This window comes from Miniopterus natalensis, chromosome 7, assembly GCF_054644295.1.
Source record: "Miniopterus natalensis isolate mMinNat1 chromosome 7, mMinNat1.hap1, whole genome shotgun sequence".
Classification (NCBI taxonomy): Eukaryota; Metazoa; Chordata; class Mammalia; order Chiroptera; family Miniopteridae; genus Miniopterus; species Miniopterus natalensis.
Window position 1 is genome coordinate 15,138,217 of NC_142087.1, and position 142,841 is coordinate 15,281,057.

Genomic DNA, 142,841 nt, shown 5'->3' on the forward strand with positions numbered 1-142,841 from the left:
CTCTAGGAAGACAGCCTCTCTAGCATGCATGTCACCAACAAACAGTCGGAGTCCTTAAAGCTGAGGCACAAGGGAGGAGGAATTACCAGGAGGGAGGCAGGCAAAAACTAATGATTAAACTACTCAAACCCTATTCTAATCTTAGGAGAGAATCTGCTGGTGGGAATCTTTAGGAAGTGATGACAAAACTAGATTTTTCAAGAGATGCTCAGTCAGTTTTAATTATAACCATACTTGACAACAGGTGAAACAAAAAAAATTTAAAGACTAAAAGGAAATTAACATTCCCAAATATGTCAACCTATCTCCAATTTTCTCTACTACTTTAGGGCTATAATAATTAGCCACACCTTGAAAATCTAATTTTACAAAATATATTCCTGTTTCTATCAGGTCCGCTCTAACAATTTAATCTCCCTATGTTTCTCATGTACAAAATGGGAATAAATGTTAAGAGATTAAAGTTCATGTTAGGCATTTCAGATACAAGATATTACAAAGTGGTTCCTTTTACTTTTCAACTCCCAATATTTATAACATGTAGATGCCATAAGATAGTATGCAGTGAAGATTTAAAGGAAACTAAGACCTGGCTGGGCGTGGCTCAGTGGTTGAGCATCAACCTAGGATCCAGGCGATCAGGGTTCGATTCCTGGTCAGGGCACATGCTCAGGTGGCAGGCTCGATCCCCAGTGGGGGGCGTGCAGGAGGCAGCCGATCAATGACTCTCTGATCATTGGTGTTTCTATCTCTCTCTCCCTCTCCTTTCCTCTCTCTGAAATCAATAAAGATATTTTAAAAATAAAAAATAAAGGAAACTAAGAATTTAGGATAACAGCATTTCCTGAATCTAATTTTTTTTAAGAAAAATATATTTTTAATTGATTTCAGAGAGAGGAACGGAGAGGCAGAGAACAATAGAAACATCAATGATGAGAGAGAATCATCAGTCAGCTGCCTCCTGCACGCCCTCCACTGGGGATTGAGCCCACAGGCCGGGCATGTGACTTGACTGGGAATCGAACAGTGACCTCCATGTTCATGGGTCCACACTCAACCACTGAGTCACACTGGCTGGGCCTGAATCTAACTTTTAAAAACTGTAATTAAATGAGAAGGAATAAGACAATTCAAGTATATATTTTCATAGAATTTACTCATTTGGCATTGATAAGCAAGTAAACTCAGTTTCACCTCTTTTACTAGCCCTCTTGATAGTTTCAATATAAGCTGCCAAGTATGTTCCCATAAGCTCACCAGCACCCTCTCATTCCAGGCACTGAGACTTTGCCAAGTTGCCTCCAGGGCTGGGGGTATCTCCAAGGCTGACCTTCCACAGGGCTTACTGCATTCATTGAACACTGGTCTTTTCTGCTATGAACAAGAGGTCTCCATGGACATCCCTCTTCATTTAAGAATCAAACTTTCTAAAATCAATGCCTTAGCTGAAAACTCAGAAGACAACTCATCTAGTCTCCCCGATTGCACACACAGAGGTCCAGAGGAGATTGTATCGCGGAATTACTAGCAACGTCAGGACCAAGGACTAATCCTCCATACCAGGGGGCCAAGGAAATTAAGTTTATCAAGGGCCTAACAGGTACCAAACACTTGACATTTACACTGATTCATTCCCAAAGAAGCAATGGCCCCATTTTATAGATGATGAAACCAATTCAGAAGTTAAGTAAACTTGCCAAGTAGCCAAGCATATGACATGGGCAGGAATGAAACCAGTCCTGTTTAAGCAACATCATGCTCTCTTTCACTGTATCTCAATGTCGAAAACTCCCAGACTTCAGTGCTCCTCGACCAATCTTAAGCCATCCCACTTCACATCTCTATCAACTCAATATTAAATTTAAATAAAGGACGTGAGAACTAAGCCATCTATCACACGGTGTCGGTAGAAGCATACTGCTCAGGCTGCAGGGACATTTCATGTTTAAATGTTTTTATTTAAAAAAAAAAAAAAAAATTAAAGACCTTCATGGCACAACTTCTTCCCAGCACAGTTATGTTTTAGTTATACCAATTACAATACAATTACAACCAATAAATCAAGGGGAGAGGGGGCACTTCTGACTTCAAACTTAAAAAAAGGGGGGGGGAAGCCCACTTCAAACAAAGTTAAAAAATACTAAAAAAACCTTTCAGAGTAACTGCCAATATAACTGTCTTATATTGGCATTCCATTTCCTGCTATCTGATCAAGGCAGACACAGGGAGTGCTGAGAAATAAAGTGTCCCAATATAAGGTATACAGATGAGGTAATTTACAATAAAGAAATTATTACTCTGTAAATCATTCCCCCCACCCACCTAATTGGGTCTTCTTTTCATGCTTTTGCAGTGACTCCTTAAATAGCATTTTAAAAACGTCTATTTATTTTAAAAGGCTCTTGGGTGGCATTTCAGAGTCCTCTGCATTCACCTTCAGTTTCTCGCAAGGTCTGATGCATGGTAGGAGGTTCAGCTGTCTGCAGCTCCCCACATCAGCCTCTGCTACACCTAGATTCTCTGAGCTACAAGGGTAGGATGTGAAATCTTGATTTACAACCCTCCTCCCCATCTAAAAAGAAAGAATTTATTAGTCATAAGTGTCCTGTTCAAATCACAATCCAGTGCAAATGTAATCACAAATTGCATCTCTGGCACATCCGGTGCTTTTAGCTTCTGCACAAATTCAAAATGGTAACCCCCACAGCATTCTAGGGCATAAAAGGGTCAAGAACAATAAATACCCACTGTTAAGTGGCCACAAGAAAGAAAACCACCCTGCCACACAGAATGTTTTCTCTATGGTTGAGAAGCATTATAAAAGGAGGCTTTAGCTTTCTCTAAAGCTCACCATTATACTTACTAAAGCCATCACCTTGATAAGGTTTCTAGAGCCAAGATGGGTTACAAAGTTAGATAAGTTCATTAAATTAAACTCCTCAAATTATTACATTTATCTAAGGCGCCCAGATGAGAAAGGCTTATGACTCTATAAAGGTAGGAGAATAAGAAGCTAAGACTTCAGGCCTTAAAATATGTTGGAAGAATTTTTCCTAGTCCCCACAAGCAGCTACTGTAATGAAATAACAGGAGACAATACAGAGCTGATGGTTTTGCTATTGTGCTTAAAAAACTAGGCTTCCTCAGTGAAGCACCTGATAAACTTAGGTGGTTGGATTACAGTGGAAAATCCACTTTACACACAAACACACAAAAACTGGCGATTTTTCCATCCCCAATCCCTGCACTGCTGAGACACAAAATGAGTTTTATGGCAAAGGATCCTTAATCCCCAGAGACGCTTTGGCTTGTGGTGCTTTTTTAAGGCCTCTCTGCCCTGCCCAGTACCATGGATCCAATGAGGGGTGTAAAAAAATGAAGGCCTTAAGAAGCCTCCATGGTACAGGGCTGCAGGCCCCTCAGATGTGAACGTGAGACACCCACCCAGCAAGACCTTTACACAGGGAACTTAAATCTAACCTTGATAAATAAAACCAAACGTTTATTTACACCAAAGAATTCCAACACTGGATCTTTCACATATGAAGGACAAAGTATTATATATATACACACAGCAAGGGGTGGCAGGGCTGTAACAAGAGAGTTTATAGTTTTCCCACAATTACAGGTCTACCATTTCAGTTTCACTGGAGACAGTGGCTCTGCTCCTACCTCTCAGTTACATTTACAAGAGTGAGGGGCAGGTCTTCTCACTGTATGGCATGTGAGGAAACGGGAAGGTAGGAGGAAAAGAAGGTAGAAAGCTTAAAATCAAACAGTGTGGCCACATCTTCCGTTAGCTCTTGAAGCGTTGCTAGCATGAAACCTATATTGACAATGTTTTTTTCTTTTGTAAAAAGCAATAAATTATACCCAGTAACTAACTGAATTCAAAATGGCCAAGTCAAAGACAATTGAAAAAGATTTTGCCTTCCCCCTCCTACCAGCTATAGAGTATGTTAGGAGATGAAAGGGGAGAGGACCAAGGTAAGGAGTCTGGAAGGAAAGATTATTGAAGTTTTAAACTAAACTGAAACCAAACTTTTAAAGTGAGTTGGATTTAGGGTCAGGACAATATGACATGATTCAGACTGAACAGAAGTTTTCAGGACCTGTCAGCACTTTGGATAGATTTTTCAGCATCTCAATGTAACTATTAAGACATAGTCCCACTAGATTCACCAAGATAACCCCACTGAAGCACTTCTGCAGTAAAGTGATATAACTGACTAGCAGGACACTGCTTTTATAGGTTGAGTCCTCCCTCCTTCCCTCCCACCTTTCTTGAAAAAGCTACATTTTTGTAATCTCTGGAAAAGAGCATGAGCTACAAACCGCCCCCCACCACGAGTATGGGACGGTGGGTGAGCAATGGCGGGCATGGGAAGAAACTCCATCCAGATGCGGCAGCAGGAATTGAGGCTGGTTTATCTTTGTTCTTTAGTAATGAACTGAATTTGGAAGGGGAGAAAAAAAATCTGTCCGTGAAATATTCCACTTGCAGGTAATTTTTCAGGGAATCCCCTGAGTTATGAAAAGTTCGAGTTAAAAAAAAAAAGAAGAAAAAAAGAAAATCAGCCTATTATAATTTTTTTTCTTTTTATGACTGAACTACTATAAATCCACAAGCAACGGTTCAGACACGGTGCTTCTTAAGTATTTCACCCCTCCCACCAGGCGCAAGCTGCATCAAGGAGAGTGGACTCCCCCACCTCTGCTCAGGCATCAGAAGACAGAAGGGGCCATTACTGCTGAGCCCCAGTGGCAGCCGGAACAGGCATCCCGAGGGGGTTGGCAGCAGCAATCACTGGTGAGCCTGCCAGAGGTCCGAGGGGTGAAGGGGTTGGCACTGAAGAAATCCCTGAAAGAAAAGAGCTGACAGTGAGCCAGAGACACTAACCATGAAAATCTTAGTTACCGTTTTTCCATAGCCCCTTACCTCAAAAGTGACACAACAGTGATTCTTTTTACTGAAGGTATCTCCTTAGCCAGATTTTTACAAATTAATTACAAATTAAATCCCCAAATTATAATGGCAAGTTCTAAATAATTTAGGAGGTAAGTAAAGAAATCCATGCTTGGAGAGTTTAAGCAGTTTGACCAAAGATAAACCGCTAGTCAAATTGGCAACTATGCTTAGATTCCAACCCAGGCCTACTACCTAGGATGGCACTGTGCAAGCAAATTCTCTGCTCTGTAATCTGTGCTAACGGGGTGGTCACTAGCCATATGTAGCTACTGAACACTTGAAATGTGGCTAGTGCAACTAAGAAACTGATTTTTAACATTGATTAAATTTTGATTAAATAGCTACAAGTGGCTAGTCACTACTATATTGAACAGCATAAAGCTAGAGTCAAAACTCATGTGCTTACATCACACTGCCAGCTAAAATTTCATAATTACTTAAATTCATTTTTAGTGGGGAAAGGAGCACTTCCCATCTCTCAGCTGAAACAGTATTTGAAAATTTATTTCCATTTGGTTTCTTCCACCAATCTAATGACCAGAATTTTCTGTTAGTTGCCCTCAATCAGCCAGTTATTTCAATTTTCAAAATGTTGTATTTTTTGAATAGGCAATATATTTACAGGACTCAAAATACAAAAGGTTCAAAAGAGTACACAGTGAATAAATCTCCCTATCCCTGTTGCTGGTCAACTTACGGCACCATTTCTGGAGTGTATCCTTCTAGAAATATTTTATACCTATACATGAATACAATTTTATAACAAATATAGGAATGTGATTATATACTTTTGCCCACTCCTGGTCTTGGACATGGTGCTACAGCTTGCGAATTTCTTTTCACATTATCCTGGAGTTGGAGTTAGAAAAGAACACAAAATACTCATTCTTTTTTCTGGCCCTATAGCATTCCACTGAGTGGATGTCCCATAATTCATTTAACCAGTTCTCTACTGAGAGCTGTTTTCAATGTCTTGCTATTACAAATAAGGCTACAACAAATAACCGTGGATATACATTATTTTGCACATAGGCAAGATACCCAGGGGGTAAATTCTAGAAGGCAGATAGTAACAGGGTGTCTTTGAGGGTGTCTGAGTAAATGCCCTCACTACCACAAGTATACCCATGTGGATGCTGCCTACGTGTGTAATTCTTACAATATGGGCCTATAATTTCTTTTGAATCATTGTGTACCCCGTACAAAAATTTGCTCTAAATCATAGTGACTCAATAATAATGAAAAATAATTTCATATAAATATTTACAATTTACTAGGTACATTGTAGTTGCTCTGGGGAAAAAAAATCAAAGAACCATCCTTTTATGCATATATGCCCCATGTACAAGCCCCACTTCTACTCTCCCCAATTTCTTAATCTTGTTTCTGAGGACCATGTCAACTACCGTCACTCTGAACTGTGAGATAAAAGGATCACTTTTTATTCTTCATGGCTTGTTGGGACATTCATGTCCCTCTGTGAGAAATTTTGAGGTTTCTGGCCTAGAAGAGCCCGTTGATAGCCTACTCAGGGTAGTGTCACTGAAGTATATCAGATGTCAAAAACACACTGAAGCCTAGTGGAAAGAGCTGCACAGGTTAGTATATCAATAAGGTAATCATTACAGAGAAGAGGCGGCCCACAAGAAATCAGGTCACAAATAGGACCATATCAGGCCACAAACACACAAACAGGGAATAAATTTCTTTTTAAAAAAAAGAAATTCACCAATGAACTGACCTGACATCATATTGGCGCTGCTAACAGGCGTACTGCCTCCTGGCATGTTAGATGAGCCCATTCGAGCCTGATCCTTCACAACAGTGTCTAGAAAAAGACAAAAATGTTAGCTTCTGTTATGCTTAACAATTAAACTAATGGTATTAAAGCAGTCACCCTCATCCTTTGAATTTTATTTATATTCCATATTATTCTCAGAACTTAAGGTGGCAACTGCCTTATCTTCACCTTGAAATTAGACGAGTAATAGGAAATAGAATTATTTTTCCTGTCGAACTAGTAAAGGCAACCTCTTCAACTAAATGGTAGAAAGATGAGGTAATTACCCACGGTAGAACTAATTTAAAACAAAACTGATCCCGTTAGGGTTTAATGAGGCAATATAATCTAACCTGGACTTGAGAGTGATATATTATCAAAGTGAACTGATCTTATTGCAGTCACAACTCAACTGGTTAAGCAAGGTGCCAAGTAGGCCAAAGCTAGAGGTTGTGAAAATTAGTGCTATCACCACAGACTTCAGGTCAGCCTGCTTCAGGTACAGGGGACTGGGCAACAGTATAATTGATGCACTACAAAACCACCCCAACACTCCAAGGGACAATCCAATGTTGAAGCTAACATCACAGTGGGGATGGGGTGGGTCTAAGTGACATTTTCACCCAGGACAGCACAGTTTACTATACTCACAAACCTAAGTCAAGGTGTTCATACAGTTAAGATTTTCAAGCTTCCTTGGCTCTCTCCAATAAACGATAACCAGAAACAGGACAGATATAGGGCTACTCACTAGAATCCAACCATTCCAGACTAGCTAGCCACTGAGAACTGCCACCCACACAGTAAGGAAAGCAGTTTACTTAGGAGCAATCATATATTAGGTACTCTGTTAGTTGGAATCCTTCCAACAATTCTGTAAGACAGTTGCCATCACTGTCCCCACTTGAAACTGAGGCTCACTGTGGGTAAAATAACTTCACCACAAGCTAAGCAGAGCTAGGATTCCAACTCTCTTCTGATGGGACTGTGGGTCTAGAGCTTTCTTCACAGGATATATTCTCCCTCGCCTTGTACAGCCTGCTGAGCAGGCCTGCACAGGCTCTGCGGACTGGACAGTTGGACTCACAGAAATAGGGGTGTTCCATGGCTTCTCTTGCAGTGAGCCGTGACTGGTGGTCATATCGCAGCAGCTTGTCCAGGAAATCCAAGGCCTCAGGGCTGACAAGGTGCTGGTTTTCACTGTGGACAAAGCGTTCCCATCGCTTACGGGAGTGTCTGCAGAGCCAAAGGGGTAATGAGAAATGAACCAAGGAGCAGAGAAGCCCAACATTTCACTTCTAAATTTTCCTTAGTGGCTAGGAGCCCAGCCACTTGCAAAAAGAAATCAAAACTCAAGAGAGCAGTTTTATAGCACTCTGTCACTGGGGAGACAACCAAGTTAATTGGAGAGACTGAAAAAAGCAGTGTTGCACAAAAGAAAAATCTGGGTCCTCGCAATTTTAAAAAACATAATTCAGGCTACTTTACAGCACTCAATACTTCTGCACAGCAAGAAGGGTCAGGAGGCTGGGCTAACCAGGCCTCTTTCTGATCCCCTCACACATTCCTGACAACTCTGCCACTTGGCCAGCAAAGCCTTTGCATCAGGAAAGTCCACCTCCTGGTAAGTGGTGAAAGAATTAGTATTGTATCTAGCCACATCAGCCTTGAAGCACACATTTTCTATTTCTATTTCTTTCTCTGAGAGGGTTTTGTCATTTGGAAAAGCAAGCTAAATCAAGAGATTCTGATATTTGACTCAACTGTAATCCTTCTACTAGAATATACATTTCATTCATTTTACAGGAATCCTCTGACTATAATCTCTACACGCAGACTCAGTGAATCTGGGAAAATGGCCCTTCAATCCAGTGCTTTCATCACAGGACTGCCAAAAGCAGCATCCTGTAGCACTGGACCACTGATGTTCAGCAGTGTTGGCAAAGAGAATGTAACTATTTTTTAAAATAGCTTTTAAAAATATATATTTTTATTGACTTTTAGAGAGAGAGGAAGGGAGAAGGATAGAGAGAAACACCAATGTAAGAGCAAAACATCGATAAGCTGCCTTCTGCAAGCTCCCCACTGGGAATCAACCTGCAACCTTTCAGTGCACTGGATGATGCCAAACCAACTGAGCCACACCAGCCAGGGCTACAACTATTTTTTGAGGATCCAAAGTGTCAATTTACAAAGTGTGCCTTTGATTAAGGCACAGATGCATAGATTTTGTTTAATGACTCACCTGCCCAAGATATCATTGAAACGTGGATCTAATTCAATGTTGTATTTGTCAATATAGTCATATAAATCTTCTGTCCCCAGAACCTTGGCTATCCTCACCAACTAGGATTGAAGAAAGAAAAAAACCCACATAACAAGCAACGTTACACAATTGAATCAATTAACCATGACTAGATTAACAGAAAGGGATCATCATGGCTACAGGTATGAATACTGACAATTTACTTCATATTTCTGTGCACGGTAGAAACAGGTTTCCACACAAAATTCTCTAAATCAGTACTTAATGTGATGGTGTCAGAAAATACAAACAATTATAACCTGGTTCCTTCCCCTTAAAATGTCTCCCTGATGAAGTCTTATGTCCCCCTCGCCCCCGTCCACAACCCAGCAAAACGTGTGACTTCTTTTGGGAAGCTCCCCTTGTACACTCACACCACTTACTCCCACAACTGCCTTTTGTACCTTGTCTACGTTTCTACTCTGACATTTATAACTGTAACTTATTTCCTTATATGTCTGATTTCCCCTACTCGATAGACTATGAACTATATATGCCTGATGAAGAGTTGACTTGGAGCTAGTATAAAAAACATCCTCTATATTTCTACTAACATATGTCAACTCAATCCATATAAAGAGACAAAAGGATCATAGAAATACCATATATAAACCACTATGTTGAAGAAAACATTCCCAACTTTAGCGAAAACTCGCATTAGAAGATTCTAAGGTAATGTTCTACTTTACACGTATAATTTACAATAAAACAAGCAACACAAATAAAAAGACTAAGGGAAAAAACTCAGTGATTTCAAAAGGCTAACCTGGTAGCTCCCAAAACACCAATATGAGGATCAATGTTGGGTTAGCTGAATAAGCCATGAACTGAAATTTATTCTAGGGTCTCACGCCAAGAGATTCTGAATTAATAGGTCTCTGGGCATCTATATTTTAGCAAAATCCACTGCAGTTTCTACTAAGTAGCCAGGTCTGAACATCACTAGGTTAGACTAGCAAGTTCCCTAATGGAAACAACATGTATCACCTGATCATAATTGTCATGTCCGTGAAAAAATGGCTCTTTCCGGAAAATCATACTTGCCAGCATACAGCCCAAGCTCCACATATCCAAACTATAATCGTACATCTGCATTAAAATTAAACAAACAAACACACAACTCAGTTATAAATGAAATGACATTATCTTGTATTTTCCAAATAAAAAATTGCTATTAAAAAAAATCACTCCACTAAAAATGTCCAAACACCAATAACATCTTCATGTGCTTCTTTCCAGTCTCCTCTATGCAATCCCCCATTTAAAACAATCTGTACATGCTATCCTGAGTCACTTTTCTCATAAGAATAAGAACATCTCAAGCTGTGAGTCTACAAAAACCTTTTAACGTGTAGCATTATTTTACTGCAGAAATGCTTCAGAATTTAATCTTTAATATCGCCATAACAGGATAGTGTTTTACTTAATAATATGAATAATTATAAATAATATCATAAAGAATATTTTTGGCCCTGGGCGGGTAGCTCCATTGGTTACAGAGTTGTCCTGCTACAGCAAGGTTGCAGGTTCGAACCCCGATCAGGGCACATATAAGAATCAGTGATGTATAAATAAGTAGAACAAGAAAAATCAATGTTTCTCTCCCCCCCAATCAATAAATTTAAAAAAAGAATATTTTTATGCATAAAATGTTCAAGCTCAGGGTTACATTCTGAAAATCCCAGAAAAAGAATTTCTAGGATAGATTCTGAACTTTTTAAGGTATCTGATGAGACCTGGGAGGACTGGAGACGAAAGATACTCCCAAGGATTTTGTTTCTGTGAGAAGAGGGCTTTTTTAGTAGGGGAAAAATCTTTATATAGAATACAGTTTATGAAAACCACAACAGAGCATTTTTTTATTTAGTCCTTAGTTTGGTTAAATCTCAGCTCTGGAGTTTATAAGAAAAAGTTACCTTTGGTGTACTTTCTCTTTAGTTAGGATCAAATACAGTTCTATTCATATTCTACTGACATCATGACAATAAAAACATAAGTTATGGTAGATAAACTGAGATGATTCATCTCTTACATTCGCATAAAAGGGACAGTCATAGATGTGTACAAATGACCTATTCAAAAACACAAAATGACATTTTTCACAAATTATGTATAAAATAAGCATAGGAGAGAAATTTTTGTGTGTCTGTTAATCCCCACTTGAGGATATTTTTTCCATTGATTTTCAGAGTGGATGGGGGAGGGCTTGATTAGCTGCCCTCTGTATGTCCAGGGATTGAACCTGCAACCCAGGTACGTGCCCTTAACGGGAATCAACCCCTCGCCCTTCAGTCTGCAGGCTGACACTGTGACCACTGAACAACACCAGCCAGGGCTAGGACAGAAATTTTGTTTGCCTTTCTCTTCTCACCTGGTAGTCTACAAGTAGCTCAGGACCTTTGAAGTATCGAGAAGCAACTCGGACATTATATTCTTGGCCAGGATGGTAAAACTCAGCTAAACCCCAGTCTATTAGCCGTAGCTGAAAGAAAAAAAAAAAGAGAATAAATCATGAGCAATTTTATTTTTCAAGCTACTCCACACACTGCCTTTAGAGTACTTTTAAAAAATACCAGCCATGTGACTTTAAATTAAGCCCCTTCAGCCCACCCAGTGTGGCTCAGTGGTTGAGCATGGACCCATGAACTAGGTGGTCAGTTTCGATTCCAGTCAGGAGACATGCCCGGGTTGTGGTCTAGATCCCCAGTAGGTAGTGTGCAGGAGGCAGCCAATAAATGATTCTCTCTCATCATTGATGTTTTTGTCTCTCTCCCTTCCTCTCTCTGAAATCAATAAAAACGATTAAAAACAAACAACCCCCCCCCTTCAGTGACTACCTATTATATAGGGTGGACAGAAGTAGGTTTACAGTTTTTGTATGGAAAAATATATAATACAAGAATAAATACTAATATAAGAATAAATTCTGTATTTCACATACCCACAATTATAAACCTAACTTTGCCCATGCCTGTATTTAAGATGAAAATCAAACTTCTTGGACAATCCTGTTTAGCTTGACATACAGGGTTCTCCATGACTTAATTCTTGAGCCAGGGAGACTTGCTGAAAGACAATTTCATTTTGTGCTTCTGCAAATTTCTTAAACTGCTCACTTGAGTAGAATGTCTATACTATTCAACCTAGACTACTAATGGTGAACATCTCATCTTTTGACATATTTAAGTGCACACCCGTCACAGAAATCTCTTCTAATTATCAAGTAAAACCAACCACTGCCTTTAGCCTCTCCTTGAACCTCAGATATACTTCTTTAATAGAACCCAGAACTCTTTTTAAAAAAATTTTATTGATTGATTTTGAGAGAGGAAGGGGGGAAGAGGGAGGGAGAGAGAGGGAAATGGGGGGAGAGATTTGTTGTTCCACTTATTTATGGCATTTATTGATTGCTTCTTGTATGTGCTCTGATTGGATGCTCTAACCAACTGAGCTACCTGTAAAGGGCAAACTCACAATTCTTTATTATGTATTTGTTTCTTATCTTTCTTTTTCAAAATGGGCTGTAAACTCCTTGAAGGTAGGGACTGTTTTATTCAACTCTGTAATTTTTAAAATTCAACACAACACCCAGTACACATGAGAAAAATAAAAAATATGTACTGAGTGAATGAAGTGAAAAGCCACACAAAATGGCTCTTACCAAAATGTATCCTGAATGTGGAAAAAGTACTAGCAAGGACAAGAGGGAACCTTATTTACCCACTGTGCAAAGCATAAGCATTATTTGAAGTGTGGGTAGTAGGGCCTGACTAATGCCTGATTACTCTGTCAATGTCCCCATAAGTTCACTGTTAACTAGGTACAGTGTCTTCACTGTTCTGGTGAACAAAGGGAACTACAATGAAGGGTATGAAAGAAAGTATAATTTTTTTTTATAGCCTTTCTGTTCAGCCCCTTAATAAAAGTGCTCCAGAGCTATCCCTGAGCTTCGTTTTTAAGCAACAAGTATTTCCCAGATGAGTATTTCTGATCTTATGGCTTCACACACAGCATTATCAGCATCTTCTACCAGCCAACCTCTCCCTCTCTGATCACCAAACATCTCAAAACCTCTGATTATTACCTTTCTCCTACAGCCTCCCCCTTCTTCTCAGTTAAAGGTAAATCCATTCATCCTGTCATTTAGGCCAAAAAAATTTCACTCTGGATTCTTGCTTCCTGTATACTACACATCAAACCTGCCAGCAAACCTTGTTGGCTCACATTCTGACCACTACCACCACTTCCACTGCTACTGCACTGGCCCATGCTACCACCGTCTCGTCTGATTTACTACAGCAGCACCTTCTCCTGACTAGTCAGGCTGCTTTCACTCTTTCCCTCTATTCTCTACACAGCAACCAGAATGATCCTTTTCAAAGGCTTTATATTTAAAAATTAGTATAAATTCACAGGAACTTGCAGATATTCTGTGTACCCTTCACCCAACTTTGCATTTCCTCTAATGGTAACATCTTACATAACTACAGTATAATATCAAAGCCAGGAAATTGACATTGACACAACCCACAGACAGACCTTACTATTCACCAGTTTCACATGCTGGTGTTCGTGTGTGTGTAGTTCTATGTAATTTTATCATGTGTAGATTCAGATAACTCTGACCATAAGATACAAAACTATTCCATCACCACAAATGTCCCTTGTGCTATCTCTTCTTCACTTTCTAACTCCTGTTCTCTAACTCTAACATTTTGACAATATTATTACAAATGGAATAATCAGCTTTTCAGATTTTTATCACTCAGCACGAGATCCAACCAAGTTGTTGCATTACTAATAGTTCATTCCTTTTCATTGCTGAGTCATACTATTCAGTGATAACACTACATGGTATAGATATACCAGTTTGATTAACCATTCACTCACTGAAGGACATTTCCCCCTAATTTTCAACTATTATGAATAAAGCTGCATTCATATATATATAGGTTTGTGTGTGGACCTAAGTTTTTGTTTCTCTGGGATAAATACCACTGCTGGATTGTTTGGTAAGCATGTTTGTTTAGCTTTTGTTGTTGTTGTTTAATGTTCTTTATTGATTTTAGAGTGGAAAGGAGAGAGAGAAACATGGGGGACTGGGTCCACAACCAGGGCATATACCCTGACCAGGAATCTAACTGGCGACCCTCCAGTGGCTCAACCAACTAAGCCACACTGGTCAGGGCTGTTTGTTTAGCTTTTAAAGAAACCAACAAATAAAAAAACAACAGTTTGGCATTTTCTGAAATGGCTGTGCTACTTTGCATTCCCACCAGCAATGCATGAGAGATTGAGTTTCTCTGCATCCCTGCCAGCATTTGGTACTGTCATTATTTTTTAATTGTTCTAATAGATGTGTAGTAAACTTTTAAAAATGAAAGTGAGAGCATGCCAACCCTTTCCTCAAACCCTGCAAAAGCTCTGCATCTTCAGAGAAAAGTTTTGACAATGATATTTAAGGTTTTAAATGACCTGGTTCTCTTTACCTCTCTGATCCCAGTCCCCACCCCCACCCTCCCCGTTCCAACAAGCCAGACACATTCTTGCCTCAGGGCTTTTGCATCCTCTACTCGGGACATAGTTCTTCCCAAGGTTGCATAGCTGATGACCTTCAAGTGTTCTCTAAAAATGTCACCTTCCCAATGGAATCTTCCTTTCACCCCCTTGTTTAAAACTGCAAGACCTGCCCAGCCGGGTGTGGCTCAACAGTTGAACATTGACCAGGAGATCGAGGTTCGATTCCCAGTCAGGACACATGCCCGGGCTGTGGGCTTGATCTCCAGTTGGGGACATGCAAGAGGCAGACAATCAATGACAATGCTCTCATCATTGATGTTTCTATCTCTCTCCCTTCCTCTCTCTGAAATCAATAAAGATATATTTAAAAAAAAAGAAAAAAAAAGATATATTTAAAAAACAAAAAACTGCAACATCCTCCTTTGTTCTCTATTCCTGACTTATTTTTCTTCCACATTACTTTTAACTTTCTAGCCCTAGCCTCCCCCAAAGGCAAGCTCCTTATGGATGAGAATTTTTTATTATCAGTTCCACACAGATAGAACAATACCATGCATTGTGCCTAAAAAAATTTCAGTTGAATGAACAAATCACCTACATCTCCAAAGCCTACAACAAAGCCATCACTACCTACAAAGGTGGACTTGGTTACCTTACAAAACTGAAATGCTATAAGCACGTGGTCAGCAGAACTCTCTATAGCACTTGTGCTCGCTAATAATAAGCAGCAGCATTTTCTGAATATTTCATACATTTCACAACTGTACACACTTAATTCTCACAATAACCAAGTGGCACAGAGAGCAAATATTATTATACCTGTTGTACAGGTAAGAAAGAGAAGGCAAACGAGAAAAGAAGTTCCCAGATACTAGTTATCCAGTAAATAAAACCAGAATCCAGGTTCCCTGCCCAAAATGGTTTTGACCACTAATTTATTTCCTTCTTGATAGTGTTCTTTGTTGTTGTTAATCCTCACCTGAGGGTATTTTTTTCCACTGCTTTTTTTTTTTTTTTTTTTGAGAGAGAGATAGAAACATTGATGTGAGGGAGACACAGTTATTGGTTGCCTCCCACAGGCTCCTGACCAGGGCTGAGGATGGAACTTGTGAGCCTTAGGTGTAGTGGCCAACGCTCTATCCACTGAGACACACTGCCAGGGTGTCCTTGATAGTATTCTTAGGAATATGAATGTATAATGGTTTAAAAATTCTGATTTGTTCATTTATTCATCAAATATTTGTCAAGTGCCTAATAGGTACCAGGGACTGTAACAGATGCTAGGGATAAAGATGGGCTGTTCACCCTATCAGGCTGGTAAAGATTTGTTAGTCTTACCTTTCTGTGCTCATGATCAATCATGACATTATGGGGCTTCACATCTCTGTGCATAATTCCCATGCTATGACAATAATCCAGGGCCTGTAAGAAGAACAGGTTAAAAAGTTAGCTTGCATAAGAGTGATTTTCTAGTTAAAATCCTCTACTTTTTTCCCTCCATAGGTTTTCTTTCTAGCCTCACACCACCTCTGGGAGTCAGGGTTGACAATCACTCCCACAGTTATTCTTCAGAGACTTGCTCAAGATCCCGAAGTCAAACTCATGGCCTCTGAACTTCAAGTTCTGTTCTTACACAGTTGTTACAACATCTTTTCTGTTAAAAAAGACCCAAAGTGTACACCAATTACATCATTTCCAATTTCTCTCTCTTACCCAAAGCCTTTCACAAACATAGGCCCCTCAAAAGAAAACTGGTCTGTACTACAAAACTGTTCTTCAAAGAACAATAATTCTTTAGCAGCTAAGGGTTTACAATAGAGGTTGGTAAACCATGGTCCATATATGGACTGCTGCCTGTTTTTGTAAATGTTTGTTTTATTGGAACACAGCTACATCTATTTGTTTGCATGTTGTCTGTGGCTGCTTTCGTACTACAACAGCAGAGCTGAGAGGTGTGAGAAAGACCCTATAGACCACGAAGCCAAAACTTTTACTGTTTATCCCTGTAAAGAAGCCTGCCAATTCCTGACCTAGGACATCAAATCCAATTTGAAAACCATGTCTAATCTCAAACTAAGGTGAACTGAATGGTACAACCTTTGGGGTTTGCTAATCCCAGTTTTTAAGTCAGCTGATGTCATTGGCCAAATTCTTGTCCTTCCTGAAGGGCAACTTGAGTTCCTGTGGTTCCCAGGACTAGGCAAGCATATCCTTAACTTTACGAAGTCCTGCTTGCCACAAGACTGCATGAGCCAATGGAAAGATCAAATATCTCTACTGGCAGAGTCTCTTCAGGGTACTTCTGTCAACCCTCATTTAATAAGCAACTTTTAGCAATTTTCTCATCTACAAAGCTGATCTTGTGACTACTAGGAGCAAGATAATTTGGTGATCCCATTTTAGAAATCAAAGTCTACTCTAAATCAGCAATCTCTAAGCAGAGATTTACATAATTCTTTAATACAATGACCCTTTGATATCTGAGTTGGAAGTTTACTGTTTTACTTGTTCAATTTTAAGTGAAATAAAGTACACCAGAAGCCAACACATCTGGAGATATTTTTACAAGTTTGAACAATTCAACTGTTAACTTTCGTAGGAGCAAGACGGAGATTACAAATATTTAAGGGGCCCCAGCTCTCTTCTAAATACCGTTCCCAAAGCATTCTAAATTATATTTCACTAGACCCTATTTCCATAACCCTTACATTAGCAGAAGAGTTCTGATGCTATTAACTTATTAAAAACTTACATGAAGAGGTCCCTTCTTTCAGAGTTTTACAAAGTTAATTCACAAGGTTTTATACAGTCATTTGAGCTATTTAACAAAGGGAAGATAAATCTAAAGGTATTTAGTATCCAAGGTTCCCTTACCTTCAGAATCTCATACATGTAAAACCGAATGTCATAGTCTGTTAACGTCTGGTATAATTGCTGTTAAAGACAAATGCAACATTTTAGCCATGAAGTACTGCTGATGGAAGGCAATTTTTCTCATTCTCATTTGTAGTAATTCAAACCAACACTTGGCTCATCTGCCATCATTCCAAGATCTCTACACAGTCTCTACTTCTCCAACATAACATTCACTTTAAAGAGAAACTGAGTCTTTAATTCTATATGCAAGTCAAGAATTACTTAACTCATATTCCTGAAGCTATAGCTCACTGTTGGGAATATACCAATTTATCTAAGCAACATGCATTGATGTACATTTGCAATCAAGTTTGCTTTTCATTTACCTCCAGACCTTCTCATAAAAGGCATTTTGGCAAATACACAGCCTCCTTAGTAGGGAACTACCCCATCTGCAGATCACCAGTGGGTATGCAGATGGCTTGCTGCCAAATCTGTCAAGCCAATTTAACAGAATTATTCCTGTCCCAATTTTAAACAAATTTTGAACAACTGTTATGTTTCCTTTCCAGAGAGTTATGGTCTTTAAGGAGAAAAAAAAAAAGCACACATCATTAAATGGGACATAATCTGGAGTTTTCTTTGAAGTTATTGTTCTGATTCCAGAACATTCTTCCTTGTTTCCTTATCTCAGCAGAAGAACTCATCCATTTATCGATACCTAAAATTCTTGATACTGGACTGGCTCAAAGACAAGTCAAAAACCTTTACAACTTGAAATCCAAGAGCGCGCCCACATTTTTCTATTGTACTAGAATTGAGAACTGTTTGAAGTAGGCCGCTGGATGGGCTGGAAGTCAGAGAGATCTGTTGTATAGGTGTGTGTTGTAGCACAATTTACACCACCCTTACCCAAAGGAATCCTAAGGTATAAACAGACCTTGCTTTTACATACACAAGACATTCCTTCTTGAACACTGCCATTTTAAAGTAAAATGCCCTCGGCCAGATCTTGACTGAACACGTTATTGCTTTTATTAGGTTTGACATGAGGGGAAACTGTTAAGTGAATGGTAAAGGTGGTGAGAAGTAAACGTATCTGGTCATTAAAGAAAGCACACAACAAAAGTGCCATATACCAAGATGTGGAAAGTGGTAGTTTGTACAGCAGTATTTCTATCTTATAATTTAACAATGTGAAGATGAAAAGCTCTTTTAAGAAAGTTTGAAGGAAGTTCTTCTAACAGTAACATCCCTAAAAGGCTTTCTATGTGGTTTAAAAACCCAACAGCTTGAAATCTTTGGTTATATATTATACCTTGAAGTCTGTGTTGTTTACGTGTTCAAAAACCAAGGCGGGAGTTCGTGACTATGGAGAAGAAAAAGAAAACACACATTAGCAATAGCCCTGGCAGCTTTAACGAGCACAATGTTTGCAAATGCTAGTTGGTGAATTTGGCAGTCCTAGCCTCAGTAGTAGGAAACCCTCTACTGCTACAAGCCCTCCCCGCTCTGATCATCACCACACTTAGGTCACTTTTGGGATGGATTTCAAACAGAAGACATGGAGCTGAAGTCTCACCAGGCTCTAGGCAGCCCGACAATGCGCCCATCGCCCATCGGAATCGGACCTGAGTTTGCAAAATGGATTAACACATTTCAGTTTCCAGTGCTATCAGTCTCTTATCCTAGAAGAATAAGAAATAGTCTGTGGGTGGAGGTCTCTTTGAAAGAAAGACCCAAACTAGTTAAATGCTATAACTGATTAAGCACTTTTAAAGCAGGACTTAACGGTGGAGGGGGGAACAGAGAGGCCAGCTGTGCTCTGGGTCAAACACCACCTCAGCCATGGTGGGCCTTGCTAGCACATACTATACTCACCACAGGGTCTTTTACAATGTCTGCCAGTGTGATGATGTTGGGACCGCCTCGCAAATTCTCCAAAATCTTTATTTCACGCTTGATTTTCTTCTTCTTTACTGGCTGAAAGGGCAAAAGTACATCAGTGAAATAAAGTATGTCCGGGTATTTCAACAGATAATGTAATAAATGAACGGCTTATTTATGAGCTCCTTGAAGGAAGGAAACGTGTCCGATTCATCTCTGCATCTCCTTCTCCTAGCCCTGTGCCAGGTACTCTGTGGGTTACTTAGCAAATGCTGAATTGAAAGAAAAAAAGATTTCCTTTCCAAAGATCAGACTTTTGCAGAAGTAACATTTAATTCCCCCAACCATCAGTCTTAAAATGTTAACTCTTTACAACTATACAAACTAGGATTATAAATAGTAAGACTAAGGCATATCTTGAAAAATCTTTTACAAATTAGGATGAAACATGGGCTTTTTTCTATTCCTTTCTCTAAGTCTATAAACACCCAACAGAGGTGAGGGGGACAGGACCAACATCAAGGATGGCCAAACCATCTTTGTGCAGCATAAACTTGTAGGTTAAATGTGGGCCTTGGAGTCAAGACTGCCTAATGTGAATCCTACTTTCATGCCATGCTAGCTGTGTGCCTATGGGGAAGTTATCACATAACCTAAGCCTTTCATTATGGGAAAAATGATCAACAAGAGTACCTATCTCATAAGATTGTGGCAAGAATCAAATAAAATATATGAAAGGATCTCAGAATATGACTGGGACATGGTAACTAGCTAGGCTTATGATCAGTATTCCAATAAATGAATCCCTCTCTCCATTCTAAAAAGACCACTCTGGAGAGTCCCTTGAGCTTATCTTCCATATTCCTTTGTCCTCACTCGTTATTTCTACATGTGTTCTGGGACAGAAATCTTTTTCATTTTTCTGAGGAGGGCTTTGGTCCAACTGCACCTCCTCCACAAAGCCTTCCTCCTAAATAGTCTAAAGCAGTGCTGGTCCAAAAGACATATAATGCAAGCCACATATATATTTTAAATGTTCTAGTAGCCTTGTTAAAAAAGATAAACAGACAAAATTAATTTTAGTAATATATTTTCTTTAACAAAATATATTCAAAATCTTATTTTAACATGTAAAGCAATACAAAAAAATTACTACTGGGCAATTTTATATACATATACAAACCTTTGAAACCTTGTGTATTTTATCCTTACAGCATATTTCAATTTCGACTAGCCACACTTCAAATGCTCAATAGCCACATGTGACCTGTGCCTGCCATAGTGGAACATGCAGCTCTTTCCCAGGGTGTCAGTCACCTCAGACTACAATTTTAAGTATATATCAGAAATTATTTTAAGTATATATCATCTCTTTATTAACAAGATCAGTGGTTATTAAACTCTGATGATCAATAACCTGGACTTTTTAATACACAGATTCCCAGGATCCACATACATCTGTTGAGTCAGAATTTGTACAGTGTTTTTTAACGACTCTGAGCCATCATTTAAAAATCGGGAGAATTCACATACACATACAAATCTCTAATTTCTTTCTGCAAAGGAGTATCAAACAATGCTGGTCTTGCGCTACTGCAGTACTCATCACTCACCTCCTCTTATCATGGGCACTTACATCAGACTCGCTAGCAAGTGATCTGCCTGACCTCTAAAGGCCTGCTGTTTGTGACTCCTCATCCTTACACAGTAGAGGTAACTATTTATTGAAAACAAATGCTTGAAATATAATTAAAAACAGAGGAAATAAGTATTAGGCAATCAAACAGTATTAGAGAGAGGACTGAACCTTTACTCCCTTCCTCTGCCACAATCTAGCCATATGACTTGAGTCAAATCACTTCTCCTGCTTTAGTTTCCTGATCTGTCAAATGAAGATAACCTCTAATGATTGCAGATGACACAATAAAGGTGTTAAAGCACTCCCAAAACCCTTTTAAATGCTACTTTAGAAAAGGAATCACTATTACTAAAATCTAAATTCCAAATACCTCTGAAATTTCAATCTCTTTCTTTTACTCACCTTGAGAATTTTAACAACAACTTTTTCATTATTTGTGATGTTGATGGCTTCAAATACTTCACTATATTTACCCCGGCCTAATTTTCGAACCAGCTGGTAGTCATCTTGATTTCTGTAAACAAAGAGTCAAAGTCACAATGATTTAAAAAGTTCAACTTTTCAAGCATTAATTGAACTTATAAAACCCTATTACCAGTAAAAGAAATGAAGTATTTAAAATATTTCCCAAATCAGTTTCTTTGTATTATTTTAATTGGGCCAATTAAAAATGGGTATGTTCCAAATCCCAGAATTAGAAAAAATTAAGCCTTTTTTCTTTCAAATCCCAAACTGTTTACATCTCTATTGGCATACCACACACAGCTTATATTAGGGTTCATTATGCACGCCTGCCTCCAACAACAGAGAGCTTTCCCTTGGAGAATAATTTTTATATATTCCTGTCTCCTAGTGCCTGGCCGATTGTTGGCACTTTGCAGGAAGTAAATACGTGTTATAAGAATACTTCAATTCAGCCACATTTTGGGAGCAGCCGATTTTGAACGGGCTCCTTTGCAGTTAAGTGGCTTTCAAATATACAGGCTTGACCTACCACTTGTCCTCCAAGGCAAGCCCTGAGGACAGTCCATATAATGGAGTTTTTCAAACTACATTACAGATCATGAACCAGTTAGGGAGTCCCTTCCTCTATTTCACCCATATTTATTTCATGACCACTAAGCAACATCAAAGGTTAAAAAAAAAAAAGTATCAAAAATGCCAAGATTTCCCCTTTGCTCCTGCTTATAACTTAGAGGACTTTAAAGAATGACAAACATGGTCCTTTTAAATAACGTCTCAGTTCTATTTACTCCTGCTGGATACACTGAGAATGCAACATGTGACAAACCAACCATTCATTTTCCTCAAGCAGCTAAAAAGAAAGTGAATAAAGAGAAAAGACAAAAGCACTAAGGACAATGAACAATGTAATAATCATAGCATGTCTAGGGGAAGGGAGCTCTTATTTCTGGTCGAGTCCTCCTCCTGTGGGAAGGCACAGGGAAATAAAAGCAAGCAACCAAATAGCACCATGCCCAAAACTCAATAGTGCTATTTTAGCAGAATTAAGTGCAGAGAACTCAATTTGAATAGAGTAGTTGAAATTTCTGTAAAACACAGAGGTATTCCTAGAGAAAGCCTAGGATATAAGGGGAATTGCTAGATTATCAATAATGATAACATATACTGGTACTGTACCACAGATTCTTGATGGTATCTTTAAAGAACACTGTGCCTTTTTGTGCAGAGGCAATGTGCTTAACTGTTAAGATTCATAGCCCAATCATGATTAAAATAACACCCACAATTTTGGGAGCCTGTATTTAACCACTTACAGGTTATGGACATCACATGTGGACAGACATAAAACATAGCATAGCATATGGAAGCTGGAGCTTTGAGTTTTCAAATGGTTTTCTTTTGCATTTGAATGCCAAAAAGCTTTTCATCACAAAAAGTATGACATGATCAATTAAATACATACCATGTTGGGACAAGAAATGCAAACATCCAAATGAGATAGCACAGAGAATTAGGAGGGCAAACGCAGCTGTTCAGGCAGAGTGCAACTGTTCAAGATGGAATTTGGGCTGAATTCCATGTTACACATGTCTAGTCTCATGATAAGGGCAAGTGTTTAAGGGTTTAATTTTGCTTCTCATTAGAAAGAGGACACCTTTCTGGAGAACTGTTTCATCCTTCAGAATCACCATGGGACAACATTCTCTGACCTCAAAAACACTTTATGTAAGAGTTTAGTGTTTTCAAAGTCTCTTAAGTTTTCTAACTGAAACCCTTAGCTGAGGCAAGTTGACAGGTAACTCTTCCTTATCAGCTTTGTATACAGAATATAAAAATCAGAGAAAAGATTAAGAAAAAGACTGAAATGATTCTTAAGTGATAAGCCTGTCAAAACTGTTCAGCAATAGCTTACTTCTTCACTGCAGAAGAAACACAAATAAGACTTCAATCTTGAGGTTTATAATGCACAGCCAGAGAGGGTGCCTGACATAAATTACTGAACAAATCCATAAGAGGCAGCCCTTTGGGTGACTATAGTGAAGTAAAAGGAAACAATTACCCCCATTCCACCACATGTGACTCGTAATCCCAGTATTCTCGGGGTCTGTGTGTGTTAACATCTGTGTAAACTCTGGCCCTGCTTGGCACGGGTCCCGACATGTCAGACAGGTTGGCGAACAAAGCTGAACTTGATGTTTGGAGATCTGGCAGTCACCGTGTTCAGAAGCAGCTGGGGGGTGGAGTGAAGACTTTGTTTCAGACCTGTTTTCTTCAGACTGCAGAAACAAAACGCACAAGGACCAAGGAATTATTTTTAGAAAGCATATGGAAAGAAAAATCACCTTACAACAATGGCCTTAAATATATTTCTGGCTCCCTTATCTGTTAAATCAATGAATATATCCTAACTGTGCCACAGTGTTTCCCTTAACATAAAACCAAACCAAACCTGTATCAGCCCTAATCCTATTCTGCAAAGTAGCTTGTTATCTCCTCAGCTAAAGTTTGGATAGCCTGAAAAAAAAACATGGCATTGAGGATACACCCATCAGCATTACTACTATTTATATTCTACAGAAAGTATTGGCAAGAATAGTACTTTCCTTTCAGCAGCTTTCTACAGCTCAAGTAGGGGTGCTAAAAGGCTTGCCCTGGCTGGTTTGCTCAGTGGTCAGAATGTCGGCGCGCCAGACTGAAGGGTCTTGGGTTTGATTCTGGGTCAAGGGCGAGTGCAAGAAACAACCAAACAATGTGTTTCTCTCACGTGGATGTCTCTCTCTCCCCTGCTCCTCCCTTCCACTCTCCCCATGCTCTTGACTGGAATCAAACCTGAGACCCTTCAGTCCAATGCTCTAACCACTGAACCAAACTGGCTAGGGCAGGATACAAATGTTCTTTGTATTATTTTTGTTGTTGAAACATGTATTTTAAAAAGCTGTGGTAAAATATACATAAAATTTACCTGTTTAACCATGTTTAAGTGTACACTGAGTGGCACCAGGTACATTCACTTCTTGTCTTGTGCAACCAACCCCGCCCCCAAACTGAAACACTGTAGTCATTAAACACCAACTTCCATCTCTCCCCAGCTCCTTATAACCACCACTCTATTGTCTGTTTCTGAGTTGACTACTCTAGGTACCATATATACGTGGAATTATAAAATATCTGACCTTTTACATTTGGCTTACTTCACTTAGCACGTTTAAGGTTCATCCCCGTTGTAGCATATGCCAGAATTTCCTTCCTTTTTAAGGTTAAATACTTCTGTGTATGTATAGGTCACATTTTGTTTACCCATTCCCTTGTCAATAGACACTTCTCCTGCACGCACCCTAACTGGGGCCAGGGATCGAGCCTGCAACTGAGGTATGTGCCCTTGGCTGGAGTCAAACCCAGGACCCTTCAATCTGTGGGCTGACGCTCTAACCACTGAGCCAAACTGGCTAGGGTTCTTTTGGAGTTCTTCCGTTTGATTATTTTGGGTATATACCCAGAAGTGGAACTGCTCCATCATAGGTAATTCTGTTTAATTTTTTGAGGAACCACCATACTTTTTTGCACAGTGGCTACATTACTTTATATTCCCATCAGCAATCCACAAGGGTTCCAATTTTTCCACATTCCTGCCAGCATTTATTCATTTTTATAGCAGCCATCCTAACAGGTATAAAGTGGTTATCTCCTTGTGGTTTTGATTTGCATTTCCCTAATGACTAGCATTTTTTCATGTGCTTATTGGTCATTTACCTCTCTACCTTGGAGAGATAGCTATTCAGGTTCTTTGCCTATTTTTTAATTGGATTTTTCTTTTTTTGGTTGTTGAGTTGTAGTTCTTTATCTATTCTGGTTATTAATCCTTATCAGATATACAATCTACAAATATTTTCTCTGTATTGGTTGTCTTTTCATCTTGATGGTGCTGTTTGATGCACAAAACTTTTAATTTTGATGAAGTCCAATTTATTTTGTCTCTTGTCTATACTTTCAGTGTCACATCTGTACCTTTTTTTTGGCCTCATGTAAATTTGAAGTTACTTCCAAATAAAAGGTTAAAATAAAATTGGTATAAGAAAACTGTGGCTCAGAAAGAGGAAAATTCACCCAAATCACATGGATATTAATAGCAGAGCAAGGATCAGAAACCAAACTTCTGATTCTTGTGACAGTGATTTCTTTTGCCATTAATCATACTAATTAGGTAACAACAGCGAACACCTGCAAGCATTCCCTATGTGCTTTATGTGGATTTCATTTAATCCTCACCACACAAATGGTGAGAAAGTTACCATTACCCCCATTTTACAGATGAGGAAACTGAAGCAAAGAAAAGTTAAGTAACTTGCTAAAGAACACAGAGTTGGAGGAGCTGACATTCAACCAGACTATAAAATAGGGATAACTGGCCAGGCCAGTGTGACTGAATTGGTTGGGCATTGGCCCATGCACTTGAGATTGCCAGTTTGATTCCCAGTCAGGGCATATGCCCTGTTGTAGGCTCGATCCCCAGTAGGGGACATGCAGGAGACAGCTGGTTGATGTTTCTCTTATCGATGTTTCTATCTCTCTCCTTCTCCCTTCCTCTCTCTCTGAAATCAATAAAAACAAATTAAAAATAAAAAATAAAAATAGGGATAACTGTATTTACCTCATAGGTTTGTGGTGAGGATTCAATGAGTTAAATGAATGTAAACTGTTTACAACTGCACCTATTTGAGAGCTCTAAGGGAACTGTTTATGACAACTGTATGTTTTTCCAATGTTGTATTTAATCTGGAGTTTAGCTACCATACACAAAGAAGATAAATCAGAAGAGATCTCTTCTTGTGCACATGGTTCCGGTGGCTTAAAGCTTTCAGATGATGAGCAGGAGACTGGGATGGAGATTAATGCTGTACTGGGAAGTGTGACAAACACAATCAGTGATATTCTGGAGCCCCATGAGTATGCAGTTTAACTCTGGGGTCCTATGAGTATAAATCTAAATGGCCAGAAAACAACAACATTGTTCAAATAATTACTGAAAAGTGAATCAAAACAGTTTAAGAAATTACTTCCAAACATTTTTTTCCTTTGGTTTTTATAAAACAACCAGGGTGATAATAACCTAATTTAACTTTGCCTAATATTGGTTAAGTGTAAAAAACACACAAATTGTCCAAACAAGCAAAAAAATCCCAGAAAGCAGACACTTTTATTGTAACCTTTGTTCTTCCCAAGAAACAAGGTCCTTTGTGCTATAGGACTGCTGGCTTTTTTTGTAGCTACTTGACTGCATTGACAACAGTGAAACACTAGGAAGATAGGTAAAGGTGTGTAGGTGTGCGTGTCTGCAAACAGCCAAAACAGTGTAAACAGCTGAAACCAGTAAAAATACTATTCCTACGTATTTATGACTTTTAATAAAATGATACTGAACTTTTAAGTTCTTAGCTTCTCTGACAAAAAACAGTATCTTTCTCTTCAGTCTCCACATTCCTTTATAGGCATCTGTGGATCTCAAAGCCCTTCTGCCATCAACTTAAGAAGTTTTTAAAATCAATACAAATTTAGTAACTGGGATTAGATGCAATAGGGTGATGAAACAAGCAGCAGAGTCCTGGTTTCAAATCCCAAATTGGCTACTGGGCTTCTTCCAGCTTTGCTGCATCACTTACAAAACCTGCTTAACTGCACTTGCAGACTGAAGAGAAGATCCAATCAGACAGCTCCCAGAAAGGGCTCAGGAGCACCAAACACAAGTAAATTATTACTACACCATAGCTCCTCAGTGAAAACTAAGAAGAATCCAATCTTTAAAAGGCTACAGTTTTCACCCTGGCCGGGTGGCTCAGTTAGTTAGAGCATCGCCCCTACACCAAAAGGTTGCAGGTTTGATCCCTGGTCGCGTGTACGGGACGCAACCAATCGATGTTTCCTCTCTTTCTCCAAAAAAATATCAATAAACATATGCTCAAGTGAGGATTAAAATAATAATTTTTTAAAAAGGCTACGGTCTTCATTCTTAGTTTCCCTTTTCTTTACTTTTCTGTAAAATACAAATACTATAGAAGCTGTGGTTAACTCCCAGCTTCTCAGGGCCAATTCGTAGGCGAGTATGACATTACAAAGCGAGACCTCATTTCTCCCTGGAAACCACGTGACTCACACGAAAGCTATTCCCCAAGTCCCATTTACTAGCCCACGTATCACAACCATCCAGCCTTCCTCTGCTCTCTTAAGGCTTTGGTATTCTCTGTGAAGAGCAGGGCAAGACTATTCACTAACGAAACTCTTGAGATTCTCAAGTACTTGTTTGAATGACCCTTGCAGCTTTGTGCCTCATCAGTTGGAACCTAATTTATGAACCAGTGGATTTGATTCTCCACTGGGAGGACAACTAGCTGTCTTGCAGTACTCCCAAAAAAGCTTCACTTTACTGGCATGTATACCAAATAATCTGCTTATAATAAAGAGTCATTCAGCCCAGCCGGGCATGGCTCAGCAGTTGAGAACTGACCTAGGATCCAGGAGTTCGTGGTTCAATTCCCAGTCAGGGCACAGGCCCGGGGTGCGGGTTCCATCCCCAGTTGGGGTGTGCAGGAGGGAACCGATCAATGACTCTCTCATCATTGATGTTTCAACTCTCTCCCTCTCCCTTCCTCTCTCTCTGAAATCAATAGATATGTTTTGGGGGGAAAAAGAGTCATTCACACGAATGTCAATGGTTGGCTTTCATGAACTATGTGGGGAGAAGATAACAGGCTCTTGAACTCAGCAACTTCAGATTAAAAAAAATGGTACCAAGAAGGAAGGGGAGGGTGATGAAATGGGGATAAAGTGGGGATGTGAAAAGATAGGAAAGAGAAGTCATCAAAGATAAACACTATTTTATTCAGAAATAGTATTTTCCTCATACCTCTCTGTTAACGTGTATGTATATTCACATGCAGCCTAACATAAAGGAAATGTAAGGACAGCCTAAATTTCTCAATTATCAGTTTGGTTCTTTCATACATTCCTTCCTTTGTTCACCCCTTAAATATATGAGCATTTACTATGAAAAAGTACTATGCTAGGCCTTGGGAATATAATAATGAGCAAGGCAGAACAGGGTGAGACAAATATGTCTTTATCTGCAGACTAAGGATAATGGAAATTCATCAAAGAGTTTTTTTTTTAATCCTCACCAGGGGATATTTTTTCCACTGCTTTTCAGAGAGGGTGGAAGGGAGAGAAAGAGAAACACTGATTTCAAAGAGACACATCGATTGGCTGCCTCCCGTTGGGGCCAGGGCCTGCAACTAAGGTACATGCCCTTAGCCAGAATCTAACCCAGGACCCTTTGGTCTGCAGGCTGACACTCTAAGCATTGAGCCAAACCAGCTAGGGCTCATCAAAGAGTTTTAAGTAGAAAAGTGATTCGTGTACATTTTGAAAAGGTTGCTCTGGCTTGGTATGGGTCAGACAGAGAGCAGATTTAGGGACAGACAAAAGCTTCTCAGCTTTAAATATCTATCCCTCCCCCGCAATTCCATGAGGCGGCATTTCTTTCCCTAATCTACAGATAAGTAAGCTCAGTAGCTTGACCAAAAATATCCAGTAGAAATGGAGTTGGGATGGTATGCAAATCCAAGTTGGCTTACCTCCAAGGTTCAGGTCTTTTCATTCCTATAGAACTTATCACCTTCTAAACCTCTATACAGTAGTCTTCAAACCTTAATTTCCCTAATTGACTCGTAGCTCCCCAAAGTCAAGATCTATGTCTAATATATCTTTTTATGTTACAGTATCCAGTTGAAGGTTTTGCACTTTGTAGGATGCACAGTAAATATTTGTTGATCAAATCGGTGTTATTTTTAAAAAATAAAATGAAAATGCAGTTGCCTCCAAAAGGCAGGGTGCCCCCCAACACTTCTGATCACCTGGTACACAGCTAAGGGGAACTAAAAGACCAACACAAGGGTCCTTGAGGAACTGTTCACTTTGGTCTCTCTGATATTACGGCTTCTTCTACTAAAGAACAGTCACAATTAAGATTTGATCCCCCAATTAAAATTAAGAGAATACTGGAGAAACTTTATTTTAGCAATTTTTGTAATAGTTATTTGGAAGTTTGGAGAAGTGCCTGAGTCCTGGATATCCTGAAGGTCAATTCTCTTATTTACTCTTCATAACACATGTATACCTCAAGAAAATCTGACTTACCACTACTTCTATCTAAAAAGCCCTTGGAGCCTGGCCGGGCGTGGCTCAGTGGTTGAGCATCCACCTAGGATCCAGGAGATCGAGGGTCGATTCCCGGTCAGGGAACATGCCTGGGTTGAGGGCTCAATCTCCAATGACTCTCTCATCATTGGTGTTTCTCTCTCTCTCTCCTTCTCCTTTCCTCTCTCTGAAATCAATAAAGATATATAAAAAATAAAAATAAAGAAAAAGCCCTTGGATTGACCCTGAAGACACAGCTAAGTTCTGTTTGTTCAAAGTTTAATCTAACAAAAGCCAATTATAATCAACTATGAAAAATTATGTCAACAAAATTTTCCCTACTAAAGTCAGACCACACCTACAACCAAAGTCAATTACATGGCTCTGCTTGACCTATTCTATATAAAATTCAAGGAAATAAAAACTCTATTAAACAATAAGGCTAAAATATACAGTCAAAAATCCAAAGTTTATTGACATAAATGGAATATAAGAGAACTAATATCAATAAGAACTTCTCTTGCCCTTTTCAGCCAGTCTCTCCCTTTAATCTTTTCTATTCCGTATGATTTGTTTTCCAGTCTAGCAACTAAAAAGAAAAACTAGAGACCTAGTAAATGGTCTATATAATATCAGGAAGCTGGACAAATCTGATTGGTCATTTGTTCCAATGACTTTTTACAGATTAATTTTCTAGTATTAGTCCATTTTCAAACTGTAATACACTTTTATTAGTTCTTGTAACCCTACTGTTTATATAGGGTCTGTATCTTAAAAAAAAACAACACAAAAAAACCTCTTGCCATTCCTAGATCAACCATAGTGAAGGAACAAGATATCATAACCATCCAGACGAGGCAAAGATTTCTATTGCAAAGAATGAAGAATGTGCTTATACTGCACCATCAGTATGATTTAGGACTGCCTGTTGAGAAGAAAGCAGTCCTATGAGGAAAACACCACCTTTTAAGCACTGCTGCAGAGAATGAATTCTTCCTAGCAATCAGGCAGCACATACTGGTAAGACAGAAACAGGATTCAGGGAACAAACTCAGGGATAGCTTTGTTGTAGAAGCAGACAAATACTAAGCCACACAAACTTACTTTTTGCCCTTTCAAAAGTGGCACTGCTTAGAAGGCCATATGAACACAAAAAAGCATTAAGTAGTTAATACTATCTGAAGCACTTGTTTCAAATGTCCATAGTTGCCCTTAATTTCCAATACTCCTTTTAAGAAGTAAATGCTTACTGAACATTTACTATGTACCAGGAAATGTGAGCCTGTTGCCAGAAAGGGATTCTTTCTCTAAGTCATTTGCCAAAGAAAACAGACCATTACAGTATCAAGTGATCGGTGCTTGAAAGAATTAAGTCAGGGTACTCTGAAGGCATTGAAGGGAATTTAAGTCCCCCATCAACCCATTATCATTTATTCAATAAATATTTATGGAGTACCTCAATATTTGGGGAAAAGCTGCCAGGAAAATAATAACATCTAACTTTGAAGAGTGCACAGTAATTATTCAGGTGAAGAACACTAAAACAAGATATTGTAAAGCACAATACTTCAAGCAAGTTAATAATTGTAAAGACCTGTAATTTTGACCCTAAAACTGCCAAAGGTTGGAACACCTTATTATCCCCTATTAGAAGCACATCGGATCAGCAATCCTTTTATATCTGATTTAAAGAATACTGGTGCAGCCCGGCCGGGCGTGGCTCAGCGGTTGAGAGTCGACCTGGGATCCAGATGATCGGGGTTCGATTCCTGGTCAGGGCACATGCCCGGGTTGCGGGTTCAATCAATGACTCTCTCATCATTGAGGTTTCTATCTCTCTCTCCCTCTCCATTCCTCTCTCTGAAATCAATAAAGATACATTAAAAAAAAAAAAAAAAAAATACTGGTGCACCCTACTCAATTGTTACTATGTGTTCCTAAAAGAAAAAAAAAACCAGAATCATTAATTCACAATTATTGCAATTCAAATATCATTCTCTTCCTTTCTCCACTCCTCATGCAAATCAGTTTTACTGCAGAGGTCACAGAGCAAAATGCCTAGAAAGGACAAATAACTAGGGAGTGTAGATGATCCCTGAAAGTATGATTAGAGCTTCTCAGTTTTCAAAGTAAGAAAGCAAGATTTTTGCAGATAATATTTCTGTTTTCTGTAATGGTGGGCTACGTTATTTGGGTCAACGCTCCCACTGTGAACACCTGAAGAGAATGGATTAAACCCCCCCACACACATCCTCCCCTCCTCCCTCTTTCTTTTTATGTTTCATTCTTAAATAAACCAATAGCCAAAAGTGAAAATAACCTAGAGAAGCAAGCAAGCCCAAAGGGTCTGTTGATCCCTAAAAACTGGAATTTTGTTGTGACAGAATCCAAAGCCCAGGGCCCTCACAAGTGAAGAGTCTAACAGGAGAACCTCTCCGTAATAGGCTGAGATTTCAGGGTTACAACCTTGGGGTTACAGTTAAGGGGATGGAGGGAACAGAAGATCCAGGGAAGAATCACAGCCCTATGGAGGGACTATGAGATCTGAAGCTTGTTTTAAAGCGGTCCCTGGACCAGTAATGTCCACAGATATCACACATGAATAAGCTCTCTATGGAGAAAAGTACCTTGCTAAGTATGGGACTCAAATGATTCTTACAAGTAATTTTTTCAAATATAACATCCAGCTGTAATAAATGATAACTAGGCACTGAAGTAAAAGACTCCAAAGTAAAAATTGGCAAAAAAAGAAAAGAGAACAGAAAAGGCCCACAGAGACTTCTGGTCTTATCAGACTCAAACTATGAAACAACTGTGCTTATAAGAATAAGAGATGTTTCAGAATATCCGCAGTGAACAGGATACTTTTAAAAATAAGCTAGTGCCCGGCCGGGCGTGGCTCAGCGGTTGAGCATCGACCTGGGATCCAGGCGATCGGGGTTCGATTCCCGGTCAGGGCACATGCCCGGGTTGCAGGCTGCAGCCAATCAATGACTCTCATCATTGTTGTTTCTCTCTCTCTCCCTCTCCTTTCCCCTCTCTGAAATCAATAAAGATATATTAAAATAAATAAAAAATAAATAAATAAAAATAGGCTAGAAACTACCCACAATGTAGCAGATAAGTCAAAACTATGAAAAAATAAGAGAGGAATAATATTGTGAAAGGTTTGATATACTTTTAATTGGTACTAGAAGGAAAGGCGAAAACAGGACAGGACAAAGGCTATATTCAAATAGGTAACAGCTGAGAATTTTCCAGAAGCAACCAGATATAATCACATTCCAGAAACCAACAAATTACAAACAAGATCAATAGAATGAAATCCACAACTAAACATGTAACAACAAAACAGCAGAAAAAACAGAGACAAGGAGAAATCTAAAAAGCAAGCAAAAAAGGCAGATTACGTTCAAAGGAGCAATATGAGAATAGTTGATTTTCCCCAAAACAACAATGAAGCCAAGACAGTTTAATACCTGCAATGTGTAGGGAGAAAAATACCTTGCCAAATTAAAATCTATATCCAGTAAATATCTCTAAAGAAAATAAAGAACATAATCTCATTTGGAAAGCTTGAGTTGAAAGAGAAAATAAGGAGCATAAAAGAGGAAAATTTATAGAAAAGTTCAAATAAACACTGACTATTAATAAGACTCTGATGTGTATGGCTCCAAGTTATAATATCACATTTACTTAGAGAACAAAAATACTACATATTTCCAAACTAGAAAGCGGGGAGAGAAGAGGATGAAATGATAAAAAGAACGGTAGAAAAAGCTAAGAAACAACCACAGGACATAAGACACACACACACAGAGAAGTTAACAGAAATACGGCTAATTATATTAAATATAAATGAAATAAATCATCTAGGTAAAAGACCAAGACTGTCACAGACTGGATTAAAGACAAAATCCAAATGAACTAGAATAACCAAAACAGTATTAAAAAAGAAAAATGAAGCTGGAGAAATAACACTATCTAATTTTAAAACTATCACAAAGCTACAGTTATTAAAGTAGTGTGGTATTGGCAAAGGGGTAACAGATCAAAGGAAGAGATTGGAAAGTATAAAACAGACCCACACAAATATAGCCAATTTATTTTTGACATAGGTACAAAGGCAGTTCAATGAAGAAAGGACAATCTTTTTTATAAGTGGTTTTGGAAAACATGGATATCCACTTGCAAAATCATGAACTTCAAATTAAACCTCATACCTTATATAAAAAAGGACTTGTACCTATAATACATAAAGACTTCAACAAGAAAACCCAATTAAATAGTGGGTAAAACATCTGAAGATACTTCATAAAAGGTATATAAATAAGCATGAAAAGATGCACAATATTTCTAGTCATTAGGGGAGTCCAATTAAAATAAGACACGCTACAAATATATTAAAGGGCTAAAATTAAAAAGAAAAAAATGACAATAAGCTGAGGAGGATTCAGAGTAAAATAAACAATGTAATTCATTTCTGGTGGGAATACAACATGGTAGAGTCACCTTAGAAAACAGATTGGCATTTTCTTATAAAGTTAAAATTGCATTTTTCATATGACCCAGCAATCCCACTTAGAGCTATTTACCCTAGGAAAAAAAAACCTTATGTTCATAAAAGCCTATACACTTACATTTATAGAAGCTCTATTCATAGTAAAAGAATGTTATCTAAATGGATAAACTGTGGTCCATCCATACAATGGAATATTATTTAGCAATACAAAGGAACCAACCATTGATACAGTTTCAGTGAAATCTCAAAAGCAATATGCTCAGTAAAAGAAGCCAGTTTCAAAATATTACATATTGTTTGATTCCATTCGTGTAACATTCTTGAAAGGATAAAATTATATTGAGAATAGAATAATGGTTGACAGAGAACAGAGGTGGCAGACTTGGTGTGACTACCAAGGGTTCTATGTCCTGGTTGTGATGATGGACACTTGAATCTATGCATATGTTAAATTTCACAGAACTGAAAACACAAAGAGGAATTAATTTTACTGCATATTAATTGTAAAAAATAAATTTTAAGGGGAAAAATCCTATCATACTCTGCGTCCTAAAACATGGACAATTAAACACTTCCTCTGGAACCAAAGCACTTTCACATACTCATTACATTATCACATGTATTTTGTTTATACACTTCTCTCTCAGAAGATGAACTCAACAACCTGTACCCTGATTTATTTCTCTTGGTATACATACCCTGCATTTATCACAGTGCCTAGCATGGTGCTTTATAAATGTTTGAAGAACTGAGTTATCAAGACAGTGGTAAGCAATATTTTGGCAAAAATTAACCTTGCTTGCACATGGACCTTCTCCTATTCAAAATTAAGAAAAGCAGTTTGGCCCTAGCCAGTTTAGCTCAGCGGTCTTGGGTTTGATTCCTAGTCAAGGGCACGTAACCTTGGTTGCAGGTTTGATCGCTGGCTCAAGTCAGGGCTCATGCAGGAGGCAACCAACCCATGTGTCTCTTTCACATTGACCTCCCTCCGTCCCTCCGTCCCTCCCTCCCTCTAAAAATCAATGGAAAAAATATCCTCAGGTAAGGATTAAAAAAAAAAAAAGAAAAGTAGTTTGGCTGTATGATGGATATTTGATCTGCAGCTGATTTTAAAGATACTCTTCAGTCTTACATATGTTATCACATCCATAACTCCAGAGGTAAAAGTCTTACTATCACTTCCCAAACAGATGCAAAACCAGTCAATATGTGTAACAGATGCTTCTTTGGAGCTATAAGCTTTTATAAGGCTGTGTGATTTACCCATATGATGAGCAAAGCGCCCAACAATCCTTGATAAAGCTACAGAAACAATTCAGGACTATTACTGAAAGACATGAACCTTGGAACCACTAAGAACAAATATGACCTTGGACCTGTCATTTCACCTATCTGATTACAGTGAAGAAACTGTAGACTATAAGGAAGAATACTCTCTCCCACTCCCTCCTTTACTGTCCTGGAGGTAGATTACAAAGGAGACAACCATACTTCCTGCAGGTGATAGATAAGCAATAACTAATAGGGGACGTTGTCCTAGACTTGCAAACAAAAAATAGGCTGGAAAGAGGGCAGCAAACACTGGCTGGCTTCTAAATACAAAGGTATGTGAATGCTTATGGTGAGTCAGTCACTGCTTCTTGGGATTTATATTGATCATTTTTAAACCTAACAAGTCCAAGACCTAGGTAATATTCTTCCCATTTTACGAAAGGCAAACCCGAGTAATCCCTACAATGTCACAGAGAGGTGATTTAAAAGTGTCCTGTCTAGATTCACATCCTGTTCACTCTGCTCTACAGCAAACATTTATGTCCTATTTGGCTCACACTGTTTCATCCCAATTTTAAAAATTACAGTAAAATTCATGTAACATAAAATTCACCATTTTAAAATGTACAATTCAGTGGTTTTTAGTATATCCACAATGTGCAATACACCACCACTATGATTCCAGAACATTCCCACCACCCCCAAGTGTAACCCAATACCCCGCAGCAGTCATTCCTTATACTCCAAGCCCCTAACCTCCAACAACCACTAATTCTATGCATTTGCCTATCCTGAACATTTCATATAAATGAAGTCATATAATATGTGGCTTTGTGTGTCTGGCTTTTTTCATTTAGCATGTTTTCAAGGTTCATCCATGTTGCAGTTTTATGGCTAAGTCCACTGTATGGATATCCACATTTTGTTCACTCATTTATCAGCTGATGGACATTTGGGTTGTTTCCACTTTTGGGCTGTTATGAATAATGGCTGTGAACATTCCTATACAAGTTTTTCACAGTGTTTTAAGAACGTGAATCAGCTATTAAGTTGAATTTTCTGTTAAAATGTTTTGTAATAAATTATTTTTAAGTGTGATTTTAGTTGCCAACACTAAAAACAATTTTAACCTTCAGTTTCTCAAAAGAAGGAAGAAGAGAAGGTAGACAGACTTGTCTAGTTACAATAATTCTGCATTCCTACACTGACAAAAATCACTCTGATCCACTAAGCTGTGAGTATCCAACAATGGGCTCTAAAACTCATCCACTGGAGATAACACAGGTAAACCCAGACACCACTATTAATTTAGCTTACTGGGCCAACTCCTGCTGTTATTTGAGTTAGCAATCCCTGCTCTATACTAAATATAGCATTATCACATGCAAGGGCAAACACATTTAAGTTCTCAATTTAAGACTATTTGCTCCTTGATTTAGATTCCATTACTAGTCCAATTAGAACTTCAAAAAAACACCTTGGAGCAGTTCACAATATGCCTTTTGTCAATTAAGAAATACAGAATAGACCATGGATTGGCAGAAAAATTCTAATGGTCAAGACCCCGTCTCTGCACTCCAACAGCACTCTTTGCTTATCTCTTTCATTTAGCATTGCCACTGTACTGTTTACACATCTATCTAGCTAAACAAAGCTCTACGGGCAGAAAACGGTATCCTCAGCAGTCTACCAGACATATAGAGGATGGTCCAGAAATACTTGTTGAAAGAATAATACTGTGACAAATGATAAATCAGGCAAATGTTACAGTATTAAAAATATTAAAAGGGGAAACTATTATTTGGACAATGATAACACTGAAAATGGAATTCATTAATGAGACCAGAGGTCCACGAACTCCTTAAAAGTATATACCAAAAAGCATGTGCAGGTATCTTTTTTTTTTCTTTTTTTTAAGAAAAGATCTGTAGCTTTTGTTACAGGCTCAGAGGAATCTGTAAACCCCAGCAGATTTAAGAATCGCTGAGTTAGACAAAAGGAAATGTACATTTTTTACATTGTAAAATATCCATTTTAAAAGATTAACTTCATAATTTACACAAATATTAAACAATTAAAAATTTCAAACTAAATATACCCCATTCATTCCTAAAGGAAGAGAAGACGACAATGTATCCTAGGCTTCAATTCATGTTCCAGCATAAGCCCCAAGCTTGATGAATGATTAACAAAATGTAAGCTTCAAAAAGATACAGTGGCATTCAGAGTCAGTCACGTGAGGACATCGGTTTACACAAGGGAACTTTATTTTTGCTTTACATTACTGCTTAAAAAATAAGAACCTGAAGTTCTTCACAAGTGTCCAAACTTAAATCCTTTAGTGTCTTACATTTTTTAAAATTGATTCGAGAGAAACACTAATTTGTTGATTTACTTATTTATGCATTCATTGGTTGTTTCTTGTATTTGCCCTGATCAGAGATCAAACCCCAAACCTTGGGGTATCAGAAAAATGCTCTAACCAACTGAGCTACCCAGACAGGCTTATATACCTTGAATTATATGTGGAAAGAGAATTTCTTGAGAGTCAGAGATACTTTAAAATGGTCTTTTCTGAACTTAAAGCCAAGATTATTTTAAGATTGGTGGCCTCTTGAATCTTAAAACTGTTAAGATAACCTGGCCAGTGTGGCTCAGCAGTTGAGCATTGACCTATGATACAGGAGATGGAGGTTCAATTCCCAGTCAGGGCACATGCACGGGTTGCAGGCTCCATCCCCGGGAAGGAGGGGGGGGGGAGAGCACGTGCAAGAGGCAGCCGATCAATGACTCTCTTACTACTGATGTTTCTATCTCTCCCTTCCTCTCTCTGAAATAAACAAAGATATATTAAAACAAACAAACACCCTGTTAGGATACCATTACTGAAATTTCTAAATTAGTGCTTACAGCCTTTTAAAAAGTCAAAGTACGAAGAGAAAATAGTATTTGTATGGCACACTGGAATAAAAGATCAAGACTTTCAGATTGAAGATCATTGACTTGGATGTCCTGTACCCCGCACAAATAGCCAGAGGACTGAGAGGACCAGTATCTCCACACATCTGTAACTCCTCCTAATATAGTACACTGGCTGAAATTTCTGGTTTAAATAACCTTGAGAGATCACAAGCTAAATAACCAAAATCCACACAGGTTGAGAAAATTATTTCATAACTTCCCTTATTTCAAGTACAGTCCAGATATGACACGAACAAGCAACCATCTCTTCTGGTAATTATATATTTGGAGGTCACTGGCATACACAAAAACACCCCCCCCCCCCCCCGCAGACACAAAAAAACTCACGAACACAAACTAAACCTTTTATCCCTGGCTTGGAAGAATAAGCCAAAAGAAAACAAGTTAGTGGTAAAAATGAATGGAAAGATTAAATGAAATTTTCTTTTTCCTCTACTTTATAATGATTCTCCTTTCTTGTCTCAACTTAAGGTGGTAACCATGGCCAACAACAGTCTCTTTCATCTATCAAACTAACACCATTTAAGTAGTGTTTGTTTTTTAAGCAGGGGAAAACTATACAGGTAAAAATGGTTAACGTTTAGTTCCTTGACAGTTCCCCTAACCCACTCTGACCTTCAAATCCCAAGACTCCAAGTGCACACTGGGAAACAACCTGTTCAAAGCCAACAGTGTAAGTTTTTTTCTGGTCCTGCAAAGGAACTGAATTCAGAACATAAACATTCACAGTTAAGACCTGCTAATTCATTAAGTTACTACTTGTGTAAACTTGCAGAATGTTCAAGACATTATAATCCTGACATTCACTGAGCATTCTGTTTTTACTCCCATCTACAAAACTTACAACATTCTTATCTTAAAAAGCAAAACATTCAAGCATTTCCATAAAATAAACCAGCATGTATGGAATAACAAATAACAGTTGAGCCCTCTGTGAATTTTATTTCTCCACTTTTAAACCAGAAAAGAAATCAAAGTGCCAATGTTACATAAATTTGGTATGAATTAGTACAGGTCTAACTCAAACACTTGACAGAAGTCTGAGGTCCAGTATTGTCTCCAATAATAGAGAATATAATGAATAATGGGCAAAGATGTCATTGTATATATTTCTACCAGGCAACAAAAGCAAAATAAAATCACAATCTGACACTTTATTCCACTGGCCACAACTCTCTGGAACCAAAGACAAAAAACTTCCTTTGAGACCTAGAATAATTTAAAGTATAATCCAGCATTTATATATAATAATTATTTCTATCATTTGAATGCCTCCAATAGGCAGGCCTGGTATGAGATGCACTCTCATTTTAGAAACAAACATATCCAGAGGTTAAATGACCTGCCAAGTCACAGGATTACTAAGTGGCTGAGGCCAGATCTGAACCCAACTCTGTTCAGGAAGAAAAACACCAAGGCAGATGGCTATCGGTATTCATGCTATATAGAGTCATAAATACACATAACATGTTAACTACTTTAAATTACTGATAAAGACAGGTCCCCTCTCTATCTAAGGAGTGTATTATTTAAGAACACAGAGCACACAAGAAAGCAAATTAGTGCATTACCTGGAACACGACATGCAGAAGATGTCACTACAGGATAAAGTTTGTCAAACATATCCCTAACATACAATGCACAAGTAATTCCCACACAATGATCAAAGGACTATAGAGAAATAAGACCTCTAATCCAGGTGAGCAAACTTTGAACTTTCCCCAAGTCTGAGATGGGATTCGCTTCTCTGTCTAGAAGCAAGAGAACCTATATTCATGAAGACTAGATAACCACTCTCACAATCTGCACTGTACGTGAGTAACTGAGGCATCTACACTGGGCTAGAGTTATATACTGACCCAACTCTAAACAGCGGCAATTCAGTACCTCACCCATCTAGCGGACCACACCAGAAACAGGAAGTACAGGTCAAAAGGCCTCATTAAAAAATAACTCCTGGCAGCAGAAAATGAAAATAAAGAATAAAGAGTAGTAGCACTGACAATGAACACAATGATTTCACTGACAGAAAAGGGAAAGAACTCATATTAGTCAGGTGCTCAGCATTTCATAAATGGTCTCCTTTAATCATCATAGTAACCCCGAGATAGCATTCTGTTGCTTTAGTTATTAATCCTCACAAGTACTACTAACCTTCATTTTACAGGTTAATAATTAAGTTGTCCAAGGTAGTTATCTCAATTGTTTAGATGACAAAAATCTAGACTTGAGTGATGTTAAGTAACGGTCCCCAGATTTGGCCTATCTCACTCCAACGCTGGAGTTCTTTCCAACAATCCTGTGGCCTCTCGCCAAGCAATGTCAGTTCAAGAATTCCATTATGAATGAGAAAGTCTCAACTCCCCGCACCCAAATTTCTGTAGCTGTTTCAGAAACTATACCTGAAATACAAAGGCAATAGGAATTTTCATAAGAAAACATCTCAGAAAGCCACTAAATTTTGGAATGATACGATTACAAAATGTTCTCAGTTGCAAGCTTGAGGAAAGACAAAATCTAGAGATCCTTAGCACAGCACCTATCTGAAACGTAGTAGGCACTTACAGTCTATTGAATGAGTAACACCCTTTGACTGGTTATAAATTCAATAGCCCAAAATGGCTATTTTGTACTTTATATGATATGGTTCATTTCTTTAGGAAAATAATTTATCCATTCATTTTTAATAGGGTTGCTTTCCTAAATTTTGTAGAATATTAATGAGATATCTAAACTGAGAAATGCCTGTTACTGTATCAGTCCTAACTTCAGAAAAATTTCAAGCATTCACTTTTCCAAGCAGATTAAAATGTTTCAGCTAATAAAAACCTGTCCAAAAAATCCGCAAGACCAAAAAATGTAAAAAGAAAAAAGTGGCCAATATAAAGGTATTTATAGTATACCCTGGTATTAAATCCCAAACACTCACTTCAAATAACACAATTATTTTCTATGTAAAAAACCACCACTATCGCTAATGTAAAAAAAGCTTGCCCACCATAGCAACTGTTGCTAAGTAGGTTTCTTATGTCTAAGACACAGAATTTGTAGAAACCAGTGAAATGCCACTCCTAGCATGACATTGTAAATTCATTTATCTAAAACTTTTAAAGACTCAAGCCTTGATTTCTAGAATGTAGGGGCAAAAAAGTTTGGTCAACAACTAAGTCAGCTGATGTCCACCTGGAGCATACCAAATATTTAAGAAAAACTGCCAACTGTCTATAATCCAAGGTAAATATATCCTTTGTTACAATGACAGCAGTTTCTTAATAATCCCAGAGGAATTTCTTCATTTGAAAAGCTAGCTGGCCTAGATTTCTCTCTATTAAGAAACAATTAAATGATACACTGCTTTTGAAATTATCCATCCTAGGAGTTCAAGGAAATTTAGGTGTATGAACACATTAATACTCTTGTGAAATGAACTTGGCCCAGGTCATCCAATGAATTGTGATAGATCAAGTATTAAATCCAGTTTCTTATTTTAATTCAAGTATCACAAACATTATTACCTTAAAATTCTAAGTCCTTACCTAATCCAATGCCAAATCATATCAGTTCTCAATTTCTGAACTTGTGTAATTTATGCAAATGTCATATACTTGTTAAAACAATAATCATAATGTAACAGTTAACGTCTTTTGGGCACTTACTGTGCTAAATCTGTTATATGCATTATCTCAATACTCACGACGACCCCATGAGGAAACTGAGGCAGAGAAAGATAACCTGTCCAAGGTAAAATCTAGAAAAAGGACAAGACAGGGTGGGGTTTACAGGGATACAGAGTAAGTCCTACCTTAATGTTGTCGTCTACAGATTACACCACTTTAAGTGAAAGGACGTATAAGGAAATCAATTTTACCACACGCTAATTAATATAAACAAGAGTTAAGTTCCTATGGCATCTCATCAACATTCTAACGCAATTATTCAAGGACCTGCTGTAATTCAAAAGCTATGAATCTCCATTGACTGGACCAGGATCCTAGGCCAGCTCTAAGGCTAAGATAGTTGGCTAAACCACTAAACCTTCATGTGGCCCAATTTCCTTTATTCTAAACCCAAAAGTCCAACAGATAATCTAAAAAGCCATTCATACCCTGAAATGCGCTAATTTTGTAATCATCTCTGTAAACAGGTAACTAATTCCAATAAACAAAGCCAAAAAGTCTCATTTCCTCCACCCTCTGAAGTGTCCCCCAGCAGAGTCCACATTTTATGAATCTAATCAATAGAATACTGTTGAAGAACAAAAACAGTACTTTTTCTTTAAAGCTAGAACTCCACTCTATAATTATGATCCCTAAACCTGACTCTTAACCTCAAACGACGGCTAGAAGACGACCTTACAACACCTTTGGGTTGGGATGGGAGGTATGAAAGAACAGACGGACCACTGTATGTATAGGCGGCTATCAATTCATAAAAATCCATTTCTATTTCCTCTAAAAAAAATAGGAAAGTCTTTAAAAGGTTGTCACGTAAACTCACTGCTTTATTCAGTCAATAAAAATAAAGAAACTGTAATTTACCCAAGATGTTTATTATAGGCATGGAAGAATCATTAATTTATAGAAACCCTACTAAAATGGCCTGTAGCTCTAAAATCTACATTTTACCAAGCTGGTCATCTAGACCCTTCAAATTGCATATAAGGACAGTAACAGGATACTTAAACATTAAGAAAGCATAGGTTCCACTCAACCTCATTATTCTTCGAAGTCTTCCAGAACCAAATCACTTTACAGAATAACCCTTCTGCCTTTGTTCTCTAAAAAATAATCCCCCAGTGCTCCCTTCAGCAGCACATATACTAAAATTGAAACAATACAGAGGTTAGCATGGCCCCTGCGCAAAGATGACATGCAAATTCATGAAGCATTCCACATTTTTATGCTTCTAAGTAAATACAATTTTTTATTAGTAAAAATATATATATATATCCCCCAAAGATTTTTAGAAAAAAATTTTTTTTATCCTCACCCAAGGATATGTTTACTGATTTTTTTTAGAGAGAGAGGGAGGAAGAGCAAAACATCAATGTGAGGAACATCGACCAGCTGCCTCTAAGCATATTTGCCACTTTGTGTGTGCCCTGATCGGGGATTGAACCGGCAATCTTTTGGTGTAAGGGATGATGCTCCAATCAACTGAGACACCCAGCCAGGGCGCCCCCAAAGGTTCTTAAATAAAAATCAGCAAAACCTCTCTATTAGTTTTCTATTGTTGCCATAACAAATTACCACAAACACAAAACAATACAAATTTATTCTCTCACAGGGCTATGTTCCTTGATGGAAACTGGGAGAAATCTGCTTCTAAGCTTATTCAGATTGTTGACTGAGTTTAGTTCCTTTTGGTTGTAGAACTGAGGTCTCCATTTTCTTGCTGGCTGTCAGCTGCGGCCGCCCACATTCCTTCTTATGCTTTCCATGTGGCCCCCTCCAGTAAAGGCAGGTTGAGTCCCTCTCACACTTCAAATCTGACTCCAACTGGAGAAAAGTTCTCTGCTTTCATGTGATTAGACTGGACCCGCCCAGAAAAACCAGGATAATCTGCAATAGAATAATTTCGTATCTGCAAAGCCCCTTTGCCATATAATGTTACTATAATTCAGATTCCAGGGATGAGGGTATGGGCATCTTTGGTGGGGGTGGAGTGAGCAGGTGTCATTCTATCTAGTGCACCCAACCTCTGGCCTCCCAACGAAAGCTCATCAAGTCAAAAGTCTCAAATCTCATGGATCTAAATTAGGTGTGATGAGGCTCTGGGCACAATACATTAACTACAATCCCTGGGGCACAATTCCTCAAAAAAAAGTTATCTGCTCCCAACATGCAATGGTGGGTCAGGCATAGGGCAACAGTTATGGACATTCTAATCCAAACAGGGAAAATGTAAGAGAAAAATCCAGCGGTCCAAAGCAGTTTCAAAATCTGAGCAAACTCCATTCCATTTGCAAGCCAGATAAAAATCCTTGGTGCCTTCTGCTCCACCTCGACACACCCTTGGTTCCACCCTTCCTTTTTTAGGAAAACCGGCACATTTACACCTGAGTAGTTTTATCAGCCAGCTTCCTGCCAGTAGCATTTAGGGGGTTCATAGCCCTCTTTAACTTCCTACAGTCTCTTTCAACCCAAACTGTCATTGTTTCTGCTAGTACAAATCCTCAAGAACCCAGAAGGCTTTACATGAATCTCACAAGGGTTCACTCCATTAGTCAGACTCACATCCACAAACAAACTAGGGTGCACCTTCAAGACTTTGCGTGGAAATCTCCTCAGCCAAATATGCATGTTTATCACATTAAGCTCTTTTCCACATAACCACAGGACACAATTCTAAGCACATTTGCCACTTTGTAATAAGGATCCTCTTTCCTCCAGTCTCCAATGAATGCATATCCCACTTTTACCTTACCCCTCACTAGCAGAGGCATTAATATCCATATTTCTAACAATAATCTGTTGTTCTGAGCCTTTTCTATCATACTCCTCAAAATTTTTCTGGCTTCCACACTTTTAGGTAATAGTATCCTACTCCTCGTATCAAAATCTACACTAGTGTACTACTGCTGCCATAACAAATTACCACAAACGTAGTGGCTTAAAACAACAGAAATGTATTATTTCACAGTTTCTGTAGGTCAGAAGTTGGGTGAACATGGCTGTCTCCTGCTTAGAGTCTCACAAGGCCAAAATCAAGGTGTATTCCTTGCTGGAAACTCTGGGGAAGAATCTATTTTCCACTCATTTAGGCTGTTGACCAAATTCAGTTCCTTGTGGCTGTACAACTGAGGTCTCCTTTTCCTTGCTGTCAGCCAAAGCTGGTCTTTGCTACTAGAGGCTACCCACATCCCTTCTCATGGTTTCCATGTGGCCCCCTCTAGCAACAGCAAGTGGAGTCCCTTTCATGATTCAGATCTCCTGATTTTCCTTCTGCCTCATCTGTATTAACTCCCAGCTACAGCCAAGTTCTCTGCTTTTAGACTGGGCCTGTCCACAAAATCCAGAGCAATCTTCCTATTTTAGCCCTGATTATATTTGCAAACTCCCTTTTACCATGTTATACAGTATATATGTAAAGACTCTGGGGATTAGAGAATAAACATCTTTTTTGGGGGGTGGGGGGGGTGCCTACTAGAAACCCAAACCCTATGTAAGACTTTAAACTCAATTCCTAAAGAAAATTTCTGCTTTCTCCAAAAGAGTATATCAAGTAGCCCTAGCCAGTTTGGCTCAGTGGTTAAAGTGTCGGCCCACGGACTGAAGGGACTTGGGTTCGATTCCAGCCAAGGGCACGTACCTCGGTTGCAGGCTTGATCCCCGGCCCTGGTTGGGACACGTGCCAGACGCAACCAATCAATATGACTCTCTCACATCAATGTTTCTCTCTCTCTCAAGAGCAATGGGAAAAATATCCTTAGGTGAGGATTAAAAAAAGAAAGGTATGTAAAGTAAAAGTGTATGCTCAGAGATAAAGACAACAGTATAATCAAAAACTCACTCTGAAGGTTGTGGCTAGGTGACAGGAGAGCTTAAAAATACATTGTGGAAAAGAAGCTGCCATTTATTTCATCCCCAATACAAGGCAATTAATTAACCCATTATGCAGAAAGTAACTCATTGCTTTCCCTTAAATGTGTGCTTCTCTACTGTATTCTGTATAAGAGGACATAACTAGGCATCGGTTGCCCCAGGATGACCTACCTTTTTAATCAACGAATTAATAAATCAATCTAAGTAAATTTCCAATCCTTTTGTTCCTTTTTCAAGGAATACACCCTCCTCCAACAGAAATTCGCCTATTTCAAAGTCACAGAAGGACAAACCCACCCAAGTAAAACTACAAGTGAACTTTTTTTTTTTTTTAAATCCTCACCCAAGGATATTTTTTCCATTGCTTTTTAGAGATAGTGGAAGGGGGAAGGAAGAGAAACATGGACTCCAGACACACATAGATTGGCTGCCTCCCACACGCCTCAACCAGGAGGGGATGGAGCCTGCGACAGAGGTTCATGCCACTGGCCGGAAATGAACCCGAGACCTTTCAGTCCAAGAGCAGAAACTCTAACTACTGGGCCAAACCAGCCAGGTGTGCAGGTTAACTTTTTAAAATGGTATGAGGGAGTGCCTGGCCCACGTGGTTCAGCAGTTGAGCATTGACCTATGATCCAGGAGATTGTGGTTCTATTCCAGGCAGGTGGGTTGCAGGCTCCATCCCCAGTGGGGAGTGCAGGAAGCAGCCCATCAATGACTCTCTCATCATCGATGTTTCTATCTCTCTTTCCCTTCCTCTCTCTGAAATCAATAAAGATATATTTTCAAAGAATAAAACAGTACTGGTCCTGATCTTTCACCCCAAGGTCCACCAAGCCACTTAACCCAAGACTTACAATGAAACAAAAACACTGCAGCAACTACAAAGTTAATATTCTGAAGCCTTACCTACTGTTAAGATTTTTAACTATAAATTTTACTTAGAACGAAGGAACCCCAAATATACCAGCTTGTCCCCTTTAATAATAGTTACTGTAACATCTATTGAGCACTTACTACCTGCCAGGCACTGTGGTAAGCACTCAACACAAGTTATCTCACATATTTATTCCTCACCATAAACTTTATCTAGATAATAGTATCACCCCCATTTTACAGATAGAAAAACTAAGGTTTACAGAGGTTAGGTCACACAACTAAGTAGTAGTTGCACTGATATTTGAGAACCCAGGAAGTCTGGTTCTTTACCACTGCAACCCCTTAGAAGGAGATCTCCCAACTCTTAAGAAAAACCTTTCCTTTCTAGCTTTCTCTTCATTTCCTCTCTTCCTACCCATCCTTCTCATTGAATTTAGCAGCTGAAAGGTAATCAGGTCTTTCAAGTTAATCTGCCACCTCCTTTTCAGAACTCTTTCCTTCCCACAATACAATAGCCAAGAAGCAACTTCTCCTGACCCCCACTTTGCTTCCCAAAAACAAACTACAGAAGCTCCACCCATCACCTGCCTCAGCTAAAAATGTTCCAATGCTGACGAGAGGGGGGAGATGAGACGGGGAAGAAATAAAAGTCCTGCTATTTCAAAAGGTCACAAACTAATATGTATATTCTTAGCCAGCCTTTAATTCTACTTCTCTCTCCCCTTCCACGCAGGCTCCCAACTATCCCTTAACTCCAACCCGGTCTGCCCCACTCCTCCTTTCTCCTCAGCGACCTCGCCCGGGGTTCCCTCCACCTTGCAGCCCAGTCTGCAGGTGGGAAGCCCAGCCTCGCCCACAGGGACCCTCAGAAGGCTCCCACTCCGGCGGCACTGCTCCGCGGGAGGGTTCACCCCACCCTATCCAGCAGGCACCACTACCCCAGGCGCCGGCCCCCAGCACCCCCTACGGCCGCACCCCTCAAACTCCCCTCCCCCTCTGACGACCCCCTCCGCCAAGTTGCCTAGTCCCCGCCCCAGTGTAGCCCTCTTCCCCCTAATAAAATGGACTACCGAAGCTAGTTCCCACCCTCACATAAACCTGTCCCCAAGTCTCCCTCCCCGTCCCGGGTTGGGGGGTGGCCCCGGGCCTCCCCGATGGGTTACAGGCGCCTCGGCTGAGGTGTGTGTAGGGGGGGGCAGGGAAAGGCGACGGGCGGCTCCGGAGTCTGCTGGAGGCACAAGGGGCGGCCGCGCCCGGCTGCACCATTCTGGGCCACCCCCCACCCCCCAAAGGCCTTGCCTGGCGGCTCCCACTGTACCTGTGGTGGAAGCGGCCGCTATCGCAGCCGCTCTCCCCTCTCCTCACACAGACAATATGGCGGCGGCGGAGGAGGAGACACACGGCTCGGCCGCCAGCCGCAGGGACCAGAGCGAGGCTGCGGCCGCCACAACCGGAAGCGGAAACCCTCTCCTACCAGGAGGAGGGGCGGGAGTGCTTCAGACTCCGCCCCCAGCGGAACGCGCTGCGTGCGGCCATGCTGGGATGTCCTATTGTACTCTGGGGTTCGTTTATGGACTAGGGCGCAAAATGGAAGTAGTTCTCCACGTAAAGCATAGTAAAGACACTTGCAATAATCAAGCGCGTTTTATTTCAGTACCTTTAAGAACTGACGAAAGAGAGAACATGGACTTCTCCCTAAGCATCCAATTGGTTCGGCCCAAGCTAAGATGGCGGTCCCTAGGTTTCCCGCACTTCACCAGCCGGGGAGCCCAGTCAGTTTGCAAGCCGGCCCGCCTTTCTTGAGAGGAAGCATGCGCGACCTGCCGGAGCTGTAGAGCGAAGCATTTTGGGAGTTGAAGTCTCTTGCTCCGACCCCTCGTCCGTCTAGGATTAAGGTTTCAGCAGCACATTTTTGTCCGCTCAAACTTCGAGTCTGAAACAAGCGAACGGAAGTTGGGCCCCGGGAGTGGAGTCGAGGAGGTGACGATACTAGTTTTCTAGAGACTGACACCCAATTCCTGCTCCATATAGGAGTCCTATCAATAGCTGTGCATCCGGAATCGTCTTTTCTCCCGTCGGGGCCCCGCCCCCCACGCCGCCCTCCACCCCGGTTCTCGCCCGGGCAGCCACCCAAATCCGCCGCCGGGCACCTTTACCCCGCACAGCCGATTGGCGTCATCTGCGTTGAAGACCGCCCAAGGCTCTCCTTTGTTCACCACGGACAGCCAACCTCCCCTCTGGACATCCAAGTTCCTACGTCACTTGGACAACCCATCGAGCTCCTCTACCTGTTTCTGCCCTGCCCCCTCAGATTCCCGATGCGCCCACGCACTGCAAGTTATTCCTGGAATGTGTCCGCGTGGCCTCCCTCCCTTCGCACTGGCGGTTCCTTCTCTTACTGTTACCTCCTGGACTGGCTGCCTTACAGAGGAGTAATCCAGGAGTCCTTTTCTCTGAGGATCTTCCCTCCCTTGAGTTCCCGCAGACCTAGGCATCATCCTTCAGCAGCCTAGCTGGTCCAACCCTGCCTCCTCCATCAGAGTGTCCTAGCGGACAGGGCTGGGTCCAGTGGTCACCCTGTCGCCCAGAGGCCCTGCTAAAAGTTGGCGTGTGTAAGTGCTACTGAGGGGAATTCAAGTGTGAGTCTCACCTTTGATGGGGGAGAGGTATAAGGGCTGGAACGAGGTGAGGAGGCTGGGTTATTGTGGTCCTACCAGCTGTTATCCCAGAGCTGCCTCAGAACAGCTGCCTGGCCCAGGGATGGCCCTCCCCACCCGCTGCAGCTTACCCGCACCTCTGCTCCCACAGAGACCATTTCCTCTCCTGTGGGATGGGATGGGGGAAGGGGGGTGCTGGCTGCAGATTTACAGGGATGGCCTCAGGGAGGTGGCCATGACCTTTTTTGGGCCTCATTGATAGACGGGCCTGTGGCATGTGATCATGATACTTGGGCGTCTACAGTCATTGGTGTCCTCAGGCTGGTCATTCCTCCTCTCTGGGCCTCTGTTTCCCCACCTGTGGACTGAGGAAGTTAGAGAAGATGATCCTACTGTTTTGTGAAGCCCCCTTTCAGGAAATGACTAGCCTTCCACTTAGCTCTTGGACCATGTCTTTTTGGTTTTCGTGGCTCCCTTTTTCCCACCTTTATTCACGTTCATTCGGCTTATAGCTATTAATCACTTGCTATGAACCAGACAATTGTGCTAGGTGCTGGGGATGTGGTATGAGCAAGACAGATGCCAGTTCCTTATAAAGCTCACCTTCCAAAGTGAGAAACATATTATGCACAGGTAAATGAATTTTAAAAAGTAATTTTGGGTAGCAGTAAGTGCTATGAAGGAAAAAGATAAGTAGCTGCCAAGAAGAATAAAAGAGGGGAGAACATTAGCCTGAGTGGTTCAGATGGTTGCAATGAGAAGGGAACAGTAAGTACAAAGGTCCTGAGGCAGGAAAGAGCTTGATAAATTTGAAGAAGGAGGCCAGGGTGGCTGAAACACTGAATGAGCTGGGGAAGGTAGGAGATACGGTGGGAAAGGTGGACAGAGCACTCAGGCCATGGTAAGGAGTCTAGGATTTCATCTGAGAAGAGTGGGTATTTCCCAGGACTTAGCCCTCACACCCTTCTTATGATCTCAGCCCCTCCTACAGCATTATTCTTCCACCCAGTTCCAGCCTCCAGCCATGACCTCATTCAGAGGGCTTGCCCAGGCACACACATACACCCCCTTTGGACTATGTAGACACAGTTGAGACCCAACATCTGCCATCTCCCAAGCCAGCCTGGTATAGATCTCTGGTCCCAAGAAGTTCCCAGTCTCCAATGTCCACTAATTATGGAGCCTCCAAAGAGCAGCTCAGTTATCTTTCACATTTACTCTTCCTGACCCCCTACATCACAAGTCTCAAGCTAGACTTCAGACAACAGCAGCAACAACCACACTTAAGATGTTGACAGTACTTGCCCTATGCCACACTGAATGTTCATCATCTAATTTAATTCTCGCTTCAGGCTGAGGAGGTAGGAACTAAAAGTATCCCATTGTACAGATGAGGAAACTGAGGTTCAGAGAGATTTTAGGACATGTTCAGGGTCATATGCCAAAGATGGAACTTGTATTTCAACTTGGATCACTGCACTAAGAACCTAAATGTATCGGCTCTCTATTGCTGTTTAACAAATTCTCCCAGAACAGAGTGGCTTAAGTCAATAATCATTTATTTGCTTGTTTGTGAGGATTGGGAGTTTGGACATGTCTCAGCTGGAATAGTGCTTTTCTGTTGCACATGGTCTTGCCTGGGCTTACTCCTGCACTTGCAGTCCGCAAGTTGGCAAACTGGCTGGTCCTATGTGGCCTCATTCACAAGCCTGGCTGCTGACTGGGCCTTTGGCTTGAGTGCCTTGGCTCTCGTCCATGTGGCTTCTCCAGCAAGCTAGCTCAGGCTTCCTTACACGGCGACCCCCGAAAGGAGGAGAACAAAGGCAGCAAGGCCCCTCTTGAGGCCTAGGCTCAGAAGTGCTATAGGAACACTGTTACTGCTTTTTATTGATCAAAGCCCATAACACTGCCAGCTCACATTCAAGGAGAGAGGAAATAGACTCCATCTCTTGATGGGGAAAACATCAAGTCACATTGCAACCAGTCGTGTACGGGGATGGGTGGAATTGTTGTGGTTATCTTTGCAAGCAACATACCACACTAAGTGACCATATGTATAGGACTGGCTAAATAAATTACGGTATAGCTGTACATGGAGCTGTTGGCAATGATAAGAGCTAATTTTTTTTTTTTTTGAGCACTTACTATGTGTCTGACACTTCACAATAGGCCATACATACATTAGTTCATTTAACCCTCACCAGGAAAAATGGCTTTCACTTCTTATAAAGGAGATTAGTGGAACAATTGGTGAAATCTGAGTAAGGTCTGTATATTAGATACCAGTACTGTATCAGTGTAAAAATTCCTGATCTTGGTTTTTGTAAGAGATTGTCCTTTTAGGAAATACACACTGGTTTTTAGAGATAAAGGGACTCACATCTACAACTTACTCTATAAAAGTTTAGGCGGAAGGAGGAAGAAAGAATCATAAAGCAAAGATGGTAAAATCTGGGTGATTGGTATTTGGGTATTTTTTTTGTATCTTTTCTGTAATGGAAGGAGAGCAAGTAGAGACACTGAGGTAGTGGGCACAACTTTTTGAGGGGTTTTGCTTTAGGACTGAGAATGGGGTGGTAGGTGGAAAGCAAAGTGGGGTCAAGAGAAGTTACTTAAATGCAGAAATATTAGCATATTTTTATGTTGATGAGAATGATTCAGTAGATTGGAAATGATGATGCAAGAGGGAGAAGACAGAGAAAGATGGGATCTATACACAAGATGGGACCATGGCTTGGGGCACAGATAGTTGGTCCATGGTCACAGAGGAGGGGCCAGAGTATTTATAAATGGAAGCTTTCAGAAATGTTTTCTGATTGCTCTAATTTTCTCTGAGAAATAGAAAGCAAGGTCTTCAGCTAACTAAGAGTGAGAATGGGGGAGAAGGTGATGGAGGTTTGAGGAGAAGACATGAAGGAATTGCCTGGGGAGAATGAATGGACCGAGGGAACCGCAGTGTAATTGTCAGACCCCATTGGGGCTAGCCACGGGGGACGGAAAGTGAGACCAGTCCACATGGTGGAGTGTTGTTTTTCACCCACATCCCACTGCAGGGGAATAAACACAGAGAGTGGGCGTCAACCATTGGGTGTTTAGCCAGAGGGGGCAGGGGCATCTCTTCTGAGTGTGCAGTGCATGGGGATAATGACTCCCCATGGGCTTTGATCAGGGAGGAGGAAGGTGAGGATATGAGGGAAAAGGTAGTAGGCTCAATGGATCAGAGGTCCCAGTGAGGCTGAAGGATTGTCGGAGTTGGGGTACAGGAGAGAGTGAGCTGGAAAGAGAGGAGGTGATGGCTTGAAACTCAGGTAATAGCGGGGGGGAGGGGGTGCAGGTAACGAATGTGACAGGTCAACTGCCTTGGACTGCCATGGTGGAAAGGCCCCGAGTTAACAGCCAGCCATTGAGCCTTCAAATAACTACAGGCCTGGCCAACATCTGACTGCAACAAAGACCTGCCCAGCTGGTCCTTTCCAACATTCCTGACTCACATAGCAATGAGGGAAAAAGTGGTTGTTTTAAGCCACTAAATACTGGAGTAGTTTGTGATTCAGCAATAGTAACCAAACAGAATTGCTGGTTCCACTTTGGTTTCAAGGGCATATTAAGTCCTAATGCCCTATGGCATGGGTTTTCTGTAATGAATTAACTTCTTCCATTTGGTAGTTGGAGACACCAAAGTTCTGAGAGGTTTAGTGACTTACCTAAACTTGCACAGCTAATGAATAGTGAGTTGGGCTCTGAGCTCAGGCAGTGTGACATGCATAGGCTGTCCCCAGTGCATGGCACGGCGTCTGGCATGTGTAGGCATGCTGAACGGTGACTTGAATTGTGCCTGGGATTCCCTCTGCCTTCCATTTCCCCCAGTTTTCGTCTTCCTTTCAAGTTTTCTTGTACGTCTTAGTCCACATGGTGGAGGAGAAGGGCCATCTTTCTCCTCTGAGTGGCCATTTAGTCTGATAGGTTCTCTTGAGTACCTACTTTAGGGCAGACACTACTCTAGGTTCTCAGTACCCAGAAGAAAACAAATCAGAGTCCCATTGGAGCTCAGCCAAGTGGGGAGAAGATAAACGAATCTATCCTCACAAACTGGGATTATTGCTAGGAGAGATCAGCAGGTGGGCTATGAGAGAGCATAACCGGAAGAGCTGACCTAGCTGAGGGAGGGAGGAAGAGTTTGCCTAGTGAACGCAGCAGGGAGTGAGTCTTTTATGGGCTGACCAAGGAGGAAGAGCACACGGGCACAGGTCTTGGGACAGGAACATGCCTGGCGCATTAAAGGCCTGTGGAGGAGCCCAGTGTAGCCTGAACATACATGGGGAGTGGGGAGTGGAGGGAACATTGTGGGAAATGAGATAGGAGGGGTGGCAGTATCCTGTACACATGTAGGTAGACGAGTTTAGCTTAAGAACAATAGGGAGCTATGGAAGGGTTAATCAAGGGAGCAACTTCATTGGATTTTACATTTATAAAAGAGCTTTGGCTGCTGGGTAGGGAGTGAGAAGGAGGGAAGCAGGAATAGTCTACATGAGAAGGGATGGTGGCATAGAATGGAAGTTATGGAGATGGAGAGGAATGGATCCATTTGGGACCTGTTTTGGAGCTAAAGTCCACCATAGGGAAAGTGAGGTCCAGTGCTTCCAAGGACAGCACCCCTCTTCCAGCTCTCCCAGCCTTGGGGCCTTCAGATACTTCTGCCCTGTGGGGTAACATGTGGGTGGTTGGATTGGGGGATAGGTGGCCAGGAAAAGTGACCCCTGACCTTTTCCTGGTGACCTGTGATATAGAATTAGCCTTTGAAGGAGCCAAGGGGACCTTACCGGGAAAAGGGACCGTTGAATCACTCTCCATTTAACCCTGGGCAGCTCACTTCCCCCATATGAGCCATAGTTTCTGCCTTTGCACCTACCACACTTTGGTGACATCACCCCTATTTTACAGATGAGAAAACAACCTCAGAGAGGGGGAGTTACTGTCCCAGGGCCATCCATGAGTAAGTGCCATAGCCAAGATTGGAACCCAGCCAGAACCTGTGCTCTTGACCTCCCAGCTCCCCCATGTGCCCATCCACCCTCTTCTAGGGGGCCTTCAGGCTTAGAGATATTCAACTCACCTAACATGGACTTTTCAGCAGGCCCAGGACATCCAGGGCTGGATGCTGGATTGTTAGAAACATGGGCTTGGATTCTATTTCCAGTCCTACTTGGGGACATTATTCTGTCTGAACCTGTTTCCCCCTCTACACCGCATAGCGCCTGGCAGGGAAACTATGAGAATATAACGATGTGTACATGGAAGTCACTGACCCAGCACAGTGCCTTTTGAGTGTTTGCTGCCACTGTGGTTGTCATTGCAGTATAACTGTGGGTTGAAACCAATATTCCTTTTAACAACAGTTGTAATGCTTTTTTTTCTTTCCAAAATGAAATTCCTGGGTAATATAACCTACTGACACACCTAATTTTCAACATAAATAATATCCTAATTGTAATATACAATAAAATGAAAGTAATTTAGAATAAATGACTATGTAAATATTTGGGCACAGTACATGGGAAACATCACAAAGTAATTGGGAGGTCATGGCTATGGGTGGAATCACCATGAATCTTCCACCTGCATCAGAAGCTTGGGTAACTCAAACACCACGACCTCATGGCTGTGATTGTCCAAAATGCGAGCAGCTCTAGGTGAAGTTCTGAACCGTACACAACCCAGTCCGCCAAGCAAACACATTATATGTTAGAAAAGGCAAAATTATAGAGACAATAAAAAGACCAGTGGTTGCCAAGGATTTGGGGGGTTGAGGGGAGGGATGAAAAATGGAGCACAGGGCATCTTGGGGGCAGTGAAATTCTTCTGTGTGATACTATAATGATGAATACAGGACATTATGCATTTTTCAAAATCCACAGAACTGTGCAACAACAAGAGTGAACCTTAATGTACACTATGGATTTTAGTTAATAATAATGCATCAATATTGGTCCTTCAATTGTAGCAAAGGTATCACAAGGTATTAATAATAGAAGAAAACCGTGTGTGCTGGAGAGAGGGAGTAGGAGGTATTTTGATATTTCTGCACAATTTTTTTGTAAATCTAAAACTGTTGTAAAAAATAAAGTCTAGTAAAAATGAACAAAACCAAACCAGACCCCACACACATAGTGTTTGCATGTGAAACAGAATTTGGTCCCAGGCTTAGATAATTAAAAACAGGGTTTTCATCTATGCCAAATACTAGAGGGAAATTTGAATACCACATAGGACTTGGGACGCGTTGGGGGTTGTCTGTACCCCTGCTCCCCTCCTGCTATATGCCTCCAGCACCCCCGGATCATTGGGGACTGCCCAGGCTCCTGGTGGTGCCCCACTTAGGATCTTGGCACTAGGCCTTTGCCCTCTGTCCCTTTGCCATGAAGAGCATCCTTCAGAACTCACAGCCACCTGCTTGCTAATCTTGGGTAATGGATAAATGGTCACTTGATTGAAAAATCTCCCCAGCCTCAGGAACCTCAAGTTGCCACTGTGGACACAGCTCGCCCTTCAGTTTCCAGAATTCCTACTTCAACTCTAGACCCCAGCCACTTACTCATTGTGTGAACCTGAGTAAGTCAGATCACTTCACTGTTCCTGAGTTTCCGCATTTGTGGGAAAGAGGGTGATAATATTTGCCCCACTGAGTATATTCATTCATTCAGTAAATATCTATTGAGCACCTACTGTTTGTACTGGGTATACAACAGTGAACAAAAGAGATAAACATCCCTGCCTTATTGAAACTCACTGTCTCATGAGGATAGACAGAAGTCAAATAAATACATAAGATAATATCAAGGATGAAGAAAAGGAAGACAGGGCCACAGACAGGAAGAAAGTAGGGCAAGAGCTCCACAGTGCGTGTAGTCATGGAAGGCTTCCAAGAGGAGGTGGTATTTGAAAGGAGACCTGAATGAGTGAAGGAGCAAGCGATGCAAGTGTGGAGTAAGAGCATTCCAGGCAGAAAGAACAGCAAATAACAAAGCCTTGAGGTGAGAACATGTTTGGTGTGTTTTAGAAATAACAAGGAAGCCAGTGTAGCTGGCAGGGAGTGTGTGAGGAGAGGAAGTTAGGACAGAGCAACTGTGTAAGGAATCGGGGTTTTATTCCAAGCATAGCAGGAGGAAACTTGAAGTTATTGACTGGGGAAGCCCTCCCATGTTGTGTGTCCTTGCATGAGAAAAGTGGGCGGGCACACTCTAAAGCCATCTTTCTGTTCATGACCCTGGTCTGGGTCCTTTCAGTGGAAAGTGTCCTTCCTCTTCTCCTTGGTGTCAAAAAGGGCTGCTGGTGGAAACAAGTTAGGCTGTAGTTCCCATAAAATGCCACCAGGTGACGACTCTAGGTTGTGTTTCTAACTTGTGGATTACTGATTCCAGAGCAGTGATTCCCAAACATCCTCAGATGGTCTAGAGGGCTTGTTAAAACACTGATGGCTGGACTCCACCTTCAGAATGTCTGGTCTGTAGTTCTGGGGTGGGGCCCAGGAATCGGCATTTCTAACAAGTTCCAGGTGATGTTGATACTGCTGGTTCTGGGACCCCACTGTAAAAATCTGTGGTTGGAGCCCTGTGGTAGAAACACAGGTGGGGTAACAAAAGTGTCTGACCAAAACACTCCAAATCTTCCCATCATATTTAGAGTTAAATCTAGGTCTTTTGCCAAATCCTCCCTCCAACCCTCCCATTTTTCAGGTCCTGCTTTCTTCCCTCATCTCATCTTCTGCCAGTTGCTAAACTGGCCACAATGTTCCTTGAAGCCTGACCTTGCATCAGGGCCTTTGCACATGCCTTTCCCCTAGCATTTCCATTGACTGGCACTCTCACTCCTCGTCTCAGCTTGAATGTCACCTCTTTGGGGAGGCGTCCTCGGCCCCTTTCTAAAGGTGGCAGCCCTGCTCGTGTCCATCTTGTTCTTTTCCTTTTTGGTGCTTGTGGTGATTTTTGATTATTTAGCCTCTATGTCAATTAACCAATCATCTGTCTCCTGTCTAGACTTTAGGCCCTCGAAGGCAGGGACTATGTCTGTCTTGTTTTCTGCTTTACCCCAAGTACCTAGGACAATGCTTGGCAGCAAGTAGGCCCCCCAAAAATAATGGTTGAATAAATGACAAGGTGAAGGGATTAAGCAAACAAACGAAAAAGCCTCATAGACACAGACAGCAGCATGGTGATCACCAGAGGGAAGAGGGTGGGGGGAGGTAGAAGAGGGTAAAGGGGGGATAAATGGTGATAGAAGGAGACTTGACTTGGGTGGTGAAAACATAGTACAATACACAGATGGTGTATTAGACAACTGTACGCTTGAAACGTATATAATTTTATTAACCAATGTTAGCGGGTGAGCAGGGACTCCATGGAAAGGAGACTTACGGATTGTGCGATGTGAGGCGTCACCTCACCCCACTCCCAGGCCTGATGCACAGAGTGCGTTGGGAGGACATGAAAATGAACAAGACCACGTTTGCAAAGAGTTCACTCTCTTTTGAGTGTTCCTAGCTCCCAGCCCACCACATTGCTGAGCATAGGGGCTGTTGCTCAGAGTTCTGGGTTGCTGGGCAGAGACACTACCCAAATAACAAGCTAACAAGCTGAGGGGCATGCAGCACTTTAAAACTTACAAAGTTCTTCTACCTCCATGATTGCATTGCATTTTCAGGTTGTAAAAAAGATCCCAGACTTGGAAATGAAACAAAAGGAGGACTGCACGGCCTTTGAGCGACATGCTGGAGCATTGTCCAACAGGCCCACTCAAGGTTAGTCAACTAATTCTCTAGGGGAACAGATCTTTGTTTGACTTGTCATTTCCTTATTTATTGGGGCTCAAACTCAGGGAAGTGATGTGCTCACTTGTAGATTTAAGTTGCAAGTCATTTTTTTCCAGTAGTAAAGATCACCCCAAAGGTTACACTTGTTTCGTCCTGTGGGACATTAACCAGCTTCAATTTGCAGACTCATTCCAGCATTCTGTCTTTCATTGGCTATAAACCTTTCAGATTCTCCTTAACACTTTGAAGCTGTTTCATTGGCCTGCTAATGAGTTAATGCCGGTGAGTCACATGTGATTTTGGTGTGTACTCACTTCTGATTGGTATGATAGCCATGTTTTTAACTTTTAGAAAATTAGCTTTTGGGACCAGCACCATCTTTGTGAGAGGGGCTGATCATCCCTGTTGTCCACATGAGTCTTATTGTCTCCACAGGCAAGAGTGGTAAAGCTGGGCCTTGACCCTTGGTTGGCCTGACCTCAGAGCCCCCAGTCCTTCGGTGATGCTACCTCCAAGTGCCCCACGCTGTTCTGGGCACTTTATAAACTCATCCAATTTAGTTCTCACGACTCACCACATGCAATGAAGTGTTACTCTTCCAATGTTACAGATGAGAAAACTTCGGAGAAGAGCTGGGAATGAAGTCACCCAATGTCACTGAACTCTTCCAAGGCTGATGTCAAGCATTTGTCATCAAACAGACCTGAGTTTCAACTCTGGCTTGCAGTCTCCCTGGCTGTGTGACCTCAGGCAAGTTGCTCACCTAATTTCTCTGAGCTGCATTTTAAGATGAGAATAAGAACCCATCCCATGGGGCAGCCGCTGGTAATGTTTACAGACAAATCTAGCCCCCCCCCCCCCCCCCCCCCCGCATTATTCAGTGTCACCAGCCTCTCTTGTTTTGGAATCAGGGGGGAAAGTGAAGTTCATCTGTCATCAGCCATTGCCAGGCTGGCTGGGCTCAGAAGGATTCTGGAAGGATAGGCAAGTGCCTGGGGAAAATGGGGGAGAGGAGCTGCTGAGCAGGAGTGTGGGGGAGCTCAAAGGAGTCCCCAGTGTGCAGGTATGGAGGGCTGGACAGGGACTCTAGTCTGTGAGCCAGGAACAACAATAGAGCTTGAGCTTTGGGGAGGAAGCCTGAAGCTTCCAAATCTGTAAAATGGAATAATAATGACTCTTCCCTGTTTTGGGTTATTGTGAGGCCCCTGGGGGACAGTGGGCTTAGCTGGAAGTATGCTGTTCTAGAGTGTTCTCTGAGACTTCACGCTTGTCTCAAAGTAAATGGACCCTTGACTGTGTCCTTTGTGAAACCTGAGGATGTTATTGATCATGTAATAAGGACAATGGCAGATAAATCTGCAACAGTTTAGGGCCACTGGGAGGTTGACCCTCAGAGTTCCTGCTCATTGGTTCAGAAACAGGGCACAAATACAGAGCCAAGGGTGGTTAAGGCTTTGCAATTTACAAAGCCCTTCCACATTATTGCATTGCATCCTTGTGTTAAAACAAATTCTGAGGTACAGAGAGATTAAGTGACTTGCCTAAGGCTACACAGCTAGCAAGTGGTAGAGCTGGGTTTGGAGCACAGACGGCCTAGTCCCCCAGCTGGCCTCTGAATAGATAGATGGGTCACATGGCAAGCTGAGAGACCTGTGGAGGGACCCGAGGTTCCTCTGGCTACGGTGGACAGACTCCCTGGAAGTTGCTGGAGGTGAGGGGAGAGGCTGGGGTGGGTGCTGAGCCTGAGGGGGAGGCTTTAGGACCCAGGCCAGGAGGGTGGGGAAGGAGAGGATAGAGGAAGGTACCTCCTTCCCCCAGAGCAGCTGAGGGGAAAGATAAAGCCCAAGGAGATGTTCTAAGGCCCAGATGAGGAGGAAAGGAAGGGGCTGGGAGTTGGAAGGAACAGCTGCAAAGGGAGGAAGCAGAGTCTGGTGTCCCAGGGGGCAGGGCTAGGGGTGGTGTGGGGGCAGGCAGTCCCTTGGACTGGGATTCTGGTCCCAGACCCCTGCCACTCCAGACTCCACAGCTGGAGGACCCTGAACTGAGCAGAGGTTTTTCTCAACAGATGCCCCTGTGCTAGGCAATCTAGGGGCCACTGAGGCAAGCCCAGGGTCCCTGTCCTGGGTGACTCACACACTCCGAGCTCAGCTGAATGACCAGATGGACACTGTCTGAGGCATGCATTCATTTGTTCATTCATTCATTCATTCATTCAACAAATATCTATGGAGGGCTTACCATGTGGCATAGGCTGGGCTCCCAGCAGGAAACAAAGTCCCTCTGAAGAGAGACTAAGTTTCTCTTCAAGGAGCTGCCAGTCTCATGAGGAGATGAACAAAACACAGAAAACAAATCAGTGTACAGTCTTACATCAGACTGTAAAGCCAGTGAGGGGATGATGAATGGTTGGAGCAGAGCTGTTTTCTGAGGGTGGTCAAGGCGGACCTCTCAGGGCGGGTGACATTTAAGCAAAGATCTGAAGGAAGCGAGGCAGCAGCTATGCGAATCGGAGGGGAGAGCGGTCCAGGCAGAGGGAATAGCCAGGGCACAGGCCTGGTAGCAGGAGCATGCCTGGCAGGAGGGAAGGCTGAAAGGCCCAGAGGCCATGCGAGTGGAGCGAGTGATGGAAGATGGCGGGCTGACAGCTGTATGGGGGCTGAAGCGCGAGCCCAGGGAGGCCTGTGTAGCTGGTTGGTCATTGAGGATGGCAGCTTGGCCAGCAATTAGAAGCACTAAATGTGAAGGAAATAAAAATGTCTTAATACATGCTTACTGCTGTACTAGTCCGGCATTATCCCGAGTGCTTGATATTTACTGTTCTCGCTATAACTTTTAAGGTAGGTAGTTTTTTTCTTAATGTACATATCCATTTATAGCTACACAGATTATCTCTTTTTTTTCCTTTTTCTTTTTTATTGAGTCAGAATTTAATACCATAAAATTAACCATTTAAAGTTGACAATTCAGTGGCATTCACAATGTTGTACAACCACTACCTCTATCTGGTTTCACAGCCTTTGCTCGCCAAAAGAAAGCCCTGTACCCATTCAGGATAAATAGTGTTTTTATCCTCATTTTACAGACGAACACAGACAGGTAGAGGTTGTCCCAGGTCACACAGCCAGGAAGTGGAACCATCTGGAAGGTTGAATGGTGGCCCCAGCACCCTCTCCCACATGGCAGGAATGGGGGTTCTGGAGCCAGGCAGAGTTCAAATCCCCCTTCTCCCACATGCCAGCTGTGCAATCTTGAGCAAGACCCCTCTCCCTCCACTTTTCTCCTTTTCTGTGAAGTGGAGATAATATGAGTACCCACCTCACTGGGTGCGGGGGGAAGTGTTACCCAGGAACAGTGTGTGCTCAATAAACAGCAGCCTGCGTTTGCTTCGCAACACTCTTTGCTCCTGGAAATAAGTTAGGCAGATGCCTAAATATAACCCCAGCATTGGGGCTTATGAACCATCTGAAAGGAGGCACCCTCCATTACCAGAAAGAATGCAGTCTGACTGGTAAGCGATCATAGATTCTCAAGGTTGAGAGCATGGTGCTCATTTTTAAAAACAATTGTATCAAGATGTAATTAACATAAAATTAAAGGTATTCAGGGTTATCCATCTTAAGTGTGTCTCTTTCCATGGGTTTTGACAAATGTACACCCTTTGCAACCACCACCCAATCATGATACAGATCATTTCCATTACCCCCAAAGCACCCCTTCTGCCCCTCACCCATCAATCCCACCTCCTGGGCCACTGATTTGATATCTGTCACTATCACTTGGCTTTGCCTCTTCTAGAATTTCATATAAGTGGAATCAGACAGCATGTACAGTTTTGTGCCTGGCTTCTTTCGTTCATCTTAATGTCTCCAAAATTCATCCACGTTGTTGCAAGTATCAGCAGTCTGTTTCTTTTTATTGCCTAGTACTATTCCCCAAATATGGCTTAAACACCTCCAGTGAATCATTTTTTATTTGGTGCAGAACCTGCCCCCAGTACATGTCCAAAAATCCTCCTGCCTTCCCTTCCCGATCCTTGGGTGCAGCTCTATCCATGTGAAGGAGAACCCAGCCCTGAGTGGGTCCTGGGAGGGTGGAAGAAGCCCTCACTCTTGGGGTGAACCACCCCAAAACAAGCAAACCTCACTCTTGCCAGCACTGATTACTCTCTTAGTAAAGCTCTGCCACCTTCTCTTCTCCATGGACTCACTCCCAGGCAATGCCACTCAGCTCTGTGACTTTAGCCCACCTAGATGTAGATCTAAAATGTAGATCCAGCCTCTCCCCTGAGCTCCAGATGCTGATATCCAGCTACCCACTGGTGTGCCCTACCCTGCTCCTCCTCTGTTTCTCCCTGACTCAGTAAAGGGGCCATCCAGCACCCAGACACATCCTTGTCTCCTCCCACCTCCTCCCTGCTGCTTGTCCACCAGCTGGCACCATCTCTAACATACACCTAGAATCCTACCTCCTCTCTTCAACCCCATCACCGCCTTCACCTTTCAGCTGAACTGCTGTGGCTGGAACCCCATCGAGCCACGTAGAAAATATCTGTTTCAGATTTGAGAGCTGATGGCCAGGGGTGGGTGTGGGCTTTTGAGGACACAGCAGGGAACCCCAGGTCTAGATATAAGTCCTGCCTATGCTGCTACCCATTGTGTGATCCTCAGCAAGCCACATCCCCTCTTCAGTCTCAGTTTCCTCCTCCCTAAAGTGGGAATGAATATATCTGCCTCACTGGGCAGCTGAGAAGGCCCAATGAGAGCATTTTGTCCATGGTGTGGGGAGGAGAAGAGGCTTCCAGGCGGAGGCAAGGATTTCATGCCACAGGTATTTATTGAGCATCTACTATGTGCCAGGCACTTGCTTGGTTTGGGGATGTGATGGCAAACAAGAATATCACTGTCCTTGTTCTCAGAGCTTTAACGGTGGTAGGAGAACAGGAGACAGAGGAGGGCATCCCCTGCAAGGGGCATAGCACACAAAAGAGTATGGAGGTGGGTCGGAGAGGAGGCATTAACCAGAGTTCAGTCTGTGGTGGCTGGCAGAGCAAGGATGGGGAAGGGGGAGAAGCCATCTCCTACCCTAAGCTATGGGAGAACATAGGGGAACCTCAGACATCAAGTTCAGTTCAGGGCTCTTGCCCAGGCAAAACTGGAATTCCCTTTGTAGAGGGGCAAGGAAGGAGCGCTTGCTACCAGGCTATGGGGAACCACCTTCCTGTTCCTGTCACATAGCCCCCACTTGTCTGGGAGCCCCAGCCACATGCTAGAAACCTCCCCAGCAGGGACATCCTTCCCCAAGAGGCCAGGACCCTGGCAAAGTGTGGGGGGTGCTCATGACAGCACTTCCCATGTGGCCCCCAAATCAATTCCTGCTTGGGAATCTCACTTCATTGAGTCTCCACGACCCAGTTCTCTGCCTCTACGCTGGATTAGACCATGTCCTGGCTTAGGAGTTAATAAAAGACCCGTGTGTGTGTGTGTGTGTGTGTGTGACAGAGAGAGGGAGAATATATGAGAGAACGAGTGTGTGAGAGATTAAGGTAAGTGTGTGTATGTGTGAGAGAGAATGGATGTAGTGTGTGTGTGTGTGTGTCTACAGAGCATGACCCATCACTTCTGCTGGGACCAGGCAGCTGGACTAATAGTCCGTTTCCCCCTGGTCTGGAAGTCCCTCCTGGCCCCCAGCTGCCCTGATGGGCCAGGTCAGCCCCCCCACAGGAGCCCCCAGCCGCTCCCCACTTGGCTTTCCTTGTATTGTGCACCGCCTGGTTCCTCGAGGAAATGGGGCGGCTGTTGGGTGCGGGGGCGGCCGCCAGCAGCCCCACCCCCTTCCCCCCATTGTCACTCCTGTCTTTGGCCCTTAGCCCCTGCTGCCGACACTAAAAATAGTCCTGCTCACAGGGAGACAGCCACACCCCTGAGTGGGCCTCCAGGCTTGGTGTGAGGTCAGGATTGCCAGCATAGAGCTGCCCCAGGGTGTGAGGGCCCCTCACAAGAGACCCAGGTCAGAGCACATTAGGGCTGTGTGACCTCAGGTGGCCTCCTTCCCCTCTCTAAGCCTCAGTTTCCTCATCTATAGAATGGGGATAAGGATACCTGCCTGCTGGGGCTGCCCTTGAGAGTGGACAGGAGTGTGGCTAGGTCCTGAGTTGAGTGCTCTGTTCTTGTCCTGCCCGGAGGGGGGTGCTGCCTGAGTATCTGGGGAGCTGAGGGCATAACAACATAGCTTCCTCCTCTCCCCTCCCTTTAGTGGCTGCCAGGGGCTTCCGACTTCCTCCGCACCCACGCAGGAGTCCAGAAGCGTCTGCAGGTTTACCGGGTGAGCCCTGGCAGCTGCCTTGTCTCTGCACCTCTGAGATCAGTGTGAGATCATGCTGTGAACTATGTGGCCAGCCTGGGACTCGAACCTATGTCTTGAGCCTCTGAGGGCTCTGTTTTTTCCGCTTTAAGGGGCTGCCTCCATGCTGATGACTCTAAGGACTTCCTGGCTGGGATAACCCTGCCTTTTAGTCCATAAACACATGATTCATCAAAAAGGAAGATGTTGGGTAGTGGGCACTGACGTCTGAGCTGGGGGCGGGTAGCTCCCCTCAAGCCTGTGTGGTGGGCAGCTACCTTCAGATGCCACCAGCGGCCACTGATCTGGGCCTGCAAAGGAGGAGTTACCGGCCCCTTTCTCACCTTCTTTCTTCCTTTGTTCTTTTTTTCTCAGCTGTGAAATATTTCAAACATGGGTTCCTTTGTACATGTTCAGAGTCTTAAACTCTTAGAATTATTCTTGTCATACATTTCTTTGATTGTCTGTGTCCCCCACTAATCCTGGATCCTGGGGCAGAGACTGAGACTTTATTATTATTTCATGTATCCCCTAAACTAATAAATACTCAGGGTGGGAGTATTCTCCCACACAAACTCTAATAATGTGCAGATTTGTCTCCACCTACATGTATTTTGGAATTTGTGGGGACACCTTGTCAGCTAGTTTTGTCGTAAATCTTGTCCATTGGTTTTGGTTTGCTACCTAGTTGCTGTGTCTGCTTGGATATGGGGATTTGGGAAGATTCAAAAACTGTTTTCCTATGGGCACAGCACCTTCCCAGAATCTTGACTCTTTCTGAATATATATGTATATGGAACATAAACCAAACAATGCTCAAGGCATTGAGTGCTGGGCTTCCCCCAGACCCTGGGGATGACTACTACTATAGTTTGGGGGTCCCTGCATCAAGCAACTTAGGCACCCTGCCTGGTTCTTACGCAGACACTGGTGTATCCTGCTTTTCTGACTGTGCTTAGCACTGTGTTTTGACTTTGTTCCAAGTCAGTATACAGAGAACTTCCCCATTTAAAAACAAAATGGCTGCATATAGAGAGGGGATTTTTAGCTTTTTGTATCATAAACCGCTTTGACATCTGGTGACAAGGGACCCTCTCTCATAATCATTTTTAAGCACATAAAATAAAGTGCATGATTTTATTTTAGGAAACCCACTATATTGAAATGTTATTACTGCAACAGTAACAAGGGTTCATGATGCCGTCATAGATGAGTTCCTTAAGCAGCACATTAAATAGAAGGTGTGGATGCAGGTCTCAGGTCTTGAGCATAAACAATTTATGGAGGTGTCTGCAACCACTATGCTGTCATATGAAAGTGTCTTCAACTTCTACTGTGACAAAGCCACTGTGAACCCTGCTGTGGCTCATGATTCCCATGTGTACTTGGAGGAAGTGCCGTGTTTCAATTAGAGGTTAGTGGATATGAAGTTGTTCTTTTTCCCGGGCAAGTTCACAGAGTCCCTGAGTTTGGGATCCCAGGTTCAACCCTGCTAAAGAGTGTGGCTGTCCCTGTCCCTCCTTTTATTCACCTGGTTTCTTATTGAAAAGTCACTCTGCTTTAGCATTTCTCCAAATCTTGTCATTGCACAGATGGGGAAACTAAGGCCCAGGCTGGTGAATGAACTGGGGTGGCAGAGCCCAGAGCCCTGACTCCTGACCCAGATGTTTGCCCAGCTCTTCCCCAACCAGGCTGGAGGCAGGGAGCTGGCCTGCCTGCCAGGAGCAGGTTGGCAGCTGGTGTCCTGTCCTGAGAGTGACCCGGCCCTGCTTGCGCCCTGCACCCCACCCTGGCCGGCACAGCTGTGGATGTGACAGGAGGCTTGGCTCCGGTTCACCCAGGCACATTCCTGGCCCAGCCACAATATATATTTTTTTTGGTGACTCTCCCACAACCCCCACCTTTACCCCCCTTTTCCTCAAAAAATGCTCTGTCTCTCCCCAGAGGTTCCCTTTGGGCGGTGGCTCCTGGAGGGAAATGTGGCCTGGATTTCCTGGAACATGCGGAGCTGGAGTCCCAGTGCTGGGAGGAGGGAGCTGCTGACAGTAGAGTAACACTGTGCCCCCCAACATAACTGGAGAAAGGGGGTGAGATGGAACCTCCATATTCCCATTCCATTGGGTCCTCGAGCAGAGGCACCTCCTGCTATAGTGATGGGGAAGTGAGATACCCTCCTAGAGAACGAGGGCTCTGTGACCTTTGGTGCTCTGTGACCTTGGACAAGCACATGTTCTCTCCGAGCTCTGGTTTCCTCCATCCTTAGAGTGGGCCTGTGATCAGGACCTGCCAAGGCTGCTGGCTGGTCCAGTGAGACGCTGGCTGTGCTTGGGCCTTTCCTGAACCAGAAAGACTGGCATCAGCAAGTAGGGTGTTTGGGGGTAATTGAGGATGCAGGTTTGGCATGTAGTTGGGGCAAGAGTGAGATGGGAGACCTTTCATCCTTCCCTCATTCATGTGACAAATTCCTGTTGAGCACTTATCATTGTGCAAACCCTGGGGCCCAGCTGTGAAAAGGAACCAAGTCCACGCTGCCTTCTTGGGCTCGTAGGCAAAGAGCAGACAAATAACACCCCCTTTGTGGTCAGGCAGGGGTGAGTACTGTGGGGAAATATAAAGCAGGGTGCAAGGGTCTGGGAGGGTCTCTGCTGGGGTGACATGTGAGCAGAGACACGAATGAAGCAGAGGGAGCAGTGTGTGCTGAAAGCTCCGAGGTGGGAGCGATAGAGGGAAGGAAGGGCTGTGCGAGTGGAAGATGAGAGAGAGGCGTGAGGCCTGCAGACCCAGGCAAGGATTCACGGGAAGCCACCAAGGGCTCTGAGTGTGCCGGGACGCGGTCTGCAGAATGTACCACCTGGGGGTCCTACAGGAGTTGTGTATGTGGAGTGCAGCTTTGGGGCCCATCAGCTTGGAACCAGGCACAGCTCCTGCTGGCTCTGGACTGTGGGCAGGAGGCTTCCCTCCTCACGCCTCAGTTTCCTCCTCAGTAAAGTGGGGCTCACAGCACTTGGATGGCTAAGAGGAAGGACCCTGGAAGGCACAGCTACAGCTCTCCATGGTGGGAGCTGCTCTTCCTGTGAGTCATCTTGGAGTGTAGCCCCTCTCTTAGGGGAGAGGCACTGGTGGCAGAGCCAGAGGCTGGTTTTGAACCTGGGTGTGGGTGTGTCTTTGAGTGAGGCTGCTCAGCAATTGGGGACATTGGGGTTATGACCTGGGATGGGGATAGCCCACAGTCAGCTGTCACCCTTTTTCCTTTCTGGGTATAGAGCTGGATTTAGGGGAGCCTCTGGGGCATGGGAAGGGGGGCAAGAAGCCACCCTGAGATGTGGGAGGGAGGGGCCAAAGGTCCTCCTGAGGTTCTCTGTGGTCTCAGGATGTCCTGCCAATCAGTGACCCTTCCCCAGAGGAAGCTGGGACCCATCTGGTGTGCTCATTCACCCGCCTCTGTGCGCTGCCTTGAGCCTCAGGTTCCTCATCTGCAAGATGGGCACAGCAAGTCTCAGCCCTGGCAGTGAAGAGGAGTGTGGGGAAGCAGTGGTTTGTCGTGCATGAGGTGCTTGGACAGGACTCCGACATTGAGGTGGGAACCCACCTGCTTGGGCACTGTGCTAAGCACTTCCAAGCATTATCTGAAAGGCAGTGGGACTGTGCCACTCTACTGGCACCCTCAGTGGCTTCCATTTGCTCTCCAGGTAAAGAAAAAACTTCTGTCCCAGGTGCACCAGCTTGGCTCTTCTTGTTGGTGCCAACTTTGTCCTGGCATCCAAGCCTTCACATTGCTCCCTGTGCCCTTTCCCCTTGGCCCAGGCGACTTCCACTCCCTGTTTACTCAGTTTAGCTGCCTCTTCCTCAAGGAAGCCCACATTAACTTGCAGCCTAGGTTGGACCCAGGGTTGCCTGGTTGTAATGGTGCTGCCTGCTCTCCTGGTAACACCTGTCACTAGCGTGATTTCATGTACTGGGGCAATTGTCTGGTTATTGACTCTCTCCATGTTATGACTGTGTATTCCACGAGGGCAGGGACATTGTCTCGTTCACAGCTGTATCCCGGACATCCAGCACAGTGCCTGCACATAGCAGATGCTCAATAAATGCCTGTTGGATAAATGGAGGGATGGAATCCTCTTGACAAGCTGAGGAAGGAGGTGGTATTATTCCCTGTTTACAGAGAAAGTGCAGGGAGGTTAAGTAACACGCCCCAAGGTCAGACAGCCAGAATCAGATGGTGTCTGTCTGGGGATGTCTCCCTGACAGCAGGGCCCAGAAGGTAGGCAGATGGGGTTGTGCAAAGAGGAAATAAGACCATTTGGACAGGGAGGGGGTATGAGGGCGAGCCCCACCCATCCGTGTTTTCTCCTCAAGGATGATGGTTTGTGGCTGTTTTCCTCAAGGGCGACTCAGGTGACCTTCAGGTTGGGGCCCTCCGAGGTCCCAGGGGCTGGCTGGGTGGAGGGCCCGGTCTGGCTCAGGCTGCTTTTCTCGCCCCTTTGCCGCCTGCTGGCTTCAAGCACAGATTACAACTTCCCCTCCTCGTCTGTCTTACGCAGGCCACCTCCGGCTGGCCATTGTCTCATTGTTTGCTGAGGGAAGCTCCAGGAGGAAATTAACCTGCTGCTCACCCCAAGCGGGGAGTTTCACCCCCAGTCCCTACTGGGAATGCCTGGGGGCCAGGCAGAAGGGGGTGGGGCAGGTAGCAGACAATACAACAGGCAGTCTTGAAAGGAGTGAGCTCCCAGGCAGGGCAAAATGCAAGCAGAGGCTACATTCTCTGGCAGATATTTATGACACCCTATCATGGGACGGCTGTGTGTCAGGGAGCTCAAGATACAGATGTGAGACAAAGATCTTAAGAACCCTGTAGCTGATGAGATGTGCTGTGTAGGGGCCTCAAAGTCTAATGAACTCCCGTGCCAGTCAGGTAACAGAAATCTGAAGGCATGTGAACAATAGAGAGTGGTGGAGTCTATGATAAAATGAAAACTGCATGAGTCTCCTAAAGGCCTTTAGATTCCAATTTCATTTTAACAAGGTGCTAATGAAATCAAAGCCCCACAGACTGATGCAGCCTATAGACTCCCAGTCTCAACCTTTAGAAGGGAATTCTTTTTTTTCTTTTTTAAAAAATATATCTTTATTGATTTCAGAGAGAGGAAAGGAGAGGGAGAGAGAGACAGAAACATCAATGATGAGAGAGTCACTGATCGAGCCCACAACCCGGGCATGTGCCCTGACTGGGAATCGAACCCTGATCTCCTGGATCCTAGGTCGACGCTCAACCGCCGAGCCACACCTGGCCAGGCAGGGAATTCTTATTTGGGGTAAAATTGGATCATTACTTGTTATTGGTATCCCACACCTCATTCCCTCAACCCACTGCTACCTTGAGCTGTAGCTACTGCAAGTACCTTCAGCACACTGACAGCATATCATTTCAAGTGCCTGTCAGTCTTTTGGCTTCTCCGAAACCTTGGGAACTCTCTCAAACAGGATCTGGGAGGAGCTGATGCACCCTGGGGAAACCCTTAATTACTGGAGGATGGGAGTTGGTGGATAAGTTTCTCAGTCTCTTATCCATTGGAGGTGATCTCCTTGGTTGCTCTGATGGTCTGAATGAGATAGGGCACTAAACCCTGGCCAGGTAGCTCAATTGGCTAGAGCGTCATCCTGATATGCCAAGGTTGAGATGCCAAGGTTGTGGGTTCAGTCCCTTGACAGGGCACATACAAGAATCAACCAATGAATGCAAACAATGTATAAATGAGTGGAACAACAAATCAATGTCTCTCTTTGATGTCTCTCTCTCTCTCTCTCCCTCTAAAATCAATCAATAAATTAAAAAGAAAAAAGAAAAAAAGATAGGGCACTGGTTGCCCATGTTGGAAACTGGCTCAATAACTCACCTTTATTGCCTTTCTCCCTTCCTTTGTCTCACTCTCTCAGATTCCTCTGGCTTCCTGGGTTACTGGTACCCAAATCCCCGTCTCAGGCTCTATTTTCAGGGGAACCCAAACTAAGACAATTTCTAATGTTCTTTCTGAATAGAGTTTAATGATTCTAACTTTATGTGATTCTAAGATTGAATATATTGACTCTGTGATTACAAGTTTTTATAAATTAACCTGTCTGTGGTTCCAGAATGACATCATTCTAAGATGGCCAAAACACACCTCTCAGCCATGAACTCAGGTATGCAAGAAATGTAACACTCCACTTTGTATAACTGAATTTTATTTCTCCTGAGCTCCTATTTTTCTTATGTCAGAAAATGCAAATGTCAATCAAATCTAGAAAAACCATAACACAGTCATTTCAGATTTGAACACGATTGAGTGAGTCAAGCTTTCCTCTTCCTCCCTTTTTTCCTGGATTTTTAGCCCTGGATTGTGGGGCCATCTTAATATTGACTGGGGGGGAAAAGGGGGTCTGTGACTGGTATTTCTCAAGCTGTAGCACTCATCTGAACCTCTAGCATGCCACCTCCCATTGGCATCTACTGGGAAAAGCCCCACCCAGAGCTATACTTTGACCTCTAGTGTCTTGGGCCATTAACTGAGTAGAGTCACATCCACTTGGTTTTCAGTCACCTGGGACAAGATTCAAACACTTTTTGAATCTCACCAGGCTCTAGTACATGAACTCACTTACATATTGTGATGTCTGTTATGAAGGAAAAAATAGGGTGGACGAGAATACCTCTTTGAGGAATCTTAATTCAAGCCAAAACTAAGAGTCTAAGGTCAGGGGAAGCCACCAAAAGACTTAGCAGGAAAGGGAGATGTCTGAGTTGTATCTGAAGCTGTAAAACATTTGGTAACATTGAAGGGATCTCCCGCAGTTTTTGGTGCCTTACCTTTCCCCTATTTGTTAGTGGCCTCCATGACCTTGGAGAGAGGATAATGGGGCAGAAATGGAAGAAATTATTTTCTGAGTCTCAGGCCAAAGCTTTTGGTTTTCAAAATCATGGAAATTTAGTCAAAGCCCTGAGTAAGTTGAGGGTATATAATTTCTGCCATAACTAGTAGAGTCAGAAGAATAGATGAGTCAAATTAGTTTTCCTGTTTAGGAAATGAGATAAAGATTATCTGAGGAGAAGGGAAGTGTAGCAGAGATATTTAGAAGTCATGCAATGATCTGACTTCCCCTTCTTCTGTAGCTGCAGATGGCCATGCAGCTAAAGACTACATTTCCCAATCTCCCTTGCATAAGGTGTGGCCACATGACCAGGTTCTGACAAAGGATGTGTATGTGAACCCAATGGTGTGTGCAACTTCTAGGTCTTGTATTTAAAGAAAAAGGGGACATCTTCTTACCACTCCTTTTCTCCCATTCCTGCAAGCTAGAATTTTACGTGGTGGTAGGGGCTTGGGAAGCCATCGAAGTCCACAAGATGGAAGCTGCATGTGAAGGATGTCAGAGCAACAAAATGGAAAGAGCCAGGGTTTCTAACACCATGTGACTCTGTATCAACCTGGACTGCTTAGTTAATGAGAGAAGTCAACTTCTATCTTACTTAGGACATAGTGAGTTTGGCCTGCGTTACAACAACTGAATTAGCATCCCAAGTGATACAGAGTGTCAGATACAGGAAATTATGGAGCATGTAGATCCTGGTGTGGGCTCTGAAGAAAGAATGCAGACACCTTGGGCAATCCTGAAGGATCGGAGAGCAAGACCCAGGGCCTTACTCCAGGTCAAACCTACGGAAGCCACAAACCTAGATGCCTGAGAGAGTGTGCAGCCCCCTAGACCAGGACCCTTTCTGCACACATAAGTAGGCGGGAGTAGGTGACCTGAGGGGAATAAAGAGAAAGAAAACACCCAGCATTGACCAAGATTAAGTTTCTATCACCCAGTGGAATGGAGGCTATTTATTTTGGATGTAGGCTGACAGTTATGTCTGTTTCACATTTTACTATCATTATTATTATTCTTACTCCAGCTCAACAGTTCCAGGATGCTGAATTTCATCAATAAATTTTTGCTGAGCACCAAGGCGCAAGGCTCAGGTTCAGGTCCTAGCTGAGCCACCAACTGGCCTGGACCATTTTGTATCCCTTCTCTGAGCCCTGGTGATCTCACTGGGACCGTAAAGGGGTTGAACTTCAGGATGTCCATGGTGCCTCTTTCTGCATTGATATTCTGTGGTTCTCAGTGTCTGACACTGAAGGGAGTTCAGGAAAAGCGTGATAAAGCATCTCTGTTGCAGTCTGCAGAAAGACAAGGTGCAAGTATATGGGCATACACATGTATACACACTTAAACAAACAAACGTGGATAACCAAAGGTCACTGCAGCCAAGAGAAAATCGAGCATTAAGGTTTAAGATGCAGGCTTTGGGATTGAACAGATGCTCAGCGATACACCCTCATCTTCATCATTAACTAGCTAGTGACCCCGGACAAGTCACTGTACATCTCTGAGTCTTTTTTCTTTTTTTTTACTTTTTAAATTTATCTTTATTGTTGAGAGTATTACAGGTATACCATTTTCCCCCCCAATTGATCCCCTCCACTTCCCTCCCACCCCCTTCCCAGGCCTTCACCCCATTATTAACTGTGTCCATGGGTTATACATATAACTTCTTTGGTTAATCTCTTCCCACCCTCCACCCCCCTTCCCTCTTTCCTCTGAAATATGATCGTCTGTTACATGTGTCAATATCTCTGGATCTATTTAATTCATCAGATTCTTTTGTTCATTAGCTTCTTCTTAAAGAAGACCCTTCAACATTTCCTATAGTGCTGGTTTGGTGGTGATGAACTCCTTTAGCTTTTCCTTGTCTGAGAAGCTCTTTATTTGACCTTCAATTCTAAATGATAGCTTTGCTGGGTAGAGCAATCTTGGTTGTAGTTCCATGTTTTTCATCCCTTTGAATATTTCTTGCCACTCCCTTCTGGCCTGCAAAGTTTCTGTTGAGAAATCAGCTGAGAGTCGTATGGGTGCTCCCTTGTAGGTAACTAACTGCTTTTCTCTTGCTGCTTTTAAGATTCTCTTTGTCTTTAACCTTTGGCATTTTAATTATGATATATCTTGCTGTGGGCTTCTTTGGGTTCCTCTTGTTTGGGACCCTCTGTGCTTCCTGGACTTGTAAGTCAATTTCTTTCCCCAGGTAGGGGAAGTTTTCTGTAATTATTTTTTCAAATAGGTTTTCAATTCCTTGGTCTCTTTCTTCCCCTTCTGGTACCCCAATAATACGAATGTTGGGCCTCTTGAAGTTGTCCCAGAGGCTCCTTATACTATTTTCATATTTCTGGATTCTTTTTTCTTTTTGCTCTTCTGGTTGGGTGTTTTTTGTTTCCTCATGTTCTAAATTGCTGATTTGATTTTCAGCGTCCTATACTCTGCTGTTGATTCCCTGTAAATTATTCTTCATTTAAGTTCCTGTAGCCTTTATTTCAAATTGGTACTTTATTATGTTATCGATTTTCTCAGTTATTTCCCTAACAGTCTGCTTAAACATCCTTATAACCAAAATTCTGAACTCTCTGTTAGCTTGCTAGAGATTTCTTCTGTTCTTTCCTTTGTGACATCTTTCTTTGCCTGCGCATTTTGGCTGCTTTTAGGTGTTTGTTTCTATGTAGTAGGTAGAGCTGCTATGTCTCCTGGAATTTGTAGAGTGGCTTTGTGTAGTAGGTGTCCTGTAGGGCCCAGTGGCTCAGCCTCCCCAGTCACCTGAGCTGGGCCTTCTAGGTGCTTCCCTGTGTGGGCTGTGTGCACTGTCCTGTTGTAGTTGAGCCTTGGTTGCTGTTGGCATCCCTGGGAGGAACTGACCCCCAGGCCAATCAGCTGTGAGGACCAGCTGCAACTACAGCCAGAGAGCTGCTGTGCTGGAGACACCCTTATGGATCAGGATTTACTTTAGTGGAGCTTTGGTGTTCTCCAAGTGCACCCCTTGAGTGTCACTCGTGGATGTGGTAGGGTTGTAATCCACTGTGGTAGAGTCTGATCACCAGGTGCACTGTCTCTGGGGCCTCCCGGGAGGTGCAAAGTCAGCCTGTGCCAGTGCCTTGCCCAGGGCCACCCAGCATGAGCTACACAGCAAACCATAGCTGGCTGCTACTTGTGCTGGGCTTGGAGGTGTCCAGGAGAGGCCAAGCTATGAGCCAATGCAGGCTGCTGCTAGTGCCGGGCCTGGGGCCACTTATCAAGCTGTCTGGGGCCCGCTGCTGCTTGTTTGAGAGATTTTAGGAAATCCTAAGCATGAGGCTTGAGAGGCCACTTGCATAGAAAAGCCCCTGGAAATGGCCTGGATGAGCTGCAGGTGGGGAGGGGCAGGGCCTCCGGGAATCATGGGGCGGGGCCAAAGGTGTGAGTCAGGTGCTGGCGATTCAAACATGGCGCCTGCCTGCCGGCTGTGTGTGGGAGGACTCGCCAAAGGAGCAATGGCCTCTGCCAGCTCTTCTGCCTGGGAGGAAGCTGCCCCTCCACCTCTCGCCCCGACTTCAGGCAGGTTAGTTCCTCCCCGAGTGTCCCAGGTTCCTTTCAGGCTGTTGCGGGCGCGGGGGCTTAGAGGGAGCGTCCGGGTGGGTCTGTGTGTGGTCCCTTTGAGAGGAGCTGCTGGGGCTCCCGCACCCTCCGCGACCCTCAGGGACAGTCCCCGCTGGTTTCACAGCCCAGAGTTGTGGGGACGTCTCTTCCCGGCCTGGAGCCCTGGGCTGGGGGCCTGCTGTGGGGCTGAGACCCCTCCGTCCTCCGGGAAACCTCTGCCGCCGAGATTCCCTTCTGGGTTTCAACCGCGGCACTGGGCGTAGGCCCGCGGCCGCATCTCCCCGATTCAGCCCCGATCCGCCAGTGTCTGCGCCCCTCCTACTGGTCTCGGTGCTTCTTCAGCTCCCTGGTTGTGGGGCTTCTGTTCAGCCATATTTCAGGAGGCTCAGAGTGATGGTGGTTCTGTATTTTAGTTGTAATTTTGATGTGGTTGCGGGTGGCGGCGGGTGCAGCTGTTACCTACGCCGCCATCTTGTTGTTCCTCTCCATCTCTGAGTCTTGACTTCCTCACATTTAAAATGAGGATAACAATAACTACCTTAAGGGCTCGCATGGAAATAAAAGGAGGTAATATATGTAGAGCACCAAGCTCAGTGCACATGGCGAGTGCTTAATAAATGGTTGTTTCACTGAAGATTGTGAATTGTGGTAGGAACCAAGTGAAAAGTAGAGAAGGGCAGGGCTAGCAGGTCTCAAGTGTGGAACAGAGAGATCCCTGAGGGCCAGAGTGTGGAGAGGCTCTTGGATGAGGCAAGCCATGAATGGTGCAGGGATGGGTAAAATGGTCAGCAGAGAGGATGAGGTACCACTAGAGGAAGGAGAAGAGACAAAGAAGCAGAGTGGAGTTAGACTTGGGAAAATCTCTTCCTTCCCCGAGGCTTATTTTTCTCATTTATAAAGTGTGCATAACAATACTGACCTTGCAGTGTTGTGGCGATGATTACTTTAGATGACATAAGTCAAGCACTTGTGAAGATGCCTGGCTCTGGAACCTCATCAAATATCAGTTTTATTTTTTCCCCTAGACAATGGACTCACCAAATATCAGAGCTAGAAGTATCCTCAAAGAATATCCATGCTAACACACACTTCTATTCATGACTGTTCACACGTCATCTATCTATCCAGCTATCATTTATCCATTTTTCATACATTCATTTAAACATCAACAATTCATTCATCATCCATTCACCATCCATCCAGCCCATCACCTCTTCCTTACCCATCATCATGTGTTCACCACCCAACCACTGTCCGTCTACGTATCATCTATTCTGTATCCATCCCTCATCAATCTATTTATAATCCATACACCCATTCAGCAGACCACCCCAACCATCATTATTCCATCTGTCTGTCTATCTCCTATCCCTCATTCATCTGTCTACCATTCACCAGTCCAAGCTGTGGAAGAATGCTGCTACTGCTGCAGGATCTGGCTGGAGGCTGGGCAGAGAAGGGGATTTTCTTAGACTTCAGCTCTCCGTTCAGGGAGAGGTGACAGCAGAAGCCCCAGGGACTGGCGTAGACTTGACAAAGGGAAGGGAGGTGTGGCCTTGGGAGGGAGGAAGAAAGACAGGCAAGGGGTGAGGAGAGGAACACTTAGGAATTAGCTTCTTGGGTAAAGTCGGATCAAAAAAGAGACCCCTAGTAAGGCCTTGTGACCTTTACTCATGTAATTAATAATGTTGCTGTTACCCTGGCAGCCACACTTCACTGCGCATAGCCTGTGAGTTACGGCGCTACAAGCCTTCCGGGCGTTCTCTCCTTTTGTCTCCACCCACGGGAACCCTAAGTGGCCACCACTTTTATCCCCGCTTCCCAGATGAGGAAACTGAATCTCTGTGAGGGTGAGCTAGGATTTAAATATAGTCCATGTGGCAACAAACTTTTCCGTGCCTGTCTCTCATTATTCCTTGGGCACGGCATGTGGTCATGCTGGTCGCCGAGCAGGGGGAGTGGCTAGGGAAGGAGGAGAGCAGCAGAAAGAGGAGCCATTCATGACTTAGACACAGCTGTTCGTTCCGTAAAATGTATTCTCCATCGTATTGGAGAGTCCTCTGTACCCCCAGAGTTTTCAACAGTGCCTGGTACATAATAGGCGCTCCAAAAATGTTTGTTCTTACTTAAATTTTATTGCAAAGGAAATGGATGGCCAATTAAAATATAGACTGTGTAGGTTCATATGTTCTAACAAATCCAGAGTAGTAATAACATAAAGAAGATAGAATTTTATTTCTCTCAAATCTGGGTGTAAATGATTCAGGACCAGCACGGTAGAGTTGGGGTCTCAGGCTTCTTCTTTTTTGTAATTCTGTCATCCCTGGGGTGTGCCCTGGTCAGATGGCTCCCCCATAGCTACACCATGGCCAGTGAGCAGGGGGAAAGGCAAGGGGCAGCTATGAATTAAAAGATGCTCACATCACCTCTGTTCCTATGCCATTGATCTGAATTGAGTTACATGGCTGTATGTACCTAGACGCAAGGGGGAGGCTGGGAAGTGTAGTCTTTATCTTGTGTGGCTAAATGCTCGGCTAAAAGTCAGAAGTTTTATCTCTAAAGGAGAAAGAATGGGTATGAGGGGAAACTAGTGGTCTCTGGCACAGATGAGAACATGTGTGGGCACCAGTAGTCTCCAAGGTGTGAAGACTCCGTAGGGAAAGGTAGCCTCTCTCCCACTAGACTGCAAGCTCCCTGAGGGGAGGGGGCGATTTTAATTACCCCAATGTCCCTGGCAGCTTCCTCCCTTCTTCCCTTCCTTCCCTCCCTCCTTCCCTCTTTCCCTCCCTCCTTCCTCCCTCCACTAATTATTCAGTTTGTCCCAGAAATAATTGGAATCCTTCCAGAAAGATTTCATCTTGTGCTGGGGGCTTCAAAGAGGTGTCCAGGTCTGTTCTAAACTGGACAACACATAGTCCATTCTCTTCCTCTCTCTCTCTCCGTGTGTGTGCAATCTGCAAACATACATACATATATACATATAATCATATGTATCAGGAGGTACTGTGCTAATCTCTGGGGAACACAGTGTTGAGCAAGTCAGACAAGGTCCTTACCCTCGCGAAGCTTATGGTCAAGAGAGACAGTAATACAAAAATAAATGCATGAATAACTACAGTTATTAAATTATTAAATCAGCCCGACAAAGAAGCACAGAATGCTCCGAGAGCATATTCACTGTTCCTTCCAGCTTTCATTATACAAGTATTTACCAGGAGCCATTATATGTTAGAAGATCATTTTTCAAAAGAATAAAATCATGCCTGGTGTTCAAATACAAAATGAACACGTCGAAGTTTTTATTTAGATCATTAACTTATGAGGGAACCACACACACACACTCTCACAAGATGGAGAATGCTGAAATTAATTGGCTAAAGATGCAGAATGATTTTCTTTCAAGAGGACTGGGCGTGGGGGGGAATCGATTGTACCTCAAGCAGATCAAATTTACTTGCATCTCTATGAACAAGAATTATTTGTATTGCTATCAGCCTTGTTACAATTTACAGAGATGTGTGATGGCTCAAAGATACAGAAAGGCACCATCACCGTAGGATCAGATAACCCGAAATGCATGAAGACAAGCAATAGCATTCTGCAGGACACCCAGTGATCTTCATGGGCCTTATTTTCTATTTCAGAGTTTTTTACAGTTTTCCCTGATATGAGTCAGACCTGTGCTAGGTATTGGTAACACGGAGGTAAACCATAGACACAGTATCTCCCTCAGGGGGAAGGTTATAATGTTGCCTTATGTTCTAATAGTGGGGTGTAGGGATGGGGAACACACAATTTCTGGAAGCCAAACTGAGTCTTTGCCATTTTTTTCTAAAATCAGATTATAAAAGCACTTTGTACCCTGAGAAAAACCAGGGCTCTTCTGTCTAGTTCTAAATCCCCAAATAAATGAAGTCTTAGGCCTTTCCTGTGAGTTACTGACTCCCTAACAAAAACTACTTTATTTCATGTCTGCAAAACCCCATCTGAAAACATGTGATTACCTTTGCAGATAGAAAAATCAGGTGAGAAAATTGGTGTTTCTTCTACCTTGGACAGACTAACCCTTGATAACTTTTTCCCTTTGAAGTATCTGTTATATTTTTTATTTGGTGATTTATTGTTCTAAAACCTGGACCCTCTTGTGAAACTTCTTTTCAGGCAAATTTTTGGTTGATTTCTAAATGCTTTTGTCCCTGAATTTTCTTTGAGACAACACACACAGCAACAACCACCACCAAAATAATTAGAGATTGTTGTAAGTGCTGCGAAATCAGTAAGTGTAGTGATACAATAGAGATAAATTGAGAAGAGAGAATTACTTTAGTTCAGGGGTCAGCAAATTTTTTCTGTAAGGGACTGGGTAGTAAATATTTTAGGCTTTGAGGGACATCCAGTCTCTGTCACAATTCTCAGCTCTGCTATTGTAGTGGAAATGCAACCATAGACAATGTGGAAATGAATGGGCATCACTGTGTTCCAATAAAACTTTATTTATAAAAACAGGTGGTGGGCCAGATTTGGAATTTGGGCATTGTTTGCTGATCCCTGTTTGAAATCATGCAAGACTTTCCTGAGAAGGTGATATTTAAGATGGAACTTAAGAATGAGAAGAAGCTGGCATTCCAAGCAGAGCCAACAGAATGCACAAAGGCCCCGAGGTAGAAAAGAATTTGTTGTATCTGAGGACCAGTGAAGGGGCCAGTAATGGAAGCACAGTGACTGAGGGAGAGCGTGGGAGAGGAGGCCAGTGATGTTGGCAGGGGCAGGGCCATGTAACAACTTGTGGGCCACAGTAAGGAGTTTGGATTTTATTCTAGGAGCAAGTTGTTATGGGGTTTAAGCTGTGGAGTGACTATATCAGGTTTTACATTTAAAAAGTTAACTCTGGCAGCTGTGACCTAGAGGGGCACAAAGCAGAAGGATGAGACTGGCAGGCAGGCTATAGTAGTTATTGGGGCCAGAGCTGACAGCAGACATGAAAGGTGGCCCTGATGCCCCGGCTGGTGTGGCTTGGTTGGTTGAGAGTCGTCTAGTATGCGAGGGGTCGCTGGTTGATTCCTGGTCAGGGCACATGCTTGGGTTTTAGGCTCTTTCCCCGTAGGGGGGCGTGCAGGAGGCAGCCCATGGATGTTTCTCTCTCTCTTTCCCTCTCCCATCCTCTCTCTCTCAAATCAATAAAAAACATTTTAAAAAGAAAGGAAGGGAGGGAGGGAGGGGGAGGGGGGGAAGAAAGAGAAAAGAAAAAGGAAAGGAGAAGGGGAAGGAGAAGGGGGGAAGGGGAAGGGGAAAGGGAAAGGGAAAGGGAAAGGGAAAGGGAAAGGGAAAGGGAAAGGGAAAGGGAAAGGGAAAGGGAAAGGGAAAGGGAAAGGGAAGGGAAGGGAAGGGAAGGGAAGGGAAGGGAAGGGAAGGGAAGGGAAGGGAGATGGCTCTGGAAATGGAGAGAACGTTGGACTGGAGAGGCGATTTTTAGGAGGGGGGCAGGCACAGGGTGGGATTGATCTCAGCATCAAAGACAACCCCCTCCTCCCATTTCCGGCTGCTGAATGCCTGAGCCCCCTCCCTGGTGGCCGGGCTTGCCTGATGCAGCCCCGTGAACTGCCCAGCCTCACCCTTTCTACTCCTGACTTTTGCCTCACTCCCCCCCCCAGAAGAAAGTACAGGGTTCTACAGCAGAACCTCTTGTCTCCCGACCTTGCACAGGTTGTGGGGCTCACTTGTCTGTCAGGCCACGTGCTTCCCCCTTTAGACTGAGTTCCTTGAGAACAGTAGGTACCACCGAGTTATCCCACAATGTGAACAAAGTCACAGAGTCCGGATAAACGCTAGGTGACTGACTGAGTGAACAAGCAAACCCTCAGTGCCTAGCAGAGGGCTCCATCTGTGGTTTGTGCTGATGCTCATTGAATCAATTAGTTTGTAAGGGAGTGAATAAATGAGAGGAATGAATGAATGAACTCACAGTGCCTAGCGCCCAGTCTGCTTATGTAACAGACTAATACATATTTGTCTTTATTGTTTAAAAACTGAGTGTATTTAAACCATATATATTCATATGGTTTAAAATATGTAAATAAAGATATTGTGGAAGTCTCATTCTCACTCCTGGTTCCCACCACTTTTGTTAGTTTCTGATCTTTCCAGAGTTTCTTCATGCAAATTTATGGAAATGAAAAAAATATTTTGTTATTGCCCATGGCCATGCTTGGTGAGGGTAGTTGGGACTGAGCTGGTAGGGACTTGCTTGTCCATCTCTCATTTATCCTGAAACTGGAATCAGAGCCCCGGACTTGGGCTTCATCCTGGCTGGGGCTCTGACCTCCTACCTGGCCTGCGTGTTGGGGAGGCACAGCCCCTCCGGAAAGAGACAGACAGGGTCACTGCTTCCTTAGAGTGGGCGAGGTGGGATGGGTTCCACCTGAGCTGCTGCTAGGTGGAACCATACTAACTAAAGAGCAACAAAGCCCAGAGCAAGAACCTTCCTCCCTTTCCATTTTCCCTTCAACTTGTTAAGGAGAAAGTCTCCGTTGAATGCTGGTGTGTTTTTAACACCTCTCTTAATACTTACTTCCCTTTTTAACAGAGAGCTGGCCTCCACCTCGTAGCCTTCTGCAGGCAGCAGGATCTGGCAAGAATTTAATGACATTGTTTTGTTTTCATTGTACTTATTTTTATGGTTACCTTCTATTTATGGCACTAGATACTGGTTTTCCATTTATGGAGGGATCTAAAGTTCCCTTTTGAAATGAATATTTTTATGTTTTTAAAAGAGGGTCCATTTAAAGAAAAAAATGTTATGTAACTGGCAGCACAGGTGATACCCCAACATGAAAAGAATTATAAACAGGAATGTGATGGGCTGAAAAGGAAGAAATGCCTCTCAGGCCAAAAGCTTCTCCCAGCCTCTATTTAACAGAATATACCACTGAGGCTTAATGAGGGGAAAGGAATTTCTCAAGGTCACACTATTGACATAGACTGAGAACTGGACCACCTGATTCCCCTGTGGTGTGGACAACCTGTGCAGAGGTGTTGGGCAGGGGTCAGAGATCGTGCCCACTCCCATCAGCCTGGCCACTACACTGGCCAGGGTCAGGGTCTCCAAAGCTGGCCAAGTCACAGACTGAGTGCAAAAAGGACCTGAGCCCTGAAGGAGAGGAGAGGAGAGAAGCAGGTTGGTTTTCATCGAGCACTGACCATGTGCTAGACCCTGTACTGCATGCTGGACTTTGCCCCAAGGGGACTCAAGGATTCAGGGGAAAGACACATCCTAGAAAAGTAATTCAAGTTCCTGGAGGCAGTGTGACAAGCGCTCCAACAAAGACATTGCTAATGACATCTGGGGTTTTTGCTTACAGAGTGGCCATGTCCCCATTTTCTTTTGGGAAACCATCCCTCCCCCACTCTTGCTTGTTGTAGCTCTGGCCAGGCAAACCCCACACCCACGGCAAAGGTGGGCACATGACCAAGCCTGGCCAATCAGAACCCTTCATCCCTCTGGCCATAGGGACTGGCATAAAGTTGGACATGTGGCCCCAGGACTTTTGCTGGAACTGCTAGGAAGATGGCCCACTCCAAAGAAGTTTCTAAAAGGATAGTCGTAATTCAGAGATGCTGGAAGCCATCTTTGTCACTAAAAGTGGAGAGGCTCTCTGAGAATGAAGCTGACATTGAGGAAAGCATGATGAGAGAGAGAGACGGTTCTAATGATATCGTAAGGTCATCCGGATTCAGCTATAAAATCAGGGCCCTGACTCAGTTCTAGAAACCAATAACTTATCTTTTTTATTCCCCTCATTAGCCACTTTGAGCTGGATTTCTGTCACGACCAAAAGAGACCTGGCCAATTCCAGGCAGAAACACATGGAAAAGCTGGAAGAGGAGAGCAGTTGGGGTGATGAAGATTTGTCTGAAAATCCTTTCTTGTGGGGGTAAGATTTGAGCAGGGTTTTGAAAAATGAAGAGGATTTTGATGCATGAAAAAGAAACTATTTCCAGTGAGGGGAGCAGCTCGGGCAGGCAGTGTGGCTGGGGAGAAGGAGAGGGGTGGAGAAGCGGTGGGAGAGGGACTGGCGGGGGGGATGTGCCTGAATTGTGCAGAAAATCAGTTATTCCTTTGCCTGCACCCTCCTTCTCTGGAAGGGCACCCTTCATCGGTTAATTTATCCACAAACATTTATGGAGCACCTGCTGTGTGCCTGGCCCTCTTGCAGGGCTGGTGAGATAGCAGTGGACAACACAGGCAAAGTCCCTGTCCTTCTGTAGTTTCCATTCTAGTCAAAGGAGACAGGCAGTAAGCATGACAACTAGATAAATAAGTATCACAGAGTCAGGTAGTTATAACTTAGGAAGAAAAACTAAGACGAGTTAAAGATTGGTGGAGAGCTGTTTGGGATGGTGAAAATGGTGGTAGTTGCACACCACTGTGGATGTACTTAACGCACTGAATCGCACACTTAAAAATGGTTAAAACTGAGAATTTTGTGTTACATGTATGTTACCATACACAAAACAAAAGATTGGTGGAGGGGTGTTATTTTAGCCAGGGTGGTCAGGCCAGGCCAGGCCTCCTTGAGGAGGAGGCACTTGAGCAGAGATTTGAATGAAGGGAACTACGTAGCCTTGAGGATGGGTGAGGAGATCATTCCAGGCAGATGGCAATGTGCCTGGTGTGTTCTACCAACTGTAAGGAGGCTGGTGTGCCTGGAGCCCGGAGAGCAAGGGGAGAGGGAGGGAGATGAGGCTATAGGGGCAGCAGAGACTGGCACCCCAGGAGAGAACCTTGGATTTAGTTGTAAGAGTGATTGGAAACCTTATAGAATTGGGCAGGGGAGGGACATGAACTGGCCCTTTTACTCAACTCTTCCCTTTCTCCAACACCCAATCAGTGTCTTAATCAGGGCAGTTATTTCACCTCTGCTTCCTGAATATCTCCCCTGGCTGCTGCCCTCTTTTGCCTGCCTTCATGACTGTTACCTAGTTGAGGTCATCATTTTACATGGATGACCCGAGTGGCCCCCAACAAGCTTCTGTGCCTTCCCCCAACCAGCCCTCATCTTGGTCATCAGCGGCTTTTCCACCTGCACCTCTGAGTTGTCCTTTCCTTGATGAAGGAGTCCTTCCCAAGTCCCTATCCACAGTGTGTTTTCAATAAATATTTGTTGAATAAATGAATGAGCTTGGAATTTATCTTACAAAAGCAATACCACCACCACCACTATGGCCACCACCAGCATCACCACCAGCCAACCTAGGTTGAGGACTTGCTGTGTGCCTGGCGAAACGCTTCAGACCCTGAATCTAAGCTACTTTTTACAATCCTAGGAGGAAGCCACCGTAATTAGCCCCATTTTAGAGATGAGAAAACTGAGCTTTGGTGAGATGAAGCAATTTTCCCAAGGCCGTGTAGCTCAGAAGCAGCAGAGCTATCAGCCCAAACTCCCAGCTCAAAGCCATGGCCACACCATACAGCAGGGGAGGTGTCTAGGCATTATTGCCTCCACGAGTGGGGTTCCCAGGAGCCTCTGAAGCTCGTATGAAGCTCAGTTGTCCATGGGCTTCTTTGGGGGGCAGGTTCATTGCTTTCCTCAGAGCCTCGGAGGGGTTCTCGGTACCTCCCATTTCAGGTGCCCTTCTTCACGCGAAGAAGGATGGGGAGTTTTGAAGTGCAGGACTGATGAGGCCCAGGCTTTGAGGAGGGCCGCTCTGGCTGTTCACTGCTGCACTGTGTCCCTAAGAGGAGACTGGCCATAGACACAGACAGCAGCGTGGTGGTCGCCAGAGGGAAGGGGGTGGGGGAGGAAGAAGAGGGTAAAAGGGGGAAACAGTGACAAAATGAGACTTGACTTGGGTGGTGAACACACCATCCAGTATACAGATGATGGATGGACTATAGAAGGTGCACCTGAAACCTGTATAACTTTTTTAACCAGTGGCACCCCGATAAATGCAATAAAGATAAAAGGAAACGATTGGAAACATCTTTCATGTCCATCAAGAGTGGATACCGTAGTTATGTTGGGGTGCATCCTCCCCGGAAGGGAGTAGTAAGCAGCTGCGGAGGTGAGTGGGGAGCCTCTGTATACACCAATATGGAATCATTCCAGTATTTTTAAAAAGATGAAGCAACCCTGGCCGGTGTTGCTCAATGGTTAGAGCATTGGCCTTCACACCAAAGGGTTGCAGGTTCAATTCCTGGTCAAGGGCACGTACCTGGGTTACAGGTTCGATCCCTGGTGCTGGTCAGGGTGCATGCAGGAGGCAACCAATCCATGTGTCTCTCTTATATTTCTCTCTCTCTCTTCCCCTTCCACCCTCTCTGAAAAAGCAACGGAAAAAATATCCTCACGCCCGGCCGAGCGTGGTTCAGGGGTTGAGCATCGGCCTAGGATCCAGGAGATCATGGTTCGATTCCCGGTCAGGGCACCTGCCCGGGTTTCGGGCTCGATCCTCAGTTGGGGGCGCGCAGGAGGCAGCCTATCAATGACTCTCTCATCACTGATGTTTCTCTCCCTCTCCCTCTTCCTTCCTCTCTCTGAAATCAATAAAGATATATTTAAAAAATATATATATCCTCAGGTGAGGATTAAAAAAAACACGAAGAGGGTAAGATCATAGATCTAGATTTGCTTCCGTATACCTAGAATGTCTTCAGCAATATTCACAGGAAAATAGCCAGTGAAAACCCTGCCTCATATGGTTTTTATGAAGATTAAATGAGTTAATATCAGATAATTGCTTAGAAGAGTGCCTGGTGCATAGTAAGCACTGGATAAAAGAAGGGTGGCCTCCAGCCGATCAATGACTCTCTCATCATTGACATTTCTCTCTCTCCCTCTCTTTCTCTCTTTAAAAAAAAAAAAAAAAGAAAAGAATTGCCTCAGGCATCAGAAATGAGGTGCCTGAGAGGTAGGGAGGGACTTACTTTCACCTGATGCTCTTAGGTACCTTTTGAATTTGTTCCGTGAGCAAATATTTTTGACATTTTTTTAGAAATTAAATATATCTAAATAGATAAGAGATCATCTGAGAGGATTCAGAGACTGGCAGGAGGTCCCACCCATAATTCCCAGGAATTAGCTGGAATTGGTCAAAGGCTACATTGTGTGGTGTGAAAATCAGGACGTGAAGAGAAAGAGGGGGGACACCAAAACACCCACGCCCCAGGGCCCACTATAAAAAGCACATTTAAAAACACCAGACTGGAAATGTTTTTTTAAATTATTATTATTATTTTAAATAGCAAAAGCGCGTCCCCCCAGGAGGCGTGCTGCAGCTGCGGCTTCGGCAGTTCCCAGGTGATGTCAGTCCTGGCCAGGCTCCAGCCCCGGCCCCTTGGAGACTGTCTTGGTGGGTTCAGCTTGACTGTTTTTCCTTCCTGAGACTTGAGGACACCTTCCTGTCTCAAAGAAAGCAGCCTTTCCAGGGCTTTCTGAGGGCCGGGGGCGGAGGAGGTGGTGGGCCTGGGCTGAGAGGGGAGGAGAGGCAGGGGAGGGTGGGCGAGGGGTGGAGAGGAGGCTGCATCCAGAAGAGTGAGGTTAGTGAGAGCAAGACAGGCCCAGCTCCTGGGTGGCTCCTTAACCATCCCACAGGGGCAGAAGGGGATGTCCTCCTTGGGAATCCATGGCCTGCCTCCCTGACCCCCTCCTCGCCCTGCCCTGGCTGCTGCCTGGGGGACAGATTGGGGTGGGATGGGGTTGGGGGGTGAGAGACGTTCCCACGGAGTTCCCAGCTGGTCAGCGCCTTTTTTCCTCCCTGAGCTCTGGGCCCATCCCTCTCTCCTCTATGGTTAAAGGCCTGTTGCCAGTGTCTTCTGAGCTTCCGGCGGTGTGGGTTTTCTGCAGAATGACGAACCACAGAGCTGTGTTCAAGGTCTAACTGCACTCCTCGCGGTGTGACCTCAAGCCGGCCACTGCTCCTTTCTGAGCCCCATCTGTGAAATGGGTAAAATCGACTTTGCAGGGTGGTATGTAGCCTGATGACAGCACAGTGCCTCTTGGTCCTTTGGCAGGTATCTGAGAAGCACCCACTATGTGCTGGCACCGTGTGAGGAGCTGGGGATGCTGCAGCATGATGGCAGCCGGAAGGTGTGGTGGGCAGGGGCTCTGGCCTGGCTCTGTGATCTGGGGAGAGTTGTGTCCTGCCTCGGAACCTCAGCATTTAGCACGGGGGCAGGCGGTGACGCTGGTGGACTCTGGAACATGCGTACTGGTCCTAATCCAGGCCTGTCATTCAGTGGCTGTGTGACCTTGGGGGGCCATGCCTCACTGGGTTGGTAGCTGGGTGACAGGACTCAAACAGTGCCTGGCACAGAGGAGGTGCGCAGTCAGGCTCAGTTGCTATTATTCTCCAAAGCTCGCCTGGCTTTCACTGCTTCACAGAGCTGCTCAGAGGATAGATGTCAGGGAATATCAGGTTACATTCAGGGGAGACCCGGGGACCCGCAGGTGCCCCATTAGTCGTCTGATGCAGGGGTCGGCTGGACAACTTCACAGAACCTTTCACACTCAGCAAAAACTTCTCTTGCCTCAGAAGCATCATTTCTATGCTTCCTCTCTCCCAGTCACACTTCCCCATGAACACTGGAAGCACCCATCACATTTTCTGTGTGCGTGTCTTAAACTTTTAATTGGTTGATTTTAGAGAGAGAGGAAGGGGGAAGAGAGAGAATTTGTTGTTCCACTGATTTATGCATTCATTGGTTGTTTCTTGTATGTGCCCTGACTGGGGATCAAACCTGCAACCTTGTTGTATCTGCGCACCCATCACATTTTTATCTGCTCAGACTCTGCCTTTCTGATAGGTGTGGCCTCCACAGGACAAGCACATCTGTCTTATTCTCTGATCATCCTTAAAGCCTTGTGTGGTCCACCAGCAGGCCAATACATGTTTGTTGACTGACTGACTGATAGGCTGACCCACCACCTGAAGTTGCTCTGTGAAGTTAACTCTAACCTAAGACTCCTTGCTGTGGCTAAGGTGATGGTATCTGGAAGCAGATCCCCCGGGTTCAAATCACAGCATGACATTGACTAGCTTGGGCTTCTTTTTGCAGTCTGTGAAATGAGCACCCTGTTGCAAGATTAAGTGAGGCCACTGTGTAAGTCACTTAGGTGGGTGCCTCTGACTAGGGAGCCCCATCAGTGTCACTCTCATACTCATCACTACTCTGTGATGTGTCACCAGGCAATGGCTGGGACACATGGAATCTGGTTCTGGGTCATCTCTGACTCGCTGTGTGTTGTTGGGGATACTGCCTCACCTGCTCTGGGCCTCAGTGTCCCCACTGGTGACTGAAGGGCTCTGAGGAGGTAAGCTTCAGAAGCCCTTCCATTTTGACTCTCCAAGAGCCTGTGCTTGAGCCTCTCCAGTTCTGGGAGTGTCAGCAATGCCCAGGAGCCTGTGGGAGATGCAGCTTCCTGGACCACCCCTGGACTCTGATGCCCTTGGTGCAGCTGGGCCCTGGGCTCCTCTGGGCGAACTGGGGTTGGGGTAAAGAGCCAGGCTGGGGGATGCGCTTTCTTGTCTTGTTCTGGAAGCCCAGGTTTGGTTGGGCCCTTACAGGACTAGATGCATACCTGGTGAAGACATGTGGGGCAGTGGCTGAGAGCCCAGTGGGGCTCTACAGCCAGAACACCTGGTTCAAATCCACTTGTTTATTAGCCACCATATGACCCTTGGCATGTTCTTGAACCTCCCTGTGCCTCAGTTTCCTCATTTATAAAATGGGGGCAATAATAGTACAAACTTGTTGCATAGGCTGTATTAATTAACTTAGTAAAGTGAGAAGACTAAGATTGGAAAAAAATCAGGCGTTTTTCCAACCTTAGAAGATCTGGGCATTCAGGAAAAAAAAAAAATCAACTCCTAGATTTTACCAGCTTTGCCTCCTACAAGGCCAGTCTGTCCCAGTGTACAAAGTCCTTCTGGTCCACCATACATAGGCTATACCAAGATGAGGAAACCCAAGGCCCTGAGGTGGGCAGACACCCACCCCAGGTCACACAGGAACAGTGGCCAAGCTAGACCAGGCCAGGTCTCCTGCCTTGCAGCCAGTTCACCCTCAGCGCCTCCTGGGTTTCCAGGCCCTGCTGGCCTGCCCTCTGACCCTGGCCCCCTGGGAGCCTGATCCCAGGCCCATGGGGCCTGTAAGTCTGGTCTGAATTAGACACGCTGAGAAGCAAAAGCTGCCCCCCCTTCAGCAGGCCGCCCGGTGGGACCCAGGCTCACAGCTGCTGAGGCTCATAGGGACATAAATCATGGTGGCAGGAGGCTTGGGGGCTGGGAACACCTTAGCCTCCCAAAGGGCACAGGGGCCTGAGAGTCATGGGCAGGGATGCCTGGGCCCACTGGGGATATTTTCCACCCTCTGTTGGAGCAGTTGAAGTGAGGAGAGTCAGAGGGGCCAGGACACCATCTGGCAGGCCTTACATCCTAGGGGCTGAAACCTCGACTTTTCATTCTGCAGTCATTTACAGACATACGGAGACATGACGGAAGCAGTGCAGAGAACTCCCATGTACCCTTCGCCTGGATTCACCAAGTCTTAACAGTTGGTCACATCTGCTTTATCTTTCACTCACACTTTTTTTTCTGAACCATTTGAGAGGATGTCACCTCCATCGCTTTTCTCTACCGCTTCATACTTCAGGGTGCATTTCTTAAGCACAAGGAGACCCTCTTACATAATCATACCACTAGCAAATTCAGAAAATGCAACATTGACACACTTTTACCTATTGTTCTTATTCTAATTATTTTGTCAACTACCCCATAGTGTTCCCTGTAGCATTTCCCTCCTGCAGCACAGGAGGATGTGTTGCCTTTTGCTGTCCAGGTCCAGATTTTCGATGTTGTGTCGACATGAAGTAAAAGCCACACACAGGGCTGAACAAAGACATTCAACTTTACATGGATGTCTTAATGTGTTTGTAAATCCTTCACTTGATGTTCTCGTGGTAATGCATTATACTTGTGACTGTGTGGGGATGCTTAAGAGTTAACTTGCCAAATACACGACAGTCTTCTGAATTTGGTTTTGTAGTTTTTTGTATTTTTAAAAATTTAATAGGAGCTTAATCAAATGGAAGTGGCTTGGGCCTGTGAGGGGAACTTAATGACATGGAGAAGCCCTGGCCTGGAGGAAGGGGCCCCGCATTCTCAACCCTGCTCAACTCCAAATGCTGTGACCACGGCCCATCGCTGTCCCTCTCTGGGCTTTGCTTTCCCCATTGCCATGGGCGATCTCTGAGGCCCTTCCACTTGGAATTGTGGAATTAGGGATGTGCTGGGCTCCCGGAGGCCCAGCAGGTTGTTTCCTCTGTATTGGCTGAGTCTCCTCATTGAAAAATGATGGACTCTAGATCATTCTTGCTCATGCTGATGGCTCCTTGTATCTAAGGTTTGGGTAGAGGTGCGACCTGGAATTTTAAGCCTCCCCTCAGGGTCCCAGGGGACCTGGCTGAAGTTGGTCATCCACTCCCCCAACCTGGATTGTCTTCTCCCTGAGCTCTTTTATTTCTGTGGCTCGGAGTCACCCTCACTCAGGGAGCCTGGAGAAGCCTGGCTGGGCTGGCTCATCCTGAAGGCAGAGTGTGTGTTGTGGGCAGGGGTGTTTGCCAAATGGCCCCCAGAGGTACTGGTCCACAGCTATGCCTCTCTAACGTCACATGTGTTAGGCTGGCCTTGCAGCTCACAAACGCTCATAGACATTAACTGTCTATCACCCAGGAACTCAAGGAAGATAGCAAGCTGTAAAATGTGCAGAATGGAACACTATGCAGCTGGGAAAAAGTGTGAAGCAGCTCTTTTAAAACCAGAGTCTCCAAGATGTATTGCTAAGAAAAAAAAAAAGCAGAACAGTGTGTAAAATGCTACGACTTGTGTGAAAAAGACTACAGGGTATCCCAAAAAATGTATCGCACTTTAACAGCTGATAGCTCAATTTTGAAAATAAAATGTATTTTAATAAACACTGCCTTTATAATTATTTAAAGTGTGTGTATACATTTTTGGGGGGACACCCTATATATATGACTTGCCTATATCTGCAAAGACTATCTGGGCAGGAATCCCCAAGACCCTGGTTAAGTAATTGCCTCTGAGAGCTGGAACTGAGTGGGTGGGAGGGAAGTTTATTCTCTATTGTGTCTTCTGAACTGTGAACTTTTTAAGTGTATTATCTACTTCAAAGGAAATACAGTGGAAAGAACCCAGTCTGAGCAGCAGTGCAAGAGGGGCTCCTGGGATGCTGCTAATAGCATTTCTTGATCTGCATGCCGGGTATAGAGGTGTGCTCAGCTTGTGAAAACTCGTGGGGTACACTTAAAGGCATGTGCATTTTGGTGCACATATGTTACTCTTTGATAAAAAGGTTTAACTTAATATGTTGTAAATGATTGTGTGTTTCACAAAAACTCTGTGGGGTTAGTGTTAACTGTGCTTATCTTTGGGATGGGTGTTATCTCTAGGGTCTTGTAGCATTTGATCTTTTTACAATGATCATATAAGCAGAGAAACCTATAAATACTTTTTCAGAAACAGTCATCAGTATGGAGCATTTCCGGAAGGACACACAGGAAATGGCTAACAGCTTTGGGAAGGAGCCTGAGGGAGGTATGTTACTTTTCACTGCATACTATTAGATAAAAATTGAATTATTTACCCAGGGCATAAATGGTCTATTAAAACTATTTGACAAGGCAAAACAGATACTTATCATCTTGTCCCATCTGTTTTTGCTGGTTAGAGATCAGGCCAAGGAGTCCCACAGGGGTCAAGCAACTTTTCAGAGGTCACCCAGCAAATCTGGTGGCAAGAGTAGGCCTCCAGCCCAGAGCACCCAAGTGTCTGCTCTGCCCCCCACTCCCAGGTTTCCTGCCATTGACGAGGTCACATTCCTTTTCCTGTGGCTTTGCCAGGGGCTGCCTGGACCTGGACCTGGGTAGGTGCAGGGAGTGCAATGTGCTTTCCTAATTAGCTCCCGAGGGGGGAAGCGCAACTGGATAGGAACATTAGTGTCCCTGGAACACTGGGGAAGCAAGGTAGAGGGCACTTGGAAAGCTGTCCTGGGCAGGACCCAGGCCCCTTGGGGCCCTCCTTCCTCTATGTCTTATACCAAAGGGATTAAATGTAGTGGTTCCACAGCCCACTCCAATCTGGACTGGCAATTCCAGAGACCCCTTTGTTTTCTTGGGGTCTTGGTTTTCAGTTTTGTCTGTGAGTTAGATGGGGATGGGTTAGGCGCACCCCTGTGGTGTCTGGCACACCACAGGGTGCTGTGTCATGTTGTCCTGCAAAATGGGCAGCCCACTTCAGGCTCAGCCAGAGGGGGCAAATGCAGGGGGTGGCAGAGCAGAGTGGATATAAGTGTGGACTTTGGAGCCAGGTTTCAGTCGGTAAACAATGAAAGTGTTTGCTAAATAAATTTAAACAATAGCCACATGAGCATACCTTGAGGACAGGGCGCTGCCTGGCTCTGCTGCCTCTCCTGGCTCCTCTGCCTGTCTTCCCCTCTCCAGCCTCCTGAGCTTCTCTGATCCTGGCCGCACAGGGACAGAGCCTCAGCTGGAGAGCCAAGAACTCCCGGCTCCACTGACCAGCTGTCCCCATCTCCATCTCAGCTGAATCTGTGAAATAGGGAAACATCAGCCCCCGCCTCCTAGGGCCGACACTACATCTGAGGCATCTCCAGCAGAGGAGCTCACTTTAGGCTTTAAAGGTGGACAGACGTCACACTGTCACCCTGTCACGTGCCAGCCATGCACCTTTAGGTGCCATCATTCCTCCAAGCCACCTCAATTTAGACAGGGGTAAGAATATCCCCTTTTGGCACATGTGGAAAACTGTGCCCCACGGCCGTTTGTCAAGACAGGGATAAGAGGCGGGTTAGGTGCAGGCATACCTCGCTCTATCGCACGTCGCGCTCTAGTGCTTCCCGGGTGTTGTTCAAGGCAAAACCTTCCACCAGCAAAAAGACTATGACTCGCTTTATGGCGATACTTGCTTCACTGCGTCTGGAACGAAACGCGCAGTGTCTCCAGGGCTGCCCGGCGGTGCCTTCATAAAGTGCAATAAGCTGCCACTAACGGGACGAGGAGACCCTGTACCTCTGAGTCCTGATTTGAGATGACAGCCAAGTTAGATTAAGGAAAAACCAACCAACAAAACAAAAGCAAGGAGCAGAACGCATGTGTGACGTGCTACCGTTTGTGTAAAGAGTGGAAGAAAAAAAGTATTTCTTTCCCTGCATTTTCTCGGTTACTCACGGGGAATGGGGACACCATAGAAAACTGGTGGCCGAGGCCGCCAGCGGAGAAAAGTGGCAGGTGGAGGATAGGAAGTGACTGGTGGTGACCCCCGCTGTCACCAACAGTCTGTCTTCACCATATACCCTCTTGTACCTTTCGAATTTTTAACCATGTGAATGTATTCCTTATTAAAAAATGAATAAAATTAAGATTTCTTTACCAACCACGCCAGACACCTAACAGGTGTTCAAGAAGACTATGAGGGAAGTCTGGTCATCTCGACTTCTGCGGTCTTCCTGCCTTCTCCCAGCCCACTCCCTCCAGGGCTCAGGGCAGCATCGGTGACATCTGAGCCTCTGCCAAGGTCCAGGAGAGGGGTCACCTCTGACTTCTGATGTCTCCAGGCCCTTCCCTTCTTCAGTTGGGAACATCTTTTATTTAAAAATATCTTTTATTTTAAACCCACCAATTCTGTCTCTCTCTCACACATACACACACACACTCACTCATGCACAGACATACACGCACCGTCTGTCACCAACAGTCTGTTTTTCCAAAAGTTCTGCCTTGTCTCTGACCAGCCAGGACTGGGGCCAGCTGGATGGGTCTTCACAGCTCTCCAGGGTGGGGAAGAGATGTCCCAGGGGGCCTGTCAGAGAGTCATGGGCCCAAACCATTGTCCTCTGGTCCCTACACAAATGAGGTGTAGGATCAGCTGCTGGGGTCTTCTCCCGTTTGACCAGTGGCTGGCCTCTGGCCTCCTTCTCCAGGGTCCTGCTTGGAGCAAATGCCACACAGGTCCAGGCTCATCTCCGAGACACTCGAAGTGGGGCCACCCCCCTCACCTTCAAGCAGCTGCCTCCCAGGTCACGACGGCCACCCTACAGGGGAGGGGAGAAAGAAGTATTAGGAGGTTTGATCAGATCACCATGAATGCGGGAACTAACCTCCGTGTCCAGAAACCGGGGGACTTGACAAATCACAGCCACACAATGAAGTTCTCTGTAGCATAAGGCAGGAGAAACTCTTTATGAGTAACTGATATGGAATGATGTCGGGATAACATTACTTGAGGACCAAAGCTCGCAGAAACCTGGTGCTGAGATGCCAAGAGGAGGGCGCACGAGAAATAGCTAATAGGTTTCCTCAGAGGAGGAATTTCACGGCGGGGAGACAGAACGGGGGAGGCATTTTTACCTTTTTCATTTATTCCCCATGTGATCTGTTGCCTTTTAAAAAGAACCCAATACCTTTAAGAATCAACCTTTTACACTAAAGGGCGAAACAAAGCCCACAGTGGCTATCCCACGGCCCGCTGTATGCCCAGGGGCTTGCTCACTCGTTGACCTCAAAAGCAGACGGCATTTCTCCTCGCGGCCTTCATCCAGGGTGTTCCCGCTGCCAGGAAATCTGCTCCCCGCTCCTGCCTCCCTGGGAAGGCTTCTCTACTCCTGCAAGTGGCCAGCATTTCCTGCCTTTCCGGGGACATTCCACCAGGATAACTCAGAAGGGGAAAGACTGGGTTTCTCTCTGTCTTCATCAGGCTGGGAGCTCGGGGAACGTTCCTCACTCTGTAACCCCAGTGCCAGCCCTGGGCCTGGCATGTAGCAGGTGCCAACTGATGTTGCCTGAATCAGTGGTGCCCACTGGAAGATGAGCTATTGGTGGCAGCCTCTGAAGCCACCTGTCCTTCACCCCACAGGGGCAGTCTCTACCCAGTATTCTGAGGTCTGACATGGGTCCCATCCTCACCGTAAGTCAGCGAGGTCACAGACGTTAAAGGTCTCCAGCTGTTGAATGACTGGCCCAGAGGCACCCAGCCAGTTGGTAAGAGGGCTGGGCTAGAAATCCATGTTGTCCAACAGTCTGTCTTATTTCCAGGACATGATGGTGTCTGAAATCCCACTGTACATTCTCACCCTCTGCGCCTCGCTAGGAGGTGATGGGACAGGCATCTTTCTCAGCCATCTAGAGAAATAGTTGACCATCTGGGAGTTCTGCCCCCTGCTCCCCTCCGCCCTTGGGCCCAGGTTGGGGCAGATCCATCCAGATGTGAGCCCAGCCTCCCTTGAGGCTCTCTGGGCCCAGGGACAGCATGTTCATTCACAGGCAAGGCTATTTTGAGGGCTGAGGCCACAGTCCCAGCAGAGCCTGGGGCTTGGGCTTCTCAGACAAACTCTGGCAGGAGTGTCTGAGAAGGGAGGCTGGGGGTAGTGGGAGGAAGGTTTAGTGTTGAGGGTGGGGGATAGAAAACCAGCCTCCCACCCTTTCACTCTATGACCTCAGGGAGAGCCACCTCTACCCTGAGTCTGGTGGTCACTGAGAGGCCTCAGTCCCATGAGAATGCTGGGACTGTACACATCCCTGAACCTCAGTTTCTTCATCCATGAAATGGGGACAAAATTACTCTACTTGCAAATGCAGCTGTGAAAGAAGCTTGTAAACTGCCAAAAGCACTCGAAGAGGCCATGACTAGGCGCAGCTTTTTTGTCTCTTAGGAACTCAGCGCTAAGGGCTCTGGGAAGCACTGTGGTTAGGAATTGGTTAGTGACACAGATCTGAGCTTCAATCTCTTCTATGCCTTGGACACCTGTTGGACCTTAGGCAAGTGACTTTATCTCAGTGAGCCTCTACTTCCCCATGTGTAAAGTGGAGTTACTGTGCGGATTGCTCATGTTAACCCAGGCAAAGCCCTAAGCACAGTATCAGGAACACAGTAAGTGTTCAACGTTCATAAGTATGATCAGCATCATCTGGTAATGGCACCTCTTCATCCTAATGCCCCCCATGCCACTTCTGCTCCAGAGCTGGGTACATCAACTGGCAAGGGCCTCATAAAACAAGTGACAAAAGGGGAACAGGGCAGAGACAAGAACCCCCTTTCCATCTCCCACTTGTTATTTCTACCATAGAAGGCCGTACCTAACCCCTCCTTACTTAGGAAGATGCTCCAGGGAGCTGTTTCCATGGTGACTTCAACACCAGATCAGCCACTTGGGAGTAAAGTGGTGGCTCACAGTGAAGGGATAGGGTCTGGAGTCTTAGAGCTCTCTGGCCCCCAAAGCTCAGAAGGGAGCCCCCCAAGACAGCCAGTTTTCTTCCAATCAAGTCTTCGAGGGGCCAGAGTTGGCGAGGATGGCCCCTTTCACCTATTCCCAGAGGAGCCTGTGGAGTTGAGAGCATGGTTTCTGTAGCCAAATTTGGCTGGGTTCTTGGTCTTGTAACAGATCCCAAGGAAGCAGCCAGACCCAGGCAAGGGTTTGTGATCTGTGGGACAAACCTGAGACCAGCAGAGAAGCCCCCAGCCTACCTACCGTGGGAACATGATAGACACACCTTCTCCCCCAGACTGTCCCACACTAACTTTTCCCACGTCCCAATCACGCAGGTCTGAATTTGAATCCTGGCTCCATTGGTGGGCCGTGTCTCTGAATCAGTGACAGCATCTCTACGCAGGTGGGGATAACCAGAGCACCTCCTTTCCAGGTTGCTGAGGAGTTTTAGTGATACCATGTGAAGAGCTCTTAGCACAGCAGATCAGTGCTCATCAAGACAGCTGTGCTTGCTGTCACTGGCCAGTCTATGCCTCTCTTCTGTGACCCACCACCTTCAACATCTTCCCTTTGCCTTCTCTAGGCTATGTTTCTGACCCCAGCTCTTGCTGTGCCCTGCTTCCAGAACACCTGTCCCTGCCCCCTCATCTGCTTGACTTGATTCCCAAGCATCCACCAGGAACTTAGCTGGCTGGTTGGGGGGTCAATAAGTGATGGCCTTTGTCACTATTTCCTCATGCCCTCTTCCTAGCACACCTTGGTTGGGGGTGGGTGTCCCTCAATGAATTTTTAATGCAATACCTGACTATTTAGTCAGAGACACTGATCTCTCTTCTTTTAGATTGTCAAATAAAAAATGACAACAGCCAACAAAATTGCTGTCTGCTATGGATGAATCAAAATTATACCTTTTTTTGTGTGTCAGATCAGCAAAAAATGTATTTGTTGGTGTGACTCAGAATTTTAGAAATTAGTTTATGTGTGCCATGAGATGAAAAGGGTTGAAGATCCCTGGTTTGCTGAACAGCATGAATGGGTGAAAGGCAGTCAGGGAGTATCATGGAGGGCCCCCCACACTCCGGGCTGGACTTCTGAAGGCCCACCTCAACTTCCCAACCCAGCCTGAACCACCGACTAGGGCCCAAAGCTGAGAGCATCAGAGACCCTCAGGGAAACTGAGGCAGTAATAAGGGTAAGAGGCCAGAATGGGAGTCTCTTGACTCAGAAGGGGGTGGTCTGAGGACAGGACACTGAGACTTCCCCAGAACAGAGTGGAGCAGCCGACCTAGGGCAGCCAAGAGACCAAAGACTGGGGAACTCAGAGGCCTGACTCCAATCCCCCATGCCCTTTCACTTTTGAAAGGGCCGAGGGCCATCCTCAGCCTCCATTTCCCCAGACATACGTGGAAGCGGCTGGACTCCAAAGTTGTCACGCAGACCAGAGTCCTTACGGTAAGAAAAGCCCAGGTCAGAAGGGGGAAACGCTGGGGATGAAGCAGGCTCTTTGGAGGCTTGGGCACGAGGAGAACCAGCTTTTAGCCAGGAGAGCCCCCTGGCAACCTCTGCTGTTACCCAGCCCCGTCCATCTACCAGCCTGCTTCTCAACCTTACCCAGGACAGACCAAAGGAGCTTAACTCCAGCTCTGCCAGGCTGACTCAACAGTGCCCTCCCCAACAGTGCATTCCTTTTGGGGTTGGGTGACCTCAGGGAACCAACCCCCTTCTTCACTCCTGCTGCTCACCAGCTGGGTACCTCAGGCCCTTGGTTGGAGGTATGTAGCCCCTTTTCTTCTCAGTCACCTGCCCTTCAATCAGGTCTCTGGATAGGAGACAACTGTTTCAAGGTCAGGGCAGCTCAGGGCAACACACACCAAGCAAGGCCAGATCCTGCCTCTGGCTTCCCGGCTGGAAGTGCGGGCATGTGATTACACCTCTCCAGCCTCAGGGCCTCAGGGGCGGGATCACTACCTGCCTGATGGAGTTCTTGCGACGGTAAAGAAAGAAAGATGACCAGAAAAGCACCTGGTACATAGGAAGAGCTCGTAGGTGGTGGCCTTTGTCACTATTTCCTCATGCTCTCTTCCTAGCACACCTTCGGCTGGGGGGCGCGTGTCCCTCCATGAATTTTTAATGCAATACCTGACCAGTCAGGGGCACTGATCTCTTCTTTTAGATTGTCAAAAAATGACAACAGCCGACACAATTGCCGTCTGGTGTGGATGAATCAAAATTATACCTTTTTTTTTTTTGGTCAGATCAGCAAAAAATGTACTCGTTGGTGTGCCTCGGAATGTTAATAATTCGTTTACGTGCCACGAGATGAAAAGGGCTGACGATCGCTGGGCTAAATCATGTGTGGGCGCGGGGAAGCCCACACCGGGAGATGTTCATGCAGCGGTTCTGCCGCAAACCGAGCCCCGGGCGCGGCGCCCCGCACGCCCCGCAAACCGAGCCCCGGGCGCGGCGCACCGCACGCCCGCCAACGGCCCCCCCGCGCCCCTCTCCCACCGCGGCCTCGGGCCCTCTTCTGCCCGCGAGAGGCCCGGCCCCCCGGCCCCGCCGCCGCCCCGGCGCCGCGCACTCACCCCCTTGCGCTGGTTGCTGAGGCAGAAGGTGCAGATGGAGCGCGGCTGGCGGCCGCCGTCGGGGGCGGCGGGGGCCGCGCTCTTGGCGCCGCCGGCCGCTCGGAAGCAGGGCTGCCCGTCGTCGGCCGCGTCGCCCAGCAGCAGCACGTTGGCCAGGTGCGCGATGTAGCTGGACGCCAGGCGCAGCGTCTCGATCTTGGACAGCTTGCGGTCCACCGGCTCGGTGGGGATGAGCGTGCGCAGCGCCGTGAAGGCCGTGTTCACGCTCTGCGTGCGGTCCCGCTCCCGCGCGTTGGCCGCCTGCCGCTGCCGCACCACCACCACGGGGCCCGCGCCGCCGCCCGCCCGCCGCCCGCCGGGGCCGGGCCCGCGCCGCGCCGCCTCCGGGCCCTCGCAGCAGCCGAAGGACTGGTCGGAGGCGTCGCTCTCGCTGCGGTTCTCCTCGTCCTCGCTCAGCAGCCGCACGTCCGGGTACAGCACGTGCGCGCCGACGGGGCGCAGGAGCGCGAACGCCATGGGCCCGGCCGCGTCCCGCCGCGCGCCCAGCCCGGCCGCGCCCGCCGTGCGCTCCGCGCGCTCCCACGGCCCCGCCGGCCGCCGCCTTATAGGGGAGGGAGGGGCCAAGCGCGCGGCCGCCCGCCCGCGGGGGGGCTCCGCCCCGGCCAATGAGGACGCGCCCGCCGCGCCCCGGCCAATGGAGACTCGCGGGGCGCCCCGGCGCCCCAGGTTGAAAGCGGCCCGGGAGCTGGTGGGCCGCCCCGGGAGCTGCCGGGCCGAGGCGGGGGTCCGGAGGGGCCGGGTGGCACGTGCGCGAAGACGGACTCGTTACCCGCGCCCTGCACTGCGGAGAGGCTGCCCGCAAGTCCCGTCTCCCCGGGCTTCAGCGTCCTCGGTCCGAGAGGCCTGGGAGAAACCAGCTCGGGGTTTTGCGCCCCCAAACTTATCCTGTGGTTCTGGAAGCGTCTTGTGTAGGAACTGGGGGGGGGGGCGTCCTGTGACTGCAGCCCCCCGATGCCTCGCCTCTGATCCCGCGGGTCTGTCGGCGGCGCGGGCACGGTGGTGATGTGCGTGGCCATGTCCGCGGAGAACACTCGGGGCAACACTATAATCTTTCCAAGGAAGGATTGGACGGTGTCACATCCCTGACAACAAACTTAACAAAACCAAAGCAAAGCAAAAACAAAACCCAAACACCAGTAGCTCCAGTCATTCATTTACTCGTTCAACTAGAATTCCTTAGGTCCCCACTATGCGTCAGGCATGGTTTAAAGTCTGAAGATACAGACCTCAACGCTTTGCCCTCACAGAGTTGACATTTTGGTTGAGGTCCTATTGTGTGCCAGACGCCAGGCAGGCGCTTTACTGATCTTTAGTGCTGCTCACTGAGGTGGTGGGGAGTGCCCCTGATTTCCAGATAAGAGCTCTGGCCTTTAGTCTTACAAGCGGTGAGTGGGGGCACTAGCCACAGCCTGTCTGGCTTCACTACACCCCCATCCCTCACCCCCACCCCTAGAATCCCTTACTCCCCACAGCCCCACCTGGGACAGCTGCAGACCCCCTGAGGCCTGTACACACTCCCACCCTTACCCCAGGCTGTTCCTTCGGCTTGGCATGCCCCCCCCCCCCCCCAGGCTATCTTCCCTGCTGTCTTCCTTCAGGAAACCTTAGGTTGTTCAGCCTGACCTGTCTTCCTCCTCAGAGGCCCTGGGAAGAATTACCATGCGGATGGTGGCTGCTGGGGTCCCTGCTCACTCATGCCCCCTTCCCAGCTCTGTCCTGGGGACTGGCCAAGCCTGTGTCCACTTGGTCTGGACAATAACTTTCTCTTCAGCCCAGTGGCAGCGAGAGCACAGGGAGTAGAGTCGAAAGGCTTCTAGGTGCTTTCTGGCTGCATTTTCCTTCCTTGAAGATGCCTCCCAGCCCTGCCATGTTGTGCTTTTCTGACCTCCTAGACCCAGGCCAGAAGGGGGTGTGTGTGGCCGGAGGGTGTTCCTTGGCTGCTGGGAGAGCAGCCCCTGAAGTCTCTAGACTCCAGTGTCTGTGGAAAAGTCGGTTCCCACACCTGGCTCCCCCATCCCTTCATTTGACCATGGCCTTGGCCAGGCTGGGCTTTGCTGAGGCCCAGAAGGAGGTTGCACAGCCCCCTCCGCAGGGCCAGTCCCACACGCAGCCCCAGGCCAGGCTGCTGCTTCCTGAGCAGATGAATTATTACCGGGAGATTTCCTTCCCTGTCTGCGCCTCCTTACAGGGGCTCCCGGCGCCCTTCACTTTCGCTTTCTCCCCCTTCTCTCCCTCTCTTCAGCTCTCCACCTTCGGGTGGCCTGAAATTCCTCTGTCCAGCCCCCTCCCCATTCCAGCCTGATGGGAGAAGCCAAACAGGGCGTGAACTGGGCCCTGAAGGAGAGGGCAGGCGGGAGGGGGCAGACTCCGTAGGCTCATTCATTCATTTGCTCCTCAGGCAGATTTTGACACATGGGACCCCAGGAGTAAAATGAAACCATGAATGAGACTGAGCCGGGCCTTCTGCAGCCCAGAGGGGAAGGCAAGTTGTAAACAAAGAATTTCAGGACAATGTGGTAGAAGCAATCCAGGGTCTGGCATCAGAGAGACCGGTTCCGGCCCAAGGCTAGCTGCCTCTTGAAGTCTCAGTTTCCTGCTCTGAAAACTGAAAAATAGTACCCATTAGTAGTAGGGCTGGTGATTGTTCCCTGAGTTTATGCCAAAAAAGCCAGGGCCTGACACACCACGATTGCTCAGCACCCTACAGGAGTTTGTGGTAGTTGTGAGTGGCGCCCCAGGAGCAGCTTTGACTCTGCTCTAGGCTTTGTGCCTGATAGTGGGGAGGGGGTCCTGCCACGTTCTCAGCTCAACCACACAGCGGGTTTCAGCTCCTCCTGTCCTCTGTTCCTTGCTCTGCTCCAGTCACACTGGCCTTCTCACTGACCCGGGAGCCCGCCTCCCTGGCATGCACTTTTCCCAGATAGCTCCATAGCGTATTCCCTTACTTCTTTCCAATCTTCCCTCTGATCTCATCTCCTCGGGGAGGCCTTCCCTGACCACTGGGACTAAAACAGCAACTGTTCCTTCCAGCTCCCAGCACCCTTCCGGCACCTCTCCTTCTCCCCTTTACCCTGCTTTACTTCTTTCCATAGCATTTTTCACTGCTTTCACTCATTCATCCACAACTATTAATTGAGCACCTACTATTTTCCCAGCATGGTTCTCGGTTCTGGAACTATGGAAGTGAACATGCTGCATATTTATTTGTCCACTAGAATGTAAGCTTCATGGGGCAGGGACTTTGTATTTTGCTCACCTCACTCCCATTAAAAACCTTCTGAGGTTGTATACCCATTTTACAGATGAAGAAACTGAGGTTTTGGAGGGAAAAGTGACTTGCCTGAGGTCACACAGTGGGCCATCGGAGAAGCTCAGGTCAGCTGGTCTCCTTCCCCAACCACATGACCTCTCTGGCAGCCCAGAGGTGTGTGAGGGCTAAGCCGGAGTCTGCCCGGTAGGGTAAGGAGAGTCTTACTGGCTCAGAGAATAGCAGCTGGCCTCTGCCTTCCTAACCAAGGCACCCTGGGCATCAGGCCTGCTGAAACATTTGCAGTTCCTCTGAGGCATCAGCTTTGCACATCTGAGCCTTTGCCCAGCTGTCCTCCTTGTCGGCAGTGCCCATCCCTTCAGGTCTGACCAGACAGCCCTACTCAGCCAAAGTTCAGTTAGCTTCTCAGTGAAGCCACTTTGCTTTTATCTTGCCCAACTTTGGTGCAAAGTCCTGTATTGTTGATCACATTGTATTTTGACTTCTCTCCCTTCATCCCTGATTTCCCTGCCCCCTCAAGGGATCCACTCTAATATTTTTTTAATACTTTATATTTTTTAGAGCAGTTTGGTTTACAACAAAATTGAGAAGGTACAGAGATATCCCGTCTGCCTCCTGCCCCCACACATGAATAGCCTCTCCAGTATCAATGTCACTCGGTCACCAGAGTGATACATCTATTACAATCGTATGCCCTTCATGTAGTATCACACAGAGTATTTTCACTGCCCTAAGAGTCCTCTGTGCTCTGCCTCTTTATGTACCCCCATCCCTGCAACCACTGATCTTTTTATCTCCATAGTTTTGCCTGTTCAAGAATGTCCTATAGTTAAAATCATACAGTGCGTAGCCTTTTCAGATAGACTTCTTTCACTTAGTAACATGCATTTAAGTTTCCTCTATGTCTTTTCATAGCTTGACAGCTCATTTCTTTTTAGTGCTGAATAATATTCCATCGTCTGGATGGACAACAATTTGTCCATTCACTTGCTGAAGAGCGGCTTCAGTAAGCATCCAAGTTTTGGCAATTATGAATGAAGCTGCAGTAAACATCCGTGTGCAGGTTTTTGTGTGGACGTAAGTTTTCAACTCCCCTGGGTAAATAACAAGGAATGTGATTGCTGGATCACATGAGTATGTTTAGTTTAGCTGTGTGTTTTTTAAGGGAAAGTGAAAGTTTATTGAAAGAGAGGAGAGAAAAAAGCTCCTGCCGCAGCGAGAGGGGTCTCGAACAGGTAGCCCAAGAGTATGTTTGGTTTTATAAGAAATCACCAAACTGTCTTCTAAAGTGGCACCAGCAGTGGGTGAGAGCTCTTGGCGCTCCACATTCTCACCAGCGTTTGGTGTCGTCAGTGTTCGGATTTTGGCCATTCTCATAGGTGTATAGTGGTATCTCGTTTTATTTTTTTTATTTTTATTTTTAATATATCTTTATTGATTTCAGAGAGAGAAAGGGGGAGGGAGAGAGATAGAAACATCAGTGATGAGAGTCGTCATTGATGGGTTGTGTCCTGCAATCCCCCAACTGGGGATGGAGCCCGCGACACGGGCCTGTGCCCTGACTGGGAGTTGAACTGGGATCTCCTGGATCCTAGGTCAGTGCTCAACCGCTGAGCCATGCTGGCCGGGGGGTATTTCGTTTTAATTTGCATTTCCCTGGTGATGTATGGTGTGGAGCATCTTTTCATAAGCTTATTTGCCATCTGTACATCTTCTTTGGTGAGGTATCTGTTAAGGCCTCTGGCCTATTTTTTAACTGGGTTGTTTGTTTTATTGTTGACTTTCAAGAGCTCTTTGTATATTTTGGATAACCGTCCTTTATCAGACATGTCTTTTGCAAATATATTTTCCTAGTCTGTCACTTGCCTTCTAATTCTCTTTATATTGTCTTTTGCAGAACAGAAGTTTTAAAGTTTAATGAAGTCCAGCTTATCAATTTTTTCTTTCATGGGTCGTGTCTATGATGTACCTTAAGAGCCAAAACTATAGGTTTTCTCCTGTTATCTTTCAGGAATTTTATAGTTTTGTCTTTTACCTTTAGGTCTATGAACCATTTTGAGTTAATTTTCGTGAAGGGTGTAAAGTCTGTGTCTAGGTCCATGTGTCTGCTTTGGGTGCCTGGTTGTCCCAGCACTCTTTGTTGAAAAAACTGTCTTTGCTCCATGGACAGAGATGAGTTGGCTCCACTTACGGGGCCTGTTTCTGGGCTTTCTGCTCCGGCCCGCTGTTCGGTTCACTTATTCCTTTGCCAACACTGTCCGCGCAGCTTCAGTTGGGTAGAAGTTGGGAGCATCAGGCCTCTAACTTTGCTCTTCTCCTTCAGCGCTGTGTTGACTATCCTGGGTTCACTCTAACATTTTTGATACATGTCTTTAAATTAGCATGCATCCTTATAAAATGTATGGTGCTGATTTGTGTGAGTGGGTTATAAATTTATGCAACTAGTAGTTTCTATGATCTGTTTTTCAGTTGTTTTCTTTACTCGACACTGTGCCCAGTGGGTGAGTCTAACTGGAGCCCATTGCTTCTCCTGCCGTTTAGCAAGCATGGCGCGCGTTGTCCCCTCGCCTCCTTTCCCGGCTCCTTTCGTGATGGACACGTGGCTGCTTCCAGCTCCTGTTTCCCCAGCAAAACTGTGGACTCCTGGTGCGTGACTTTCAGGGACCCGTGTGTGTGTTTCTGGGACATGCACCCAAGGGCAGGATTCCTGGGCAGCGAGCACATTCGTGCTTAGCTTGGGCGCAGTGCGCCTGCACTCTAGGGTGCTGCAGCCCCGCGCCCTCCAGCCGGGCGGGAGGGGCCCCTTTCCCCAACATCATCCTGCACTTGGATTGGTCTGATCTCCTGCTTTAACCTGGATTTCTCTAGTGACAGAGAAGTGGGTCATTTTCCATCTCACTGTGTTGCCTACTGCACTAGACTGTGCGTTCTCTAAGGGTAGGGAATGTGTCCCGGAATCCTAGACCAGAGCCTGGCACACTGTGGGCAATAATGAATACTTGCTGGCTGACTGACTGACTGACTGACTGACTGACTGAATGAATGAATGAATGAATGAATGAATGAATGAATGAAAAAGCTAATACACAGCCTCCTGCACCTACTTGGTACCAAACCTTGACCTAGATGGTGGTGGTACATGTGTGTATGTGTGTGTGCAGATGAAGGGACACATCAGGCCTACACCTCAGTCTACTTGGAGAAAAAGACCAACGATGGTTAGAGTTTATTGAGGGCCTACTTTTTGTCCAGACCTCAGAGCTATAGTGATCATAACCTTAAGCTCAGTTCAGCGTGGAGCTCTGAGTAGCCATGTAACAAGTGCGGATGCCCTGAGACCGCCATGCTGTGGAGCCCAGGCCACAGGAAGGGGCTTCGGGTTGGCTGTACTTTTCTTCCTCTCCTCCTAGCCTGGGGGACAGATAAGTGAGTGAAGATGCCTTCATCTGATTCCAACCCCACCTGTTTAGTCACCCCCACCTTTGAGTCTTTCCAGTGAAAACCTTGACATCGTGGAACAGTGAACAGCCTTCCCTGCTGTGCCTGTTAGTATGATTTCTGAAGTATAGAATTTTCGAGCTGAGGAAATGGTCATTTTAAGACACCAGCTTGCGGGATAATTTGTCCCACAGCTATACTAACTGTAACTGGAGCTCACTGCAGTGTTTCCCAAATTTTATCTTCACACCTGAAAGAACCAAAACCCTGAAAATGTAGTTGATATTTTATTATTCACTGTAGTTATAGTCTGTAAGTTCACTGCAAACATGGAATTAGCAAATACTGAACCTTTGCTCTGGGGAAAATACAGAATTAGTTTCCTGTGAGCCTCTGGTCACAGCATTTCCTCAAGCGATCGATACGTAGCCTTGTTGTACGTGTGTTTCTGTTTAAAGACACCTTATTTGATATAAACTGTTGATTTATTAACACTGAGCTCATGGCCAATAGCACTGTAACACCGGAACGAAGCTTATCTGACACTCTTATTTTCTCCATCAGGGGCATCACAGTCTTCTTTTTTTAAAAAATAGTTTTGATTTATTTTTTTTAGAGAGAGAGGAAGGGAGAGGGAGAGAAACATTGATGTGAGAGGGACTGAGCCCGCAGCCCAGGATGCACCTGAGTGAGAACTGAACCCGCAAAATTTAGGTGTGAAGGTCGATACCCAACCAACTGAGCCACACCGGCCAGGGCATCATAGCCTTCTTGAGCTTAGGAACACCAAACAGCACTTCAGCACTATGCTTGGGGGCCATTTTAATCACCAAAAAAAAGCACAAAAATTTGGGAAGTGTGACACTAAATAGACCACAGAAAGAACACTTGTTTACAGTATGAGAGCAGAAACCAGAAGGCCGAAAGTCAGTCCCAGCTGGGAACGTGCATGTCGGGTGACTCACATTTTTCATTGCTCTGCACAAGTTGGTGAACGACTGTGGAAGCACTGGCAGGTATCTGTTTGGTGTTACAAATAAACGTTAGCAAGTAGGCAAATTCACAAATATGGAATCTATGAATTATAAGGATTGGCTGTATCATTTAATAAGTTTAGGGATCCCAGTCTTGATGAATAATTGGAGAAAGTGAGGCACACAGCAGGTAAAGGCATAAAGCTTTTCAAGGGCCTACTTTTTCTCATTTGTAAATGTGGGCGATGACACCTTCCCGGTCAGGTTTGTGGAGGAAAGTACAGTAGTCCCCCCTCATCAGCGGTTTCACTTTCTGCAGTTTCAGTTACCCGAGGTCAACGGTGGTCTGAAACTATTAAAGGGGAAAATTCCAGAAAGAAAGTATTTGTAAGTCTTAAATTGCACACCATTGTGAGTAGTGTGATGAGATTTTCCATGTCCTGCTTTGTCCTATCTGGGACGTGACTTATCACTTTGTCCGGTGTCTCCATGCTGTACCCCCCCCCATTAGTCACTTAAGTAACCATCTTAGTGATCAGATCGACTGTCACTGTATCACAGTGCTTGTGATCAAGTAGCCCTTATTTTACTTAATAATGGCCTCAAAGTGCAAGAGTAGTAGATGCTGCCAGTTTGGATATGCCAGAGAAGACACAAAGTGAAAAGGTAGGTATGTATAGGAAAAAACGTAGTATTATTTGCAGTTTCAGGCATCCACTGGCCTTGAAATGTATCCCCCTCAGATAAGGTGGGACTACTATAGTAACGATCGCAACAACAACTATTATTTATTGAGGGCTACAGGCTAAACACTTTACATATTTGATCTCATTGACTCTACAACAATCCTGTGAGATAGAGCCAATTATTAAGCCCATTTTACAATCGAGGAAACTCAGACCTAGTCAGGTTAAGGGACTTTGCCCGAGATCTTACAAACCAGAACAGGCAAAGCTGGCCCATTTCAGTCTGAGCCCCACGCCCGTGTTTTTCCCCACCTTGCTCCCAGGATTGCCCGTGAGCCCACGTGTACAAGATGCCTGGCACACAGTATGCTCACAGCAAGTGGATGCTTTTGCTGATGATTGTGTCCTGGGCTCTGGGGCCATAGAGGCAGCTCTGCAAAGGGATGGGGGTGGGGCAGACAGAGTGGGAGCTACTGGGGAAGGAAGAGTGTTCGGTGGGAAGGCAGGGCAGGGAGCTAAGAGCAACTATAATCATACCCTGTGGTCTCTCCCACAGAGGGTTAAAGCAGCTCAGCCTCCTTCCGGCTGAGCGGAAATCAGGTTCTGAGAGCTGAGCAGGGCTCCAGAGGGATGTTTTTCTTCTCCATTTGTCTGCTGTGGCTGGCCCATAAAATCCACCGGAACTCCATGCTGAACTGAGGAATTCCTGCTGAACAGGGACATGGAGAAGGCAGGCAGAGGGGAGCCCTTGTTAGGGCAGAGACCACCCCCCTCTTCAAGGCCCCGCCTCTGGGTCAGGTGATCCCCTCTGGAGGCTCACAGGGTTCTTTGGATGGGGGCATATGCAAGGAAGAAGTGACACCCCCTTCCCCAAATGAACATGGGGGGCAAAGAGTGAGAGCAGACAGGAAGGGGTCAAGCTTGGCAGGTGAAGGGGGTGTGATTCAGGCTCTCCCCTTCTGTGTTGGGTGGCATTGGGCTGGTCTCTGGCTGTTTTCTCATCTGAGCTCCCTGAATGAGATGACCACCATCTGTAATTTCTTAGTCAGAGGTGAAAGTTTGAGGCTCTTTCTATATTGCAGTCACCTTGCATGCCTTCCCTTGAGTGAAGGCAGTGAAGTTATGATCACTTCTATTTTACAGTAAACTGAGACTCAGAGAGGTGAGGCAGCTTGCCCAAAGTCGTCCACTAGCAGGAGCAGGGCAGGATTCAAAGCCAGACAGTCCGTGCCAGATTCCACCTTGCAAGCATTCACTCTCCTGCCTCCCAGTGTGAGCATCCCCAATTCTCCTTGTCCTGGGATGGTCTCTTCTATTTCTCTTCATGGACCTCTCACTCTTTAAGACTGAACTCATGTATTACCTCCTCCAGGAAGCCTGCTCTGACTAGCCAAGCTGGGCTCACCTTCTCTCTGGCTGCCCACACCCCTGGGAGATAACTGTTTTGGTCCCTGGGCTGTGAGCCTGGGTAGCAGAGCCACTTCTGATTCCTCCCTGTTCCTCCTGCATCAGCCAACACAGGAAACTTTCAATTTGCTTGAAGATGCTAAGTGCTGTGGGGGTTTTAGAACATGGCTCATGTTCCTTCCACTTGAGTCTCAGTGGGTTTTTGGCTGCTTCATGGCAGAAGTGACTCTATGTGACTTCTGAGGCTGGGTCATAAAGGGTGATGCAGCATCCACCTGGTTCACTGGAACACTGGTCTTGAAGCCCTGAGCTGCCATGTAACAAGTACAAATGCTCTGAGACCGCCTTACTGTGAGGAAGCTTAGGCCACATGGCCCTCAGAGGTCACGTATAGATGCTCCTGCTGGCAGTCCTAGTCTGCAAGTCATCCCAGTCCAGGGGCCTCGAGATGCTTTTAGCCCTCAGCTATTGATTCAAATCCAGTCTAGAGTCTTCCCAGCTGAGGCTCAAGACACCAGGCAGTAGAGACACGCCAGCACCTCCAAGCCAGGGCTGAGTTCATGAGCATAATAAAATAGTTGTTGCTTTAAGCCACTGAATTTTGGAGTAGTTCATGACATACAAATAGTAACTGGAACAATGCGACCAACCTGGGCAAATCACCTTCATTTCTTGTCAGAATTATCGCAACGGTCTCCTCACAGGGCTCCCGGGTTCCTCCCTTTCCCCTCCAGTGTGCAGCCAGAGAAGCCTCATAATGCACAAACCAGACCATATCCCTCCTTTGGTCAAAACCCTCCCTTGGTTCCCAGCTTGCTCAGAGCAAAAGCCAAATCCTTACAACGACCCCCAGGCACTATGTGATCTGCCTGCTCTCCCCCTCTATTCCCCCTCTCTCCTATCTTCTATCCTCTCCCCTTACTGACTCCTTTCCAGCCACACTGACCTCCTTGCTACTCCTCATACCCAGACACTACTCGGCCCCGGGACCTTTGCACTTGCTGTGTACAGTGCTCCATCGCTTGGAACACTCTTCTTCCAGGTGTTGCTGGTTTACTTCCTCATCTTGTTCACATGCCTGCTCAGATGTCACCTTCTCATCAAGGCCTGCCCTATCTGCCTTATTATCACTGTGACCCCCTCCTACCCACTCCCAAACCACTTACCTTTCTCTGTTTTTTATATTGCCATGGCCCTTATAACTGCCTAACATACTATACATTTTATTCAGTGTGCTTTTATTTATTGACTTTTTCCTATCCCAGAATATCAGCTAATAGGGCAGGGATCACTGGTTATTCTTGAATGTATCCCCAGTGCTGGTCTGCTGAATGAATGAGTGAGTGAGTGAGTGAGTGAGTGAGTGAGCTGCAGGAGCCCAGGCCTGGGGCTGTCTGGATGAAGAAGCAGATGGGGGTCAGGAAAGGGCAGGAGTGGAGAGGCTAGGTTGAGCCAGTGTAGGCAGGGCTGGAGGACATTCCATGGAAATGACAGCTTGCTACCCCTCTGGGAAGTCCTGAGGATGGGAGAGCACAGGGGCAAGGCTTTGAAGACGCAAATGTGGGTGGAAGGAGGGCCTCCCTCCTTCCTGGTCTGGTTTGCCTCCGGCCCTGCCAGTAAACAGGATCTCTGGGCAACTGCCTGAGAACCCTGCCCAGTGCCCCAGAGGCCTTGACTTGCTCCTTCCTGCACTATAAATCGGGTCCCTCCAGCTGTGACATCCTGAACACTGCTAGGGGAGGATTTGTTGCAAAGAGCTGTGTGCAGCCTTGAGCTGGGCACTGCACCTCAATGTTCTTGTCAGCAAAATGGGAATGATAAGTGTATGGACTTCAAGGTGTGACTGTGAAGTTGAATGAATTAATGGCATGAAAGTCCTCGGCTGACGTTGGTGATCCAACTACCCATTAGAGGGTAGAAGCACAGGGATAAAATCCCAGCTCTGCCACTGAGCTAGGTCTCTTTGCCTATAAACTGGGGCTTATGTGAATCACTAACTTCCTAGGGTTGTTGAGAGATTGGACTATGGGGGTCAGGGCAGAACTGGGGACCCAGGGAGGAGGGTGGCTTATACAGGGGTGTGGGTAGAGGTGGTGAGAAGTACTCAGATTCTGGATCTGTTAGGAAGAGATGGAACTCAGGGGTTCTTGGTTGGCAATATCTGTCAAAATTGCAAGTGCACGTACCATTTGACCTAGCATGTCTGCTTCTGGGACTTAGCCTACATTTATACTTGCACATAGGTGAAGTGACCCATATCCAAGAATGTTTATTTCTGTGTAAAGGGAGAACTGAACAGGCTGCATAGAGCCAAGTGTGGGTGGGGATGTGGAGATAGTGCTGGAGGAGTAGGGATTGGAGCTGCCATCTGGAGAGCAAGCTGTCGAGTTAAAAATATATATCAGAGTGTATAAAATATGGCCACCAAGTCTCTGGCATTCCTCCCATTGAGAGGTGAGTCTATGCACCTGCTCTCTGCATCGGGGCTAGCCCGGGACTGCTTTGACCAATGACTGTGGCAGAAGTGATGCTGTGCCAGCTTCTAGGCCCAGGTCTTAAAAGACTAGCAGCTTCCACTTTCTCTTTCTTGGAATGATTGCTTGGGGGAAGCCAGCCACGAAAGAAGTTCAGCCATCCTAAGGCTGCCATGCTGTAAGGAAGTCCTGCTAGCCTTGGGGAGGTATCCTGTAGGATGAGATGCTGTGTGTGTGTGTGTGTGTGTGTTGTGGGGAGGCCCAGGTGCCTTAAGGCTGCGGAGATGAATGAAGAATCCAGCCGTCTCGGAAGGGAACCACCAGCCTTGGCTGTCTTGGCCGATACCACGTGGCTCAGAGATGAGCCACCCAGCTGAGCCCTTCATGAATTCCTGACCTGCAAAATCACAAACAGAGTCATTGTTTTAACCTCTAACTTGAGGGTAATTTATTGTGGTACAAAAGGTAACCAAGATACATGTAGCCCATGACCCAGCAATTGTACTCTTGACTATCCGTGCAGACAAAATGCTCATAGAGCCCAGACTATGACATGGCAGTGCTGTTGTGGTGGCAGAGACTTAGAGACCACGCAGGTGCCCATTGCTGGAGCAGCAGAGAGGAAAACGGGGTGGATGCACACCCAGGAGTTCTAGGAGCACAGATGGAGCCACAGTCCGGATGCTCATTAAATAGAAATGAGCACTAGAGCAAAAATAAATTTAAAATGCACAGACAGAAAGCGACAATACATGTGCAATCACATTATGTTCTTCAAGAAGTCTAACACATCAAAGAACACACATGAAATCCATCAGAATGTGTCTACAGAGGTACATAAAATGGGAAGGGGAGATGAGATAAAAGGAAATAGAGAAAGAGAAATAAAATAAAGTGTGTGTGTGTGTGTGTGTGTGTGTGTACGGAGGGTCAACAGTGATAATCGGCCACGAACTGAGGAGTTTTTAACTCAACTCTCTACATTTGAAGTCCAAAGAGTAATAATAAAGGCCAATAAGATAACATCTGTAGGTCGGGGTTGACTGAATCATTCACAGCATGTCCTCATATGAAGTCCTATGAAGCTATGAGAGAATGAAGCTTGCCATGTACAAATATGGAAGAGTCTCCAGTGTGTGGATAAAGGAAGATGGTGCAGAAGTGTGTATATAATAAAAGTGTATGTATTTGCACACAAGTTTCTAAACAAGGGGTATCTCTGCGGAGGAATATCCCAGAAACTAATACAAGTAGATGCTCCTGGGGAAATGAACCAGGTATCAGGGGACAGGAGTGGGTGGGAGACTTCAGAAGAGTGGGTACCCGGGAGTGGTGTTCAGAGAAGGAATTGCCACCAACATTGGGACCTCCGCCAGGCCAGGCTACTGGCAGGTGCTGGGACTCAGAGGAGAAGCAGAGCCCACCCTGCCTGGCTCATGGGTTCTGACTCTGCTTCACCCACGATGTGACCTTGGCTGACAAGACTTTGAGTGATTTGGGGACTGCCCACCCCTTTGCCTTCCTCGGCTGCCCCTCACTCATCACTGCTCACCTTCCCCACTCCCCATCTCCCGCTGTGCTTTTAAACACAGAAAGAAATATAGAGAGTAATATAATGAAACTCCATGTTCTCACCACCTACTTTAAGAAAGAAAACTTTTCAAACCCAACTGAGGGTGTGGTGGTTTAAAATATGTCCACAAATTCTGTGACACTCTTTTCTTCAAAAGGTAGCATCTCTTTGCCTCCATCTTTGAGTGTGGGCTGGGGGCTTAGTGACTCACTTCTGATGAAGAGACTGTGGTGGAAGCGACGTTTGAGGCCAGGTCATAAAAAGGATAGGGCTTCTGCCCAGATGTCTGTCTGTCAATGCTCACATTTGGAATCCAGTCTCCACATGATGGAATCCAGGTCGCATGCAGGGGCCCCCCTCCAGCCCTGGCCAGGCCTTCAGATGTCTGCAGCCCCAGCTGACACCTGAATGTAGCCCCCCGAGGACCAGAACCACCCAGCTAAACCACTCAAATTCCTGATCCTCAAAAATTGTGAGATATAACAAGTGACTGTTATTGCTTTTATGCCACGTTGTCCTCCTTACATAGGGTAGCTGCTAATGCAGAGGTCCCTGGCATTCCCTAATAACAGTTCCCCTCTCCATGCTGTAGAAACCATTATCCTGATATTTATTATTCCCATGAATCTTTTGACTTTTACTACACACGTATAAATCCTTATATAATATATAGGACTGTATTTCACTCTTAAAAGCATAGAGAAATCCCCATGATATAATACATATGTTTGTATTTATAATATGTAACCTGTTTCACTTGCTGTTTTCCTTTCAAGGCGTGCTTTGGAGATCCATCTGTGTTGAGGCATGCAGCGGTAGTTCTTTTTCACTGCTGTATAGTATTCCGCTGTATTAATATACTGCAATATATTATGCAGAACTCCATATTGATGAACATTTGGGCCATTACTGGGTTTTTCTATTACAAACAGCAGTGCTGGTAACATCCCTCTACCCTTTTTTACATGGCAAAGCCTTTTTGAAATCTCAGCTACAATGTCACATCACTGAGCATCCCTTCTGGCTAACAAGTGTTCTTTCCCTAATGGTCCCCCAAAGTGGGTCTCTATTGTTACTCCCTCTATTTTTCTTCCAGCACCTGCTATGCTTGGTCAATATTTAGTTATCAGTTTCTTTTCTTGAGCTAGAGAATCAGTTCCATGAGGGCAGGGGTAGTAGTGGGTTTTCTCCCCAGTCTCTTCCCCAATGCACACCTAGCAGAGGGCCTAGAACACAGTAGGCCCTCAACAAAGATTGTATTAGGAATGGCTGAGAATAGCTTCCTTACTTTGGCCTCAGTTTTCCCATCTGCATGGTGAAATCTTTAGATCAATTTTGGGTGACTTTAGATTCCGCTTCTGAGAGGGGTCTTGGTGGCTACTATAAGGTAAGAGGAGAAGACCTTCAACTTGCACTTAACATCTTGGAGACTGTTTTCTGTTTGCACATAAAGAGAGATCTCTTGAGATTTGAGAACCTTATGTCCACCTGAGATGCAATCCCTTCACATTCACAAATGAGGAGCCCAGAGTGGGGAAGGAGCCGGTCCCCAAACTTAGAAGGCACACAGACCTGGAAACCAGCCTGAGACCCTGCACAAGGGAGTCACAGATCTCGCCACTGGGGAGCCAGGCCTTCCGGGGCCGGCCCCAACAAGATGCCAGACCCAGGCTCATGGCTCGGTCCCCAGCCTGGCTTCTCCTCTCCCCCACCCGGGTCCTCTTCTTAGCTCTCATTAGGGACTTCCCTGCAGCTTCCTGCTGGGCCAGGCCTTGGGAGCCCCATTGATCCTCTGACAGCCCAAGACGGATCGCTGGGGAGTGTGTATTCAGGTGCAGGCCAAGCACATGGAGGCCAGATGAGAATGGGGTGGCGGGGTGAGGGGCCCACTTGGGTGGGGGATAGAGGGCTGAGGGGGGCGAGGAGAGAGGATCCCACAGACACCTGCCTCCTCTCCTCCTGGCCATCCCCGCCCTCCTTGGAGCTTCTGCTTCCCCAGCCCCCTCCCCGGGGCGGGGGGGGGGAGCACCCCATCCTCTCCTCTCTCCCTGGCCGGGAGGCCTCTGGGTGTAACAGAGAGAAACTGCAATGAGGGGTAAACCCTGCCTGGTTGGCATGCAACCTGGGCCCTCCTTTGAGTCAGGGGGACGATGGCAACTCCTGAGCCTCAGTCTCCTGGGGGCAATGAGGAGGGATCCCACTTCACATGGGTCCAGCAGGCAGTGAGGTGCTCCTGTGAGGCTTCTTAAAAGTCCCCCTGCTAGGTCCCTCTCTCGTTATGGAAGCTCCCAGCTGTTTTCCCCAACTCATCCGCGCCCCAGAAGCAACTGGGGTCGGGCCTGTTGACTCCTGGATTCCTGGAGCAGGCACCTGGGGCTGCTGAGTCACCTGTTGGCAGGAGTCAGGGTGCTGCCCCTGGGCCTCAGGTGATGGTACTCACTCCCTCCCGAGGTGGCCCTCAGCTCTGCCTGTCTGCGAGTTCTCCCTTCTCCTTCCAGAAACCTGTTCCCTGAGGCTTCTGCAGGACAGAATGGTGGTCCCCAAAATGGAGGTGTCTGCCTAGATGCCCTGTGACCCCCGAAAGGCCTTTAGATGACATGTGCATCTCAAGTGTGCCCGTGAGCATTGTATGGTGTGGGAGGGGGTTGGAGTGTGGGGGGACACAGGGTTAGAAGGGGAGGCTGGCTGGGTGGAAGTGTGCTCAGAGAGAGGGATGGGGTAGATGGGTGGGGCTCAGCGAGGGAACCGGGGGCTCAAAGGAGAGGTGAGCGCCAGAGGGAACAAGGATACCCTGAGACAGACTGACCTGGTGAGGGTGACAGTGTCTCAGAGAAGCTGGGGGCAGAGGGAGCTGGTGGAACAGAGAGAGGATGGGTTTCAGATGGGGGTGGGTACAGACTCAGACTAGGGGGATGAAGGCCCAGATGGGGGCAGTGGGGGACAGAGGGGAGGGTAATTTGGGGAGTGGTGGTGCACACAGTCCACTGAAGCCCAGGGAGGAAGAGGGCTGTGCCTGTGAAGGTGGCACTAGAACAAAGCCCCGGGAGCAGCCTGGGCCCCTGCAGCTCCTTCCCGGCTGACAGACCCCAAGCTAATTATCATTAATGAGCAGCTGGGCCCTGTTTCCTGGGAGTTGTATTGGCAGCGACAGTCCGCACATCAGCACCTCTGTAGATGGCAGCAGGCGCTAGCCTTCCAGGGGGTGGCAATTCAGGGAGCTGAGGTGAGGGATTTCCTGGCCTCGCGGGGCTGGGAAGGTGCAGTTTTGCCTTCCCTGCAGGTTAGGAGATGGTCCCAGGGCAATGTCGCCTGGAGGCAGGAGGCAGGAGGCAGGAGGCAGGAGGCAGGAGGCAGGAGGCAGGAGGCAGGAGGAAGGAGGCAGGAGGCAGGCATCAATTAGCCATCCTAGGCCAGGGCCAAGGGAAAGGATCTTGGGGAGGGGATGGGGTTATAGCCCTTATAAAGCCTAGGACATTAGTCTTGGAGCCCCTTAGATCTTGCTGGTAGCTGCCCATTGCAGAGACAAAGGAATAGGTCAGAGAGGGGTAGTGTGTTGCTCAAGGTCACAGAGTACAACAGAAACACTTGTTGAGCCTGTCTGTGCCAGACGTCGTCCAGAGTACTTTACTAAATCCTCACTACCAACCCCAAGAGGTGACTACTATTATTAACCCCATTTTACAGATGAGGAGATGAAGGCACAGAGAGGTCAACAGCCAGGGAGTCCCGCAGCCGGGATGTGAACCCAGTTGCCCTGCTGGCTCCGCAGGGGTAGCCCTGCTAAGGAGTTCTCAGACCTGGGCTTCCCCTGACTGCAGGGGCTGACAGTGCCCCTCGCCCCCCGTTCTCCTCTCTGCAGGGATGCCGGTTTGTTTGGTGCCCCCAGCAGGGTTGGGAGGTGAGACTTAAGTATAAATAAATAAATAGGGAGCAGATGGTAGTGATGGTGGGGTGGGCCAGGGAGGGGCAGGGCCAGGGCCTCCTACTTCTCCCTGGGAAAACATTGCTGGCTGGAGCAAATGGATTCCAGACTCAGGGCCTAGGAGCTCCTTCCCTAGGCCTGCTCTGCTGTCTGCTGGTCTGGACCTGGCCCAGCCCATGGAGAAATGGAAAGCTGGGGCCCTGAGACCTAGGTTCTACCCATCTCTCACTTCCCCCTCTTCTTCCTGTGCGGCCTTGAGCAAGTCACTTTACCTCTGTGTGCCTCCATTTCCCCATCTGTCGGATAAGAGGAAATAGAACGAGTGGAAGGGGGTGGTCAAGTGTCTGCTCAAGGGCCACCTCCTCTGGGAAGCCTTCCTTCATTGCTCCAGGCAGACTTTGTTAGAGTAACAGCTTAGAGCATCAAGGAGGATATGGGCATTTGTGTCTTTCATTTCACAGCCCCCCATTCAGCAGACACTTGTTGAGTCTACTGCGTGCGGGGCGCTACCCCACTCTCAAAGCTGACATAATAAGCAGATTGTAGTTTTACTCTATAGCTCCAGCTGGCCCGGAGTAGCTACTAATATTCACTTGTCATGGGAATGAATGAATGAGTGGGTGGGTTAGAGGAGATGAGGTGCTGCCATGTGGAACCTGCATCGCTGGGTGAGGGTGAACGCGGGCGAAAGATGATGTGGGTGAGTGGCGGCAGGGGACAGTGGGCCCTCTACATTCATGGGTCCATGCAGATTTTAAAAATTCCAGAAAGTTGATCCCTAAATGATACAGTATAACAACTACAGGGTGTCCCCCAACATGTAAACACACTGAATAATTATAAAGGCAGTGCTTATTAAAATACATTTCATTTTCAAAATGTAACAGCTATCAGCTGTTAAAGTGTGTATACATTTTTGGGGGACACCCTATATTTACATAGAATTTACATTGTATTAAGCATTATAAGTAATCCAGAGATGACACAGGAGGATGTGTGTGGGTTATATGCAAATGTTACGCCTTTTTTATTTTAAGGGATTGAGCACCGGAGGATATGGGTATCCTCAGAGGACCTGGAACCAACCGCAGTTACTGAGGGGGACTGTATTAAATAACAACAAGTCCAAAGTGAGAAAGTCATTCTTTTTTCATTATATCCCAGTCCTTCCAATAGGCCAAGCAGAAAGTCTCCAGGGATGCCAGTAACACCTTTCTAATACCGGTGGGTGGGCTTCTCTCTCTCTTTCTCTCTCTTTTTTTAATCTGGAGAAAGCTGGTCTTGGGCTCAGAGTTTCTATAGACAATGGTATCCACCTAGAATTTGAGAATATTATTTGGTTTCTACTTTATCTTGGTCAGTTACTTTTTAGTTGTGGTAAGAGATTCTTATTTTCGTGTATGTTTGGATATTGCTGGGGGGTTGCAAACTGGTCCTGGAGAAACTTTAGAGATGTGTTTGGTACTTTCTGATAAAGCGATTGTTTGGGGCCAGGGTGCCGATGGGGGCCTGACTGAAAAGGGGCATAAAGAACTCCTGGCGGTGATGGAAACATTCTCTGTGTTGACTGAGGTGGTGGTTATGTGGGTGTGTATATTTGTCAAAATATATTGTACTGTACACTTTAAACAGGTATATTTTATTGTAAGTTATACTTCAATAAAGTTATGTAGGAACACAAGGGTGACAAGATTATATATATATACACATATATATAATCTTTTTAATATATATACATATATAAATAATCCTTTTTTAATTAAAAAAATTTTTTAAGATTTTAAGTACAGATTCCATGTGGGTGTGACCAAAGTCATGAGGTTGTCCACCACACAGTGTCGGGAAACACAGAGTCAATGAACAAATGGGTAGATAGGAGACAGAATGAATGAACAAGTGGGTAAATGGGCAAGTCAATGAATATTTACCCCATCTAATGAGTCCATTGGACACAGTCCCAACACATTGGGAGGTCCTGATCAAGGGTTGTTCTATCTCAGCTTGCATAACACCTGTGATGGGGTCCTCACTACCCCATGACATCGTCCTTTCCATTGTCTGATCACTAGGACTGTGTGCAAGACCTTTCCTCGTATTAAGCTGATTTTCCTGGTGACTCCGTGCCCTCTGCAGCTCCACAGACGCATCTGCTCCCCTACCTGGGGACAGCCCATTTGCTGCCGCTCCAAGTCTGCTCTTCTGTGGGCTCTTCATCCCAGATGCTTAGCTGCTCTGTCCACCAAGTTCTGCTTACACAGAGTTTACAGCATGGTGAGGCAGCTGTAAGAACAAGTATACAGGCAAAGAAGCCATACAATTATGAGCCATGAAGGAAAAACAGAGTAAGAAGAGTGGGAAGACCATGGGAGGAATGAGGAAGCAGGAGAAGCCTAAGGAGTTGACACTGAGCCACGTCCTGGAGGATGTGAAGGAGCCAGAAGAACCAGAGGAAGGGCTTTCTAGCAGAGGCAAGAGCCAGTGCAAAGGCCCTGAGGTCAGGAAGCATTTGGGAACTGAGGCAGCCGGCCTGGCTGAAGTGGGATGAGTTGAGGAAGAGCAGGTCATTCAGGGCATTGATGATGAGGAGCCTGGAATTTTCTAAATTTGATCCTTAAACACTTGTAAGCAAGAGGTGATATGACTTAAATTTTAGTAGAAACTCAGTAAATACTTCCTGAAGGCCCTTCTTGTTCCAAGAGTTTGGCACTTCCAAAGTGAAAATGACATGCCTTGAGGGCTATGACTGGGTTTGGATCTTGGCTCTGCCTCATCCCTGCTGTGTGACTGCGGGCAAGGGACTTCATCTCTCTGAGTCTCAGTTTCCTCACCTGCAAAGTGGGGATAATAACCTCATGGGGTTGTTGTGAGGATCAAATGACTTTATATTTGGAAAGCATTTAGATGCTATCATAAATGCTCCGTGTTTGCTAAATAAATGAAAAAGGGTACGGACACAGAGAAGGAGATGATCCTGACTCCTGAAGGAGAGAGTCCTGGGTTGGAGGGGCAGGTTTCTCAAACACTTGTTCAGAGAGACAGCCCCCTCAGCCAGATCTGGAGGAAGTTAGGAACAGTGTTATGTTTACATTGTTCATATTGACAGCTACATTTATTTATGTCACATGATACTGACTTTCCAGGTAGGCTGGTTATCTCAAGTTTCCTTTAAAATATTTTAATTTAAGTAAAACAAAAGCAGTTAGATTTAATCATTAAAAAACCATGGTCCCTGAAGTTGATACCAAACCCTCTTGTCCTTCAAAGTGGCCCAAATTGTGCAGGAGGTTCTTGATGGGATTTTTAGAAACCCTTTCCTAAGCTTGCTTTCTCATTGTGCTCTTGGGGAACTGGGGTCCTTCTGTGCTAGTTCTGGTGGACTCTCAAATCTGGAGGTCATTGGGTCCCCCCTTTCTGTCATCCCTCAGATCCAGTTCCACCCACTGGAAAATTCTGGAACTCCCTCTTCAAATTACATCTGGATTCTGATCACTTTTCACCACTCTGGTCCAACCCACCAACCATCACCGGCCCCGGTGACAGCGGCAGCCCTCCCCCTTCCCCCTTCCTGTCCCCCTCCACTCAGCAGCCTCACGTGTCTCCCAGGTCACCTGGAGGAAAAGGCAAAGTCCTCACCACCTACAAGGCCCCTCCCAAGCTGACGATGCCCACCTCTCCTGCCTTATGACCTGCTAGCCCTGGCCCTTGTCCCACCCAGGCTTCCCCACCACCCTGGCCTCTGCTGTTTCTTGGACACTCTGAGCAGGCTCCCACCTCAGAGCTTTTGCATGTGCTGTTCCTTCTGCTTGAAATATGCTTCCATCTAAAAATCCACGGGACTTCTTTCCTCTCTGTTCAGATCAATGCTTTCTTCTCAGTGAGGCCCAACCACCTTAACGAAACTGATATTTCCTATCTCATTCGTTCTCTTTCCCCTGTTTTCCCCTCCTAGCACTTATCATGGGATATTGTATTTTACATTTTAAACACACTTTGTGTGTGTGCTTCCTGCCTGTCTCCCCTGAGTGGGTGTCAGGAAGATAGGAGTTTCCAGCTGTTTTGTACTCTGATGGCCCCAGTGTCTGGTACAATGCCTGGCACACAGTAATGCCCGGTAGCAGTTTGTTGAGTGAACATCAAGGGAGGTGTGTGGGTGTGTGAAGGATGGGGGGGGGTGGCAGACACTCCGAGCCCTGCCCAGCCCCCTCTGTGGCCCCTTGGCCCGTCTCTGGGCATGGCTTCTCTCCCCTCCTGTCCTCACCTGTCCACCCTAATGGGCACAGCAGGAGAGTGAGGCTTGTCTCTCAGGGGAAAGGCTTCCAGCTGCAGGCAGACCCTCCTCCTCCTCCCTCCCTGCAGCCTGATGGAGCCATGGCCCCAGGAGCCTCGCTGTCCATGGAGCCTCCTCAAAGGAGACCCGCGCTGGGTGTCACTGGGCAAGCCAGGGACCTGCTCTCAGTCCCTGTGTCCTGGTCTGGAAAGATGTAAGACTAATGAGAGTGACCAGTTCTTGGGAAGTCACTATGCTTGTGTCTATTTGACAGACGAGGACACAGGCTCGGAGAGGCGAAGGTGTCTTCAGGACAGCGGGAGCCACGGTTCTGTCCTCTGTAAAATGAGGACAATACCCTGCCCCCAGGCTGTCCTGAGGGCTGAGGGAGGTAGAGCCCTGCGGCGCTCGGCAGAGTCTGGGACGCAGCGGGAGCTCAGGAAGCGCCGGGCGCCGTGGCCGTCCCGGGGGTGCGCTCGCTTACCCGGCCCCGCAGCCGGCGGGGGGGCAAAGCCAAGATTCAAGCCCAGGCCCGTCTTGAAGTGGCTCCCCCTCACTGCCACAAAAGAGAGCAGTAATAGTGAGGCCGCGACGACGACAGGGACACAGCCGCGGGGTTTCCCACCCCGTCTGGCGGCGCTCGGCGCTGGCATGAGGCCGTCGGGCGGCCGCACCTGCCGTGCGCGCGGCCGGGACCGGGGCCCGGAGCCCTCCCGCCCCGCTCCGCCCGCACGGCGCAACCCCGCAACCTCCCGCGGGCGCCCCCACCCCGCCGCCCGGGGGCCACGCGGGCCGGGCGGCCCGGGCGCTGGGAGGAGCCGCGCGGCCTGGAAGACATTACACGGCTGTCGGCCGGGGGCGGCGCGCGCGGTTCCGGAGGGGTCCCGGCGGCGGCCGGCGGGGGAGGGGGCGGCCCCGCCACAAAGCGCGCTTTGTTCTGCGCTCCCCCCGGGGGCTGGAACCAATGGATTGGCGGCAGCTGAGGTCATCTGTCAGGCAGCGCCGGGGGTCAGGCCCGGGAAGGGGCCGGGGCCTGCGGGGGGCCGGGCTGCTCGCCGGGGCTCTGCGGCGGGTCGCGGCTGCGCCAGAGGCCTCGTTCCAGCCAGCTGTCCCGCAGGGAAGGTCATTTCTGCCCTGTCCGCCGCTCGGACTGCTGCGTCGCGGATGGGAGAGCGGCTCGGGGACGCGCGCTTCCCGCCCGCTCCAGCCCAGCGCCGCCGTCGGGGTCCGCCCCAAACGCGGGTCTGAGGCTCGCGGCGCACGCACCTGTCCGGCCACGGGGGTCTGAGCCCTTCCTGGTTCCCGCTTTGACCCTGGAAGCCAGACTTGTCCAGCCTGGGGCCAGGGCTGACAAGTGGAGCTGCCTGACCTGGGTCCAGGGACCCCTTGAAGACCATCTTGGAGGAGGGGGTACTGTTCCAGGGTACAGCAGGGCTGGAACCCCTTCCCATGCCCCTGATAGATGGTTTTTTGTTTTGTTTTTTTGTTTGTTTGTTTTTTCTGATCAGAGATTGATCTGGGTCTGAACACTTTCCTCCACCTCCGGTAAAACTAGATCCCACTTGTTCATTCATTCACACCCCCATCAGGATGTGCCTCAGTGTTCCTGTCCATATCGTGGGGTGATTAGGCTTCTAAACGCTGGATACAGGGTCCCCTGGGGAGTGAGACCATCAGGTCCAGGGAGCCCCAGAAATTGCTCAAAATATTTGTGTATGTTTTTGGAGAAAGGGCTCGTGGCTTTCTTAGGATTCTCAGCTGTCTTCATGACCCAAAAAAGGTTAAGAAGAAGCACTGGTTGGAGTGTAGGGAAGGAAAGAAGCCCCCCAAACTCTGCTGGAGGGAGAAGCACTTGGAACAGCCACTCTGGAGAGCAAGTCAGCAGTACCTGAGGAGCTGCAAACTGAGCTGTGCATTGGCCAGGCTGCCACTCCTGGGTGTACAGGTGAGAGCACCGTGATGGGTGAGGGCATTCACAGTGGCAAAGTGACCGCAAACCCTCAAATGGCCATCAACAGGAGAATGACTGACAAATGGTTATATTCAGATCCCGGGATGCAATGTAGCAATGAAAAGAGTAAGCTAAACCTATGTGGAATTTATTCCTACAACAGGTATTTACTGAACACTTACTTAGTACCACTGATTGTTTTGGCTCGGGGCCTACAGAGATAAACAAGACAGATCAAGTCCTGTCTCAAGAAATTACATTTTAGTGGGTGAAATAGTCATAAACAGACACGGACAATGATTTCATGGAGTATGGTAAAGGCCAGAAAGAAACTAAAACTGAGTAAGGTGATAGAATGATGGGGGGGGGGGGCTGTTTGAGACAGTATGGTTGGGGAAGTGACCAGAATGAGAGAGACGGGGGAACAAAGACACCAGTGAGGTAGGTTGACAGGAAGCAATGCAATCTGCTAGATGATGTATAAAAGAAAAGCATTCTTTACTCACACACACTAACACTACTAAAAAGTTAGGAAAAGTTCTGGAAGGACACATGACAACTTAATGAAGGTAACTGTCCCAATTAGGGAGGCAAAGGGACAAGCAACACTAGGACTCATGGTGAACTTCAGCTTGCCTCTAATATTTTAATTTTTTAATATTTAATTACTTAGCACTTTAATATCTTAAAGTTCTAAAGGTGAATATACTCACATATAACTTGTGACATTTTAAAAAAGTGTTTAATCCACCATGATGAAGAAGGTTGGTTCTAGGGCAGTGAGGGGACTATGGGTGTCTACACATTGCCTATCACTGGACCAAGTTCCTGGGGGCAGTAGTTTGTTTGGGGAGAGGACACACTGTTGGATTAGGGGAGCCCAGAAGAGTCATGTGGCTCAGCCCAGACGGATCAGGAAGCTTCTTGGAGGAGGTGCCACCTTTGCTGAACCTGAGACCTGCTGGCTAAGCATCCCGAGTCTAGAAGACAGGCCTGGAGAAGTCATGATGTGTGCAAGGACACAGAGCAAGAGTGGTCAGAATAAGGAGAGTCTGAAACTACAAACTTCCAGCTAAATCCCCTTCTCATGCCTGGACCCCCTGCTTCTCTGGGTAACTGATGGGCCTCCTTTTAGCCAGGTTCCTCTACCCACCCTTCCCTTGGCCTTCGGTACCTCTGGGGGCTAGATGCCTGCCCGGCTCAGTCAGGCCGGAAAGCATCGCCACCTGCTGGCGTGAGCGGGAAACGCAGCTCTCACCCTCCACTGAGCAAGTAGGTTTCACCCTTCAAAACCCATCTCCTCTTCCTCAAGAACGACCAACCCCTCCCACTCCAAGACTGTTCTGCACCCTCGCCCCCCGCCCAAGCAGTGCCTAGCAGGGCCCCTAGCGCTGCCTGCTTGAATCGCATCTGCAAGAAGAAAAAGCCCTTTCAGGAAGGGGCAACCATTCTGTCACTCTGGTCAATGGGTACAAGAGGTCATTACTCACAGGAGACTGGCACCTCACGACAGCTAGTCTACAAATCATATCCTTAGATCCCTGACCCTTGCTACCAACCTTAGGGATAGACAGTCCACTTCACAGCTGGAAAAAGGCCCCAGGGAAGGGCTTGTCCAGTGTCACACTGGAATGTGTACACAAGCTGGCCCTAGAACACAGAACTCCTAGGAGCCAGCCCAATGGGGGTGGGGGGGTGTCACCGTGTTTGAAAATTATTGCTGCAGCCTAGGTCAGTGATCCCCAGCCTGGGGTCCCTGAACAGCAGCAGCAGCAGCACTGGGGAGCTTGTTAGAAAAGCACATTCTCAGGTCCCCCCCAGACGTCCTGAATTAGAAACTCTGGGGGTGGGGCCCAGCAATCTGTATTTTTTTTTAGGTTAAGTCTGTGCTTTTATTAGCTACTTCAGAGGGATGAAGCGGGAGGGCCGGTGGTTCCGATGCCAGGCCGGCTGTGCTTCGCCGGCTTGCAGGCGGAGAAGTCACCCAGGTGGTGGCCAGTCATCTCAGGCTGATTCCCACCTGGGTGCAGGTGCTGCCATTGCACGTGCCCACCCCGCTGCCCACCGTGCTGCCCACCGACCGGGCAGGGTGATCGCGGCCCGCAGGTGCCTCCGGCCGCCTCCGGCTTCCCCGGGCGGCGCCGCCCTCTGGGCCTGACCGGCGCTGCGGCCGCGGGCGCTTCCTCCCGCCCGGCTCAGCCCCGCACCGCGGCTGCACCGGCTGCTCCTCAGCGGGCGAGCGGCTGACCCAGACCCCGCCCCGGCAGGTGAGCCTGCGGAGGGTCCTGCCCCGCCTCCGCCGTCCCGTCGGTTCCGCGGAAAGGACCACCCACTCGGCGTGGGCGCCGTCACCACGCCCTGGCCCAGGTGCCAGGAACCTGTGCTTTAACAAACTAGTTTGAAAACCTGAAACATTGGTCTAAAGCAATCACACCCCTCTTTTTACCAAATAAACTTTTATTCGGAATGATTTACGATTTACAGAAAAGTTGCCAAGATAGTACAGGGTTCCCAGCCTGCCCCAATGTCAATACCCTGGACATGGCACTACGATGTCAAAGCTAAGAGGCTCACACTGGTGTGTTATCAGCTAAAACCCAGGCCCTATTCAGAGTTCCAGGTTTTCCACTAATGTCCTTTTTTTGTTCCAAGATCCAATCCAGGACATCACACTGCATTTAGGACGACATTTTTTAAAAATTCTATTGATCACCTCAGTCATCTTTCCCTGGGACAGAGAATGGGTGGGAGAGCTGTTGTCTTCATTACTGAGCTGGGGAAACTGAGACTTGAAAACGCCAAGTGACCAAGATCCGTTAGCAGGTAGGGAGAGTGAGGCCCACCTCACTGTATACCGTTCCTCTGTCTCCCCTCCCCACCAGGACTCTTGGCTTTCAGAGGCCCCTTTGGAATGTCCCACCTGACCTACTCCATCCCACCAGTGCAAAAAGTGAGATGCCCCTTCTAAAGGGAACCCAGCCCTGAGAGAAAGCCACCCTGCCCCGTCACCTCTTCCCTTAGATTTGAGGGCCAAGATAAAGTCTTAGTGACTTCTGCCTGGGCGGAGTGAGGCCCTGTGCAAGAGAGTGAGAGAAAAACACTGCTATTTGTCTATGCAAATAACTTGTGATAGATGAAAAATGCCACAAATTATTTTCAGTTTCTCTAAGAGGAATAGTTTCCCTCACGCCTTGAATCTGGGCCAGTCTTATGATTTGCTCTGACCAAAAGAACTTAGAGAAGTGATGTCATACCAATTCTGGGCCTAGAACTCAAGAAGCATTGCAGCTTCTATTCTCATTCTCTCGGAATCCTGACAGCATCGTGTGATTAAGCCTGAGCTACTCTGCTGGAGAGGCCACAAGGAGAACTAGTCACCCAGCCAACATCCCCCCAACTGCCAGACAAGTAAGTTAGGCCATCCTAGACCCATCTGAGGTGACAGCTGATTGCAAGCAGACCTAGGAATGATCCTAGGTGACATCAGAACTGTCCAGATGAACCCAGTCCAAACCGCCAACCCAAAGAACTGTGGGTAAATAAATGACTTGTTTTTAGCTGCTAAGTTTGGGGATGGTATGTTACACAGCAGAGGCTGATACCAATTACTCATTTCTTTCTTGGTAGTGGGGTTCCAATTTTACTATAGGAGGCAGTATGCCAGTCCCAGGAGATGGGATATGATTGGTCTACTCAAATGTGACAATTCTGTTCCCTGCTGTCTTAGCTTTCTTTGTATCTTGGGGTGGCAATGGTAGCTGGTTTGGGCTAAGGAGACCTAAGTGGAAATATTCCGGGGAGAGAGCAGGAAAAAGGCCTCTGAAAAAGGTCTGACTTTATGATAGAAGTTGACAGGTCCAGCTGGCTCAGTCCTTCCTTCTCCCCCACTATTTTTCCTAGAGGTACAACAGCCATCTTGTGACCATGAGGTCACAAACAATGAGGGAAAGACAGAAAGGACCACAGAGATGTGTGGCCTACCTTCACTGATACCGTTAGTCACCTGTCTCCAGAATTGATGCTATGTGGAAAAACAAGCTTCTCTTTGTTAACGTAGGTTTTCCTTTACTTAGAGCGAACTGTATTCCACATAACAGGATATACAAAGACAAAAATGCAGAAGGATGCTTGTCCTTGGGAATCTGGAGCCAGCTGCATATGGTTCTCCAAACCGATCTCCTTTCTCATTTCACCCTTTCAATGATCCCTCAAAAGCAAAGACACAACCCATTTTCAAAGCTGTGGGAACTGGGCCTCCCATACTGTTCAGTAGTGAGTCCAAGGTCTTGCAGCTAGCAAAGAGAGTGCTTAGAGTCAGATCTTCCTCCCTCCATGCACAAAGAGAGTGCTTCTGTGCTACACCTTCTGAGTGGCCCAGCCCACTGGAAGCCAGGTGTGTCTTCTGGGATTTTAGGAGTGGTGACAGGTACCAAGGAGCCTGCTATTGCAAGTCTGGCGTGGAAGAACCCAGGTACACCCTTAAGTCTGAGATGGTGGACTGGACAAGCTTGGCAGGAATGGTCTCTCGCTGTAGCTGCTGGTAGGCCGCATAACGGTGGCAGCCCCCAAAGGAGTAGAAGTAGTCACCACCCTGAGCTCCTTTGATCCAGAGGACATCAATGGGGGGCACGCTGTCTGGATCCTCCTGGAGAGAAAGGGGCAGAGAGTAAATGAGCATGGAACAATGCTTGACAGTTTGCAAAGCAGACTTTGTTAACCTGTGTTGTTCCTACACAGTGTACACACTGGTTCATGCTAGCTTGTGAGAAACACTGCCAAATATTCAAGAATTTTGTGAGTTGGTTAACATCACCTTAGTAGCTTGAAATTCAGCGATGGTGAGAATATTTACAGCAGTGAAATGTGCAGATACTACAAATCAGGGCTTTTCCTCCTTAGAAACCAGGTGGTTAAACATTTATCAACACACCACATATACATCTGCATATACATACACACACACCATATATCTGTCTGGCACTGTTCTAGACTCTGGGAGTAAGTTACAGCCAGAACGAGACAGACAGCCCCTGCCTGCCCTCATGGGTTCCAGTCTAATGGGACAGATGAAAAGAAGTGAGTGCTAGAGTGATAAATGCTATGAATATAGTAAGACAGGTTGACATGACATGGGAGTCCCCAAGTCCTCTCTCAGGTGACAGTGGAGCAGAGAACTGGACATAGAGAAGTCCGCTTGGAGAGACAGAGAAGCGGAATAGTTTAGAGTAAGAGCCTGACTGCCAGGTTCAAATCTCAGCTCTCCTGCTTAACTGCTATGTGACCTTGGACTCTAGTCTCTTTGTGCCTAAGCAGCCTCATCTGTCAAATGGGGATGAAGGAAACATACTCACCTCAGCATGTATTCATTGGAAGATACTGGCCTGGCTGAGGGCATGGAGGGGAAAGGGAGAGGTGGACAAATTTGGGACATGTTTTGGGGGCGGATCTGAGGGGACTTGAGGAAGGGGTGATGAGGAGAGGAGGAGAACCGAGTTGACTTCCTGTTATGGGCCTGCAGCCAGCTGAAGAGTGGGTGGCCCTCTAGGGAAAGCCCGAGGCAGGGCTGGCTGGGGGGTAGAGCATGCTGGGGAGACCACATTAAATGTTAGCTGTCTGGAACGCCTCCTGCCACTGGCCCACACCTTCTCTTACTATGCTGCTTTGATGGATTCATTTATCCATTTATTCCAGAAAGGATTATCAAGCATTAAGTTACAAGCAGTAATGAGCCAGGTCTCCGCAACCAGGCAAACCTGAATTTGGATCTCAGCTCCCCCAAAGAGCAGCAGGAGGACCCTAAGCAAGTGGCCTGAGCATGACTCCTAATTGGTACAATGGGAGTAAGACACCCTGTGGGGCTGCTGCTGAAGAGGAAACGGATGCACGGCGAGCACTCTGCCCGGCAGTGGAGCATACGAGGGGCAGCCACGCTGGGTGCTGGTGGCGCGATGGTGGGTGGATGGGCAGAGTAACAGTTCCCCAGATGGCCACATCCTAACCCCGGGAGCCTGTGAATATGTTGCCTTCCATGACACAAGGGAACTGGCAGGTGCGATTATGGATGTTGACATGGGACGTTACTCTGGCAGAAGTGCAGGTCTGATGTTGCTGGCTTTGAAGATGGAGCAAAGATGCCATGAGCCAGGGAATGTGGTGGCCTCTAAAGCTGGGAGAGGCAAGGACATGGATTCTCCCCTAGAGACTCCAGAGAGGAATGCAGCCCTGCTGACACCTTGATTTTAGCCCAGTGAGACCCATTTTGGACTTCTAACTATAGAATAACAAACGTGTATTGTTTTAAGCCACTACGTTTCTGGTACTTTGTTACAGTAGCCATAGAGAACTAATACCTGTGGTAAGCAAAGACAGGTCTGGTTCTCGCCCTCACAGAGCATATGGTTCTATCGTGGAAGACAGGTGTCTGAACAGCCCATTAAAACCCAGTGGGATCAGAACTATGCTGGTGGGCATGCAGGTGGCTAGGGGCCCACAGGAGGCCCAAAACCCAGCAGGGGCCATCAGGGAAGACAGTGACCCTGAGACAGGAAGGCAGAGGAGTTAGAAAGAATGAAGAGATGGAAGAGTTTTCCTGGCAAGGTAAAAAGTCTGTGCAAAGGCCCAGGGTGCGAGACAGCAAGCATGGCTAGATCCTCCATAAACAGCCAGGCACTGTGCTAGTGCTGAGGGAACAGCCAAGATATGACAAAATCCCTGCTCTTGTGGAGTTCAAATGAGGTAGGACAAACAGACAATGAAAATACAAACAAATAAATGTGTAATATAATCTCAGGTGGACATAAGTGCTTCATGGAGAAATAACTCAGGTTAAGGGGGCAGATAGAGAGGCCAGGGCTCCATTAGTCACGGTGGACCGGGAGATAGAGACCTGAACCAAGCTGAGAGCAGGCCTGTAGCTACCTGGGGAAGCCGTTCCAGGCAGTGGAACAGCAGTGCAAACTCTAGGGCTGAAAGACATTTGGGGCAGCTATAGAGGTGTTTGGTGGGGCCTTGGGTCTCACATGGTCACCTTCCCAAGGGTCTGAGGGAAGGAGGCAAGATGCCACACAGGCCTAACCTGACACATGTCCCCTCCCTTTCCCAAAGTTCCTACCAGGATCACTCCTGCATTCTTGAACACCCCCCTTCAGTGATGGGGCTGACTCCTGTCCTCTCCCTGTTCCAATTCAAACAAGGCACTCCCAGCAGACATGACATGCCTAGTCCTCCTGCACAGCCAGAAATGACAACACAGCTTATCTCCAGATAGTGTGGTGGCCAGGCTGTGCCACTTTCTAAACGTCTGACCTTGAAAAAGTTGCTTAAATCCTCCTGTGCCTGTTTTCTCATCTGTAAAAAAGGAACAATAGTATCTACCTCATAGGGTTGGTATGAAGAAGCTAAGGCACTTAAAACTGCTCCTAGGCCTCTGCAAAGTGCTATCTTTATGTTAGCGATCCTTATTTTAATCATTTCGTCAATCCCTTGCTTGCTCAAGTGAGGAAACAGGCCCAGAGAGGCCCAGCCAGTTGCTCAAGGTCACACAGCAAATGCTGTGCTCCGGCGCAGCCCGGAACCAGCTCCCTCTAGCGTCCAGTGCGACCTGCCTCCTCCAGAGCTCCCCCTCGGCCGGCGTCCCCGGGGTCTCACCCGGATCGTGTCCACGAGGCTCTGCACCTTGGCCGGGTCCAGCACCGACGGCAGCGGGCGGATGAGCACGCTCAGCGGCACGTTGTGGACCGCGGCGATGCAGCCCGAGTGGATGCTGCCGCCCTGCGCGCCGCCGCTGGGCCCGGGGCCCTCGGGCGCCCCCCGACGCGCCCCGGCCCTACCCAGCGCTCCTCCCGCGCGCAGCCCCATGGCTCCCGGATCGCTGGCCGCGCCGCCTCCCCGCTCTCCCCGCCCCCTGGGGCTTTAACCCGGCCGGGCCGTACCACTCCGCGCGCGCGGGCGGGGTGCCCGGGCCAGGGTGCCTGTCTCCCCCCGCCCCGCGGTGGTCCGCTCCCATCCCGGAGCCCCGAAACCCCACCTGCGCCTGGCTCGCTGGGCGCTGCGGGCCGCGCGCGGCTCCGGCTCTCCGCTGGGGGGCGCTTCGCCGTCTCCCCTCCGCAGCGCGGAGTCCCGGGAGTGGAAGCGCCCGGACTCGCTGACTCAGGGTGAGTCTGCAGGTCGTGGGGCGGGAGAGCGCGGGTGACTCACAGTCCCGGGTGACTCAGGCCTGCGGGGTCCGGGGCGGGGACAATGGGTGGGGGCGGTGGCCAGACCTGTGGAGCTAGGATGAGTCGGCAAAACCCACAGTGCTCGGCCGCCCCCTGTGGGTGTTAGCCCTGGAGGTCACAGTAACGCAGACAACCGTGAAAGCCCGAATCTGGCGCCGTGTCAGACACTGTTGTAAACACTTTGCATCTATATCAACTTACTTAATCCTCAGAACAATCCTGCAAGGCAGGTATGATTATTACCCCCTTTTTACAGATGAAATAACTGAGGCTCTGATTTGCCTAAGGTCATGGGGCTAGGAAGTGGCTGAAGCAGGGTTCACATCCAGAGGGGCTGGCTCCAGGGTGCGCTCTCTACCCTACCGCTGGCTCCCTCGGTTCAGCCAAGGTAACTGTCACAAGGAGCCTTCTGGCATCGTGCTGACAGCGTGTGGGCACCGCTCCAAAGTTCCACCCTGTCTCATCGAATCCTGACAGCGTCACTAGCGGTTATTGAACGGCTCATGCAAACCTTCAGTAACCACTGCCTACCCTCCTGCCTCGTGAAGCTTATAGTCTAGTGGGGGCGACAGAGGCGACCAAGTAATCACACTGATTAATGGGAAAGTGTACATTGATGGTAAGTGCTGAGAGCAAATAGCATGTGGGCCCCGAGGAAGTGACCACCCAGCTGGGAGATGAAGGATGAAAAGGCATTAACTAGTGAAGGGTGGTGATGATGGCAGTGCAGATAGAGTATGTTACTGGTGGAGAGAACAGCTTATGCAAAGGCCCTGTGGCAGGAGGGAGCACATTTTCTGAAAAGAGGCAGCAGGAACTCAAACAGCAAAGGGCACTGGTTGAAGATTTAGCTGGAATGATGGAAAAGGCCAGACCAGGTAGGACTTCAAAAGGCACCTTCAGCAAATTCTACTTTTCCCACACACAGTGGAGAAGTGTTTTAAGCAGAGAAGAGTAATGGGAGTGATATGATCAGATCTGCATTTTTGAAAAGATCCCCGTGTCTGCTGTGGAGAGAGGAAGGAGGAAGGGCGGTGGGGGAGGCAAAATGGATCGAGGAAGACCAGTGAGAAGGAAGGTCCAGGTGTCTAGGTGAGAGATGATGGTAGGTATGGACTAGGCTGGAGGCTAAGAGGACAGAGAAGAAAAATCAATAGAACCTGGTGATGGATTGGACGGGAGGGGTGTGGGAGACAGAGCTGGGAGAGGTGACTTCTGGGTTTTGTGGCTGCAAGACTGGATGGCTGCTGGTGCCTTTCATGGAGGTGGGAAACCCTGAAGGAGAACCAAAGCATGGCTTTGGACTTGGGCTGGTCCATGGTGCTTCTGGGACATCCTTGTGGAGGTGGCCTGCAGGCAGATATGGATTTGCAGCTCAGAGAGAAGTTGGAATTGAAAATGCAAATTTATGAGTTATCTGCATGTGGGTGGAAATGGAATCCATGGGTGCAATGAGGTTGCTTCATGAGAGTATACAGTGAGAAGAGGAGAGAGTCTAGGAGAGAACCTTGAGGAACACAAACTAGAACGCAAGAAGGAACAGGAAGTGGGTTCCTTTCTTGGGCATAGGCTAGGTGGAGCCGCCAGACAGGTAAGAGGAGGGCCAGAGGATTGCATCATGGAGATCTTCCTTTCAGAGAATTGTGAAAAGCAAACTGGATCGATATGCAGGTAACAACAACCTGATTCAACTGACTTAATAAAGACGCTCATGTCACGTACCATGAAGTCCAGAGGCAGCACACTGAGTGGGTTTCAGAGTGGCTCTTTCCGTGGACCCCTAATGTTATCAGGCAGATGCACTTTTCCCATCTCTCTGCTCTGTCATCCAGGTGGGCTTCATGCTACCAACCATGGCTGGTTTCCTTCATGGTCATAAGATGAAATATTTCTTTGTTCATGTTCAGGGGGGAAAGAGACTTTGTTCACTTATTTTCTCTTTAAGAGAGGAGAAGCAGCAGGATTTCCCATAAGCTTCCATTGAACCTCTCCTTAAGTTTCATTGGCCAGAACTGAGTCATATACCCATTTCTCAACCTATAGGGGATGGGATTACTCTTTGCCCCTCAAGACAACCCATTAAGCTGATGTTCAGTTCCCAGATGGCATGGCTGCCAACCAAGGAGGGAAGGATGGGGTGGATGACAGACCTACAACTGGGTTGGATAAAGTCAGTGGGCACCCAGCAACCATTCCCGTCTCCCTGTAAGGGTGCCTTCGGTATTGTGTGTTGAAGAGTTAAAACTGCGTCTCTCAGCCCGGCCTGTGTGGCTAAGTCGTTGAGCGTTGACCAATGAACCAAGAGGTCATCGGTTTGATTCCCAGTCAGGGCACGTGCCTGGGTTGTGGCCTTGATCCCTAGTAGGAGTGCAGGGGGCAGCTGATCGATGATTCTCTCATTGATGCTTCTCTCTCTCCTCCTCCTTCTCCTCTCTCTAAAAAAAAAATCAATAAAAACATATTTTAACCCCCTCCCCCCCAAACTACATTTCTCAGACTTCCTTGCAGCAAGGATACTGACAGTGAGTTAGGTTCTGCCAGTTAGATGGGCTTCTGTGGGATTTGGATGGCAGAAGTGGGCAGTGGCCATTTTCTTATTGCCTCGTCTGTCACTGCTGGCAACGCGCTGGTGGAGGTGCTAAGTTTTCCTGTAACTATTCCAGTGTGGAGCCACAGGGCGGTAGGGGACGGGAGACAGTTACAGGCAGCGGCAAGGACCTCTTCATCCCTGGGTCACAGCTACTGGGCGGTGTTCCTGAACTCGGCAGTGCAGCCTCCTAACCGCCCCCAGGTGGTTGTGGAAGAGGCTGCAGCTTCCTTGCTGGGCCAGTTCTGGGATGTTCTGGGGTCCAGCTGAGGGCCTTCAGCTCTTCCAGCAATTTTGTCAGCAGCCAATTCCCTGCGTTAAATACTTTCCACTTCAAAGGGATTTAACACAGGAATTGGATGTTTATAAAATGCTGATCTGGAGCCGGCTCTGCCCCCTGGGCCTGAAACAAACGTAATTGATGCAACAACCAATGAGGAGCAGTGTGTCGTAGCTACGGAGGACTGTGTTCGGCTGGCTAGGGAAGGCAACAGGTGCCTGGGCCCTTCAAAATCCCACTGGAGACTTTGAGGGGGGTTCCCACAGTGCTGTCGTTGCTTGAGACACCGAGCACACAGCTCAGGACGCAGCTGGCTGTGTGTGAAGGGGAAGGTGGACAGAATGAGGGTCTAAAAGCTGAGTGCGCTGCCTACAAAAGGAGGGAACCCGAAAGGCAGCCCCAAGGGAAATGGAGTTCCAGCCTTCAGCCCCCACCCCTGCCTGGCATCCAGCCGTAGGCCGCACCTCTCAGTGAGTCTGTGTTGAGGGTTGGCATGGTGGTGGTGGTCCCCAGTGAAGTTTTCAGTAAGGCAAGTACAGGTTTGTGTTTTGAAAGATCACCAAGACAGAACAGAAGATGGATTGGTTGTTCAGTGTTTTCCTGAACACTTTAAAAAATATATATATATGTCTATTGATCTTTATTGATTTCAGAGAGAGGAAGGGAGAGGGAGAGAGAGAGAGAAACATCAATGACAAGAGAGTCATTAATCCGCTGTCTCCTGCATGCCCTAACTGGGGATGGAGCCCCCAACTGGGGCATGTGCCCTGACCAGGAATCGAACCCCGATAGCCTGAGTCCTACGTCGATGCTCAACCACTGAGCCACGCCCGGCTGGGCCTGAACATGAGCCCTAGGGGCAGTTCACTGTTTTTGGACAACTTTCAGCCAAAGTCAACTTTTTTGCATACGTCCCCTTGCTGCTTGGTGATCAGTACTGGCCAGAAACCTGGCCAGAGCAGGAAAGCATGTGGTGGGGAAGGATATAGGGGTTGTAAACTGGCCGTCAGGGGATAAGTCGGCTCATAGTTTGTCTTGGAGGTGTAATTTGGTTGCAATTCTTTAAGGGGAGACGCATTCTTTCCCGACAGTCACAGGCTCCACCATCCCCCACTGTATTAAGGCAACCTGCTTTATTCACTTACGTTATTAATCTGGTTCTTGAACCCTTTGAGTTTTCGGCCCCAGTATTTGAGGAATATTTAGGACCGAGGATGCCTGGGACCTTGTGGATGTCAAGGGACCCCTAGCGGCAGCTACAGGCTGGTCAGGCTACGGGGAGGGAAATGGCACGGAAAAGATCCGGCTTCGTCTCAGAAGCCCTACCCAACGCCCCCCTCCCCCCTCCAAACAAGGTCTAGAGGCGCTGGAGAGTGGCCAAAGTCCCTTTAATATCCCTGAATTGCGTTACAAGTAATACTGCTGGAGGTGAGGAAGGGATGGGGGGGTCTGGGGCAGGAGACGGGTAGGAGGAGGGAGGGGGAGCGCCAAGCGCTCATACAAAATATGGCCAAAAGGCTTAGCATGCATGGAAAATTATTGCTGTCGGAAGTTCCTATTTACAGGGTCAGCACCCTCCGTAATTGCTTCTGCGACCCCTCTCCCTCCCCCCATCCCTATCGCCTCCCTCCCCGGGTGGGCCTGGAGCTGAGAGGCCCTAGAGAAATGCCCCCGCTCCAGGGTCGCCGCCGGTCTGCACCCTCTTGTGGCTAGGGGGAGGGGCGGGCGGCCGGAGACTCCGGGACTCGCGTCCCCGAGGTGGGCGCCTAGCGGTGCGGCAGAGGCGTGTGCTTAAAGCGGAGGGGCCGGCCTGGCGCGCGGAGGGGTGTGCTTCGGTCCTCGCCCGGGCAAGCCAAAGCGGCGGGGGAGGTAGTGGCGGCTGCGGGGCGGCTGGGCCCCGGCCCCTCTGCCCGGGAGAGTTGCATAGACGTGGCCCGGAGGGAGCGCTCCTCCTGGGGAGCGAAGCGGGCCGAGGCCCCAGCGGGGTCCGGGGCTCAGTCGGTCCCTGGAACCTGGGGTCCCTCGAGAAGAGGAGTGAATAGGAACAAATGAGGAGGTTCCCCTCTCCAGTCTCCCTGGAGTGGGAGTGGAAGGCTCAGGAGGGTGGGGACCTGCCCCACGACTGACCGCCTGACCCCGCCCCCCGTCCCCCAGTTGAGGGTCAGCTGGCGATCCTATTTTCGGGCCCCCTTCTCCAGCTAGTTCAGGCTCGGATGAGGGTGGGGCTGCTCCCTCGCTCCCCAAGACGGGGTGGGGTGTGTGTGTGGGGGGGACAGCCCTCTATGGCCTTTGCTGTCCCTGTCCCTGCCTGGCTCCCTGACCTCCCAGTCCAGCTGGGGAAGCCAGACCGTCCCTGGGTGAGGACAAGAGATTAAATAGAATAATAAATAGATAAATAAATAAATACACAAATAAATAACTGGAGAGGCCCAGCTGGGCAGGGGAAGGGCATTTGTGAAGTGCCTCAGACCTCCCCCCAACAAATAAGGAGGGGTACCTGCCGTCCTAGGGATGGGGAAAGTGCTCAGAGAACCTGGGGAGAGGGCAGCTTGTGTGGAAGCTCAGGGAAGGTCTGTCCTGGGGTGAGAGAGGGGCTACTTTAGGGGGTGGGGCCTGAACTGCCCCTCAAGTCTGCCCCAGGTCAGGAGAACTCAGAGGGGTGAGAGATGCTAGAGGCATGAGGGGTCTGGAGAGAGTAGGAGGTGGGCGTGCGTGAGAAGGGCCGAGAGCAGGGTGGGTGGTGGTGAGTGGCTGACCTAAGGCCAGGGCACGGAGCGGATCAGGGCAGAGACACATACAAGGAGACAGCAAATGGTCTGGGGTTTGAATGGGGTCTGGGGGCTGCAGGGCCTGCACCTGAGTGTGGATGGAGAAAACAATGGCAGGTGGCAGGTAAGAGCCAAGGGTAGGTTTGGGCCTTAGATTGGGGCGTCCGGTAGAGGAATGGTCACAGGGACTCTGCTGAGAGGAAAGATCTGAGCGTTAGAAGAGGAAAGGTGCAGGGTCTGGGTGAGAAAATTCCGGCCCTGGGGCTCGGGAGAGGCGCGGACCTGGTGCCTGAGTTGGGAGCCTTGAGGGCTTGGACAGGGGGGTAAAGGTCCGAGTCTTGGGAGCCGGAAAGGACTATGTGGGTAGGATGCGCTGGGGCAGACCGCGCCGGGAGTCAGCGACGGGTCTGGGGCTGCAGAGAAAAGTTCCGGGCCGGGAGGGGCGCGCTCCCTGCGAGTCGCGGGCAGGGAAGCGCAGCTGGGGGTCGGAGAGGGCGCAGGTGGGGGGACGGGGGCGCGTGGAGAGCGAGTTCCGGGCGCGGGGCGAGGCGGAAGGCTCAGCTGGCGGGGCCGGCGGGGGGCGGCGGCGGCTCGGCTCCCTTGACGCAGGCGGCCTCGCAGTGCTTGTGGAGGTAGGACTTGAGCGCGAAGCTCTTGTCGCACTGGCGGCAGCGGTAGTGCTTGAAGGCCGAGTGCGTCTGCATGTGCGCGCGCAGGTTGGAGCGGTCGGCGAAGGCCTTGCCGCAGTGCGCGCAGCCGAACGGCTTCTCGCCGGTGTGCGAGCGCATGTGGCCCTGCAGCAGCCAGGGCCGCGAGAAGGCCTTGCCGCACACGCCGCACTTGTGGCGCAGGTTGTGCGTGAGCACGTGCATGGCCAGCGCGGGCATGGACACGTACGCCTTGCCGCACGTCGGGCACTTGCGCGCCTGCTGGCTGTCCAGGCTGCGGTGCGTCTGCTTGTGGCGGCTCAGGTTCGAGGACGTGGCGTACGTCTTGCCGCACTCCGCGCACGCGTGCCGGTGCCCGCCGCCCGCCGGCGCCCCCGCGCGCCCCGCGCGCCCCCCGGTGCTCGCGGCGTCCCCCGGCCCGCCCGCGTCCCCGCCGCCCCCGCCCCGCCGCCGCCTGGAGCGCCCGTCGGAGATGAAGAAGGCGTCCATGGAGTAGCTGTCGGTCACGGCCGCCTCCCCGCGGAAGTAGCGCGCGGACAGGCTGGACTGCGGGCTTTCGGGGTCGCTGTACTCTTCCGGCGCCGCCGGCGGGTACGGAGGCTCGGCGGGCGCCAGCTCCAGGCCCGGCTTCTGGTCCGCGTCATAGCTGTTGGGGGGAAGGCAGTGCGGGGGGTAACCTGGAGGGGCGAGAAGATAGTGGGAGGAAGATGAGGCGCTGAAGAGGGCCTCTCCCTTGGGGCAAGCCACTCCCCAGGCTCTCCAGCCCCCTGCTCCCTCGCTGCTCGTGAGAGATACGCTGCTGGTAAGACAAGGTCGCTGTCAGGCATCTTTGTTCTTGGTGCCAGGCTGCATGGGTTCAAATTCTTGTTGCACAGGGTACAGTAAAATTCCCACCTCACTCCCATGGAGCACAGAGCCCCCCACGGTTCTACTGGCTTTATTTTCACCAGCTTCTTCAGTGCTTACAGCCACACAGAAAAGGTCTGATTTTTATTGCACCCACTGTACAGAAAGGGAAACTGAGGCACATAGAGTCTAAGCTCACCACTAGAAAATGGAGCCAAGATTTAAACCTTGGCAGTCTGACGCCAAAGCTCACGCTCTCTCTATTCTGACATTATTCTGCCATTCCAGTCCTGTAACTTTTCTGAGTCTGTTTCCTTGTCTACAAAATGGAGCTTATAATTGGACACGCCTGCCCAGGGTTTTGGAAGTACTGAGTAAAGTGATGCCTAGAACCATGTATTAAGCTCTTACTGTGCACCAGGTTCTGCCTCGATGCTTTACCCATGTTAACTCATTTAATCGTCACAGACTCTTACCAAGTAGGTACTATTATAATCCCCATTTTACATGTAAGGAAATTGAGAAAGAGAGAAAGGGAGCACACAGTAATTGCTACATAAATGTTAGCTATTATAATTATGCATTTTACTTGCTTGAAAAAGTGATTTCACGGAAGATTATTTAATTGTCTGCCTCCCCCACCAGACTGTGAGTTTCCCAGGGCTGGATCTGTGTGCCCAGCCTGTGCCTGGTTCAAAAGAGAGATGCTGTGAATAGGTGTTGCATGAATGCATCACAATCCTGTTAGACCCCCACCCCCACCCCAGGGTTGCTGGAAGACTTAAGAGGACAAGGGTGTGGCATATAATAGGTGCTCCAGGAAGGGGACTTCCTTGTACTTTCTCTGGAGCCTACTTTGTTCCACTAGAAGCCATCTAATGGCCTAGCTGTAAAATGAGGGATAATAAAAGCATCTAATTCATACAGTTGTAGTAAGGAGTCCACGAGTAAACAATAAGTGGAAAGTAAATGGTAACCAATAATCCTATAGTACTTATGTGTCAGACACGATTTTAAGGGCCTCGCACACATGAATGCATTCTCCCCTCATACTCTAAGGTTGCTACCATCTTACATATGAGGAAACTGAGGCACAAGGTAGTTCATTAACATACCCAGGGGTGCAAGCTAGTAACTTAGTCAGGATTCCAACCCAGTGCCTGGCACATTGTAAACCCACAGTACATGTTGGCCATTATTGTTAAGTGATAATAACAACCTCCCCAGAGGGGTTTCTGTGTTGCTGTTTTCTTGGCGTCTGCCTGGACATATCCTGCTGCTCCTCTCTGTTTCCTCACCCAGGATGTGTCATTTCTACCTCGTGTTCCTGTTAGAAAACTTCTGGCGAGGAGCAGGAGTTCAGTGAACCAGGCAGTCCTCGCCCAAACTGGGCTCTCTGCCTGCAGCGCCATCTGGTGGCAGCCTGCAACACTGCAGCATCTTACTCCCTGTCTCTGGGAGGCTCTCTCATAGAAATAGGAGTACCTCCAACAAAGGTTGCTCGTCTAATTGCCTTTGGGACAGGAATTTGTGGGGCCATACCTGACACCCAGCATCTGTGGAGTTTGGCATGGGCTGTGGGGGTGGTGTGGGGATGTTAGGAGGAGGTAGTTCTAACTTGCTTTGTGACCTTGGCCAGGTTCTTTAAGGTCTCTGGTTTGGGTCTGTAAGGGTGAAGGTTGACTGGGATGCTCTACAGACCTCTTCTGCATCATGCTGAATAGATTTGTCAGTGATGCCCATTGTCCTGTCCCTCACCCATCAATTCCATCTCATTCTCAGATCAACAGACCTCTCCCTAGCTGTGTGATCTCTGGCAAGTTATTTAACCTTTTTATGTCACATCTGTATAAGGAAGCTCATAATAGGATTGAATGAATTAATGCATGTAAAGCCCTTAGTACAATGCCTGGCACACAGTAGCCTCTCAAGCTGTTGTTATTATTATCATCATCATTATTATCCCTTAATTTCCTGGTGATATCCTTCCAATCTGCCAGAGAGTAGGGGACACACATGGGTGTCTCAGGCACAAGGTAGTTAAGTAACATGCCCAGGGCCATTGTGTGGCCTTGAGCCAAGCACCTCACCTGTCTGGGCCTCAACCCTGGAGAATTCTTTAGGACACTATAAGCTATCCTCTAACCGTACAAGAAACCCAGGTGGGTTTTAGGTCACCTGTCCCACAGGTGACTATAGAAGGCTGAGCTTGCTGTTCCTCAGCTGACACAGTGAGACAGGGCTCTCTTGTTTGAGTCCCCATAGAGGCATGGGGGCCCAGGGACCCAGAGAAAAGAGACCTGGCTTTCATGCTGGCCCTTGTACTCGTACCCTAGATCTGTGACCTCAGACATGTCATGCGCCCTCTCTGGGCTCAATTCCCCCATTTGAGGGACAGGAACTAGAGCTACCCCTGCATGTGGGGTGATGGGGTGGAGATGTCTTGTCCATGGCACCTGATAATGACTTCTGGTTTTCCCTGCCTAAGAGTCTTGGTAGTTCAGATTGGAGGTCCAGAATCCATTTATAGAAATCCAGCACCCAAAGAAGTAGTGAGAAGGGAATTTTATGAGCATTGAAGTGTTGGACCCTCTGTAGACACTGTCTTATCCAGCTATCTGACCCGTTGGGGTGAGGGTAGGGGAATCTCCAATAAGTGCTGCTAGGACTGCTACTATTCCAGCTCCCACCATGCGCCAGGCACTGCACTAATAATCCCAGAGGCCCAGAGAGGGGAGAGGATTTTCCCAAGGTTACTAGAGGAGGTATTAGGGTTGAAACCCTTCAAAGCCTGTGTTTTCCCCAAAACACCTGAGTGGGCATGGAGACCTGCTGGGGGAGGAAAGATTTTTCAATCAGTGGGGAGAGGGGTGTTGGATTTCTTCAAATAATATCCACCAGTTGGCCTGTGTCTGAGGGGATGATGGGGTGTTAGGGGTGGGGAGAAGCTGTTCTAGAAAATGCTTCAGCCCCTTGTAAATTTTTGTAAATAATAATAATTAATAAAAGTAACAACTAACACTTACTGAGCTCTTACTGTGTACAAGGTACCCTGCTCAGTGCTTTAATTAGCTTGTGTCCTAGGGAACACAATGGTCACCACTTCTGGTGCCCTAGTTCTACAGAATCAGGCCCAGAGAGGAGCCTTGGCCCACCTCAGGTCACAAAGCAAATCTGAGTCAGCGTGAGACTGGCTTCCTGCCTCCCAGTCCAGAGCTCCTTTTCCCAGGCTCTCCCAGATTCTCAGGGTTCCAAACTTCCTCCAGGGAATTTCCAGCCCCAATCCCACTTGCCTGTCTCAAGATGGGCAGAAAAAGAGAGGGCTAGGTGATCGGCCAGCTTCCCAGGTGGCCCACTTTCCTGAGGAGAGCCCAGCCCTGCTTGGTGGTGGGGGCTGGAGGGGCTGCTGCCTGGGTATATTTAGAGCTGCTTCTTGCTGTGCCAGGGCCTCGGGCCTCGAGAATCAGCTCTAGCCAGCTGAGCAGAAAGCCAGGTCTGTCAGCAGCAAAGTGGTATAAAAATAGTTTCTCCTGTCTGCTCACAGAGCTGGGCAAAGGGGCTGGTACCTCCCCCTCCCCTTATTATAGCATCTTTGTTAGCGGTTCCCTGGGCACTGGACCAGAAATGACACCCACTTCCTCCAGGGGCCTGACAGCTGATCTACCTGCCTGTTGGGGAGGGGTCCCTGAATCCAGATGAACAGAGGCAGAGTGAGGTCTGGCCCAACATGACCAGGGCTGTATTGTGTGGTGCTCATGACCCCCGACCCAGAACCAGGGAGTGTCTAGAGGATTCCAGGGCCCCTCCCCACCATCCCTACCTCTTGAAATCCCCCCTATTCTGTTTTTTTTCTGACTGTGACCCAGTTCCTGTGGCCCACAGGGAGGTCCACAGCTCTGCAGAAATCAATAGGAAAGATTTTTCAAGGGGTCTGGAGATAGGAGTGGGTGGCTGAGGGTCTTGAATTGCCCAGCACTGGTTGGTGGAGCAGCCTCCTGCTCCCTCAGGGAATCTCCAGCAGGCCATTTCTGGGCCGCCTCCTGGAGACCAGGTGTCTTACACAATGTGTGCCCTCTCTCCAGGCCTCCTGCTTCCTGCCCTACCCTCTCTCTGCCCCAGAAGGGTGTAATCAGAGAGCCCATTCCAACCTCTCTTCCTGCCCAAAAGCTGGCAGTGGACACTCCAGGGGAGACCACAGCTGGGAAGGAGGCCAGAAGTTCTGGGGGCCTCATCTCTCTCAGCACTGTCTCACTATGCCCCACAGAGGCCTTCAGGCTGTGGGGGCCCCTAGAATGTGGATGAAGCATCCACCAAGGAGGTGTGACAGGGTCCACCATTTATGTCCTTGTGACCTTGGGCAAGTCATGGCCCCTCCCTGGCCCTAGGTTTGCTTCTGTGGGTCAGAACTAATACTCCCGTGTGCTCATTGCCTTTTGCCCAGTCTATGTGTGTGTGCGTGTGTGTGTGTGGGGGGGG

The 142,841-nt window shown here is 46.7% G+C and overlaps 4 protein-coding genes, 1 long non-coding RNA gene and 1 other non-coding gene across 8 annotated transcripts in view; 2 read left to right on the forward strand and 4 right to left on the reverse strand.

Annotated features, from left to right (window-relative positions):
- Nucleotides 1-3,481: 3,481 nt before the first annotated feature.
- On the reverse strand, nucleotides 3,482-48,239 carry CSNK2A1 (casein kinase 2 alpha 1). Its single transcript, XM_016200594.2, has 13 exons — nucleotides 48,126-48,239; nucleotides 23,481-23,697; nucleotides 21,359-21,470; nucleotides 19,312-19,413; nucleotides 18,749-18,799; nucleotides 17,449-17,508; nucleotides 15,913-15,996; nucleotides 11,426-11,536; nucleotides 10,042-10,143; nucleotides 8,995-9,095; nucleotides 7,837-7,985; nucleotides 6,711-6,797; nucleotides 3,482-4,861 (listed from the first exon to the last, which is right to left on the reverse strand). The coding sequence occupies exons 2-13, from the start codon at nucleotides 23,579-23,581 to the stop codon at nucleotides 4,746-4,748; spliced, it is 1,176 nt and encodes a 391-aa protein (XP_016056080.1). The 5' UTR covers nucleotides 23,582-23,697; nucleotides 48,126-48,239; the 3' UTR covers nucleotides 3,482-4,745.
- LOC148092696 (U6 spliceosomal RNA) lies at nucleotides 43,180-43,283 on the forward strand. The gene has a single exon (XR_015714863.1). It is a non-coding gene; the product is annotated as a U6 spliceosomal RNA (small nuclear RNA).
- Nucleotides 48,240-48,370: 131 nt separating the features above from the next.
- On the forward strand, nucleotides 48,371-84,264 carry LOC107527768 (uncharacterized). 3 transcript variants are annotated; one of them, XR_015714761.1, is made up of 5 exons: nucleotides 48,371-49,419; nucleotides 58,162-58,258; nucleotides 58,881-59,020; nucleotides 82,896-83,025; nucleotides 84,144-84,264. It is a non-coding gene; the product is annotated as an uncharacterized LOC107527768 (long non-coding RNA). The 3 variants fall into 3 exon arrangements; XR_015714759.1 differs by having other exon boundaries at nucleotides 48,372-49,419; nucleotides 83,983-84,264; XR_015714760.1 differs by lacking the exon at nucleotides 48,371-49,419 and adding an exon at nucleotides 55,847-56,073 and having other exon boundaries at nucleotides 83,983-84,264.
- Nucleotides 84,265-93,654: 9,390 nt separating this feature from the next.
- TCF15 (transcription factor 15) lies at nucleotides 93,655-99,518 on the reverse strand. Its single transcript, XM_087818562.1, has 2 exons — nucleotides 98,981-99,518; nucleotides 93,655-94,223 (listed from the first exon to the last, which is right to left on the reverse strand). Exons 1-2 carry the CDS (start codon nucleotides 99,494-99,496, stop codon nucleotides 94,149-94,151), a joined length of 591 nt encoding a protein of 196 aa, XP_087674688.1. The 5' UTR covers nucleotides 99,497-99,518; the 3' UTR covers nucleotides 93,655-94,148.
- Nucleotides 99,519-125,443: 25,925 nt separating this feature from the next.
- On the reverse strand, nucleotides 125,444-130,857 carry SRXN1 (sulfiredoxin 1). The gene is made up of 2 exons (XM_016200551.2): nucleotides 130,648-130,857; nucleotides 125,444-127,645 (listed from the first exon to the last, which is right to left on the reverse strand). The coding sequence occupies exons 1-2, from the start codon at nucleotides 130,855-130,857 to the stop codon at nucleotides 127,442-127,444; spliced, it is 414 nt and encodes a 137-aa protein (XP_016056037.2). The 3' UTR covers nucleotides 125,444-127,441.
- Nucleotides 130,858-137,408: 6,551 nt separating this feature from the next.
- The window catches only part of SCRT2 (scratch family transcriptional repressor 2), a 10,211-nt gene continuing 4,778 nt past the window's right edge, over nucleotides 137,409-142,841 (reverse strand). Inside the window, exon 2 of the mRNA XM_087818563.1 lies at nucleotides 137,409-138,196. Coding sequence (XP_087674689.1) covers nucleotides 137,409-138,196 — 788 coding nt within the window. The remainder of the gene's footprint in view (nucleotides 138,197-142,841) is intronic.

Coding starts and splice junctions, on each gene's coding strand:
- CSNK2A1 (XM_016200594.2), bottom strand. CDS start 23,581: ATGTCGGGACCCGTGCCAAGCAGGGCCAGAGTTTACACAGATGTTAAC. Junction 6,798..7,836: donor CATGGAACACCCCTATTTCT/GTGAGTCCAACT, acceptor GTCTTTTTCTAG/ACACTGTTGTGAAGGATCAG. Junction 4,862..6,710: donor CAGCGCCAATATGATGTCAG/GTCAGTTCATTG, acceptor CTTTTCTTTCAG/GGATTTCTTCAGTGCCAACC.
- TCF15 (XM_087818562.1), bottom strand. CDS start 99,496: ATGGCGTTCGCGCTCCTGCGCCCCGTCGGCGCGCACGTGCTGTACCCG. Junction 94,224..98,980: donor TCAGCAACCAGCGCAAGGGG/GTGAGTGCGCGG, acceptor CCTCCCCTGTAG/GGTGGCCGTCGTGACCTGGG.
- SRXN1 (XM_016200551.2), bottom strand. CDS start 130,857: ATGGGGCTGCGCGCGGGAGGAGCGCTGGGTAGGGCCGGGGCGCGTCGG. Junction 127,646..130,647: donor GCCTCGTGGACACGATCCGG/GTGAGACCCCGG, acceptor CTTTCTCTCCAG/GAGGATCCAGACAGCGTGCC.